This window comes from Euleptes europaea, chromosome 7 (genome assembly GCF_029931775.1).
Source record: "Euleptes europaea isolate rEulEur1 chromosome 7, rEulEur1.hap1, whole genome shotgun sequence".
Lineage (NCBI taxonomy): Eukaryota > Metazoa > Chordata > Lepidosauria > Squamata > Sphaerodactylidae > Euleptes > Euleptes europaea.
In genome coordinates this window covers 5,054,812-5,198,990 of record NC_079318.1, presented here as the reverse complement: position 1 = coordinate 5,198,990, position 144,179 = coordinate 5,054,812, and the positions used below count along the sequence as shown (strand labels likewise).

The window sequence follows — 144,179 nt, the reverse complement described above, 5'->3', positions numbered from 1 at the left end:
GGTTTTTGTAGTTCCAGGTCTTTTAATTTGACATTATGTTATTAGGAGAAAAGAAAATGTAGCACAAAATGCTGTGTGATTTTTTTTCCTGTGAGATGTCTTAAAAAGATGTTAATTTATAAAGAAAGAAAAAAAATGGTTTTTTTTTTGTAACGCTGTTTGATACAAGTGCAAACTGGTGCTAGGTTTAGAGGAGGAGAGGAGAAAGATCATCTAAAAGGTACAGTAAATTGTTAACCTGATTAAGATGTAAATGGAGAATAAAGAACTAAGTAAGTGAAAACTAAAGTTCTAAACATAAACCCTGAATGCAGCATTTTACAGGTGGCATCTCTTTCACTTAATCCTTGTGATACAGTGTCAAAAATATACAAACAGCTTGTAATTGCAGTAGCTTATTTAAACAACCTATTTGTGGTTTTGTCTGTTGAGGAAGCTTAAAACTCCTGCATTTCACAGCTACCTAAGAGCAGCAAATAGACTGGTTCTCTTGTAAAAAATATCTAAATGTGGGCTGTTGAATAATCCCTTTGGGGGCCCTGTAACTATTTTTATGCCTGGATATGCGTCATCAGTGGGTATTTTCTCTGGTGACTAGCTTACATCAGTAGGTCTCCTACCATACATTCTATAACCGAGTGACTTATGATTGATGGGAGTCACGGCTGCTGTTTAGCTTTTATCTGTGACCTCGAAGAATGGACAACTGGAATTTCCAGGCTGTCAGATTCTGTGGAATGACTGGAGAGATGGGATTGCTTTGCTGATAAAATGCAGGTAGTACTGGAGAGGACATTCATTGGGAAATGGGGAAGGGGGGTTAGGGGGGTGTTCCTTGCCTGGAGGGCAGTAATTCCGGCCTCGGTTGTTCAGTTTTTGTTGGGATGGTATGTTTCCTGAGCCGAAATGGGAAGCTGCAATTGGAATTCAGGACATGCTGCTCTGGCTGTGTTGTTTTCTGGCGATACGTGTGCAAGAGCAGTCTGAATGGCTGAATTAGCTGATCTTTTATCTTAGGAATGCTTGCTGTTTTGCAGCTCTGTCGAGAGGGATGCTGTGGAATGTAAAGCAGAGGAGAGTATTTGAATGCTCCTTCATTATTAAAAAAATATGAGAATTGGATATTTTAATGTATGGTGCCTAATCCAGATGTTATTGAGGTAAAATCAAAAGGTGGCTCTTTGATTGTAGCTCTTCAGTTGATGGGATGGATACACCTGCTTCTGTGGTCCGCTGAGCGTTTGCTGTCGGGGATTTTTAAGTACTTTTTGGCATATTCCTTAACTACCCTCGCTGTTTCTTTTCCTCCGGTCCTTTGCACCCCTCCTCCCTACTTCTGCCTGTGGCGTGTGTCAATGAGGCTGCAGTATGCTTGTGAGGTTTTTCTCAAACCAAGCACGCTCTGTAAGGGCAGAGCAGGAGCCGGCTTCAGGCACTGTCCCTTTCTTCCTTTCTGCCTCATGTTTACTCCTTTGGACACAAACGTGATGGCAGCGGATGCCACACTCAACTCTCTGTGACCTCTGACGTACGTCGGGACTGTCAGGCTCTTTGGCTGGCAGCAGGCTGTCAAGGGAATGACAATAAGGTGCGTGAATACTGGCAGGGCGAGGTGCTGCATGTGGAGCTGAAAAGAATTGTGCCACCGCATGAAAAGAATATTATTCTTTCCTTATGAAACTGGAATCAAAGAGGCCCAGGAACGGGCAGTTTCAGAGCCCTTGAGGGGAGCGCTTCCCCTGCTGTGAGTGGAATTCCTGGGTAAATTTGTACTTCCATTCTGAAAGGGATAGTTGCAAAAAGAAAGAGACTGCAAAATCCCAGGTTTTTTCTCAATGTTTTGGTACTTTCTTCCCCCCATCAATGTCCCAAGGATGAGATAGTAAGTCCACACCTCAGTGGAACTTGTGTGTAGGACATACAGGGCTGTAGTGTGAAGTTTTTGAATTTTTGGAGATATGTGTGTGTGTTAAGTGCCGTCAAGTCGCTTCCGACTCATGGCGACACAACAAACCCCCTCACCACGTTAAGGTGTGCATCCAGAAGGGGGGGTACCTTTTAGATATACACTCACATATATGAGTGCGTCTGTCAACCTGTTAAGTTACTATAGCCTAGACTTCTCCTATGAGCCATACATGTGTGTGTCCCCTGTCCCCCATTGTACAAAGGCAGCATTTTGAAACAAGACATACTGTTGGCATTTTGGTTTCTTCACTCTGAGGATAGCAGGGGGGGAAATCCAGACCATGTTTGAGAAATCCAGATGGTATCCCAAAAACATAGTGGTGCTTTTATAATTTTGGATTCACCTTCACTAATTGATCATAGTGAATTTGGTACAGCAATTAAGACAGTTTTGAAAATGTCTTATGTAGACAACTCTTAACATACCACAGTTTATATGGTATATAGATACAATATGGCTCTTTTAATTTTTTCCCCAAGCATCTTTGATGATTCATGCCTAACTGGTTATATAATTCACAGTCTGTAAAAGGTTAAACTGTAAATCTTGAGTCATTTGCTTTGGAAATCCTTCACTTAACTCTTCTGGGGTTATGTATTTAGAAGATGGTATGTTTGTGTGTGATTTTGTGTATTGGTTCAGTCCCTGCTTGGATAGGGTTGCCAACCGCCAGATGGTGGCTGGAGATCTCCTGCTATTACAGCTGATCTCCAGGTGACCGAGATCAGTTCACCTGGAGAAAATGGCTGCTCTGGAAGGCAGACTCTATGGCATCATACCCCATTGAAGTCCCTCCCTCCCTTCCCCAACCCCCACCCTTCTTAGGCTCTATCGCCAAAATCTCCAGGTATTTCCCAACCCAGAGCTAGCAACCCCACTACTTGGATGGTGGGTATTTGCAAAGGCTCATCTAAAAACAGAATTGGGCATTGTTGTTGTTGGCTTTATCCAGACTAGTGTTCCCATTAGTGCAAGGATTTCCACCAGTGCAGTGTGACCCCCCCCCCCAATTGCAGTTTAAAATGCCAAGTGATGTCCTGTTTCTAGGGGTCCCATGTCCCCCAGGAATAGGATTGGGGGGGGGGGTTGGGTTGCTGCAAGAGAAAAAGCTGGGAACATTGCACCTCATAGACAGAAACGTGGAAATGCTACACAGGATCTTAGCCATTGTTTCCCTCCTGAAATTTACTTGCAAAGATTGTATAGATGTGTTTAGTTTACCTTGCAGCCCACATTTAGGCCAGTGTAGGCCACATTTATCTGGATCAGGTTAACTAGCAATCCTGGGCTGGTTTGGTCTTTGCTTGTTCTGTGTGGTTTGGTTCAATTGTTTAAGTCATTTGGAATGCTTGTCTGTCCATCATTCCTGCTCTACTTGTGGGGTACGCAGTGAAACAAATAATGTAGATTGGGCCTGTACAACTTGTGAGCTGTCAAAGCAAATGCAGCTAAGGTAATTATCAGATACTTGATAACTGGCACAGTTTGTGTAGATCCATTCAGCCAGTAAAACCACGAAGTTTTTCCAGCTGCTGGGTGGCTAATATAGGTGGCTGAGTTTGACCTGGAGGGTCATAAGCAGTGCTGACCTACTGTAGATCAATCTGTTAAGGATGTGATTCTAATACATTGAATTAGCTGTCTTTTAGTCCCTACTACGTCCATTATATTCTTTGATTCAATGTTCCACAAATTCCTAGACCAGTTTCTTGATTCATACATCTGGAAAAAGCAGGTATTAGGGGACCATCTGACTGTCTGCTTTCGGATGAAATGGAAACTCTTCAGAAGCTGTTATAAGTCTTAACCTATGCAGAAGGATCTGTAATTGTTAAATGCCTGAATCCCATTAAAGGTAAAGGTCCCCTGTGCAATTCCTGACCCATGGGGTGACGTCACATCCCAATGTTTCCTAGGCAGACTTTGTTTACGGGGTGGTTTGCCAGTGCCTTCCCCAGTCGTCTTCCCTTTACCCCCAGCGAGCTGGGTACTCATTTTACCAACCTCGGAAGGATGGAAGGCTGAGTCAACCTTGAGCCGGCTACCTGAAACTGACTTCCGTCGGGATCGAACTCAGGTCGTGAGCAGAGCTTTTGACTGCAGTACTGAAGCTTACCACTCTGCGCCACGGGGCTCCTTAAATCCCATTACATCTTGAAATATCAGTGCTAAATTTTGTTTGACACAATTCCTGAAATGCAATAGAAAGCTGTGTGGTGCAAACTTTTATTTGCAGTCCCTACACTGAATCACTTGTATTTGGATCTAAATTCATGGCCCTTGCCTTCCATATACTTTACTTCAATGATACTACTCATGTAGCCAATTTGGCCTTGAACAGTGAGTGGCCTTCCATATACATGGAGCTTACTTTACATAGTTCATGAGCCCTGGTAACTGTGAGTAGCTTGCCCCTTCCCTGGAAGTGAGAGTCCACATGGGTTTAGTGCCTAAAATAAATGGAAGCCTCATTTCTCCATAAATTTGCTGCTACTTTGTATAGAGTGTGACTGATCAGATAGACTATGAACTTAGTCCCAATCCTAGTCACATTTCAGTCAGAAAAGCTTCCACCATGTGCTTTAATAATTGACCCTTTAGTAACTGGCAACATCTCAGGAAGGTTAGAAATGCTTCCATGGAAAGGGCATACTGTTGGGAGGTATCATATTTCCCCACTTTGACTGAGCTAGTCAGAGCATATCTTCCTAATAGTATTATGGAAGAATAGGGTAGGTTCCTGAACTTGCAACTCCTGTAGACAGTGTTTTCTTTTGCCTTTTATCCCTATGGTGCATACTTCACTTTACGCAGTAATTGTAGATACCGTGTAATTTCTCAGATGTCTCAAATATTTATGGTTTAAAGCTCAAAAGGTTCATGAATTGCTGCATGGTCTTTTTGATTCTATGATTCTCAAGAGAACATAGAGTTGGAAGGGACCACCAGGGTCATCTTGTCCAACCCCCTGCCCCCTGCCCAATACAGGAAATTAACAACTACCTCCCCCCCACATCCCCAGTGACCCCAACCCTCCCCCCACCATGCAGGATCCCACAATCAAAGCACTCCCGACAGATGGCCCTCCATCCTCTGCTTAAAGACCTCCAAAGATGGGGACTGCACCACCCTCCGAGGCAGTGCATTCCACCATTGAACAGCCCTCACCGTCAGGAAGTTCTTCCTAATGTTTAGGTGGAATCGCTTTTCTATTAGTTTAAATCCATTACTCCGTGTCCTAGTCTCTGGAGCAACAGAGAACAAGCTAGAAGAGTCCTACTGGATCAGACCAGTGGTCCATCTAGTCCAGGATCCTCTCTCACTCTGTGGCCAATGAGGCATAGAGGCCAAGGCCTTCCCTGATGTTGCATGCTTGCACTGGTATTCAGAGGTTTAATGTATCTGAATATGGAGGTTCCCTTTAGACATCATGGCTAGTAGCTGCTGGTAGACCAATCCTGTCTAATCCCCTTTTAAAGCCACCAATGCCTGTGGCCATCCCTACATCCTCTGGCAATGAATTCCACATTTTAACCACTTGTTGAATAAAGAAGTATTTCCTTTTGTCCATCCTGAATCTACTGCTCACTAAGTTCTTTGGATGTCCTCAATTACTGGCATTTTCGGAGAGGGAGAAAAAGTTCTCTCTAACGCCTCTCTGTACCCTCTACATACTTTTATAACCCTCTGTGGGCCATTGGTAAATTAAAGCCTTACCTATAGGGAATAAAGTTTACATTATGTACAGACCACTCACCGTTGCGTTGGTTAAACCAGGTAAAGAATACAAACAGTAAACTAATACAGTGGAGTCTGCAACTCCAGGACTACAACTTTGACAATGTGCATATCAGAGGTAAGGAGAATGTGGTAACTGATGCCCTCTCCAGAAAGATAACATAATGTACAGGTAATTGAAGTGTTGTAACTGAAAAGTGTATGATGGATAAAATCTGAATTAATGCTGAAAATATACTGATATTTGAGAGTAATGTTTATTATTAGAAATGTTTTAAAGATTAACTAGGTTTTGCTTGAAAACCTATTGCACAGGAGAGGCTTGAGATAACCTCACCTTTAGCGATGATCTCAAAGGGTGGGACATGTAATGAACAAAGAGAATCTTTGAGAGAAGCTGAGAAAAAACTGGCAGAGAGTGGGCGGAGCTAAGGAGCTCACTCTCTCTTTTCTGAAAAAAGGGGAGAGAGTCTGTTTTTGGTAACCTGCGTGTTCAGTAGCTGTTTTTGACTCCGGGAGCCTGAGGGTTCAGATTTGCCTAAGCAGGTGTGAAACAACCCCTGTGGAGTGACAGGCAGAGTTTGGGAGGAAAGGGGCCCTTTCTCGGGTCACTGAAAGGGAATAGGCTCTGGGAAGGAGATGACGCCGGGGTTTTGTTAAGGGATTACTGCCACGAAAGTGGGTAGATCTATAGAGAGAAGTAGAAGAGAGATTTGAGAAACAATCTCCATACTTCTTTGTTCGCTGGGGGAGAGAGATTGTATAATCTCCATACTTCCCTGTTAGCCAGGCAGCAGAGTCTGAATAGGAAAATCTATAGGAAGTTCTGTGAACTGAATTTGGGAACTTAATTTAAGAACTGTAATTCTGTACTAACTAAGCCATCCATGATCTATGCCTTCTCTGTAGTAAAACTTTTAAACTAGCTCTGGTTCTATGCCTTCCCTTACCTACCATTTTCCCTCCAGGTCCATCCCTTGTCAGTGTTTAAGAAATCTCTGTTACTTGGTTGTTAACTTGAAAAAGCCTCTGGTGTCTCATTTCTACTGAGGTAAAATAAGTAAAGGGACTAAGAAGAAAAAATTAAACTCCAGTCAAACATTTTGGAAAGCAGTCTCTCTCTCGGTCGGTATGCATGTATCGTGATACCCTCTTTCATCTCCCCCCTTAGTCCTCTCTTTTCTAAATTGAAAAGTTCCAGACTCTTCAGCCTTTCCTATTAAGAATGGTGCTCCAACCCCTTAATCATCTTGGTTGCCCTCTTCTGTACTTTTTCCATCTCTGCAATGGCCTTGTTGAGATACACTGACCAGAACTGCACACGGTATTCCAAATGAAGCTGCTCCACAGATCTATACAGGGGCATTATAATATTCACTGTTTTATTTTCAATTTCTTTCCTAATAATCTCTAGCATAGAGTTTGCCTTTTTCACTATTGTGACACACTGGGTTGACATTTTCATCGAGCTATTCACTAGTCTTCTCTTACAGCCTTAGCAAGTTCACACACCATTAGTGTATACTAAGTTGTGATTTCTTTTTTTAAATTTTTATTTTAAATAAGAGGGATGCAGAAAGGAAAAAAGGGGAAGGGAAAAAATAAAATAGGAAATACATCATCCTCTTGAGTTTCCACATAGTTTAAATTTAAGAAATAGAAAGAAAATGCTACCAAATATTCTATCATTCATCCTAAATATTACTGCATCTTTGAATTCTCTAAAAGGAAAAGAAATATATTTCATCCACTAAGCCTCTACATCAGCTAAACTTTAAAAAAAAACACCTAATACCGTGTCTACTATTGAATGTCTTAGACATATGTGTATCTTCTATACCTCTATGAGTTCTCTTATATATTGCCATCTACCTTGTTAAATAGTTTATTTGCCACCTAAATAATCATAAAAGTGCTGCCATCTCAACACAAATTCATCTATTGATTTCATGTTAACCAGTTGTGTTAGTTTGGCCATCAATGCAAAGTCGGAGAGTTTGTTATTCCACTCTTTGATATCAGGAATTATATTAGATTTCCAGTATTTGGCATATACAATTCTAGCGGCTGAAGTTGCATATTGATAGGTTCTTTATGGGTAGAATTCAATTGAGGAGGGACTAAGTTGCGATTTCTTGTTCCATTGTGTATCATCTTACGCTTACCTATTTGAACTTCATTTGCTGCATGCTCTTAGGTCTTGTCTAGTCTGTCTTGCCCCACCACCATCTGCAGCATCCATCAGAAAAACACTTTGATTAGCAAGATAATGTCAGGTCAAATTTATCAAATATAGTGTCAGGTCAAATAAAGCAGTGAACAGGGTAATAATTATTCTTTGATATTGAACCTAGATATTTTCTTAACAGGCAAAGGTAGGTTTTTTTTCCTTTTTCAAAATTTGACATGTTTTGTTCCAGCACTTTAAAAATAGTAAGTGAAATGTGAAATTCAATAATTTCATTCTTAATTTAAGAATTGGGAACTTTTTTTTTTATTTCCATAACACTGTGGTTTTTTTTTAAATTCCATAACACAGGCTTTCCACCACCAAATCACTGTGAGAGTAGATCAGTCCTAGGAACTTATTTTAGCAGAAATTCAGCTTGATGTTGTAATTGCCCATCAACTTTCTATAAAGCGTACCGCTATAACTTTAGAATCACAGCGCAAATTACTTACTGCACAATGCACACTATGTGTATTTACTACTAGCTGAGCAAGTATGGTCTGGTGGTTAAAATATATTATATTTGCAAGAATATGATGGGGTGGTGGATTGATAATTAGGGATTTGGTGGGTTGCAGTATTTAATATGTGGTGAACTGTGTGCAAAGCAAGACTGTCATGTTTACTGGGCTATAGGTTCAGCAGATCTACCATAGATCATATACTATAACAGCCTTTATCATCTTTACTAGTGTTTGAGCTTTTCCCATTACTTTCCCCCTCCCCTTGCCTTCTCACACAGATGTAGAAGGGCTAGCTCCTGCTATAGCCCTTGCCACTAATCAAGCCACAGTTTGAATGGTGGCAGAAGGTGCAAGAAATGTGAACATATGGCACATATTATCAAACAGTCTCTGTCTGAACTGCTCCTTTTGAAGGCTGTACCCATAAAGGCAGCACATACTATGGTGTCAGATGTGACCTGCTTCTTGACTTTCATGCAACAAAGACACACCCACACTAGTGAGTGGTGTTCTTCTTAGGATTTCAGGATTTCCTTCAAGGGGCCCGGGTTTATAGTTAACATTGCATCTGCAATTATATGAATGGAAAATGCGGGTGCATTTTCAGTCTAGAGTAAAATGGTAACTTATTCAGGATTAAAACAGAAGTACAGAAACATCTGGGCCACAGGAGGGGTTTAATCATTGTGTTGGGAGGTGGGGGTGGACAACACCATGCCCCCTCCTTCTCAGCCCCCAGCAGCTGTCAGGCCCAGAGTGTGGCGACTGATGCACTTTATAAAGAGGGGCACACCAGCCAGCTGACCAGTGGTAGCTGGCCCTTTAAGACTCAGGCACCCACTGATAGCTTGCCTGTCGACATCCAGCTGTCCAATAACCAGCTGTTGGAAGCTCCACCCTGGGGAAAGGAGAGTAAGGAGGCAGAAATGGCTCAGGAGGTGCTATTGGTCCCTCACCGGCTGGGCCACAACCCCATAAGGCTTCTGGGTAGAGGGAGGCCACTGGGCTTGGCTAGGGCCTTCAAAAACCTTGAGGGGGGAATCCAACGAGGACAGACCAGCTCTGGCTTCCAGGTCAGCTGGTTGTAGAGCCAGGGGGGAGGAGGTGGATAAGGGTGGCACTCAACCCCCCCGGCCCTCTCTGTCTGAGGCTAAGGAAAGGCATTTTACTTAAATTAAGCCCTGGTGCATGACAGCCAGGGCTGGGATTTCTACACATTGGAAGTTACCCTAAATTTACAAAAGGCAGTGAAATATATATGTTTAAATCACAATAATCCATAATCTATGTATGATATTCCTTACTTAGGGGGAATCCTACGCACAGTTATTTGAATTGAACGGGACTTCTGAGCGTGATTGCATAGTGCACGTAATCTTAATATTAAATTGCCTCAGAGCAAAATGTAGCCAGTTTCTAAATTTAGAAGTTTATCATTGACTTATCAGTGCTTTGCAGTGTTGTCAGAGCAGCCTTCATTGTTTTAATTGGATATTTTGTCATATACATGAGCCAAACTGTGACTTTTATCCACTCTGCCATAACATGATAATGATTGAGTAGCATGGTTAATGCAGTCTTGATTTAAACATAACCTCTCTAGTGAAAAGTGAAACTTGGCATGCTTTGACACTCTTGAATTCTATCTAATCCCAGCTGGAAACATGCCCGTCATTATAACACTGGCAGAATCTGGCCAAAATCAGAGGATCAGAAAGCATATTTGCCCCTCCCTGTGTGAATACAAATCAATCAATATCAAATTGGAAGTATTAAGTATTAAGTAATGTCTAAGCAAAGAAGTATTCAAAAAAATATTTGCTAATAATTCCAACCATTTTGGGTACATTTGCAGTTGGTGGATAATATATGAAAATTATAGGCATAATCTTGCCAAAGTTAGCTACATTGTCTCATTGATTTCAGAGGAAAAGCTGTACGCATACAATTAATGTATTCCCTAATCAATAAAACAATTGCTTGAAATAACTGGAAACATTGACTGCATTCAGTTGTCACCATCAACCTCTTTGATGTGCTCCCTCCCTCTTCCCCTCACATGCAGAATGCTGTTGGAAGTTCTCTTGTTTCCATAAGCCTTAAATCGACCTCCAGGTTGGTGTGATGTTTAAATAGAATACTAAAACCTCCTCTCAGCTACTGGTAACAGGAAAATTTGTGAGGGTTCAAAGGAGGAACAAGAAAAGCACCCCACCCCACACCTGCCTTTTAAAAATTCCTGGAAATATGGGATCAGGCAGTTGAAATCCTGAAATTGGATCTAGGACACCTGAGTTCCAGTCCCCACTCTCTGTAATATACTCACTGGGTGATTTTGATCTAGTTCTCTCTCCAGCCTAACCTGCCTGACAAGGTTGTTTTGAAAATATAATGGGAAAGGAAGAGTCGTGTATGCTATCCTAATGTCTGTGAAGAGGGTGAGAAAAAAGATGGATGGATCGATCTGGCTAGTTTATGCCATGGGGCACTTGCCACATACATATTTCTACCAAACGATTCTCTTGCTTGTCCCTCTTCCCACTGAGACTGTCACAGTTCAGATTGTTCCTTCTTACACAGTTCATACTAGCTGTGTACAGGCCAAGTCAAGGACAAAACTAAGCGGTGCCCACAGCTGTGGAGCCACCTCTGCCTCTTTTATATTAAACATAGTAATCTCCTCAAAACCTGGTATTCTTCTCGAACTGTGAACAGTGAAAACCTAGCTTAGTTAAACACATGTTGCTTGAAAGCACTGTCACATAGATGTTTGATTTTTTGCGTCCCAGGATAGATTGTCTCATGTAGGTGATAGGTGAGTGGAACACTGGGATTACCCTACTCACAGACCTTTAAATTGTGGGTGGGGGTTGTTTGTTTTTGAGAACCTTCTCCCTTGGACATTGGACAAAATGCCTTGCCAATTTAGAGACCATTCATGCTCTTCGTGAATTCCTTGTTGAAGTATAATCATAGAGGTGTTGGAATAAGCAGATGCACCAGTAACAAGATGAATATGCGTATGCCTCCCTTTTACTTGGAATGTGTTGCCTTACGAATACAGTTAATAAGATTACTTCCTCAAGGCCTGTGCCACTCCACACATTGGTTCCCCCCCCCCAAATCTATGCAATCTATGTAAAATACATTTCTTTAGAGAAATGTTTTAGTTTTGAGTGTAAAAGTTGAACAAAACTGCCCATGAACAATTTAATGTAATGTAGCTTCAAAAGTGTAATTCCCAGCCTATGATTGGGCATGGAGGAATCTTAGGAAGGGAATGTGTTCAGTGAAACTTTTATTTAATTAAAAGAATAAACCAACAAAAAATGTCAAAGAAAATTATCATTTTGAAATGTTGAGAAAGAGAATAAATCAAATGAAATCTCTCCTTCCTCCCCCCGCCAATCAAATTTCTCTCTCCATGATAATAAAAGCTTTTAGGAGCTTGAAAAAACCAATTTCCCCATTATCCTTTTTAAAAAAATTGACCTTTATTCTTCTTTCTGAATTTTTTTAAAATAAAATAATATGTATCCACACACCTGGAGAATTCCTTGAATGTTCAGAAATCTTCATTTTATGTGGGTGGGCCTGTTTTGCTGTTCTGCTGATGAGCACTCACAACATCAACTAGTGGGATGTGGAGGTATCTGAAAAGAGTGGAGGGGCACAATTCTGGGGAATATCTTGGGTAACAGTTTTCCTTCTCTGGCTAAAAGGTTTGCACAAAGGAGATTGGATGAAAGCCAGTGTGGCATAATGAGAGTGGCGGACCAGGTCTGAGGAGATCTAAATTCAAATCTCCCCATCAGGAGTTGATGTTTACCAATGGGTGCAGGTCACAAGGACTGAAATGTATCTTCCAATTGTGTATGAGCTGACAAAAGAAGAAACAGGTCTACTGTGATATTGTGGAAGGCATCTTCTGGTACCAGAGCCTCAAAATATGGAAGAACATCTGTCCAAACAAGCAGTGCTGTCCAAATTGTGGGTCTTCAGGCAGCAACAGAGGCTCCTCTTCAGTTGTAGTACCTCTAGATCAACTTCTGCTTTCTGTCTGTGGATGGGCTGGTCCCACGGGCCTACAGCACTCTGATTATCTAGTCAATGTATAGATATTGGAGATGCTGTGGTGACTGGAAAGAGGCTGTGTTCTCACAGCCTAGGGAAAGTGGAGAGAAGGGAATGTGGGAAGTCCTCTAACCGGAAGAATAAGTACTAATTTGTACCCAAGTCTTGTGTGTGAGCTAGTAACAGTGGAAGCTATCATTCCTGCCCACATAGGAATTACCGTATATACTCGGGTTTAAGCCGACCCGAGTATAAGCCGAGGTGCCTAATTTCACCCCAAAAATGGGGGAAAATTAGGTACCCGTGTATAAGACAAGGGGGAAATGCACCCCTCCCCCCCGCAGGCTTACCTGACCGGGCTCCAGGCGCGCGGGCAGGCGGCGGCGGCCCCCTCCCTGTGCGCAGGAGGCCCCGCAGGCTGCTCCCAGGCCGCAGGGAAGGCGGGCAGGCGGTGGCGGCGGTAAGTCCCCCCTCCCTTCTAAGTACCGTATTGGCCCGTGTATAAGCCGAGTTGGGCTTTCTCAGCCCTTTTTTTGGGCTGAAAAACTCGGCTTATACACGAGTATATAGGGTACTTGGACATGAAAGGGAATGGAAAAAAATGATGGATAGCCACTTAAAGATGCCCAAAGGCACATGCCAGGCAAGTCGAAAGAGAGAAACAGTGTGGAGGTGTTTCTATGCTAATGTAAGCTCTAGCCTTCGGCAAACCCATAAACAGATTTCAGCAGACGGCAAATCCACGAAAGCAGTTTTATTGGTTATAATCGACAGGTTTCAGAAGCCATATTCAAAAGGACACTAGTAAGGGTCAAAGGCAAGGCACATAGCATATATGGGAGAGCAAAAGGAGATAACCGGTTACCCAGGCAACCCCCCCCCCCCACTCCAACAGTCAGGAAGGAGCACTCGGCGATTCCCACAGTATGGGAATCTATAAAGACTAAACACAGGGCTTAGACTGGCCTTGGACTGAATAGCACAACAGCACCTGGAAGCAGCACAACAATACTACCACATACCATCCTCATGGCCTGCTTCTGACAGCTAATGCTCGAAGCCTCCAAACAAAACTGGGGAATTAGAGTGCATGGTTTTAAGAGAAAACATAGATATAGTGAGCATTATCGAAACCTGGTGGAGGGGAGAGAACCAGTGGGATACAGTCATCCCTGGTTACAAACTGTATAGAAATGACAGGGAAGGGCATATTGGAGGGGGTGTTGCTATGTATATCAAGGAAGGCATAGTGTCTAATAAGCTAGAGACCATAAAAAGGGCCGACTCGTCCACAGAATCCTTATGGGTGACGATTCCGGGCCCCAAAGGAGATTTAGTACTGGGGACGTTCTACCGGCCCCCTGAACAAATGGCTCAGGATGATCTTGAGATGGAGAATGAAATTAGGGAAGCCTGTAAAGGTAATGAAGTAGTAATAATGGGAGACTTCAACTTCCCTCATATTGATTGGATAAATGTATGCTCCAGACAAGCCAAAGAGATAAAATTTTTAGACATCCTAAATGACTGTGCCCTTGAACAGCTGGTCATAGACCCAACCAGAAGGGAAGCAATCCTGGATTTAATACTCTGTGGTGCTGCCAGTGACTTTGTATGGGATGTGGATGTAGTTGAGCCAGTTGGCAATAGGGATCACAATGGCATCAAATTTAATTTAGATGTAAGTGGGAAAGTGACTGGGAAATCTCATACAATTACCTTAGACCAGTGATGGCGAACCTTTTAGAGACCGAGTGCCCAAACTGCAACCCAAAACCCACTTATTTATTGCCAAGTGCCAATACGGCAATTTAACCTGAATACTGAGGTTTTAGTTTAGAAAAAACAACTCGTACATTCACATATTTTGCGTTAAAAGAAAAACACAATAACAGAGCTTTCAATGATGCAAACTTTTACCTTTCAATAAACAGTTGTTTGTATTTGGCATGCATCTCTCCAGGACTCGTCCTCTGCTCAGCCACCAGACATTATTGCTAGGGTTGCCAGGTCTCCAGCCACCATCTGGAGGTTGGCAGCCCTAGTAGAGGAAGGGAAGGGGGAGGGATGGAGAAAGGAAGGAACTGGGAAAGGAAAAAGAATGAAGGAACTGGGGAAGGAAGGAAGAAAGGGGGGAGGGATGGAGAAAGAAAGAAAAAGAAAAGAAAAGAAAGAAAGAAAGAAAGGGGAAGGAAGAAAAGGGGAAGGAAGAAAAAGGGGAAGGAAGGAAGGAAGAAGGGAAGAGGGGAAGGAAGAAAGAGGAGAAGGAAGAAAAGAAAGAAAGAAAGAAAGAAAGAAAGGGGAAGGAAGAAAGGAAAGGAAGAAAGAAAGAAAGAAGGAAGAAAGAAAGAGGGGAAGGAAGAAAGAAAGGGAAGGAGGGAACTGGGAAAGGAAAGAGAATGAAGGAACTGGGGAAGGAAAGAAGAAAGGGGGAGGGACAAAGAAAGAAAGAAAGAAAAAGAAAGAGAGAGAGAGAAAGAAAGAGGGGAAGGAAGGAACTGGGAAAGGAAAGAGAAGGAAGGAACTGGGGAAGAAAGGATGAAAGGGAGGAAGGATGGAAGGAAGAAAGAAAGTGTCCTGGGTCGGGCCTCAAGCCCAACCCAGGACTTGCTCCAGGGCGCACACCGAAGTTCTCCCCCCCTTACCGGCAGCTCTGGGGAGGCGGGGAGGCGATGGTGCGGGACGGCGGAGATGTTGGGGCCCAGCGCAGCAGCATCGGTCACCTCCCAGCTGGGAGGGGGCAGGGGAGGAGGGGGGAGCGAGGGCGAGCGCGCCAACACTCGCGACCCCGCCAGCCTGCGGGCGACCTTAGGGGGCAGGGAGGGAGAAGGCAGAGGCCACGCAGCCACTCCCGAGCCAGAGGACTTGAGGGTGGCTCCGGCTACCCCACAAGCTTACAGCAGGAGTCAGGGACGAGCGCGAGCGGAGGAGAGGGGGAGGACGGCGGGAGATGGCAGGCCCTTCTCTGGCAGACGCGTGGCTGTTGAGGGGCCGCCTGGCCCTCCGCGAGTGCCCTGAGAAGGAGGAGGCGGCGGGTGAAAACAGCCGGGGGAGAGGCGCCTGAGGAGGAGGACGATGGCGGCGGCAGCCTGGAGCGGGACTTTTGGGAGCCGCCTGAGGGAGACGAGGAGGAGGAAGGCGGCGAGGAGGAGCTGCTGCTGGAACCTGGAGGAGGAGGCCCCGCCTCCTTGCTGCTGGCCTCCCCGCCGCCTGTCAGCTGTTGGGGGCGAGAGGGGGGAAGAGGAAGAAGCCAGCCGTGTGAGTGCGAGGCAGGAAGCTGACGCGCCCACGCACGCCCGGTGGGGGGGGGAGCTCAGCTGAGAGAGGGAGGGGCACAGACGACCTGGGAGGCCTTTTGGAGCCCACCCGCGCGTGCCGGCAGAGAGGGCTACGCGTGCCGGAAGTGGCACGCGTGCCATAGGTTCGCCAACACAGCCTTAGACTTTAAAAGAGGGAACTTCTCTAAAATGAGAAAATTGGTAAAGAGGGAGTTGAAAGGAACAGTTAGGAGGGTTAAATCTCTTGAAAAGGCTTGGGGGTTACTCAAGTCCACATTACTAGAGGCTCAGCTAGCTTGTATACCGCAGGTCAGGAAAGGTAGTAATAAGTCCAAGAGGTCCCCATCATGGCTAATGGGTAAGGTGAAGGAAGCAATTAGAGAGAAAAAAGTCTTCCTTCAGAAACTGGAAGGTTTGCCCAAACGAGGCGAACAGAAGCAAACACAAACTTGCACAAAGGAAATGCAAGCAGATAATTAGAGATGCAAAAAAAGATTTTGAGGGGCATACTGCTAAGCACATCAAAACAAACAATAAGAAATTATTTAAGTATATTAGGAGTAGGAAACCTGCTAGGGAAGAGGTGGGACCATTGGATGACAATGGGAGTAAAGGAACTGTAAGGGAGGATAAAGCGATTGCTGAAAAACTAAATGAATTCTTCTCATCTGCCTTCACTGTTGAACATACAGGGCAGATTCCTTCTCCTGAACAGAGATTTTGGAGAGGGGAAAATGAGGAACTGAGGCAAATAGTGGTAACAAGGCAGGAAGTCCTAGAACGTCTAGGCAAACTAACAAGTCACAGGGACCAGACAGTATTCATCCTAGAGTTCTTCAAGAACTCAGATGGGAAATTGCTGAACTTCTAACAAAGATATGTAATATGTCCCTTCGATCAGCCTCTGTACCAGAGGACTGGAGAATGGCCAATGTAACACCCATTTATAAAAAGGGTTCCAGGGGGGACCCAGGAAATTACAGGCCAGTTAGCTTAATGTCTGTTCCGGGTAAATTAGTGGAAAGCATTATTAAAAATAGAATTGTCATGCATATAGAAGGGCAAGGTCTGCTTGGCAAAACCCAACATGGCTTCTGTAAGGGTAGGTACTGTCTCACTAACCTATTAGAGTTTTTTGAAAGCGTCAATAAGCATGTGGACAGGAATGAGCCTGTGGATATTGTGTATTTGGATTTCCAAAAAGCTTTTACAAAGTCCCCCACCAAAGACTGCTAAGCAAACTTCATAGTCACGGGATAAGAGGACAAGTCCTCTTATGGATTGAGAGCTGGCTGAAAAATAGGAAGCAGAGAGTAGGAATCAATGGTCAGTTCTCACAATGGCGGGATGTGAGCAGTGGGGTGCCTCAGGGATCTGTGTTGGGACCGGTGCTTTTCAACCTGTTCATCAATGACCTGGAGTTGGGGTTAAACAGTGAAGTAGCCAAGTTTGCAGATGACACCAAATTATTTAGGGTGGTTAAAACAAAATCGTACTGTGAAGAGCTCCAGAAGGATCTCTGCGTACTGGAAGAATGGGCATTAAAATGGCAAATGAGATTCAATGTGAGCAAGTGTAAAGTGATGCATATTGGGGCAAAAAATCCCAACTTCACATATACACTGATGGGATCTGTGCTGGCAGCGACAGACCAAGGAAGGAATCTTGGGGTGGTAGTGGATAGCTCAATGAAGATGTCAACCCAGTGTGCGGCTGCTGTAAAAAAGGCAAATTCCATGCTGGCCATAATTAGACGAGGAATAGAGAATAAAACTGCTGATATCATACTGCCCTTGTACAAATCTATGGTGAGACCACACTTGGAAAACTGTGTACAGTTCTGGTCACCACACCTAAAAAAGGATATTACAGAGCTTGAGAAGGTGCAACCAAAATGATTAAGGGACTAGATTAAGGGACTAGTCCTAAGGGGAGCGGTTAGGACGCTTAGGGCTGGTTAGCTTGGAAAGAAGGCGGCTAAGGGGAGACATGATAGAGGTCTATAAAATTATACATGGTTTGGAGAGAGTGGACAGGGAGAAGTTTTTCTCCCTCTCCCATAATACTAGAACATGGGGTCATCTGCTAAAGCTGGAGAGCGAGAGATTCAAAACAGATAAAAGGAAATATTTTTTCACACAACGCATAGTAAAATTGTGGAACTCCCTTCCCCAGGATGTGGTGATGGCTGCCAGCTTGGAGGGCTTTAAGAGGGGAGTGGACATATTCATGGAGGAGAGGGGTATTCATGGCTATTAGTTAGAATGGATACTGGTCATGCTGCATACCTTTTCTCTCTAGTATCAGAGGAGCATGCCTATTATTTTGGGTGCGGTGGAACACAGGTATGATGGTGCTGCTGCAGTTGTCTTGTTTGTGGCTTCCTAAAGGCACCTGGTTGGCCACTGTGTGAACAGACTGCTGGACTTGATGGGCCTTGGACTGATCCAGCAGGGACTTTCTTGTGTTCATATGTTCTTAAACCAACTTCTGTTGGGATAGAACTCGGGTTGTGAGCAGAGCTTGGACTGCAGTGCTGCAGCTTACCACTCTGCTCCATGGGGCTCCTCAGACTATGTATAGAGTGCATAAAACACCCCTGTAGCCTATTGACTGATGCATCTAGTTCTATGGCTGCTGCATTTTCAGATTGGCTAGGATTCCAGTTTCTGTGCCTGAAGAAAGCTTAGTTCCCCCCACCCTTAGACGTTCGTGCTATCTTAGGAACTGGCAGCAGAGCTGGTGAAGGATTCCTGGTGTGATAGACCAGACTCTGCTAAACAGAACACCTGAGAATGACTGAGTAAAGTTGCTAAGCAGAACTCCAGACTGCAGTGCTGAAACTGTTGGCAGTGTACTGTCGGGCCATTGGGATAGATAGGTATTAGATGCAAAATATAACAGTCATGTGATTGGTATACCACATATGAATGTTGGTGTGATGCTGCAACATTGAAATGGGTTGAGGGTGTGAGGAGTGGGCTCTATAGGAAAGCTAGGTATTAATTTTATTTAAAGTGTAAAGATTACGTTAGTTATTGGCGTATATATGCATTAATATGCAAAATTCCTGATTGTTTATTGTGTTTGTACTAGGGACTGCTCTGAGAGCTTGGCTGTTGGTATAGATAGCGGGGATGTGGACAGATAAGAGAGTTGAAGAGGGTATACATAGGAAGCCTTCAGCAAGAGCCACTTGAGTGTTTTCCTTTTGCATCCACTCAAAGTCCTGTCTCTGGGGTGGCTTCGGAAGCAGAGCGACAGTTCTAACTGTGATTTGTCAATTTGGACAACACGGTAAATCACCGTTAGAGCAAACTGTGGTTTGCATATCTACACGGTTTCTGACTTTTGCTTCGAAACCTGATTGCAAATAATAGTTTGTCATTATGGATGCCATGCTGAACTGATGCATTTTTATTGAATTATTTTATAATTTTAATAACAACAACAACAACAATATTTAATTTTTATCTTGCCCTTTCCCAACAAAATCAGGGCAGCTAACATCAATATAATAAATACATACATATATTATTAATATCAATAAAACAGTTAAAACCTAATTCATCTAAGCTGTTTAACATGAGACCTTAACAATAAAATTCTCCATTATATTACATCATCCATCTAAGAGAGGGAATCCTCCTCCCATGAGTAAAGAATTTTTGAACTCATGCCAGCAGCAGAGAGCACAGTTCTCTAGATTGATCTAGAAGGGGAGGCCAATTGATGTAAATACCATCACTGCCCTCAACCAGAGGCCTGGTGAAACATTTCCATTTTACAGGCCCCATGGAACTGAGCTAAGTCCCGCTGGGCCCAGGTCTCATCGACAGAGAGTTCCAGCAGGCCAGGGACAGCCAGATATGTCTTGGGCCAGGAACCACCAGTAAATGGCTTCCAGTTGAGGGGTATATTGGGAAAAGTGGTCCCGCAGATACAATGGTCCTAGATCATTTATGGCTTTAAAGGTCAATACCAGAACCTTGAACTTGATTTGGTACTCAGTCTGGAGCTGGTGGAGCACTGGTTGTACATGTGCTCTCTTAAGTGGTCCCTGTAAGGATGCACACCACCACATTTTGGATAGTTGTTTTTAATTGTTCAAATGTATTAATGATTTCATGTTCACCTCGGCAACCCTGATTGGGTAGAAAGGCAGCATAAAAATGTTTTAAATAAAAGTTTCACAACCCATAGGTCAGCATAATGTCTGAATTGAGCCACAGTATGTGAATCCTAATAAGATAAGTCTGTCTTCAAGGAAAGATCGATGCACAGTACATCTGGTTCTGAGGGCTTGCATCATAAGTTCTCTGAACAGACATTGCTGTTCTCTTTTTGTATTTTTCTGTATGGGCATGATATGCAGCAGTAACTTCAGCTTCAAGTAATAGATATTAGAGGCCATGTTATGAGTACTGTTATTAAAATATTTAGAATATAATTTTTGCCTGGAATGTATGTGGAGTGGAATTTTCTTTTTTACAGTATTTATAAAACCAGTATGATACTGTCTTTAGATTCCAAATATGGAAGTTTTGCATTATTAGAAATATTAAATTGGATTTAGTATTTTATTAGGTAGACTTGTATAGGTTAAAAGGAAGATAGAGGTGAAAAGCCTTTAGGAATTATTTCAGATGGATACTCTATCTTTGAACAGCAGCTATCAACATGATCAAGTGCAATCCAAATTAAGAATATATATATTCCAAAAACCATTTTCTTGTATCTTCCCCTTTTTTTACATTATTCCAGATCTATCAAGTTGTTGTCTGAAACTCAGTGCCAAACCAGTAGTGAGTATATAACCATGTGGCTTTCTCCCAAGCTATGGATTTATTATATTAAATTATTTCACAGACTGATTGTAATAGAAAGGTCTTTTCTGGTTCCCCATCATGTTCCCATTGTACTATATACCCGAGTTGCACTCTGTCTTGTTACATCAGCTGATTGCCTATAGTCTGAATGAAATGCTGAATACATTATTTAATTCAGACTATATTGTGAAGTGTTCTTGGCCGATTTTGTGGCTGCCACAGCGTCTCAAAACTGCCTGATGCTTTGAGTTTGTTAGGCCTTAAATCGCATCCTATTAGGAAAGGAATTTGCATCTTGGATATTTTATAAATACAAGGCTAGTTCTTCGGGAGTGACTGCAAGTGCATTTATTTGTTTGTCCATATTGCTCCATGTATATTTGTGTGCAAATGGAATAGTTCAGCATTCACAAGTGACTTGTACTAGGGCTGTCGATTCTGTTCGGCCCGAACCGAAAAACAGCTGAATTTCCCCTGATTCGGCGGTTTTTAGTTTGGGACGAACCGAACTCAAAAATGGCAGGAAAACGGGGGAGCCAAATTCAGCGAGTTCGGGAGTTCACGAATAAATTCGGCAAATTTGGGGCGCAGCAGCATAACCGTCAGTAAGCAGCATTCTCCCCCGGCCAATCCGTGGCCAAGCTGGGTCTTCTTCTGGCCAATCAGTCAGGATTGAGTACTGGAGGAAAGAGCTGCTGCACAGCCCGGCCGGGGAGAGAGAGAGAAATCCTCGTGGGGGGGTGCGTGTTCACAGTCGCTCATTTCCGTGGCTGCAGGGGGTGCATTTTTGGGGGTAGAGACCTCAAACTTTCAGCGGAGCTTCAGACGAGCCTTCTTAAGACCCCCCAAGTTTTGTAAACATTGGGTCAGGGGGTCTCGAGATATGGGCTCCACCCTTTTTCCCTCCCCCTTTTCCATTTCTGTGGCTGCAGGGGGCACTTTTTTGGGGGGGCAGCCCCCAAACTTTCAGCATAGCTTCAGACGAGCCTTCTTAAGAGACCCCCCCATGTTTTGTAAAGATGGGTTCAGTGGGGGCAGAAATATGGGCTCCCCCTTTTCTCTTTCCGTGGCTGCAGGGGGCACATTTTTTGGGGTGCAGCCCCCAAACATTCAGCATAGCTTCAGACGAGCCTTCTTAAGTTTTGTAAACATTGGGTCAGGGGGTCCCGAGATATGGGCTTTCCCCTTTTCCCTATTGGGATGAATGGATCACCCGATCCTGCATGCATCTCCAGAGCGGCAAATCCAAGGCAAAACCTCCCCTGCTTAAATAGAATAGTATTGGATTACCCAGTCCTCCCAGCCCCTCCTGATGGAACAGAAGACAGCCACAGTAAGACCCCTTTGGGGGCTTTATAATTTTTCTCCTGTGTGTGTGGGGGGGGGGCGGAAGCAGAGTCTCTGTGTGTGTGGGGAGGGAGCAGTTTCTGTGGGTGGGTGGGGGAAGCCAAAGGGGGCTTTCGCCCGTTCTGCCTGGGGTGTGTGTGCCCCCTCGAGTCTCTCTCTCCCTGGTTTGAGGGGGGGCTTCAGTTGTGTGTCCTCAATTTTTCCCTCATTCATAAGATCGGTTAGGTCTATTTTGATGCTTGCTCAAAACTGGTTTTCAAATGGTGACTTAAAGAATGCATTTGCCTGGTCCCGAGTCCGTTGCAAAAGGGGAAATTCCACCCCTCCTGCTCATTATGCATAGCTAGCTGCCTCTGTCCCTTTCCATGGTTTGCAAACTCCCAGGTGTCAGGTGTTGCTTTGCATGGTTGCAAACGTGTTGCTTTGCATGGTTGTGTTGCTTTGCAGTTGTGTTGCTTTGCAAACTTCTTCACACCTGCCCCGCCCTTGCTCCCCACAGCTCAGCTGTTTGTCGGGGCTGGGAGCTTTGTTCGTGGGTGGCAAGCTCTGCTCAGAGATGCACATTAAGGGTGGAGGGACCCCTTTCGGGGCCCATATCTCAGCCCCCCCGACCCAATCTTTACAAAACTTGGGGGGTCTTGCAAAAAGGGTCCTTTGAAGCTCCGCTGAAAGTTTGGGACCTCTAGCCCCAAAAATGCCTCCCCCCGGAGCCGCGGAAAGGCGCGGTTGTGTTTTTAATGGCTTTATTCGGCCGAATTTTTTTCCCAAACTTTGAATTCGCGCCGAATTGCATGGACCCGAAGCGGGGGAGTTCGGACTTCGGCATATCCCGAATCCAGACGGGCCGAATTCGGCCGAATCCGAACTATACTGAATTTTTTTTTTCAACAGCCCTAACTTGTACTTTAAGAGAAGGTTGTTTTTACATAATAAATAATTGGTTTGAACTTTTTTTTTACTTGGTTTCCCACTGGGGATGTCAGTTCAGTGAGAACTTGCATATCCTCTAAAGTCTAGGGAACAAAGGGCAGAGCTACCTGTTTTGCTGTCTGTAGCTCGTAGGTGGCTTGTTAATCCTTGCGTGCTCTGAACTGCAAGTCTTGAATTACGGCTGTAGATTTAGCCAACTTAGAGGAAGGAATTTGTCTGCTGTACAGTAAAAGGAAGTAGTTGCAGTGTTATTGTAGTACATGGCTCTTTGCCATTTTTGATAAAGCAGTTAAGCGTCCGTGCACCCAAAGTCTGCTGCCCTCTTGACCTGTCATCAATCATCAGCTGTACAGTGAAGCTATGTGAAACAGTAGCCCAATAGGAGAGCCATTGTTTAAGCATTGCACAACATTTTTGGAAGCGGAAACTACAGACAAAGCACCCTGGGTCGCTCAGCTGTATACTGTACTATCCTGGCACTGATCTAGTCCACTCACTGCAGACCGGCACACACAGTAGCAGTTTGGGGAAGGAACATTATTCTATTAGTTGTACAGTGTGTGAGACAAGATGTAGTTCCTTGAACTTTTAAAATCATAACAATTAAAATAAGATTCTGTCAGATAGTATTCCGGAATTGCCATTCCAGTTTGATGTCAAATTAGGGTAATTAGTGTTCCCACCAAAAAGTCTCTGGTATTGCTGAATGGATGCTTTTTAAGAGGTATTTCTTAGGAGAAAGGTTTGGGATATGTTTAAAAGCACGATATATCTTGTTCTGCCCCCTCTTTGATGACTAAAAGGCACAGTCTAGTGATCTAGATGAAGGATTCTGTCACAGCTCTGTGGGCCACTTTATCACATATGCCATCGGACTTCCTTTTAAAATGTGGGAGTTATACTCAATTTTTATAGTGCATCCATCACAGGGGTCCAAGGTTGGTCACATTTTCCAGTGACGTTGGTATACAGGTATAGCATTCTCAAGGGAAGTATTGTGGACAAAAAGGTATACTGGCTTCTATCTGCTTTTTCTGAATATGTAAAGGACCTCTTGTTGAAGACTTTCTATTCCTTGGCTCCATCATCAACCAAAAGGGAGACTGCAGCCAAGAAATCAGAAGGAGATTGAGACTGGGAAGGGCAGCCATGAAGGAGCTAGAAAAGATTCTGAAGTGTAAGGATGTACCACTGACCACCAAGATTAGGTTAATTCACGCCATCGTATTCCCTATTACTATGTATGGGTGTGAAAGCTGGATAATAAAGAAAGCTGACAGGAAGAAAGTAGACTCCTTTGAAATGTGGTGTTGGAGGAAAGTGTTACGGATACCATGGACTGCCAAAAAAACAAATCAGTGGGTTATAGATCAAATCAAGTTTGAACTGACCCTAGAAGCTAAAATGACTAAACTGAGACTATCGTATTTTGGTCACATTATCAGAAGACAAGAGTCACTAGAGAAGACGGTCATGCTAGGAAACGTTGAGGGCAGCAGGAAAAGAGGAAGACCCAACAAGAGATGGATTGACTCAATAAAGGAAGCCACAGCCCTCAGTTTGCAAGACCTGAGCAAGGCTGTCAAAGATAGGACATTTTGGAGGACATTGATTCATAGGGTCGCCATTAGTCGGAAGAGACTTGACGGCACTTAACACACACCCAAAGGATCTCTGAATAATGGAACCAAAGAAACATAGAGAATATGTTTCTTTGCACTGAATGTTACAACAGAGGTGTGCAACAGAGGTAGGCAAAGACACACCTTTCTAAGTCCATTGAAGTCAGCAGGCTTCTAAGGATGTAGCTCTTCTTAAGATTGTACTATGAAGATTGCTTGGCATCTTTTTAAAAAAACTTAAAGTTCTTCTTGCTCATTCTGTATTTCATGAAATTGAACCAAACTGCAAATAGAGGTCAATGTCTTATAAGAAGTTAAGCTGGTAGAACACATCTTTACTTTAAATAAACAAATCCATCTTCTATAGAAAATGGGGGGGTATAGCACTCAGTCTTGGAGGAAGTAACATTCAAAGAGTGTTCTGTCTCAAATGTGCGGACCAAACTCTTGCATTCATACATGACACATGTAACAAAATATCTCCTTTTAACTTGGATATGCAGACAAACCAGGAAAATGCTGCTACTTCAGTAGTATTTGGCTCATCATATGAGGAACAGGGCTCTGAGTTAGAAAGAGACCCTCATAAGACCTCAAACTGAATGTAAGACAGAGGTAGCCCCAAAACATCAAACCACTCATTTGACTTTACATTTGCTGCTGCAACACAACACCCATTTCATAGAAGGCAAGCTGTTTAGTTTCCCAACTTAAATCTGGCACAAATCAATTCTCTTTTGGTTAATGTATTCCTTTCACCAAATTCATTACCTACCCAGATCTCCACTCCCTAAATTAATTAGCCTTCAGTTGATCTTTAATTAACTGCCACCAAAGAGAGAGAAACCCCCATGTTTGTCTTAACTTTTCTTGCTCTGCCAGTGAGCCTACTCTCTTCTTCCTGTGTCTTGTTTAAAGGGAAGAGATTCCAAGAAGGTGTGCTGGGGAAGGGAAGCTGTTGTCCCACCAGAGTCCTGACTGCCAATCTGCCACACATCCTCCCTTCATGTTGGTACAGAGCATGTGCCTGTTCGGTGACTTGTGTTACTTTATAGGGGCAAGCAGGGCAGAAATCTGCAAACTTAGTTGCATTGCTAACAACTCCTTGTTTATAAAATAAAGGTTTATAGCTTTCCCCATGTCCGTCTGGTTTCTCATATGTGTTCCTATGTTGGGTAGGGGCTGTGGCTCAGTGGTAGAGGATCCATATGGAATGCAGAAGGTGCCAGATTCAATCCCTGGCATCTCCACTTAAAAGGATCAGGTAGTACATGATGTGAAAGACCTCTGCCTGAGACTTTGGAGAGCCACTGCCAATCTGAGTAGACAATACTGACTTTGATGGACCAGTGGTCTGATTTGGTATCAATAATTATAAATAAATAAATGTTGGTTTTAATGGTTTGAAAATGTTTGTTTGAAAATGACAGGTATTATTGAATTCTGAAACCTGAACATTGGTGGTTTCTAAAATCTGTTGGTTGTCATTACTGTGAAGGCTCAGTGGAAGAGCCTCTGCTTTGCATGAAGAAGGTCCCAGGTTCAATCCCTGGCATCTCCACTTAAAAGGCAACAGGCGATCTGAAAGACCTCTGCCTGAGATCCTGGAGATCTGCTGCCAGTCTGAGTAGACAATACTGACCTTAATGAAGGTCTGATTCAGTGTAAGGTAGCTTTATGCGTGTTCCCATGTATGACTGTTTAATATGCACAGTTAAAGTGAATGTTACCAACAATGTAAAGGTAAAGGTCCCCTGTGCAAGCACCAGGTCATTCCTGACCCATGGGGTGACGTCACATCCCAACGTTTTTTAGGCAGACTTTGTTTACGGGGTTGTTTGCCATTGCCTTCTCCAGTCATCTTCCCTTTACCCTCAGCAAGCTGGGTCCTCATTTTACTGACCTCGGAAGGATGGAAGGCTGAGTCAACCTTGAGCCAGCTACCTGAAACCAACTTCCATTGGGATCGAACTCAGATCGTGAACAGACTGCAGTACTGCAGCTTACTGTCAGGCTGTTATCTCGGTTTAGATGTTTCCTTTCGTTTCTCTGCTGAACCATCCAGACTTCAAGGACGGCTCCACATACCAAAGCCTGGGAATGCCACTCCTGGGAAATAGTGCTCTGTTTATGCTTTGTAATCTCCCGCCGTTTCTCTGCCTTATATTTCCAAATAACGGGCAAGACAAACCATAGCTGTCATCTTGCCTTCAATGCACTGTATTGCCTATTTGACCAGTAAAGCCATCTGCTTGGAATCTGATTGTCTCTGTGGTGATTTCTGGTTCGATGGGTCAAGAGCTCACACTTACCCCTCTGCGCCACGGGGCTCCTCCTACAAGGTAACAAGGTAACAAATGATTAACTCTAGAGGCTGGTTCACCAGGCATCACGGGATTTCTCATAGCTTCAGCTAGTCAGCAATGGCTGGCTGGCAGCAGAGTCTGTATCCAAATGCCATGGAAGTATAGCATTTGAGATGTCACTGGGTGAGAGGAAAAGTTTGTCTGTGGAGTTAGATCTAATAATGAGCTTGCCTACTTGCTTTGTACGAATGTTGTTCATGCATTCTCTAGGAGAATACAGGGTTCTTTTTTAAAAAGGTACAAATCACTGGGAGTGTGAGTCTTCAGTGACTTTGGTATCATTGATGTTTCTGAAATATATTGCTCCAGTTGTTTTTCACAAATCTTTAACTTTCTGTGTGCTGCTGTACTGTTTGTGTTTATAAATCTTCTAAGTGACAAAATTAAAGTTGTCATAATTTATACTGTTCCAAAAGAGCAGGAGGTAGTAGCTTCATAAGTGTTTGTGAACTTTGCAACCTTAATTATATGGAACATTTGAATTAAGTAAAATGAAAAAGGAATTAAAGCACAGTTTTTAAAAAGCTTAATAATATCAGCCTCTCTATTTAATAACATTTTATTGATGTATCCTATTGATTGATTGACTGTTTGATTGATTGATAGGAAACGATTCCAGTGACACGTTTGGCAAAGTAGGGTAAAGAAGATCTTTAGAAAGTGGGAACAGAAATGCAGGACAGATGTTTCAGATCCCTTGCCATTCCATACAGTTAGGTGGTTTCCAAGAAGGAGAGTGGCAACCATCTGGTAACTCTTCTAGACTGCCACCTGCACTGCTCTCTTTCTCCTTACTATGGAATAAGGCAGGGACAGCCCTGATTTCCCCCCCCCCTTTAATTATGGGAGTTATGTTCTCAAACAGTATCAGGAAAAAGCAAACAAAAAGATGATGAGCATCTGATTTAATATTAGCTACCAGTTTCAAGAAAGAGAGACATCAGGTTTAGGTTTTCTGCATCTGTAATAAAAAATCTGAAAAACTGCACTGCATGTTGCCTTATGTCTGCACAACAGATTTTTGCATATGTTACTGTTGTGTTTATAGCACTTCATTACCTGCTTCTATAAAAAACTGAAATTGAAAAAGAGGGTGAGAATTGTTTGTGGAGCTGCCAGCCTTGATGATGTTATATTTTTTCAAGTAAAATCTGAACTGTGGTATTCCAGTGTACGTATTCTTGGAAGGACACAAGTCAGAGCTGCTTCACATTTTACCGAACAGTTGTGCTTGTATGACTTTACAGGTGTTGCCTATGAAACATACATTAAGGGCTACATTCATAAACCTAATTAGGGGTTATGTTCATAGGGTCATTCCCTCCTCCACTCCCTTGGAGTGTGGCAATTGATGATGGAATCAACCAGCTACAATTCGTCGTGAGATCCAAATGCAGACAAATAGAGATATTGCGTTTGTTTCTTTCCTACAAACTAGGATTCTAAATGATCCTGACTTAGAATCCAAGTTTGTGGTGAAGAGTTGCCAGCTCCAGGCTGGGAAATGCCTGGAGATTTGGGGGGTGGAGCTTGAGGAGGTCAGGGTTTGGAAAAGGGAGGGACTTCAGTGCTATAGAGCCCAGTTGCCAAAGTGGCCGTTTTCTCCAGGGGAACTGATCTCTGTCGCCTGAAGATCAGTTGTAATAGCAGGAGATAATGCCCTCTGTCTAGTTGCCACCCTCCTCACCTCTGAAGGTGGGAGCACAGATAGCAGGGCTTGGGAAGCAGCTCTTAATTGGTGACCTGGGCAATATGAGTAGAAGTGGTCCTGAAAGTACCCTGGCCCCAAGGTGCTTAAAGTTTTCAAGGTAAAAACCAGCACTTGGAATTGTGCCTGGAAACAAATGGAGAATCAGTGTGGATCTTTCAACACAGGGGTGATACAATTCCTGTTTGGTCTCAGCCTGATATTGATCTGCACTGTATAGATACTACAGAACTGTGTGACTGATAATGCAACCTATCTCTGCTAATATAAAATTAAGAATTCCATGCAATTAATGCAACAACTTGAAAACAAGATTTCTTAGGCTGGCAAAATGAGATTCTATCTTAAAGTAGGCAAAAACAGTGAGATTGTAAAGCACTTTGCATTTACTGAGCATCATAAAATTGCTATCACCACCAGAAAAAGACTGTGTTTCATGAAAGATATTAGAACCTTTGTTATAATTCTGTAGCTTTAATGTAATGGTAATGTCATATCTTAAACTGTGGGAAGGAGGAGTAGGAGTTGGTTTATATATGCCGACTTTCTGTACCACTTAAGGAAGAATCAGACCGGCTTACAATCACCCTCCCTTCCCCTCCCCACAACAGACACCCTGTGAGGAAGGTGAGGCTGAGAGAGCTCTAAAAGAGCTGTGAGTAGCCCAGGATCACCCAGCTGGCTTCATGTGTAGGAGTGGAGAAACCAACCCGGTTCTCCAGATTAGAGTCCACTGCTCCTAACCCCCACTCTTAACCACTACACCACGCTGGCTGGGACTAGGCTATACATTAGGAGTTCCTTTTAAACTAAGTAAGGGCAGTACATATTAATAAAATGAAATCTTCTTTCCACTGAAAAGGATGTGGGACTGACTTCTATTTTCAGTGGTGTTATCATCTTGTATGTGTAGCATATATCTTATTGCAAGCTGTTGATCTCCATTATTTTTGGTCTTTCTCCCTGACATATTTTTACGCACATAAAATCTTTTTGTTTGGAGGAATACCTTCCATGATATGTAAGGAACGTAGCTTTCGAGTTGACATGGCATAGGAAAGGATGGGTGGAAAAAATGAGTAAAGGCCAGGTAAAGTTCTTTGATGTCACTATTCCAAGTTGGGTTATATAATTTATTTTATGATCAATGAGTTGACATTGGCAGCTTTAATGCTTGTCTGTTTTTTGTATCGGACTCTGCATTTCTTTTTTTCGCAGAAAAATTGCTCATGCCATGGCATTGTTAAGCACTTTTCAGTTTCTTGAAGTAGTACAACAGAAACACAGCAGCTCTCTGCTCAGGATAATTCAACATATACATCTTGGTGAATGGGGGAGTGGAATCCCCACTTCTGTACGTTGATTCTGAAAACAGCTGCTGGTAATAGATATTTCCTAAATCATCAGCTTAGGTTTGCTCTCTGTCTTCTAAACCAAAGCTGTAATTATTTACCGCTTGTATTTGTTCCCCACTTGACTATTTTAGTTTTATACAAAGAGGTCTTGTCAAGTAGCTCCCAGAAATTGAGAAAGAGAAAAGCCATCATCGCATCTAATTTATTGGATGATCTTCTGGTAGTTAGGGAGCACAGCATTTTTATACAACCATGACAACAGAAAGGTCAAAGAGAAGCCACCTGTTCCAGTCTCCTCCTCTTGAGCAAGAGTATGCGTGAAGTGTAGAACTTTGAGGGCATGACTACCGTCAAAGAGAACTTTTTAAAAGGAAGAACAGGATGAATAGCTATTTTGTAGCTGTGAACAGAACAAGGCTGTTGGTCAATATAAACATTTTGTAATTGGTGTGCTGAAGAGTTGGGATTATACAAATAAACACATCATACTTCAACTGCCGAAGGGTCAACCAAGCTGAGATCTCTTTTCAGTGCTCTATTTGTTTCAGATTTATTTATTTATTTGCAAAAATTTGTATCCTGCTTTTCTGCCCTTACAGGAGTCACCAAGGCAGCTAACAATTTAAAACAGACATAATAGCATCACATTTTAAACCCATTAAAATCAACCCCACACACACATAATTAAAAAAATAAAAGATGAAAAAATGCACACGGCATAAAAACAGCAATTAAAACATTGGTTAATTTCAAATTGCATGTTTTAAAGCTTTTTCTACAAGTTTCCTCTTGGGATAAAGCCTAGGTTCCTCTGTTGAGGAAAACACTTGTCTACAAATGACAAAAAGCTGGGTCAAGACACAGGCTCATCTGCTTTGTGATGTCTGTGGAAATCCTTTGTGACTCCCAAGTCAAAGGTGAAGGATCTGGCCAAATAAAGTGTGATGAGGTATTCAAAACGCAGAGTTAATGAGGTGAAGTTATGGATTTTCCTTCGGATTTAGCACAGGGCAGGAAAAGAAACTTTAGTATAAAAACACACATTTTCAGTCATAATGATGTGGGTTATGTTCGTTTATTGTTTCTATTGCATGGGTTTGGTTCAGTTGTTTGGTGAACGACCTTTGGGTTCACTTCCTTCTCTCATCCCTTTTTATACTTGGTTGCCTCCCGCACCTCCTGTGCACCAGAATGGGAAAAATATATATCAAACAATGGATTCCTATTACCGTTTGCAGGGAAACTGCTGTTTGAGTAAACCATTCTTGCTAGATCCAGATTGCCGGGGGGGGGAGTATGGTGTGCCAGGAATCAGAGAGCGTATGGGGAAGAGAGGGGGGTATGGTAGAGAAGGGAGTACCTGACATTTATTAATGAATTCCAAACCATGGCTTGGAATTCCATCTGAGCTAAGCCATAAATTAAAAGGTTGCTTGCTGCCCAAAGAGATTACAGTTTACAGTTGAATGCATACTGAGACAATGGGGGGTGAGAACGAAAGAGAGAAAGTTTACAGGAAAAGATTATGTACAATTGCACAATCTATGCTTAACTGATGTAGAGAATACAGGCATCAAAGGTTTGAGATCTTGAATGAACTTAAACTGAAAAAATGATTCTGAACTTGATGAGCTATTAGTGAGAAATGACACAGGTTAATAGGTTGTGTCATGTGGTCAGTGCTGAAAGTCCCATTTTTCAAAAGAGTGCATCTTTAATCACTTCACTTTCCAGGATCTAAGTAGAAGACTGGAACTCTTGTTTGAGATAATCCCTAGGTGACGAATTATTTTTTGTAGGTTTCACAGCCTGTGGCATTCTTAATGATGATTGCAGCAGACATGCCAGCTGTTTTATTTCCAAGTTTTCAGCTTTCTTCTGAGCTTCCTGCTGTTTAATCCAAAGTTTCTGGGTTTTCTTCCCATGCAAGCTAGATAGCAGCCCAGGAGACATCTTGCCTAAAACACCTGTTCATGTAAAGAAATTAAATTGTTTTGGTAGGAAGGAGGCTACAGTTGTTGTGCTTGGTAGACCTAAGATATCTAAACCCTGAGAGTCGGCCTCCCCGTAGGATTAGGTTATCATAATATGAAACAGATTGGGCTACCACAGTCAAGGTCACTAATAGAGATGGTTCTTGATTTCCTTTCAAAATATTCCAGAGACGTTCAGCCCATTCCTGAAGAGGGGTACAGTTAGGCAGCGGTTGGGAGCGGCGCAGCCACACCCCCTCCACAGAGGCTTCCCAGCTGCCAAAAATAAAATAAAAGCCTAAAGATAGCTCCACCCCCAGGAATGCCCCACCCACATTGGCGGCAGGAGCTGGAGCAGCTCTGTGGCACCCCAGCACTGCCATGTTCACCCCTGGGATGGCGTAAGTGCCTGTTATCCTGGTATAAATGGGCAGTCATGCTAGCGCCGGGTCACGCCGGCTCCTAAGGAGCTTTGCCCCCCCCCATTCAGGATTGCAGCCAATGATACATTTATTAGAAACCAGACAATTTAGGAGTCAATGAATGAATCACATGTAGCACAAGGTGAAGATACCGTAGTGACAGTATGACAAAACCCATTGTTTTGCTTGTAAAGACGGATAGTTAAATAAGGACAGAATTTTCCTGTTATTTCCGCTTTGACAGCAGTATGAATATAACGTGATTCCATTTTGTGCATAAAACATGTCAGCTTTTCTAAGTGGCCTCCAGGACTTCTGGAAAAATTCCTGGATATTTTTTTTTTAATTTGTGTATTTATTTACTTTATAGCCTGCCTTTTTGTTGAGGCTCATGATAGATTACAAAACACAAAGCAATGCAGTAAAAAGCCTGAAACATTCATTAAACAATGCAATAGGACTAGGATTACAAAATTAGAAACAAAATTTCAAAAATGATATATCATAAAGAATTCAGAAAATAGCATTAAAAAGTAGAAGAAAATACAGTAAGAGAAAGATAATATGTGCAGTAAGCGGTGGAATAGATTACATACCTCTTTCCTTTTTATAAATGCGTCTTCTTAAATTGTTCTATTACTGTATATACTCGGGTATAAGCCGACCTGAGTATAAGCCGAGGTGCCTAATTTCACCCCAAAAATGAGGAAAAATTAGGCACCCACGTATAAGCCGAGGGGGAAATGCACCCCTCCCCCCCTGCAGGCTTACCTGACTGGGCTCCAGGCGCGCAGGCAGGCGGCAGCGGCAGCCCCCTCCCTACGCGCAGGAGGCCCCGCAGGGTCAGCTGGCAAGTGGGAGGACCGGCCCGGGGGAGGTAGAAACCGCCGCCGCCCAGGAGAAGGCGGGGTGGGGTGGGGGGTGAAGAAACCGCCGCCGCCGCGCAGAAGGCGCGATCGGGTGGGGTGGGATGGGGAAGAAGCCGCCACCGCCGCCGCGCAGAAGGTGCGATCAGGTGGGGTGGGGGGGAGAAGGTGGGACAGCCCTCCCATCAGCTGGCTGGCGGGAGCGCAGGCGAATTACCGTATTGACCCGCATATAAGCCGAGGTGAGTTTTTTAAGCCAAAAATCATGGCTAAAAAACTCGGCTTATACTCGAGTATATACGGTATACCTCAGATCACAAGTGTGAGAGCCATGCTGGCCTCCACAGGCAGAGGTCATTCCTCAAGGTGGGAGCCACAACAGAGTGTATTTGTGATGGTTGACATGTTCAGAAGACTTTGCTCAGATAAGCAAATCTGTCATGACAGAGCATAGCATGAGAGGCAGTCCTGCTATGTGGGTCCAAGGCCGTGAAGATTTTTATATGTGATCACCAGTGCCTTGAATTGAACCTGGTAACTGATAGGTAACCAATGCAGCATTGCAGAATGGGTGAAAAATGCAAACTTCACCTAGCTCCTGATTGGACTGCAGCATTCTGTGCCAACTGGAGTTTCCAAGTTGACTTCAAGGGCAGACCCATGTAGATTGTATTATAATAGTCTAGTCCTGAGGTAACGATGGCATGGATCTATGTGGCCAGATTGGATTAGTCAAAGTAGGGAGCAATCTGATAAAGAAATGAGGGGGAAGATGTATGGGAAAACGATGTATGGGGAGACCCTCCCCCCCCCATTCCAAAGTTCACCAAAGGTGAAATAATTGATATATTGAAGCAGATAATCTGATCTTGGCAGTATTAAATTCTTGCTTCCAGTAGGAGAGCGGGGTGGATCTGGCCAGGTTTGCTTCACATGTGAATATTTTTTTTTTGTTAATCTGTGCTTGTCATCTCTCCAGAGTTCCATGTTAATTAAATGCAGATAGGAATCTAATACACCAATCCTAAATCCTGCTCATAACTTAGTGCTGTTTAATTATCTGTATCAAGTGGCATGCCAAGTAGGGTGCCAGTAAAAAAAACTATTAAAGCAATAAATGAAGGGACTGGGCTGCCAATTCATTATTTTTACTGTATAAAATGTGTAATTTATATTAATGCAATTATATTCCATATATAGTTTTTCCAGTTAAAAGACTTTTCATTTGAATAGTTTCTTCATAGTTAAGGTATAATAAGTGTGGAGCATTCATGAACTGATCTGATATGGTTTCAACAAAATGCTGTCGATTTCGTCTATGCTGTGCATCAGTAACTAGACTATCCTGAAGCTTTGCTATATTATCCCACATGCATAGGATTGTATCTATAAGGAGCCCACATGCCAGTGGAATCTGTGTAGGGTAATAATTTTTAAAATCTAATATATAGATTAATGTATTACTTGCAGGCTACTTTAAACAGCCTTCCCTCACTGCTGTCATACCAAGTGGCCCTGTGTCATTCTTCCAACTACAGGGGAGAGTCTCTCTAGAGTGCTCCTGAAGGCAATAGCTGCTTAGGTGACCTCATAACAGGCAGAAGATATGTGTGGAAGCAGGGCCCATTATGGTGTGCAGTACATAGAACTAATTCAAGAATAAGTTATATGCAGACAAATCCCTAGGTGGATAGGAAATTGGCTCATAATTGGGGTTTCCCCCCATGACTGACCACCCTAATGCAGTTTACATTTGCACCACATGTAGTTGTTACACAACTGAAATCCTTCTACACGTTGGTTAGGAATCCAACAGCTCATGTACATCTTATAAATAAAACAGATTTGAGTCTCGTAGCACCTTAGACACCTACAAGAGTTTCAGAGTGTAAGCTTTCAAGAGTCAAAGTTCTCTTCATCGGGCAGGACATTGATTTCAGTGCTTTATAAAGTGCTGTGTACATGCACTGTTGGATTCCAAACCAATGTATAGAAGAATCAAAACAATCCACACTTGATTTATTTTCCATTATGATGACTCTGCTGCCCCATTCAAGCATGTTGATGCAACACAGACAGCTATAATGTTGTACTCTCATACTTCGCTTATTTTTCTAGTGCAGTAATTTATACGATAGAGCTGCATTACAGCTAAGCCTTCTTTGCCTCAACACAGAAAAGAAAGTTGGGCACTCCTGAATGTAGAAGGAAAGTCAGTTGCCTACTCAAGGGCTTCCCAAGGGGGATGACTTTACACCATTAAGCACTCAGGGTAGTATGTAAAGGGTCATGATGTCAGTTGCTCATCTAATGTTTCTTCTGTGATGCTCTTCAATTTAATTTATTTGGCCCTATCATTAAATTTATGTTTCTGTGGAAGATTTTTTCTCTCTTCCATTATATGGTTCCACAGCTGCCATTACTCTTGAGCAGATTGGCACATCCCTTTGATCATGGCAGAGTCCCAGCTGAAACTCACCTAATTATCTTTCATGAATTGTTGGATGTATAAGATTTGAATGATAAGAATCCAGGTATGTATTTTAGTTGATGTCCTTTTAGCCAAAAACTACTTTGAACCCTCCCCCCACTCCCGTTTTCAAAATGCTGCTACCTTTGTGAGGTAACCATGTTCCTCTAAAAAGCTATTTATGTACTAAAGGCTTAAAAGCAGGATATGAAAAGGAAAATAGAAAATATCCATCTGTGTACTACATCATTGGCAATCAAAATTTGCAAAATTATTACTTTTTAAAAACCTGTTACAGACATTAGGGTTTCCCCCCCAGAGAGAAAATGCTGTATAAATTGACCTTAGGTTAAATCCCATTAACAGCAAGCAAGTGTAGGCTTTGTAATGATGCATGTGAAAGGGATACTCACAGCACTGTTAATGTCCTTTGAGCTTTATTTTTAATGCACATCTTGACTACTATAGCTTATCAGAAACTCCATGTGCTGCAACTACTGCCTATTGCTGCCACCTCTTCCTCCTCCTTCCAGCTGGCTGTTGGAAAACAAGGGCAACCAGCAGCCAGTTATCTAAGGCGAGCCAGTTCAGTTCTTCCTGAAGCTATCTGTTTGCCATACCTTGGGTGCTCATGATGCCAAAAGTCCCAACGGGCTGCATATATTGCGAGCAAGGACTTTACTCCAGGGGAAATGTCCTTATGTTTCTTAAAGGAGGCTGTAACTTGCCTCCTTCTGTGTTGCCTTGTCCGATCAGTATGCTAAAACCTTACTTGGATATCTTGAACTGAAGAGTGTCTTTTCCCTCCATACTCCAGTCATGCATGGGCATCTATTTTACTGATATAAGGAACTTGTTGGGTTTATTTGTTATTAATGGATGTGAGAGAGATCTGATTGGAACATTGTCATCCCATTGATTGCCAGGGTCAATTCAGCTATGAGCTCTAGCCCTGCGGCAAACCCATAAACAGATTCCAGCAGTCGGCAAGTCCACGAAAGCAGTTTTATTGATTAGACTCGACAGGTTACAGAAGCCATATTCAGAATGACACTAGTAAGGAGCTAAGGCAAGGCACATGGCATATATGGAAAAGCAAAAGGAGATAACCAGTAGCCAAGGCAACCCCCCTCCCAGAGGCAGGAAGGAGTACTTGGCAATTCCCACACTAAAGAAATCTATGAAGGATTCTATTAAGTCTAAACACGGGGCACGGACTGGCCTTGGAGAGAACCGCAAAACAACACCTGGGAGCACAACCATGAATTGTCTTCATGGCCTGCTACTGACATTCTGCCCCCCTAAAGACCCCCCTTCACCCTTCCACCGAGGTTTTGTGAGGGTAGGCGGAATGGAGTTCTTGCACCAGGCGGGGGGCGGAGACGTCACAGGCACCCACCCATTCAACTTGGGCAGGACCAAAATGTTTCCTGTGAACCAGGTATTGAAGGGCACAGTAGTGAAAGCGGGAATCCAGTATCTTAGCCACTTCAAAATGTTCTCTCCCCCCCCACCATTTCAGGCACTTCGGGTTGTGGCTCAGGATGCCATTTTTGGGAAGGAACGTACGGTTTTAAGAGACTGATATGGAACACAGGATGAATTCTCCGTAGAGACTTGGGCAAGGAGAGTTCTACAGTTACTGGATTAATAATCTGGGAAATGGGGAATGGACCTACGTACTTGGCACTGAGTTTATCACACAAGCGGGTGGATCGTAGGTTCTTGGTGGACAGATAGACGAGATCCCCCACCCTGTATTCCTTACTGGGGGAGCGATGTTTGTCAGCCTGAGCTTTGTACTTTCGTTTGGCTCGCTCCAGATTTTTAACCAGCCATGGCCAGGTTGTTTGAATGGAACGCACCCATTCAGCCACATCAGCTCCCCCCTCCTCCTCAGAAACATCAACATGACCCACATGTTTACCATGAACAATCTGAAACGGGCTGAAGCCTGTGGATTGGTGAACCGCATTATTGTAAGCATACTCGGCAAAGGGCAACAGGTTTACCCAGTCATCCTGATGGTAATTGACATAACAGTGCAAATAACATTCCAAGACCACATTTACCCATTCTGTTTGACCATCCGTTTGGGGATGGAAGGCACTAGATAGTCCCTGTTCCACTCCAACCAGTTCGAGGAAAGCTTTCCAGAATTGGGCCACAAAGTTTGAACCCCTGTACGTCACCACCTTGCACGAGAAGGAATGGAGACGGAAGACATGTGACACAAAGAGGCGGGCCAATTTCGGGGCAGAAGGGATACCTGCGCAAGGCACAAGATGCACCTGTTTTGAAAACAGATCAGTAATCACCCAAAGTACAGTCTTTCCCCCACTAGGGGGTAGATCCGTCATGAAGTCCATTGCAATCACCTCCCAAGGCTTAGAGGGGGTCTCTAACAGTTGCAAAAGTCCGGGTGGTTTTCCCTGTGCCCGTTTGGCCGCTTCACAGATGGGGCAGCTGCGGATGAAGGAGTCCACATCTGACCGCATGCCCGCCCACCAAAATTGCCTTCTAAGTAAATGCAACGTCATAAGGAATCCGAAATGTCCGGCTGTCTTGGCACCATGAACCAAACCCAAAACCTCCCCCCACAACACCTCTGGCACATACAATTTAGAATTCTTGTACCAAAATTCCCCGCGTTTAACTAGAGTAGCTGGAAGGGTCTGCGAGGAAAGTTCCGCTTGATAACTACGAAGAAGAGTGTCCCTAAAGGACTCGAACAGACCTTCCACCCCCTCCGGAGTAGTGCCGGCGGGCAGCTGGATCAGGGACGGAGTTGATACTGAAGTGGGGGGCGGCTGAACAGGGTGCTCGGGTCCCCATGCCTCGGGAGACATAGCTGTAGATCGCTCCGAGGGAGGAGGAAGCGAGATGGGTGGCGTCACCGGCTCGCTTGGGCGCGGGTCATCCGTCCCCTCTGGAAGCGGCAGCGGCGGGGAGTGAGTCTAAGAACGGGTTTGCACAGCCAGAGTGGGCACTAGACCTCGTTGGGCAGGGGTGAAGAGCGACTCTGTGGGTCGGTCAACCTTGGTGGGATATTGGGGAAGTCTAGATAGGGGCGTCAGCCAGTAGATTTTGCTTCCCTGGTACATGCTTCAGGATGAATTGGAATTGGGCAAAGAAGTCCGCCCAACGCACTTGTTTCGCGGACAGTTTGCGGGCCTCCGTTAGGGCGACCAGATTTTTGTGATCGGACCTCACTTCAAAAGGCACCGTGGAACCCTCCAAAAACTGTCTCCACACTGTCAAGGCATGTTTTACAGTGGCGGCTTCCTTTTCCCAAATAGCCCAATTGAGTTCGGATTGGGTAAACGTTTTGGAAAAATAAGCGCACGGACGCAGGTGTCCATCCTCCCCCCGTTGCAGACGTGCACCCCCCATCGCTACGTCGGAAGCGTCTACTTGAACTATGAACAGCTGAGTGCAGTCGGGGTGTTGCAAGACCGGCTCGGACGTAAAGAGCTGCTTTAGACTATCGAAGGCGGCTTGACACTGGGGGCTCCACGCCACCCGGGCATTGGGTAAAGTGGCCGAATTCCCCCTCCCCTTAGTTTTAAGGAGATTCGTGATGGGCAGAGCAATTTGAGCAAAATGAGGGAGGAACGCCCTGTAAATATTTGCAAATCCGAGGAATCTTTGGACTTGTTTATGAGTAGAGGGTGGTTCCCAACTGAGCACATCTCGCACCTTTTCTGGATCCATAGTTAGTCCTTGGCGCGAGATGACATATCCTAGGAAGGTTAATTGCTTCTTGTGAAACTCGCACTTAGAAAGTTTGGCATAGTGCTGATGATCTCTAAGACGTTGCAATACCTCTCTGACCAAAGCAACATGTTCCTCCAAGGTTTTGGAGTAAATAAGAATGACATCCAAATAAACTACCACTCCTCTGAACAGGTCATGGAGGATCTCATTAATGAGTTGCATGAAGACCCCCTGGGCCCCTTTTAATCCAAACGGCATCACCATAAATTCGAACATTCCAAAGCAACTGGAGAAAGCTGTCAGAGATTCATCCCCCTCCCGAATTCTAACTCTGTAATAAGCCTTGACTAAATCCAACAAGGGAAGATGACTGGGGAAGGCACTGGCAAACCACCCCGCAAACAAAGTCTGCCTTGGAAACTTCGGGATGTGACATCACCCCATGGGTCAGGAATGACCTGGTGCTTGCACAGGGGACCTTTACCTTATAAATCCAACTTAGTGAAAATGTGTCCTTCCTTCAATTGTCCCAAGAGATCAGAAATGAGGGGGATGGGGTAGGCATTCGTTTGAGTAACAGCATTGAGTTTCCGGAAGTCAATACACAAATGCAAATCCCCCGTTTTTTTCCGCACGAAAAAGGCTGGTGCCGAACAGGGTGCGGTGGACAGTCAGATGAAACCGCGAGCCATGTTTTTGTCTAAAAACTCGCGGAGCACCGTTCGTTCTGTAGGGCTCATTGGGTAAATCTTACTTTTTGGCAGTTTTTCATCCCCCACCACCTCAATAGCACAATCAGTCTGGCGGTGGGGAGATAAAACATCACACTCCTGCACATTGAATACATCCGCAAAGTACTGATAGTCGGGTGGCAAGTGGGTCGGACTGGAGGGGTCCGAGGCAAGAGCAGGGGTTGGCGTGACTACGGTTTTAACGGCCACATCATGTCGGTGTAATTCACACAATGGGCTATTGAACGTTAAAGTCCCAGCGTCCCAGTCTATGGTGGGACTGTGTCCTTTGAGCCAATTTGCTCCCAACACCACCGCATATCTAACATTAGGCACAATAGTAAAGTTGATTTGTTCCCAGTGGTGGCCAATTCCCATTGCTTCCCCATCACTGCAACGATCTACGGGGGGCCCTTGAAATCACTCCCGTCCATCTGGGCGAACTGGACCGGAGCAGGCAGAGGGACTGACTTCACCTGGAGCGCCTTAAAAGTGGTTTTGTTTATTAACGAGCGGGCACATCAAGAGTCAATTAAGGCTTTCACTTGTAATTGAGGACCCTTTCTATAATATTGTAATATGACATCTACATACACAGTCTCTTCCACTTCACTCACCATGAAGGGGGCTTCGAGTCTTGTCCCGGCCTTCGCAGGAACTCCTGCAGGGGTCTGCGGTATTGCCCCTCTACCGCAGACCCAGTCCGTTTTTTGGCGGTTCGAGGGGAGACTCCAGATAAAGGGCAGGGGAGTTCCAGTGGTCACCATCCTTGGAGGAAGCGGAGCTGATCTCTCCAGGGGTAGTAATTGTAATCCTGGACCCCGACAGGTCCGCTGGCGAAGGGTCCGTCGTCACCTCTCTGGCAAGCAGAGCTGGGGATGCTTTTCATCTTGGAGCGACGCTTCGCTCGACCGCGGCGCCTCTCCCTCAAGCGTGTCCCCTCCCGCGAGGAGTCCCCGCCGGCTGGGTAGAGGGACTCGGCAGTCCCTGACGTGACGGGCAGGCTGCTGCGAAGTGGCCCATGGCACCGCAAACGAGGCAGGCTCCCCTTTGAAATCGCAATGCTCGGTCCGGTGGAGGTAGAGCCGGCCTCCACGGGGCCTGAGGAGCGGCCAGTTTGGGAGGGTTTTTCTGGCTTCCCCCCTCCCTGGCCTGCCGTCGGGCAAGAGAAATAAACTGGCAGCGACTTTCCACCTTTTCCGCCAGTAAAATCCATTCTTCTAAGGTGGCTGGGTCTCACTGCATGTATGCCCAGTTTAGAATCTCGGGATGCAATGCTACTCTAAAGTAGTGCACTCGGGTCGCTTCAGTCCAATCAACTATTTTATTAGCGAGTCTTTGGAACTCATCTGCAAACTCACGGATGGAGGAGGATCCTTGCCGGAGTTGGAGGAGGGCTGCCTTGGCCTTCTCTTCCTGGAACTGATTTTCAAAGCGTCTTCTTAACCCTCGCATGAACTCATTAAGCGACCGTATAAAGCGGGCCCGGGTATCAAACTGGAGAACCATCCAATCCAACTTTTCCAGCCAAAAGCGAGGAGACGAATCTTACTCGGCTGTCTTCCGTGGGGAAGGAATGCCCCTGTTCTCTCATGTAACTGTCCACTTGGTGTAGAAAACAGGGCAACGCATCTGCGGAGCCATCAAATGTCACTCGTAGACGGGGTTGCTTCCACTGCACAACCGGGACTACAGGGGGTGGTGCTGGTGGTTTCCCTGGAGCTGGTAATACCGGGGCTGGCTGTCCTGGCTTCCCCGGAAGCAGCTGCGCTGGTTGCCCCGGCTTTCCTGGTTGCCCTGGCTGTGCCGGCTGCCCTGGTTGCCCTGGTTGAGCCGGGGTCGGCTGTCCCGGCTGTGCCGGGGTCGGCTGTCCCGGTTTCCCTGAGGGTTGTTGGCTTGGGACAGGCGCCCCTTGAGTACGCTGCAGGCGACCGAACTCATCATCACTAAGTCCAGTTGGTCCTGCATCTGGGCCATACGTCCCATTAGCTCTCGGTTTTGAAACCGCAAGGCACGGATTTCTTCCTCAGTCCCCCCAGTCCGTCAGGCTTGGCTTACTCGGTAATTGGTATTCCAGTCGCCTTCTTCAACGTACTCGGTCTCCTCCTCCTCATATTTGTGGACGTCAGGAGCAAAGGTGAGCCGCTGTCTGCGTGCTACTTCCCGGGGTTGTCCTGGTTCCGGGGAGCCCCAGGAAAACGAAGGGAAAGACCAATCCATCCCCCTGATAATTTTCGACCGTGCTCCAGGTCCTGCCGTCGCTCGCGCCCGAGCGGCGGCCGCCTCCGCCAACAGTTGCTCTTCCACTCGCCTTTGGTTAGCGAGCGCTCGGTCCACCTTGAGTTTGGCAACCGCGGCGGCCGTCACAATTGGTTCAGCCGTTTGTTCCAAGAGTAATAGGATCTCCTTGTGTTGACCCAACAGCGGTTGGACCTGTTGAGCCAGATCCGTGGAGGAAAGACCAAACTCCGGGCTTAAAACTTTCTCAACTTCCGCTACCGTCGCTGTGGTTAGCGGTAAGTTCATGAGGTTCTGGACTGTCTGGGCGGCAACGCTCTGTGCTTCCCGGTGGCAAACGGTGGGGTCCGGGACAGTTAGCGGAACGTCTCCCTCTCGAGCCCCCGCCATCAGGAAGCAGGACCCAAGCTCCTGGATGGGGGCCACCGACTCCCGTCACGGCTTGCTTAGTGTCAGCTCAGACAACAACTGAGTTAGCAAGGCAAGGTCCTCCTGTGCCAACCGGGTCTCTTCCAGTAAAGTATCCAGTCCCAAAAGGTCATCGCAGGCATGTAGATCAGCGTCCTGAGTCCTCCAGGGGGTCGTCTCTGCCAGGCGATGCCACTGATCAGTCACCAGCCCAACCAGCCGGGTGGCCTCCGCATCAGTTCGCAGTGTCTCCTCCAAGACAGCATACAGTAAACAGAGATCCTCAGGGAACTCATGTCACGCTCCAAGCCGAGGAGACGAGTGCCTAGGCGAACCCTCCAGGGCTCCAGCCAAGGTCAGTAATTAAAACCGATGAAGACGGACTAGTTTCATAATGTGAGCTCTAGCCCTGCGGCAAACCCATAAACAGATTCCAGCAGACGGCAAGTCCACGAAAGCAGTTTTATTGATTAGACTTGACAGGTTACAGAAGTCATATTCAGAATGACACTAGTAAGGGGCTAAGGCAAGGCACATGGCATATATGGAAAAGCAAAAGGAGATAACCAGTAGCCAAGGCAACCCCCCTCCCAGAGGCAGGAAGGAGTACTTGGCAATTTTCACACTAAAGGAATCTATGAAGGATTCTATTAAGTCTAAACACGGGGCATGGACTGGCCTTGGAGAGAACTGCAAAACAACACCTGGGAGCACAACCATGAACTGTCTTCATGGCCTGCTCCTGACATCAGCTGACCTGGCTGGCTAGGCGGGTGTGCCCTCCCTCACTACCCCATGTACATCCGTCCCAAAGCTGTGTGATTGGTGGAAGAGGACGACCATCCCAGATAGGGATGACCATCCCAGATAGAACAAGTGTACCATTCTTCTGTCAAAAGTATATGATTTGTTATTAAAAATAAATATTTCCTCATAAACTTAAATTGGCCACAATTTTTTTTAAATAGTTTAAGTAATACAAACATTAAAGGTAGTTGCTCAGCTAAAATGGGATTCAAGAGTTTAAACTTCCAAGATTCAACACATAAAATGTTGGCAATCCCAACCTTGAGGCAAACCAAGAGTCTGAAATCATTGCCTCCTTCAGGGCAACAAGTACAGAAAGAAAATCCACACATGATTAGTTAAATTCCTTTAAAACTATGGGAATAGTTAATCGGACTACGTCATCCTTTTACCCACAGTCAATTAACTTTTTGTGCCTAAAGCCTTTTTACATTAGGAGGGTTTGGTTTTTCCTTAGAAATTAACCTCTCGGGTTAGTTTCCGTTGGGTAGCCGTGTTAGTCTGAAGTAGTAGAACAGAATTGGAGTCCATTAGCACCTTAAAGACCAACAAATTTTCCAGGTATCTCTGTAGGAGAACTGCCACTCTTAGGTCAGAAGTGGAATGTCTTGGAATTTTTCCAGGACATTCCATTGCTGACCTAAGAATGGCACTAATTCTATAGAGAAGCTTCAAAGGGAGATTACAACATAACATTGCTAAACTAGAAGTTCAGGACAATGGATTCTCCCCAGGGCTGAATAGGGACATAGGATTCTTATCTCATTGCAGTGCTAATTTTCTGCGCTTCCCACGCCTGTGCATATGTCTGTTGAAGGGATCTTTGACTCTTGAAAGCTTATACTATGCATATCTTTTTGCTGTTATCAAACTGATTACATTTTCAAGTGTACCTCTGCATCCTGACTTCAACTGCCCCTTCTTTGTTAACATCCCTCCCATATTCTGACCTGGATATAAGGGCTGATGGATCTTCATTCTCCTTTGTTCTGACAAAGTGAGTTTTCTTTGGTTCATGAAAGCTTATACCCTGGGAAATGTTGGTGATTTTTAAGGTGTTACAGGACTTGAATTTTGTTTTACCTCTGGTTAATGTCTAAAACAGAAACATACTATGAATTAGTTTGCAAATTATATTAAATTCATGTGTATGAGTTAAAATCCTATAAAATGTTTTGTTTTTTTTTACTCTGAGAAAAGTAAAAAGAAACTCTGTGTGTGTATGGAGTCTGATTTGAAAAGCAAAAGCGTGAATGAGGACAAGGCATACATATACTGCTGGAATGTTGTTCCAAAAATCATAAGAACATAAGAAAGGCCCTGCTGGATCAGACCAAGGCCCATCAAGTCCAGCAGTCTGTTCACACAGTGGCCAACCAGGTGCCTCTAGGAAGCCACTAACAAGACGAGTGCAGCAGCACCATCCTGCCTGTGTTTCACCGCACCCAAAATAATAGGCATAAAAGCAGTGCTTGGAGCTTTAAGCTATGGATTACCTCAGTGGCTGTTGCTAGGCATCCACAACATTCCAGGCTTCAGTTTCTGCGAGTAAAAGACAAGGAGTGGGGAGCCCTTTCTAGGCCTGCTTTGGTTTTTGAGGGAAGACTCGGTAGGGCCAGGCCTAGGGTTGCTACTCTAGGCTGGGAAATTCCAGGAAATTTAGTTGTAAAGTCTGAGGAGAGCAGGGTTTGGGGAGAGAAGAGGTCTCAACCAGATCTCCAAAGAAGCCATTTTCTCCAGGCGGACAGATCTCTGTTGTCTGGAATTCAGTCATAATTCCAGGGGATCTCCAGGTGGGTGGGGGGGAATCAGCTGGCCGGCGGGAGCGCGATTCAGGTGGCTCCGAAGGAGAAACCGCCCAATTACCGTATTGACCCGTGTATAAGCCGAGTTGGGATTTTTCAGCCTTTTTTTTGGGCTGAAAAACTCGGCTTATACACGAGTATATACGGTATGCAGATTTTCTATGCATGTACTGCATTAGTACAAATATCAGGAACATCGTAGATACTGTGTGTTCCCATAAGCTGAAATTAAATCCAATGAAGATGGAGGTCCTTTGGCTTCGCCGGGGCAGCTCTGGGGTGGGTGCCAGCTCCCAGCTCTCTCTCTCTTTTTTTTTTAAAGTTTTATTGAAATATGCAGAATACCACAGAATATGTCAAAATACACAAAATATACAAAAACATAATGTACAAAGCGGAAAAAAAGTGAAGAGAAAAAGAAAAAGCGAGACATAAAACAATACAGAAACCGACTTCCAACTCTCCTCATACCGAACAGACCACTATACACCTTATTTCTTCTGTGAACAACTTTGATCCAATCTATGTTTACCTTAACTATAATTTAGCCATTTTCATCCCAGTCTACCGTTTAATAAGCTTAGGTTCTAAAACCTAAGGTCATTTTTTTTATCCCTAAAATATTGATTTATATATACTGACCATACCTTCCAGTCTATATCAAAGTCGGAAATCCAACTATCCCAGCTCTTGACGATGTGCAGTTAACACCTGCCGTCAAGAGTCTGGGTGTGATCTTTGATGCCTCCTTAACGATGGAGGCTCAGGTCACAACCACAGTCAAGGTTGCCTTCTTCCATCTCCGCCGGGGCCAGGCAGCTGGTCCCTTGACTCTCCCACCCCGACTTAGCCACGGTGATCCATGTGACGGTCACCTCTAGGCTGGTTTACTGTAACTCGCTGTACGAAGAGCTGCCCTTGAGTCTGATTCAGAAGCTCCAGATGGTACAGAATGCTGTGGCGAGGCTCCTTATGGGGTCCTCGCCCTGAGATTATATAACACCAGTTCTAAAGCAGCTGCACTGGCTCCAGCTGGAGTATCGGATCAGGTTCAAGGTGCTGGTTTTGGTCTTTAAAGCCTTACACAGTCTGGGGCCATCGTACCTGTGAGACCGCCTCTCCTGGTTACCTGCCCTGAGCCCGGTCTAACGGGATGAGGACAGGCTATGAATATGAAAAATAAATAAAATAAAATAGCTGGAGTTCTGGTATGTGTGGCTATAACATCTGCAAAAGACTATAATATGGGAACAATGTATATTCCTATTATCGTGGCAAGTTCAAAGGTGTGTTGTGCCACTCTCAGATTTTTATATACTGCAGGAGTGCTAACTGTATCTTCAAAATGTATACATGGGAACTAGGGGTATTTTTTTTTATTTTTTGTAAACACCATGTTATAATCCACAGGCTCAAGATTTTTCCACACTTTTCGCAATTAATTAGCCACCGTGAAGCATTAACTAATTTTTAACAAAGCTAGGTGCATACATGTTGTCATACATGTTATATTTAGCCTACCTATTGACCTGTGGAATATAGTGTGCACGGTGCATTTCCAAGTTGTTGGGAAAATCCAGGATAGTAAAATAGGACTACCATGAACATTAATATGTTGTGCCCTAAGTTCATTTTGGTTGTCCCCTGGGTTCCTTTAGGCTCAGCTCTACACAGAAGGTGATATATGGAAAATATACACACACTGTTCAAAGATGCTCGGAAGAAGCTTGCCCTATTATTCTACTAGATAGCAATGGGCAATCAAGTTGGGCAGTGATTTCATTGATAGCCTCCATGTTGTTTTCAGAGTATACCTTCTTTACCTAGCAATGTGTATATCTGTCTGGGGGGAGGGTTGATTCTGAGGAATTTACAGATTTCCCATGGTGACAGATTTCTTTTGTTGCAGGCTGGTGGTGTTCTGCCTCCCTGGCTGACTGCCAGCTTTTCAGGGCAGGCTAGCATTTGTTTCTAACTGTGAATGCCCAGCACTCCTGCCAGTGGCTGTGAGGCGGGCTGAGGCTCATACGGAGAGCCTTCAGGGATGGCCTTTCTATATGTGATTGCCAAGGATTCATAAACTACCTACAGCTTTTGCTGCTGAGAGTAGCCAAAGGCTACATGACTTCCATTTTTTCCTCTATAGTACTGAACATTTGTTTCTTAACTGTTATCTAGACGTAAGCAGGAGTTAAAAAATATATGATGGTGATTAGTTCTTAGATTGAATCTTCATCCCGACAAGACAGAAGTTCTAAAAGTTAGCAGAAGGCCTGGCCCAGGATTTATGGTGTAAGGACCATATTACTCTAGTTTTGGCTCATCTGCACTGGCTCCCAATTCAGGGTGCTGGAGTTGACCTTTAAAAGCCTGTATGACTTGGGACCGGCATGTCTGAAACACCGCTCTTCTTTTGGCCGTCAAGTCACATCTGACTTATGGCAACCCCTGGTGGGATTTTCAAGGCAAGAGATGTTCAGAGGTGGTTTCCGTTGCCTTCTGCCGGCTGGTGAAGACTCTCGTTTTGTCTGGCATTGTCACAGTGAATCCCTCCTTCCAACTGTATGTTTTAATTGCTGTTTTATGTACTTCTAATACGTGTTTTGGTTTTGGGTTTTAATTTTTATATGTTTTATAATGTTTTGTTAGCCACTTTGATGGCTTTGATTGGGTAGTAAGTTATCATACACATTCTGTAAATAAATAAAGCACCTTGTTTCTCAAACAGTGGGGTGTGAATATCTCTGTGGGGCATAAGATACCTGTTGGAAATATACATAGTCCTGGAATCCTACATGAGGAAAAACAAGAGATACTTTCCTACTAGCAGCAACTGTTTACTACTGGTGCCACCATACATCTGTGCCAAACTATGGAAGCTGCAAAGAGGTGGAGAACATGTGCAGGGCTCTGGCCACTGTAGTCCTTCCTTCCATGATGGGCTGGTTTTAGAGTAGATTCTGAGCTGCTCTGCTCAAATCTAATGTTGGGTCAGTGATCCAGTCTACAAATCCTTATACATAAAAGCAGTAGGCCTCCTTATATGTAAGGACTCTGCATGAACCAGAAAAATAAATGCTGGTGAGGTAGGGGAGTCTGATATCGAGGTTAGGTCAAAGCATTGAACTGGTATCCCCATGATGATTACTTATTTCTGCATGTAAGTCATCTGCTGTGTCAATAAAAACATTCAGGGCACTATAAATTACCTACACATATAAAATATAAAAATTAAAGTGAATAGGAATGGCTGAAGCAAATTGGTAAATAATGCCTGACCTTAGGTAGCATATTGACATTATGACACTAGGACACATTTACGTTAGAAGTATATAATCTTATTTTAAAAGGACACATTTACGTGCTTTAATAACTCATTTTGGGGTTCCAGCTTGAGGCTTTGCTCCTCCTTTTGTTTTTTGTTCTCTGGGGCTCCTCCTCCTTCCTTTTCTACATGTGGGCATGGCATTTGCCATCCTGCTGTCTGTGCGTACCAAGCCTGGTTAGCTACGGCATGAATCCCAGCTGGTGGTGTCTAAATTACAATTTGCGCTGAAGTTTGTGGTTTGGAGGATGTGCACCTTGTAATTTAGCCCCTGGCTAGAATAAAACAACTGGTTTTATTTGCAACGCAATGATAGTGTTGCTTTGGACATACAGAAGAGGGTTTATTTATAGGGTGTTTTGTAGGAGTTTTGCATTTGACACACTTCAAAACATCTGGTCAAAAGTTTTGCTTTCAGTTAAATATTTTATTTTACTGTGATTCAGGAATAAAGATAACGGATGAATTTGGACACAACTTAATGTGAATAGAATTTTCTGTTTTGAGCTGGACTCTGTGAGAGGCTCACAGCCAGATCCCAGGAACTGTTACACAAGCAAAGCAGCAAACAGTATTAAGTGGTAGGTTCTGAACATTGACACGAGGGTCCACATGGTACTACATCCCCCACTGGCATTGTTTTGTTGACACATTTCCCTTATCTTTCCTTTTGCACTCTTTGGCAGCTGTTTCCACTACTGAAGCTACTGTGGATTGGTATGATTGAGGTGCCCAGGTGTAGTCTATAGCCCATTAGTTTCAATAAAACCCTGATTGCTCTCATAATAATGTGATAATTGTTCATTTAAACCTACTTCTGTTGAGAGATACAGAAGCTGAAGAGATGATACAGTATGTATGATTAACTCATGTTGGGAAAAGAGTAGGCAGGCTTGAGTTGCACCAGATTTTGTGAAATGGAATGTAGAGAAAGATCGCCAACTCTCCGTCTACAGCCAGGTGAATTATAGTTGAAATATTGAATTATTTGTTGGTTGAAGTAGGCAGTGTCCTTATAGTAAAATGTGCTATATTTAAACTGTGTTTAAAAAATTATTTACTATTGGAATGACCCAATTAATATTTCTACTGAGAAGTTTGATGCTTTGCCTTAAACCTAGTTTGTTCTTCTGAATCTGCTCTCCTGGGCTGCAGGATTGAGAACTTATGACTGAAAGCAGCACCCTTATGTAGAGTTCTTTCTCTGACTTTGCTTTTAATATGTTGGGGAGAATTACCTGAGCCACAATGTCATTGCAAAAGCGCTGTCAGCTCTGAGTTCACCTACCAATTCCCAAAAACCAGACGTCCAGGCAGGTATTCTAAGAAGCAGGTTTATTAAGGAAAGCATACAGCGAGGAGCAGAAACTAACGTTAAGCTATTCATGGACTTCAATGGGGGGAAAGGGACAGGGCAGCACATAATAACAGAAATCAAACAGTACGTTGGTTGCCAGGACGATTCCCTGGTTCCCATGAAGGTTTACAGTTACAGTTTACAGTTATCACACTTTCAGCAATCTCAGCAGACAAAACAATAGCAAAGCTACACAAGCCAGAGTCCTTGGAGAGCCACCTGCGCTCAGGGCATGACTTCCAGGCCAGTGCCTGACATTCTGCCTCCCTTAAGACCCTCCTCCCGCCACATCCGAAAGGAAGGGCTTGTCGGGATAGGACACATGAAATTGTCGGATCAGTCGAGGGGCGGAGACATGACTATGCTTCACCCATTCATCATGGGTGGGCCCAAAGTGTTTCCAACGGACAAGGTATTCCACCCCCCCCCCAATGAACGCGGGAATCGAGGACTTTGGAAACTTCACAATGTTCTTCCCCTCCCACCATCCTAGATACCTCTGGGAGGCTTTCAGATGCCACTGAGGTGAGGGTACATACTGTTTCAGAAGGCTCACATGAAACACTGGATGAACCCCCCTCAACGCTTTGGGAAGAATGAGCTCGACAATAACGTTGTTAATGATTCTGGCAATGAGAAATGGACCGATATATTTTTCACTCAGTTTTCGGGAGGATCGTAAGGACCGTAAATTTCTGGTTGAGAGATACACCAGATCCCCCACCCTGAACACCCATCCAGGTGACCGATGTTTATAGGCTTGAGCTTTGTATTTTCGTTTGGCCCGATCTAAGTTCTGCGTTAACCAAGGCCATGTGGTTTGAATGGTTTGGACCCAATCTGCAATTTCGGGACCACCCTCCTCCCCTGAGACACCCACATGCCCAATGGGTCCGAATTCTTTTCCATAGACAGCGTAGAACGGGCTAAACCCAGTGGATTGATGTACAGAGTTATTGTACGCATATTCGGCAAAAGGCTACAGGTCTACCCAATCATCTCAGTGGTAGTTGACATAACAACGTAGGTAGCACTCTAACACAGCATTGACTCTTTCAGTTTGTCAATCAGTTTGGGGGTGGATAGCACTCGACAACCCTTGCTCCACCCCAACCAACTTAAGAAAAGCCTTCCAGAATTTGGCCATGAACACTGACCCGTGGTCACTAATTATCTTGCGCAGGAAATCGTGGTATTTGAAGATGCTAGACACAAACAGGCTAATTTCGGAGCGGCAGGCATGCCCGCGCAGGGAATCAGATGCACCTGTTTGGAAAAAAGGTCCGTGACCACCCACAGTACCGTCTTCCCCCGGCGAACGGGTAGATCAGTCATAAAATCCATGGCAATAACTTCCCAAGGTCCTTGGGGCATTTCCAAGGGTTGTAACAATCCAGGCGGCTTGCCCATGGGGCGTTTCGCTGTGGTGCGTACTGGACAGCTGCGGATGAAAGAGTCTAAGTCCGACCGCATCCCTGCCCACCAAAATTGACGATGAAGCAAGTGTAAAGTTTTGACAAATCCAAAATGTGTTGCCGTTTTAGTACCATGAGCAAGTTTCAATACTTCCCCCCGCAACCTTACCAGGTTATTAGGATTTGACTTTGCATTTCCCTGCTCCCAATCTCCACAGCATTGTCTGCCACTAAAGAGGGTGGGGAAATTTGCATGATATGACACAGAATGGGAAAAGATGGGGAGAACTTAACTCAGCCTGGAGAATGAGAAATGATACATCAGTGGACACTAAAGCCTAGAGGGCCTGAAACCTCTGTAGAAAGTGACAGAGACCAGAAGTGAAGTTTTCCTGAGAAAAACAGTGTTTTCTCAGGACAACACGAGAGAACAATGGTTTTAGCAGAGATGCTTTACAGACTGCTGCCACCTCCTCTTAAATGATGAAAGCCCAGGCAAAGTTAGCATGGGGAAGTTACAGAACTTGAAGATGCTGAAGATTTTCCAAACTGTTCTTGTAGGTTATCCAGGCTGTATGACCGTGGTCTTGGTATTTTCTTTCCTGACATTTCGCCAGCAGCTGTGGCAGGCGTCTTCAGGCCTGCCACAGCTGCTGGCGAAACATCAGGAAAGAAAATGCCAAGACCACGGTTACACAGCCCGGATAACCTACAAGAACCAATCAACTCTGACCGTGAAAGCCTTTGACAATATTTTCCAAACTGGTTGGTGTGACTCTATTTGTGCTGGTCATCCTGCTGTATTGCTATTTTTGTTCTGCTTACTGCTCATTCCTGAGCCTTATGGTGGCTGGGGACGGTGTAGCCGTGGCACTGCTGCAGCACCTCCAAAGAGGTACCCTGGCCACCACAAGACTTTAAAAAGCCTTTTAAAAAGTTTTTAAAAGAAAATGGGGCTTTTCCCCCCATAGCGAACAGAAATGCTGAGCCAGGTAAAACCAGGATCCTGAAGGCCCTGCCTCCTGCTCAGGTAAAACCTGGTGCAGCAACACTGTGCTGGACAGGGCGTTCCCAGGCTGGAGGGGCTTTGGAAGCTGACTACCATCAGCTCCACCCCGAGAATGCCCCTCCCCATGCCAGCAGCACACATCTCTTCCAGGAAATTGTAAAACATATTCAAACTTTTGGTATATAGTTACCTATGTATTAAACAGAGAGCAACAATATGTTGTGTGCACAGTTCAGGTGGTCCCTAATGCTGAAGTCATGGAACTGGTCAGAGAGAATGGAATTTTACTTTAACCTTACTGTGTGAAACATTAGGAATTCTCTGGGTTTGGCTACCTGCCCAGGCCAGGATCATAGGCCTCAGCTGGTAGGAAGGGATTATTTAAAAATCATGAAGTCTACCCCCACTCCCAGTTTCATTAAAGTTGGACCTGCAAGGGATTCCTTCTTGGCCTTCTTCCATCGGTGCTTATTTTCAGCTTTGTTCTCACACCCCAAATAGCTCTTACAGCCATAGAGGATTTCCTGTAGCCTTATGCTCCATGGTGATGGCTTCATCAGTCTCATTGAGAACACCTGGCTTGTCATCAGTCCCGCCATCAGGGAACACAGTACAATGTTGGGTATGTTTAAATCCCAGTGGAGCTGTCAGGGCTGTTGGAAAAAAAAAATCGGTATAGTTTGGATTCGGCTGAATTCGGCCCGTTTTTATTCGGGCTGTGCCGAAGTCCGAACTCCCCCGCTTTGGATCCCCGGAAATTCGGCTGTTTTTCGGTTCGGGCTGAACCGAATCAACAGCCCTACTGTCAGTAGACTATTAAGCCCTTGTTCCATTGCAATATGTTTCGAGCATTCCAGATTTCTCTAAATTGGGCCCATGGCCTTATGAATCAATAGACAACTTGTTTTCATTAAAAAAAATGTATGGTGAACTTGAGGCTTTTGATTATTATTATTTTTAATTTCATGTAATGAAACTATGGCAAGGCACGAGGCATCTGTAAGACCCCATGTCCTGTCCCTGTCTTATGCAGTTAAAAGACCTCTGCTTGACTAGCAACAACTTTCCTAATTAGGTACTTGTTGACAGTCAACAGGATGTTCGTTAGGGCCATCTTTGTTTCCTGTAAACTGTTCAAGGTCTTTACAGGCACATTATCTAACAGTGACAAATCATTGTTAAGTCCATGTTCGAACATCTTTGGTCAAGGAATTACTTCCTGGTTGTTTGGTTTCTTCACGCCTGAAGTCATCTAAGCCTGTGGGCTCTCTGCCTCTCTTGATGTCATTAAGCTGATATGAATTGATGTCACAGTAGGGTTTAGCAGGTGGAGATGTGACTCTTTTGACTGATGACTCTCTGATGTCACATATGGAATCTGCAGCAGGAGACTAATCAATTGAGACATTGTTGGGAGACCTTGGAATTTCAATTTGCAGGTTTGTTATATGTAAATCATTCCAATATGTGCCAGCCTGTGCACCTGAATGCCACCTCATTTACACTGGGTGGTGGGAGATTCAGGACCAAGAGATGTAGGCTATGGAATAGTCTGCTGGGTGTGAAGATCTGATGCAGGCTCCTTTGCTAATAGAAGCCATTGGCCGGTTTACAGATTTTCTCCTACTGGTTTATATAATTAAGGGAATCTGAAATTGTTATCATGAATATGCAACTCTTGTATTGATGTTCTAGGAACTCAAAGGTGTTCTTCGCTCACCTGTTTGCGAACTGTCTCAGGAAGTTTCCAATTCACTATGTTTTTGCACTGAATTTCAAACTCCATCTGTGTTTGTATGTCCCAAGTAACAATTCTGCCAATAGCCTTACCCTCATTTCCCTACATCAAGACAGTATTCATTTCCTCCTTTTTCTTCCTTATCTCATTTTCAACTCACAGCCTCTGATGACTCACATACCCCTTGGTTATGTAAATAATCATATGAAGTATGTTAAAGGATTATCTGAATACACAAGCAAACTTTATGAAGGCTAGAAGCTTGATATATTTAAATACATATCATGAGTTTCATATGGGTGTATAAATCATCAGATGCAATTCTCTTTGTACTTCAACATGTAGGCAAAGCCTATTTCTAGATCTTTTCTCCATGTCTACTTTAGTGGTTACCATTTGGGCAATATGCATAAAAGTCATTTAGTCCATTTAGTAAAATTGTCTTAGTTTTCCCAAGTGAAACAGTGAAACAGATGCAAATGAACAGTGTGTTGTCCTCTTCCCCATACTTCGCTCCTAAAACAGGCTGCAATTCAGATTATGTTCTTGAAAATTAAGGAGTGACCTATTCATTCTGCAGGGCCGAATATAAGCCAGCATTCTACATCCAAGACATTTGAGGTTGCAGTTCTGTGCAAATTAAACATTAAACAAAGTAGGACTTTTTTCTGTGTAGATATACATAGGATTACAGTGTAAGTCTCTTGGAGAGTTGTTTCTACACAGAGAAACCATTCTATAAGAAATGAGGTACATGCTAATTGATGTAAGTTATATGAGATTCTTTCTTACAAAGTTGCTAATATCCTGGGCAGAAGCTATTCAAATGCATTTAAAAGTCCACTGTGTGTATGTGTTACTGGTGGTGATCAACAAGCAGTAATGTAATCCTCTTTAAGGATGTTGTGCATTTTGAAGAACAGTTGAACCCCTCCCCCCCTGCAGTCATTAAAATCATCTAGAGATGGTAATAGGCTAGTCATGGCGTCTGGGCTGCTGGTTGACATGGACAGAGAGGTTGTTGAGAAGTAACTGGGGCATTGGATGAATACAAATCCCATGGGCCAGATGATGTGCACCCAAGAGTGCTCAAAGAACTTTCTAGAGATCTTGTCCATCATCTTCAAGAACTCTTGAAGAACGGGAAATGTACCACATGACTGTAGGAGGGTGTCAGGCCTGCTCGCTATGTCTGAGATGGTTTCGTTTTCTCACAGACTCTTCTTCAAGGACTGTTTATCTAACCGCTCGCATTCCTATTCCCTTTGAAGCTAGTAGGCGCCCGTGGGAGCCTAGGAGTTTCTAAACTGTTTGGAGTTATGTCCTGAGACTGTATTGCTGCTGCTTTTCTGGTTTCCCATATAATCAAATGCTTGCCATTTCCCCTCCATTCCTGCCTTTGGACTTCTAAGCTCTGCTTGCCTCTGTTACCAGTAAACCTACTCTTTTTGACTACTAAGTCTCCTGGTGTGGTTTTTTGGATTTCTGTGGACCAAGTGCTTACATTAAGGCAGGAATCACCCCTCTTTCACCTGTCAGGCTGGAGCCCCGGAGGGTTCGCCTGCCACTCGGATTGGAGCTAGGGGAGTGCTCTCCGAGTTGTCTATCCGTGGCTGGAGCCCTGTGCGGTTCGCCCGGGTGGTGGGTTCCTGCCCGGAGCCCTGGAAGCTTCCATCCTTGGTTTCTTCCTTTGGGGATCGCAAACGACTCTGACAGCAGTCCCGATCCGTCCTGCCAGGTCTTCAGACATGGCAACCCCGGTCACACCAGCCCCCGAGCTCTGCCAAGTGGAGGCAAAAGCGGTGGCCACACGGGTGGCTGCCCTTTTTCAGGGCCACACTGCGACCACTGATGGACAAACTGAATGGGTCAATGCAGTTTTGGGATGTTATCTCCGTTGTTATGTGAACTATCACCAGGACGATTGGGTTGGGTTGTTGCCTTTTGCTGAGTATGCTTATAACAATGCTGTACACCAATCCACAGGTGTCAGCCCGTTTCAAACCGTGTATGGCCAGGACTTCGGTCCCATTGGCCATATCGACGTTTCGGGGGAGGAGGGTGGTAAAGATGTGGCAGCTTGGGTGGACGCAATTCATACCACCTGGCCCTGGCTAGTAAAGAATCTGGAGCAAGCTAAACGTAAATACAGAGCTCAAGCCTACAAGCACCGGTCTCCTAGTCAGGACTTTAAAGTGGGAGAGCTGGTCTACCTGTCAACAAAAAACCTCCAGTCCACCCGCCCGTGTAATAAACTCAGTGCCAAATACGTGGGTCCCTATCCTATTGCTCGAATAATTAACCCAGTAACCGTGGAACTCTCTCTTCCGAAGACTCTGAGGCGCATCCATCCAGTTTTCCATGTGAGCCTCTTGAAACCTCATATTGCGTCCTCACAATGGCATCCCAAGCCTCTTCCAGAGCAACCAGTGATGGTGGGTGGGGAGGAGCATTTTGAAATTGCTAAGGTCCTGGACTCTCGTGTCCGTCACGGCTCTCTTCAGTACCTGGTTCGTTGGAAACACTTCCCCCCTGCCTATGACGAATGGGTTCGATCACGAGATGTTTCCGCCCCGCACCTAGTGCGCGCCTTTCACGATGCCTACCCCCACAAGCCGTCCCCCTTGCAGGGCGGGGCCCCCCCCTAAGGGGAGCAGAATGTCAGGCCTGCTCGCTGTGTCTGAGATGGTTTCCTTTTCTCACAGACTCTTCTTCAAGGACTGTTTATCTAACCGCTCGCATTCCTATTCCCTTTGAAGCTAGTAGGCACCCGTGGGAGCCTAGGAGTTTCTAGACTGTTTGGAGTTATGTCCTGAGACTGTATTGTTGCTGCTTTTCTGGTTTCCCATATAATCAAATGCTTGCCATTTCCCCTCCATTCCTGCCTTTGGACTTCTAAGCTCTGCTTGCCTCTGTTACCAGTAAACCTACTCTTTTTGACTACTAAGTCTCCTGGTGTGGTTTTTTGGATTTCTGTGGACCAAGTGCTTACAGAGGGCAAATGTTATCCCAGTCTTTAAAAAGGGAGGAGGGATGACCCAAGAAACTACAGGCCAGTTAGTCTAACCTCTGTCCCAGGGAAGATACTGGAGCAGATTTTAAAGGGGTCAGTCTGCGTGCATCTGAAGGACAACTTGGTGATCTGGGGAAGTCAGCATGGATTTGTCCCCAAGAGATCCTGCCAGACCAACCTTGTTTCCTTCTTCAATTGACTGATGATCTTACTGGACCGAGCAGATGCTGTTGATGTTGTTTACCTGGATTTCAGTAAAGCTTTTCACAGGGTTCCCCATGATGTTCTGATGGGTAAACTGGAGGGCTTCAGACTGGACTCTGTGATAGTTAGGTGGATAGGGGACTGGTTAGAGAACCACACTCAAAGATTAGTTGTCAATGGCATTTCATCTGAATGGAGGGAGGTGTCCAGCGGGTGCCACATGCTTGGTTCTGGGGCCAGTATGTTTCAGTATTTTTATAACAACACAAGCCTTTACTGGCTTATAAAAGGAAGAACACACATTTGGGTAAAACTGAGTACAAATAAATAAAATTGGATAAAACCATCCCAAATCAGCCATTAAGGAAAGCTACACACCATTCACGATACCTGATTGCTAGCTGTAAGAACCTTGCCACTGATTCAATTATTTTTTGGTTTTGTGTGGTCGTAAGATAGGATGTCCTTATTTCACCAGAGAGCCATTCCCTGTTTATGATCAGTGGGTCAATGAACTGGGATAGGCTACAAGCATAAAAGCAACGATTGAAAAGGACATGCACAAGGGATTCAATTTCACCATCCCTGCAGGGGCAAACTCTGTCCGCGGAGGGTAGTGCATTTAGCCTGGCAAGCATATATGCTGTACGCTGTTGCGGTGCAGTTAGACACGTAAAGTATAGTGCTATATGTTGTCTATTTGGTCAAGGCTCCCAACTCAAGGGGGAACATCAATATTTTTATAAATGATCTGGCTTAGGGGTTGGAGGGACTACTCATTAAATTTGCAGATAACACCAAATTGGGAGGAGTAGCGAACACACCAGAAGATAGAGATAGAATTCAATGAGATCTGAACACACTGGAAAAGTGGGTGGATGTGAACAAGGTGCAATTCAACAAGGACAAATACAGAGTTCTACATTTGGATAACTTAAATGCGAAGTATGTGTACTGTGAACAAGAGCTTGGGGTACAGGTAGACTGTTAGCTAAATATGAGCAGCCAGTGTGATGCAGTGGCAAAAAAGGCTAATGTGATCTTGGGGTGTATCAACAGAGGCTTAACATTCCAGTTGCAAGATGTCATAGTCTGGCTGTACACTGAATTGGTCAGGCTGCACCTGGAGTGCTGTGAGCGTTTCTGGAGGCCTCACTTCAAAAAGGATGTGGACAGAATGGAGCGGGTGCAGAGGAGAGCAACAAGGATGATCAGAGACCTGGAGACCAAGCCCTACAAGGAAAGGCCAAGGGACTTGGGAATGTTCCTTCTGGAAAAGAGGAAGTTGAGGGAAACATGATTGCTCTCTTTAAGTATTTGAAGGGCTGGGACCAGTTCCTGTTGGCAGAAGAAAATAGGACTCACAATAACGGGTTTAAGTTATGAGCGGAAAGGTACTAGCTGGATATTAGGGGTTTTTTAATAGTAAGAGTAGTTCAGCAGTGAAATCGGCTGCCTAGGAAGGTGGTAAGCTCCTCCTCACTGGAAGTCTTCAAGCAGCACCTGGACAAACACTTGTCAGGGATGCTTTAGGCTGGTCCTACTTTAAGCAGGAGGTTGGACTAGATGGCCTATATGGCCCCTTCTAACTCTATGATTCTGTGATCTCAATACACCATGGAATATGAAAGTGTCATGAAAAATTGTAATAGCTATTCTGAAAATACATTTGGAGACTTGTGAGTTTGGCAGCGTTGCAGATATAAATTCACAACATGCTGCAGCAACGTCTTGAAAGGAAATTAATGTAATACAAAAGTGTAAATTTTTCCCAAAAAAGCCATTTTAAGAAAAAGCAACAGCAAGATAAGCATACCTAATGAGGGAACTTGGATTTTCATCAGCATATATGTCACTTGGCAATGGCTAAATAGTGTTTTGTGCAACTGTTAATAAAATCAACTTCTTATCATTGTGGAACTGTGCAAGGGCACAAATCTGTGGCTTATATTGTTCTTTGAAATATGTGCTTATACACTGTCATCGTTACATGGTTTGGAAAATGTTTACATCTTTCGCTTATAGTTGTTTATTTATATTTATATCCTATCTTATCCCTAAAATTCTGGGCAGCTTTCTTGCTTTTTCCTTTACAATTTTATATTGCGGTCCCATGGGCAAACGGCTCCACGGGGAAAGGAAAGTCAATAAAAACACAAACTATTTATTTGGGAAAACAAACGGCCATAGCTTTATTGATTACAACAGATGGAGCATTGGCGAGGCATAGGGGCAGATCCAGAGCATTGGGTGACCACCCTGTCATCCGATATATCGACAGTTTGCTAGAACGCCCCAACCCGCCTATTGGGGTAGCGACCAGAGTGGCGTATAGGTGGCACCACCAGGACATAGATCTCGGAGTGGAACCTACGCCACCTGGGAGTGGAGCAAGGAACAGCCCCCAAGCTGGGCAACGATGATGTACTCCATCCCAAGACCCCTTATGAGGGTCTACAAACGGGGAAGGCAGACACACAGGCACATCTTCTTCAAATTTGATCAGTCCCAATGTCAAAAACTGCCTAAGCTGTGATGAAAAGAAAGACAGTAACAATCCTGAACAGAGGAGGGTGGGTGGGACTTGCCGCTGCCAGGCCACAAACAGGCCGATGGCCGGGCAGCGCACCATTAAATTGGCGAAGGGGGCGGAGCTGCACTGGGAGTGCCGGCGTCATCAACCCCTGACGCGCTAGTTCCTTTGCCGGCCCCCAGCGCAGTGATAGGCTGTAGAGCTGGGCAGAAACTCCCGACCATGTGGTGGAGGCAAGAGCAGCGACTCTTGCCCCCCTGCAAAGCCTCTTTCCCCCGAGAGCTGCGTCCAGCCGGATCGCAACATGCTGCCATGGTAAGTCATGGTTGCTTTCATTTTTTATAATATATAAATATTTTATTGAGTTTTTAAGGGTACAGAAGAGAAAATATGGGAGAGGAGGGAAAAGAGTAGAAAAGAATATACATCACTTCTTACCATCCTCTAACTCGACCACAACCCTCATCGCTGCTTTAATTGAAACTTTATTTCTTTTTTTAAGCAAAACATTCTTTCAGTATTCCACTAATATTTCTACATATATTTCTCATTAACTGCTGTTATGAGTTGTGAATACCATAATTAAGCCTTTTAATTTCTGATTCTATTTCTACTGCTTCAAAACATACTTTATATCGTTTTATCATACATATTATGTTACTTCTAATTTTTGAGTAATCATAACTTTTTCATTATCTTTCACTATCTAATTAGTACTAATACATGTGGTTAGGAAAAAAACATTATTCACGAGAATCTGTCGTAAAAGGATTGCCATCTTTGTTTATGTTTATCGATCTTCTTGTATTGAAGCAAGGTCGAAAGTCTTGACATGGATGCATATTCATGCATTTTTGTAATCCACATTGTTAAATCAGGTATCTCCCTGTCCTTCCATTTCATTGCGAACACCATTCTCGCTGCCGCCATCGCATATTGATATAGCTCCTTGTCCTTCGATTGGATTTGAGTTGGTATTATTCCCAGTAGAAAGTACTTGGGTTCTCGTTCGAAATTCGTTCTCGTTACTTTCATTTTTTAAGTGAACAGAGAGGAGAAAAAAATCTCCTCCCCCTCCCCTGGAATATTCCACAAACAGCCCTGAATAAAATAATTTTATTTAGGTATGTATGGTGTATTTTTAGTCTGCTTCTCTACCCAAAGATCTTTAAGGCTTGTAGTCTTGGAATGGAAGCACAAACTGTAGTTTTCCAGTTTGGGTGAGATGCTAAACTATGATTTGTGTTCATTTGGCAGTTGAATATTTGAAAGGAAAGGAGGGAGTGTGTGGTTGCAAAGATTAAGACTGTTCACATAATGCCAATCAATGGTTCAGTCTTAAACACACCTTTTGTTTTTGTTTTATTGGGTTTTTGTTTGTTTGTTTTTTGTTTTTGCTGAGTACAGAAACTGAAGTGCAAAATACATACTATAAGTAAAAAATCCAGTCCATATGTTTTGAATGTGTGTGTAGAAACTGATTTTTTTCTTAATAAAATATACATAAATGAGGAAGTATATAATCTTATTTTAAAAGAAATGGGGAGTGTTTAATCATCAGCATCCTTTACAATGGACCCACTAGGTGTACATTTTGTGTTCAAGAATGTGTAACTAAGTATAAAAAGTAATAAAAGAAGTAGAATCTGCAGAATAATTTTTTGTTGTGCTGCCTTTGTAGCATCCTGAATAATAATAATATTATAATAATTTATTTACTGCTGTTTGCCAGATAAAACAGAGACAAACCTTGCACAGAGTAAATTTACAAACCAAGCCTAATCTCAGTATAAAATACCAAGTTATACATTTTCCGGGGGGATACTCTGAGGCGACGTTTCTTAAGTACAACTGCACAGTATTCAGCCGCCTAAGAGATAATTGGGGAATTATCACCCAACAAAAACCTTTTTGTCCCATCACCTCCTCCTCCAGTGCCCATTTTCCCAATGAGGGGTTCAATAATTTTGTAAAAAGGGCATCTGAAAAAGACATGTTCAATAGTCTCCAGTTCCCCTGAGTAACAGGGACAGAGTCTCACCACTATTGGGACCTTCTTGAGTTTCCCTTCTAGGGTGCCAGAAGGTATAGCTGCTCATCCAGTCAGTGTATAAGCCCTCCTATGAGTATTCATTTCCAGGGAGTACAAGTAGGCAGCTAGTGTTAAAATATATCTGGAATAATAGGGAGCTATAAATGTAGGATAACTTGCCAGGTCCGTTTGGTGCTCAACATCTTTCACCCTTTGGCTTATAATTAACCTAGCTCAGTCCATACCCAACTGAAGGAGTACTAAGTGAGCTAAACCCAGGCTATATAATTTATTTTCTATAGCTAGAATCCACTTTGACCTAAAGGTATCACACAACACTAAAGGCAAAAGGCCCTTAGTACTTAAATGAATCTTAAACCAAATGTACAGAGAGGATAAACAAACCTTTGCCTCGACCCTCCTCATGCCATTTTTCAGTCTCACCAAGGAATTTGGTACACATCTTGGGAGTTGAAGGATAGCTCTAAGGAACTAGCATCTGGAATATTGTCACATATGTTACTTTGGTATCCAAAGAATGAGAAGATGGTAAAACATTTTCTTAAATTTTGTTTCCTAATATAGGAGCAGAAGATTCTAAAGAGCCATTTTAACTGGATTAATGAACCAAATAGTCTTGCTTAGGACCATTATTCACTTGCATCTCTGACCATCAATACAAAGGTAAGAGTTTAAAAGATTGACCATATATAGTTTCAAGAATTTTCAGAATATTTGAGGAGGACTCTGGAAAAGTGGCATAAAAATTCTTAAATACTATTTTTTAAAAAGTTGTGATGGGTGGCTTCATGTAGTGATGTCTTTGGTATGGTTGGCTGATGTTTCTATCAGAGACGCAGTCATTACTGCTGCTGAATATATTCAGAAAGTAATCTGGGTTGGCTTCACTTTAAGACTTCAGAGAAAGAGTTGGTGGAGCAACCCTTCCCCTGCCTTCCCCTTCCTTAAGCAGCCTGCTGTTAGTTCCAAAACTTGGGAAAACCTCACAAGCAAATATGGTGCAGGATTGGGGGGGGGGCTGCATTGATGCAGGGGAACCAAGTAAAGTTGCCTGGCCCTCCTTCAGCTCATGGCTGGCATCAGCGGAAGAGAGTCAGAGGTTTTACTTGATTCCTCCTCCTTGCTGCAGTCCCCCCTCATGTGGTGCATTTTGCTTGCAAGGCTCTCTGGATCCTCAGTTAGGAGTCTGGGACAAATGGCAGGTTGTTAGAGGACAAGGAAGACCCTCACCTGCCATGAGCTCTTGGACATAACCAGCCTTCTTTCTCAACACTTTTACTATCTTTTCAGCTACTCTGTAAATTACAAAGTTTATTTTAAACAGATAAAATACCATAAAACTGTCTATGGGGTGAATGCTGTATTTGCAGGTTACTTTACAACCTATTAATCTTTTTTTTTTTTTACAAGCTACCTAAATGTGGCTATTGTTAGTCCAAGGGTGTCAAAGATAAGGCTCATGGGCCAGATCCAGCCCTTTGAGCGCTGTTATCTGGCCCACAAGCCGAGGCAGCCACCCTCTCCCACCCTGATTCTGAGCTGCGGCTGGGTCCTCCATGTGGAGGTCCGAGCCCACAGACAGCGGGGATTGGAAGGCTGGGGCTCCAGCCCAGCATGTAGATCGCAGTTGGCTGCAGGGAGGGCAGTGTACGTGCTGGGCTCACCAGCCAAGGAAGCTGCCCTCCGTTCCCGAGAAAGACACCCTCCAGTTCTAATCTGCTGCAAGTTTGCCAGCCGAGGCAGCCACCCCCGCTCCCATCTGGGCTGGTGAGCACGGTGCACGTTGGTACACATGGCCAATCTGGGCTGGGACAAATGGCCCAGTCCAACCAAATTACATTTATGTCATATCTGGCCTCGTAACAATGAATTCGACACCCCTGTGTTAGTCTTTAAAATTTAATGTTGCAGGTTTAGTCTCTGATCACTGTAGATTAGTCTATCCTACACAACAATGGAAAAGGTAATGTGTCTTAACAACTGCAGTCTCCTTGATAGGCCTTGCCTGTCAGGAAATGGGCTTGTTCACTTGCTCATCAGGGCTTTGAAAGGTGAGTTTGCTGCCTAGTGGAAGAGTGGGGTAAGCAGATGAGTGTCTTTGGGAAAAGAAAGCGCAGTTTGGATGCTGGAAGAAACAGAGGTCACTTACACATGGGTTGTTTGCTCTGGCTTGGACGCTTTTGAGAAATACGTTTTCCCCCTATCATGGTGCTCCTGGGCATCTCATGGGTTTCCCCATCTTTCCTGTGATCTTTTGCAAATCTGTTTTGCTGCAGTGTTTTGGGAAAGATCACAGTAAAGTTTTAATGGCAAAGTCTGCATGTTCTTGTTCCTGCCCATATCAGTGCTAGTTAACCTTCCCCGGTCCACTGTGGCACCATTTTCCCATCTCCCACTGGAGTACTTGTTTTAAAAATGGCAATTTGACCTATTGCTACAACTATCTCGTTCTCTGAATTCTCAGCTTTCATTTGTTTAATGTAAGTTTCTAACTCCTTTCATTGCATAGGTACATGGTAAATGGCATATTTCCTCAAAAAGAATTTACTCCTAGAAATGCAGAGAACCCAGTAGACTGATAATATGTGCAATGTGCTGATTTTTAAGAAGCCATCCAGTGTGGAGGGGGGTGGCTGCTGTAGGGGTCTGGGCAGGGAAGATGTGGGGAAACCTGCCATGTGGAAAAATTTCATTGCCACTGCGCTATATGAGTGGCTGCAACAGCAACGGAGAACCACACAAGCCTGTCCCCATTCAGAAGACTCCAGAGAGAGAAGCAGACAGACTTTGCTGTGAGATGCTGTGATTGTTACTGTTTTAATACTGACTACTGATTTTAATAGGAGCCAGGATGCTGTAGTGGTTAGGAGCGGTGGACTCTAATCTGGAGAAATGGGTTTAATTCCCCACTCCTCCACATGAAGCCTGCTGGGTGCTCTTGGGCCAGTCACAATTCTCTCAGCACTCTCTCAGCCCACACAGAGGCAGGCAATGGCAAACCACCTCTCTTGTTATCATTCTACTTACATGGATGCTTCTTGTCTCTCACTCTTGTCGCACACATACACACCCCTTTTTATTAAATTGTAAGCTATCTCACACTTGTTTCAGTAAACAAAATTTGCTACTCCATGATGGGACAGTCCATCTTGAACATTTTCAAAGTCTATTTCAGGTAGGTAGGTAGATTTGACTGTACACGGCCAAAGGCCATTACTAGATTAGTCCAAATAAAACATGAATTACAGAAGTTGATAAATAAAACAATCAGCAAGAAAGATTGCCAGCCACGCAAACAAGTATGAATGTTAAAATATTCTATGCGCTAAAAATGAGTAATGGTACTAAAAAGTATGACTTTCAAACGAACGTTATACACACATTTTCTTACTAGCCTAAGCATAGAAAGCTACCATATTGGTAATATGTTATTTTCTTCATAACTGCACACAGAGACAGATTTGTTAAAATAGCTGCATGAAATTTATATCTGGGTTCCAAATGTATAGGACAATGCAGCATATAATGAGGAAGATTCTCAGCCTGTCAGGCTGCTATCTCGGTTTCGTTATTGCCTCTGTCTCTGCGTTGTATTGTCTGCCCCCCAAGGTCGCATACCTAGGCCTGGGAACCCAGCTCCTGGGAAACTGTATTCAGCCTGTACGTGTAATCACCCGCCTTTCCTGCCTTATAATATCTCCCAGCTAGTGAGCCTCTCATAGCTGTCATTTTATTCGTTTGCACTGTATGCCTAATTGACCAGTAAAAGCCATCTGTTTGGACTCTATATGACTTTGTGGTGATTTCTGGTTCTGTGGGCCAAGGGCTGACATTATGACAGCTATCTCTTCACCATTCTACTAGCCAGGCTGGAGCCCAGGGGGGTTCGCCTGCCACTTGGATGGGAGCTATGCAGCTCTCCAGGTGATCTACACCCTGGAGCCCTTCTCTGAGGATCCTACTCTGTTACAAGACTTAATCGCTGAACTTTTCCGGACGACCCGAGAGGTTTGCCGCTTGAGGGGACTGGTACAGAAACAGTGGCAATCTCTTAAAGGACGTCTCTGGATGTTAACGTCGGAGGATACTGATGCTCGTCTAGATCTTCAGGACTTGGATCAATTACTGGACGATGCCCGATTGGCGACTGAGGATTTACAAATATTAACTGGACTTTTGGATAATCTTATTTCTCGAGAAACTCTTTCTACCATGGCGGGAGCCCCACCGGAGGGTTTTTCCCTGATCCCGGATGCAGCCAGCTGTCAGGCTGAGGCCAAGCGAGTCGCTATTAGCACCGCTCTTCTCCTTGTGGAATGTACAAAGGACACCCCGGTAGCCACCTTGGCTCAAGTTTTGACCTCGACCTTCGGAGCCGAGGCACCCGCACTGGCGGTTCGAGTACAACCTCTGCTGGGCGGGGAACCCGACCCCATACTCTCACTCCTGGAGACAGAACTTTTGCCGCGCATTACGGCAGAGACTGCCCTGAGACTTGAGAACGCCAAAGTTCTTGCGGATCAGCAAGCCGCCGAAGCGGCTAAGGTCGCAAGAGAGAGAGAGGCTGCGGAAGCAGCCAGGGCGGCTGCAGCAAGGATTAGGAATCAGGCGAACGTGGACACGCGCCCTAAGGGCAATGTACTAGGGCTATCAGGTCTGTCCTTTTCCCCGGCGTTTGTCCCGCCGCGCGCGACTCAACGCGCACGCCGTTTGGCTGACCGACGTCGAGACTCAGAAGAGTCTGAAGACGAGGATTTATATGGGGATAGCTCTCAATGGGCCACAAGCTTCCGGACCAGTAAGCCTCATCTTACTGGTGGCCCAAGTGAGGAGGCTCATTTCTTAAGAGCCCAGAATCGGGAGCTCTCCGACCGTGTTGATCAACTCCAAGAAGTAATGGAACGTATGCTTCAGGAGAACAGGCAATTACAACAAACCCTGATAGCTCTGAGACAGCCCGTTCCGATACCGGGTCAGGGGGTACCCGTACAGCCACCCGCTAATGTGCCTGCTCCACCCTTGCCTCCTGGAGCTCCTGTTGCTCCTCCGCCCGGACCACCCGTGCAACCACCCGCTAATGTGCCTGCTCCACCCTTGCCTCCTGGAGCTCCTGTTGTCCCTCCGCCCGGACCACCCGTGCAACCGGGTCAACCTGCGCCCGGCCCTTGGAAGCAACTCAAATTGAGGACTACGTATGACGGATCTCTCGAGACTTTGCCTTGTTTCTTGCATCAAGTGGACAGTTATATGCGAGAACAAAGACAACTTTTCCCCACGGAAGACAGCCGGGTGCGTTACGTAGCTTCCCTTCTGACAGGTAAAGCGGCTGACTGGATGGTCCTCCAGTTTGACACCCGCTCTCGTGCTATTCGTTCCCTCAACAACTTCATGACTGCCCTGAGAAGGAGGTTTGAGGACCCCTTCCTGGGGGAAAGAGCCAAAACGGAACTCTTACAATTAAAACAAGGCTCTGCTACAGTTCGAGAATTTGCCGATGAATTTCAACGACTGGCAAGTAAAATTGTAGGTTGGCCCGAGACCACCCTGATCCATCATTTCAGGGAAGCCTTGCATCCTGACATTCTGAACTGGTCTTACATGCGAGGCGATCCCGATACCCTCGAAGACTGGATCCTATTAGCCGAGGAAGTGGAAAGCCGCCGACGCTTCATTTCTCTCGTCCGTCAAAAGCACAAGGAAAAAGGCACCCAAAAGCCTCAACCCAAGGCACCACTGCTCGTCCCACGAAATCCCCCACGTCCGCCCCAGGAACGTGAAGCCCGATTTCAGAGGGGTGCCTGTCTTACTTGCGGAGAAATGGGCCACTTTGCAGCCGTTTGCCCACGCCGCCAGGAAATATTTCGTCCCAGCACGACAACCCGTGCCCGAGGTCGTCCACCACGCAGAGGCACCGCGGCCACCCGCAGCGCAGCTCCGGGAAGACCCACACCCTCTGCACTCCATGCCGGGGACCCAGCCTCCCTGCCTACTACCAACGACCCCGCCGGGTCTCGGATTACAAGTGCCCCATTGGGGGACGATTTTCCCTCTTCGGATGAGGAAAATCCTTGGATTTCTCCAGCCTTAAACCTGGAATCTCCCCTCGACTTGTCAAAAAACGGCTCCGGTCTGTGGTGAATGGAGCGTCTCCACAGACCTCTCAGGATCTTCCTATCAAACCGAATGCTCCTACCAAAATTAAAGACGTGGACTCCACCGTCTACGTGGATGCAGTTTTACAGCAACTTAACGGTGGCCCACAAATCCCCGTCAAAGCACTAATTGACTCCGGTTGCTGTCGCACTCTCATAAGCGAAACCACTTTTGCTGCACTCAGAGCCGACTCTGAGGCTTTACCCGCCCCCGTCCAATTTGCCCAAATGGACGGAAGCCATTTCCAGGGGGGTCCAGTTGATCACCGCACCATAGGGGTGGCAATGGGAATTGGTTCCCACTGGGAACAAATAGACTTCACTATAGCCCCTATCCGATTTGAAGTGGTCTTGGGAATTAACTGGATTAAAGGACATAGTCCCAGTATTGATTGGGAAACAAACACTATCTCCTTCGCTAGTCCCACCTGCGGCCAGCATCGGCAAAACTTTGCTCTGCTATATCCGCCCGTTCCAGCATTAACCTCTACTGCCCCAGCACCACCGGCTCTACCCGCTGTGTACCGGGACTTTGAAGATGTCTTCGACCTTAAGGAATGTGATGCCTTACCCCCCCACCGGGCCTCAGACTGTGCGATTGAAGTGGTAAAGGACTGCACATTAACCAAGAGTAAGATTTACCCTATGAGCGCTTCCGAGCGCACTGTCCTCCGGGACTTTTTGGACAAAAACCTCGCCAGAGGGTTCATTCGCCCTTCGAATGCCCCAAACTCGGCCCCCGCGTTTTTCGTCCGGAAAAAAGAGGGCGACCTTCGCCTGTGCATTGACTTCAGAAAGCTCAATGCGGTTACCCAGACCAATGCCTATCCTATCCCATTAATATCCGATATTTTGGGACAATTACAGGAAGGCCGTGTGTTCTCTAAATTAGACTTGGTGGAAGCTTACTACCGAGTCCGTATCCGCGAAGGGGATGAGCACCTCACTGCCTTCTCTAGCTGTTTCGGAATGTATGAATTCCTTGTGATGCCGTTCGGATTAAAAGGGGCCCCGGGGGTCTTCATGCAACTCATCAATGAAATCCTACATGACCTTCTATATCGTGGGGTGGTGGTCTACTTAGATGACATTCTCATTTATTCGAAAACTATGGACGAGCATGTGGCTCTGGTCAGGGAAGTTCTGCAACGCCTGCGCAACCATCAACTTTTCGCAAAACTTGCTAAGTGCGAATTTCACCAAAGCAAACTCACGTTTTTGGGATACATCATCTCCCACCAAGGTCTTCGCATGGACCCCGCCAAAGTCCAAGCCGTCCTCGATTGGACTCCCCCCACCAACCGGAAGCAAGTACAGCAATTTCTGGGATTTGCAAACTTCTATCGAGGATTCATCCCTAACTTCGCCCAGGTGGCTCTACCCATTACGGACCTACTGAAAACTAAGGGAAAAGTAAGCTCGGCTGCCTTGCCCTCCGCGAAAATCCTATGGACTGAGCAATGCCAAGCTGCCTTTCTGGCCCTCAAACGCCTCTTCACTTCGGAGCCGGTGCTACAGCACCCAGACCCAAATCAAATGTTCATTGTGCAAGTCGATGCTTCCGATGTAGCCATGGGAGGGGCTCTCCTCCAGCAAGGACCGGATGGTCTTCTTCACCCTTGCGCTTACTTTTCAAAAAAATTTGCGCACGCTCAATTAAACTGGCCCATCTGGGAGAAAGAGGCCTCCGCAGTTCATCATGCTCTGACTCTATGGCGACAATTCTTGGAAGGGTCTAAAGTCCCCTTTGAGGTTTGGACCGATCACAAAAATCTAGCTGCCCTCACGGGGTCCCATAAGCTATCAGCGAAACAACAACGGTGGGCGGAGTTCTTTGCGCAGTTCCGTTTCACCCTGAAGCACGTCCCTGGGAAACAGAACGTTCTTGCGGATGCCCTCTCCCGTTTACCACAATATCCGGTAAAACTCGAAAGACCCACCAACTCTCTGTTCACCCCTATGCAACGTGGGGCTCTACCTATGCTGGCTGTACAAACTCGATCCCAGCATCAGCACACCTTACCCAACGTACAACTTCCGCCAGCTCAACCGGCTGCCCAGCCGCCACCGCAACAAACCGGAGTTCCCGCCCTTCCTACCCCTCCGACCGCCCAGCCGCCTGCAGTCTGCGCGCCGCCGCACGTAAGCACTAGCCCCATAACTGTTTCTAAGATCTCCATGGCCGACGGGGGGCCCTCCAAAATCCCCATCTCCGAGTCCTTTTTAACTGTCCTTCGGGACCAGTGCCTTTTAGAACGTTCCGCTCATACCCTACCCCCTGGTGTTTTGGAACAAGGAGGATCCTGGTACAAGGACTCGAAATTGTATGTCCCCAAGGCTCTCCGAAAGGACGTTTTACATTTAGCCCATGGAGCCAAAACAGCTGGGCACTTTGGGTTTCTGAAAACCCTTCACTTATTGCGCAGACAGTTCTGGTGGGGGGGAATGCGTTCCGACATTGACTCCTTCATCCGCAGCTGTCCCGTTTGTGCCGCTGCGAAACGATCGCAGGGCAAACCCCCGGGACTGCTACAACCTCTTGAAACGCCCAGCAAACCTTGGGAAGTGATTGCTATGGACTTCATGACTGATCTCCCTCTCAGTGGGGGTAAAACTGTGTTGTGGGTTGTTACTGATTTGTTTTCTAAGCAAATACATTTGATTCCATGCGCAGGGATTCCCTCTGCTCAGAAACTGGCCCGCCTCTTCGTGACGCATATCTTTCGTTTACATTCGTTTCCGCGTAAGATAATTTGTGACCGCGGCAGTGGTTTCGTTTCTAAGTTTTGGAAAGCTTTCCTCAAGTTGGTGGGAGTGGAACAAGGGTTGTCTAGTGCATACCATCCTCAAACTGATGGTCAAACTGAACGTGTCAATGCTGTACTTGAATGTTATTTACGCTGTTATGTTAACTACCACCAGGATAACTGGGTAGAACTGTTACCTTTAGCAGAATATGCCTACAATAATGCCATGCATCAATCCACAGGTTTTAGCCCATTTTTTGCTGTGTATGGACAAGATTTCAGTCCCATCGCTCCTACAGATGATATAGAGGGGGAGGGGAACCCCGACATTGCCTCCTGGGCACACGCCCTCCGTACCACTTGGCCCTGGCTCGTTAGCAACCTCGACCGAGCCAAACGTAAATACAAAGCACAAGCTGACAAACATCGCTCCCCCGGGGGTGATCTGCAAGTGGGTACTTTGGTTTACCTTTCCACCAAAAATCTCCGTTCCACCCAACCGTGCCATAAGCTCAGTGCTAAATACATTGGCCCTTTCCCCATCACCCGGGTCATAAACCCTGTCACGGTGGAACTGGCTCTCCCCAAATCCTTGAGGCGTGTGCATCCTGTTTTCCACATTAGCCTCCTCAAACCCCATGTTGCTTCTCCACAGTGGCATCCGGGCCCACCTCCTGCGCAACCCATCATGGTGGGGGGGGAGGAACACTTCGAAGTCTCCAAGATCCTTGACTCCCGTGTTCACCATGGCAACCTACAATACTTGGTCCGTTGGAAACATTTCCCCCCTGCCTATGACGAATGGGTACGCGCACGGGATGTCTCCGCCCCCGACCTCGTCGACGCCTTTCACATTGCTTACCCAGATCGGCCAGCCCCCTTGCGAACTGGGAGGGGGCCTTGAGGGGAGCAGAATGTCAGGCTGCTATCTCGGTTTCGTTATTGCCTCTGTCTCTGCGTTGTATTGTCTGCCCCCCAAGGTCGCATACCTAGGCCTGGGAACCCAGCTCCTGGGAAACTGTATTCAGCCTGTACGTGTAATCACCCGCCTTTCCTGCCTTATAATATCTCCCAGCTAGTGAGCCTCTCATAGCTGTCATTTTATTCGTTTGCACTGTATGCCTAATTGACCAGTAAAAGCCATCTGTTTGGACTCTATATGACTTTGTGGTGATTTCTGGTTCTGTGGGCCAAGGGCTGACACAGCCTCTGACACATCATAAATTCTTGTTTGTATTTGTACAAATCTATTGCAGTTGCATACCAGAACCCTTGTGAAACACTTATAGTTCTGAAAGACATATAGTTCTGATTTATAAGTGAAAGTCTAGCCATTGTTTTGAGTAGATTCTAGATTGTTCCCTGAGTGGATATAAATTATGTAAGTGGAACAAGTCCTTGAAAGAGATACCATGGGTACATGAGGGCAAAACTACACGAGAAGTTGGAGGCCCGTGACTGGCCCTTCATTGTGTAATTTGAGCTGCAAAACAACCGAGGGAGGGGTGTAATTGGGGCAACATTGGTCTGGAAAGAAAAGCTTTACTGCCTTTTCCCGCTGCGCCATTTTCCCAACTGAAATGCTCCACCAGCTATTTTTATCATAGGTAGGAGGGGAAAGATTTATTAGGTCTCTTTTGTCACCTAGATGTGTGAAGGCCATAAAACAACTTGAAAATTTCGGGGGGGGGGGGAATCTTTTGGAATGAGCAAAATGCTTTTTAAGAAAAAGGTTTACTCACTCAAAATGTATAGCATAATTTTTATGTAAAATAATCTACAGTATTCATTAATGATATTTCCTGTGTATACTATAGACATTTGTATTGCATATATTTGCATCCCCCCCAATTTGCATTTGTTTTAAAGAAAAAAAAATGGCTTATCTTCTGTGGCTTCGTATTTTTAGGAAACATTACGTTTTGTATTCTCACCGTGGCTAAAAGCAGCCCAAGGGGATTTTTGACTGGGAAAATAGCTTGGGGAGGAAAAATTCAACCCCTCCTTTTACAGTTCTGTGACCCTATATTAGGGCTCCCTGTTCATGGAGCAGTTTCACAAGTAAAGATAAAGACATCTACTCTGTCAAGCATCACTCCTGGATGCTGTTAAGGCAGCAAGTCTTTATATTACTGAACAGAGTCAAAAAGGCCCCAGTAAGACTTGGCTGTGGTGGTGGAAAGTGCCATCAAATCATTGCCGAATTATGGCAACTCTGTAGGGTTTTCAAAGCAAGGGACATTCAGAGGTGATTTGCCGTTGCCTTCATCTACGTAGCAACCCTGGACTCCCTTGGTGGACTCCCAGTCAAGTACTAACCAAGACTGACCCTACTTAGCTTCTGAGATCTGATGAGATCGGGCTAGCCTGAGCCACCCAGGTCAGGGCAGACTTGGGGATAGCATTCATGCAAGAAAAAAGCAAGAAAAAAAGTTTCTTGCTTTTCTTCCTGGCAGCATGGGTAAATCTACTAATGACACTCTCTTGTTGAATCTGCTAAAATATGTGGCATTATTATCCAAGGTTTGGATCCTGTTGCATTCTTCCACCAAGTGCTAAAGTCCTGGAATCCTCAAAGACACTAGACATAGACTTCCCTAGGTATATGTTTACAGGGATTGGTTTGCATCCAGTAGTGTGGTTCTGCAAACCGAACAATTCCAGACCGCTGCTCAAAATGTCCCCTGAAATTCTGTTCCAGGTAGTCCTCTGTCCCTCAGGAGCAACATTGGGGGGGGGGGGCATTTTGAATCACAGCAGGACGAAGGAGGCAGGAAAGTCATGTTCCACAGGAAAAAATGGTCCCATCCACAGTATTGCTCTGTTGGATCCTAGCCATTGTTTCCATTGTATAGCCTGGTGACTGAGGTACACATTTGTTTCCTTACCAGTATTGGTGTAAGCAGTCCTTGAGGTGGTATGTGCGAGACAGGGCACAGCCTACAATGTACCTATCTTTACACTGGTAGTAAGATCTGGTTTACTTGGTTCTGTCTGAGAAAACATTGGAAGACTCACTAATGAGGCACTGCAAATGGAATAGACTGCAGATCATCTAATGTATTTATTTATGTGTACCCCCACCTTCCATCTTGGCTCAATGTGGTTACAATGTGGGGGGAAATTGACAAGCCGATTATAAGAAATTATTTGAAATGTATTAAGTAACACTAAAAAATATGGAGATTTTTTTCCTGTATGTTCTGTGCCTCCAGATTTCCCAAAACACATCCAGCATGTGATTTTGAAACTCTGTTATGGTTTAGGAAAGTCTGGTCCTGCATTCACATCAATTTGTATCTCTCTCTACTTCAGAAAAGTAGCAAAGGAACTAATTTTCCTCAGAGAACAGAACCTATATAAATGTCAAAATATTGGTTCCAGAGTTCAAACTCTTACCTTACAAGACCTCAGAGAGTAAACACTTTGTAGATTGCAGGCTGAATCAAGAATAGACAATTTTCTTTCCTAAGCAGGAACATCTGTTTGGCGAAATTCTCTGTAAATCTCCAAAGCTTGCTCTCACCGCTCAATGTTGCTCTAGTATATTATAATACAGTGTATCATTCCCCATATTAACTAGTTTTCAGAGCTTAGCCAAACAGTTTTTGTTCAGGAGGGAAGAGGAAGCAACTGAGCATGCTGAGGGGGAAAGAAAGGAGAGCCTGGAAGGGAAGCAAGATAACATCCTATCCAGGCATAACATCCTGCCCTTACTTCTGCTGCGATTGTCTGAAAAAGATAACGGCAGTAATATCTCTTCTGTACTAGTAACACGTCTGAGAGTGCCCAGTATTCAAAAGAATGCACATACAGGTCCACATAGTATCAGCAAGCATGAAAAATATAAACAAAACAGATGAAGCGCTCTCCCCCCCCCCCCCAGTTTAACTTGAAGAATGCAAACCAGTCCTAGTCATGCTGTAGGGCTTTTCTGCATGGTCCCCCCCACACACACACCCCACACACACCCCAGTCAGTCTGGCCTAATACTGGTTTATCCTCTGATTTCCACATGTATTTCTGTGCCTTTAGTTTTCATTTAAGTGGTTTTTTCTCTCTCTCGCCTTTCCTCTCCAGCTCTTTTGAGACCACTTTTACCCCAATGTATTCCTGGAAGCCAATTCTGAGTCTGCTTTTTCCTAGTGTGAAATGTTTCTATAGTTCTTTGTCCCACCCACCTCCAGCCCACTTTTCAATTATTGGACTGATCGTTAAATCACTCCCTCTTCCTCCCCCCACCCAATACAGTGATATCAATTTTTAATGGCCTTAAAATATCAATATAATGCTGTAATGGTAGCTTAACCAGGTTTTCTGAATCCCCAGCTTTCAGTTTTTAAAAAAGTCTCCATCCCTTGCTGAGATATGCCAGGTTCCTTTTATCTCTGCGAGAGAAGGAGCTATAGGCTTACTTTTTAAAATGAAAGCTGGGGATTCAGCAGAGAACTTGCTTAGTACAACACTGCAGTGTTGTATCAATATTTTAGAGCTTTTAAAGAAAATAAGGGGGTGCTGTGACACCATTGATAACTCCACTGATGATGACAGCACCCTCCCTTGAAAATCCTCATTATTTAAGCGATGTACAGAAGGAAATGAACAGACTCCACAACTGTAAAAATGCACAGGGAGGGCACTTGTATGAAAGAACCCCGCCTGGACCGATGCCAATTCTTGTGGATTGACTCCCAAGAAAATTAGGAGTAACTTAAGCATTTGGGGAAAGTTCTAGTTTATGGAAATAGCATCAGGGAGAGAGGTCCAGCCAAGGACTCAAATGGGAATGAAATTTATTTATTTATTATTTCAATTTCTAGCCTGCCCTCCCCGGCCGAATGTTAATTTTCAGGTAGGGATGTTACCAAACTCATGACAGCTCAGGCTCAATTTGGACATTCAATACATTTTTAAATGGTGCCTCCATACTCAGGGCAGATCTGTGGTTGCCCTTTTCCCTGATCATATTAACAAAATTAAATAGAAATATTTCTGTTAAATTTGCCACATGCTTTTTGCTGTGTAAAAATAGCCCCTCCAAAAGCAGTGAAAGAATAAAATGAAAACAGGAAATCTTGTAAAGAAAATTTGATACAAAAATGGTCTTTCTGACCAGGGATGAAAATCCTTCCTTTAGGGTGGGAAGGAAAGGCTTATGCATTGCTGTGATAAAGTACATTATAGGGTTTCATCTCTTTTAAAAATGGGTTTTAAAATAGATCTTTCAATTTTCATTAGCATTTGAGTTTATGATCCTTCTGCAAATTGAGGCTCATGTTGATGGAGCTTTGGTTTGTCTGATAATTGCCAGTGATGAGCGGGCTGGTAATGGCATATATTTATTTATAATGGGGGGCTGTACAGTCAGATTTTTATGATGCATAGTCTTGATTGACCTAATTTAGGTTACGTGGTTGGTGCTGCTATAATATTTGCCATCTCTGAAAAGAAATGTTTAATATCTGCTGGATAATTGATACAACTATGAAATCAATTCTCTGTGTGTGTGTGAGGTTGGGGGGAGAGGAATTAGTCTGCTCCAAAGGGTTGGGATTGGTATATGATTTCAGTGCTGCATGTGAAAAGAGAAACCACATTTCCTTCAGGCAAGTGGAAAGAGTGTAGTGAAACCTGCTGCTGCCCCCCCAGCCTGTAAATGATAGATGGCCTTCAAATGAGCGATTTGAAACAATTATGTGATGATTTGTTTTTCCATTCAAGCTGATGGGAGTCATCACGTCTTGCAGAGGGATTAACAGCAGTCTCATAAGCAGCGTTACACAGTTCTGAGCCCATTGACTTCAATAGACTTAGAAGGCTGTAACTGTGCTTAAGATGGCAAATGTGAGGCTGAGTCCACATATCATTGTACATTGTGCTCTTGTTCCACTGTAGCATCAATTCACTGGATTGTCCTGTGCAGAGGAGATGTTCCAGTTGCAAATGACTGCTGTGGTGCAATATCCAGTGATGTGTGAGTGAAGCCTAAGAGCCATCTTAGCCATTCAGCAGATGCAAGTAGTGATAAGTTTCTAAGGTTTCAAACTGCAGGTGAATTCTTTTTCATTGACATGTTAGGTCTGTATGTACAGCATTGTATCTCTATAAGATATGAATGGTCAGACAAGTTTGTGGCGTACAACTGTTGATCATTTAGTCTGGCCTAACCAGTTAGTTACAACGAATCCCACATTGTCAAGAAAGCCATAGAATATCAGGCTGTACAGAGACACTGATTCTCCTTTCCCTCCAGAGTGCATAACTTAAAAAGTCAGGTCAGCCTCTGGCTTACTACATTCTGGCAGTGACTTAACTTTCTTTCCAATACACTTCAAATTCTGGACCAGTTGTCTAGTCCTACCTGATCTTTTTAACACATCTAATTTGAATACGAAAGCCTTTATTGGCATTAAAAGGAAATCATACAGTAAAGTTTACAGTAAAATCATGATATAAGGGCATGCAGATATCCTACGATAAAATTTACTATAAAATCATTTTTATAAGAACATACAAATCCCACTAAATTAGTTACTTGGTTATTCAATCCTGACTTAACCGTTATATGGCGCAGAGTAACAATGATAATAATAATGATAACACATCTAATTCGTTTTGCCTGCAATTTCTCCATATTTTACAAGTTATAGAATCTTCTTTCTAAAAAAAAAAAAAGCGAGACCAAGGATAGCTCACTTGGTGTGTCTATGGCATTCCTGAACCCACTTTGCTACTTTGAGTCCTGGCAAGGGATGGCTCAATGCATCTTCTGCTCGAGGCCATTCTTCCACCTTTGCCTTGGAGCCAGAGCAGCTAACCTTTCTTGCCTTCTCTCCCCTAGCACGCTTCAAAAACAGTGAAGTGTTCTCTTAGTTGCCCTGGCAACCCTGCTGGTTACGTAGCTGCTTATAAAATCAAAATGATGGTTGAACTCTTGTGAGAGGGAATCTTTACGAGAATTTGGGAAGCCCTGTAGGATGTGCATACCCTTCCTTGAAAACAACTGAAGGAGAAAAGTCAAAGAGGATTAGATGCTGTGTTTCTTGGGCAGGGACACTTGCAGGAGAAGATTGCAGTGGGATGGGAGGTTAGTGCACAATCTAATGTAACTGCCTCATTCATCTAATTGTGGAGCCCTCCTTGTGTCTGGCAAATGTCATCCTTCCATTAAAATCTCTAATGTCTAGGGAGATGCCTGCCGTCAGAGCCTGTGCTGTATTTGGTTTATGCCTTTATTCAGTCCTGAATCCACAAAGCTTTCGTTGTGGTATCTTTCACAGTTCACTTAAGCTCATTGTACGAGAGCTAATAAAACAATTTATTTTATACCGTTATAACCTGTTTGTAAGAATTCCCAAACATCTGCAGCTTGCATTATTTGCCTTATGGCAAACTGAGGCAATTGCCTATGTGTTTTCTACCGTGTTTCCCCGAAAATAAGACATACCCATAAAATAAGCCGTAGCAGGATTTCTAAGCATTTGCTCAATATAAGCCATACCCCGAAAATAAGACATAGTGATAGGCGTGGGAGCGCGCCCTCCGCTCGGGCTTTCGGACTACAGTCCCCATGGTGCTCCAGGTCGGCCGCCCGAGAGGGGTGGGGCCTTGGTGCCATGGCTGCTGCAGATTGGCTGCTGCGGGGCCTCGCCGTTGCCTGCCATTGGCTCCTCCCTTGGGGAGGAGGAGGGGCATTTGGTGTGCTCACATGGGGTGGGGGCGGAGGGGAGGGGTCGATCGCGTGGGGAAGGGGCCCTTCGGGCCACAGCCGCCGAGACACGGAGCCCCCTCCCCGGAGAACTCTGGTGGCGGCGCCGGAAGGCGAGAACCGCGTGGCTGGCGAAGGGGGACCCGGGGCGCTTTCTGGATTCGCTCAGCGTGGCCGTTCGGCTTTGGAGGCTTTTCTTGCCCCCTGCTGTGTTGGGGGAAAGAATAGCCACCAACACACACCGTGACGCTGTTTAAATTTCTTTGGGTGAAGCAGTGTTAAGTATTCTGGATTTATTCTCCATTCAACAGCAGGGTTGTTATTTTTTAAATCAAAATAGGTGCTTGTTTATAAATCTTAAAATCAGATTTATTTTTGTTAAAATTGTGAAGGAATTGATAGTGATAGACGTGGCTATGCAGCATACCGGATAGGGGAAAAGCTTAATAAAAATAAGACATTCCCTGAAAATAAGCCATAGTGTGTCTTCTTGAGGAAAAATAAATATAAGTCAGTGTCTTATTTTCGGGGAAACACGGTAGTAGATCCCCCCCCCCAGTGCCTTAGAATGAGACAGTGATAAAAATGTCTAAACAAATTTAGTGAAACCGAATGAGTTTATATATGGTTTTTCTATTGCGTATATTTTAACTTACAATGTGAAAAAGTAATGTGAGTGCTGGCAGCGCATTAATATGCTGCATATTCATTTGGAGACAGTCCATGAAACTCTTTTGGCCCTGTGATCTCTAGTTTTCAAGCTGAAATGCAGACACACAAGGATAGTCTGAAAGGAGAAATTATTGTATTATATTATGTATTATATTGTATTGTATTATATTATGACATTGAGCCCTTTACTGCATTTGTCCAGTGCTTTTTCTCTTTCTATAATAGAAAACCAAGTAATCCAAAACATACGGGTAGTCCCATTTGCTTGAAAATATGTCTTGTTGATGTCATTAGAACTTATTTCCATTTAAGCATGCTTAGTATTCTTAATTGCCATATAAAGGGTGGCACAGACTTCTAAACTCACGTGTCTGGACACATGAACACATGAAGCTGCCTTATACTGAATCAGACCCTTGGTCCATCAAAGTCAGTATTGTCTACTCTCACCGGCAGTGGCTCTCCAAGGTCTCATATTCTTGGGGGTCAGGAGTAAATGTGAGTCGCTGTCTGCGCACTACTTCCCGGGGCTGGCCAGGTTCCGGGGAGCCCAAAGACCACGAGGGGAGAGACCAGTCCGATCCTCCACCAACTTTTTACCGCGCTCCCGTTCCTGTCATTGCCCGTGCCCGAACGGCGGCCGCATCTGCCAACAGTTGTTCCTCCACCCGCCTCTGGTCAGCAAGCGCGCGGTTCCCCTCGAGTTTGGCGGCCATGGCGGCCGTCACAATCGGTTCGGCCGCTTGTTCTAAGAGCAATAGGATCTCCTTGTGTTGACCCAATAGCGGTTGGATCTGTTGAGCAAGATCCGCAGAGGAAGGACCAAAATCGGGGTTTAGTACCTTCTCGCCATCAGCCGCCGTCGCCGTGGGTGGTGGTAAGTCCATGAGGGCCAGGACCGTCCTGGCGGCAACACTCTGTGCTTCCCGGCGACATAGGGTGGGATCCGGAACAGTTTGGGGAACGTCTCCCTCCCGAGCCCCTGCCATTGGGAAAGAGAACTCGAGCCCCTGGATTGGGGCCTCCTGTTGCGCAGCTCAGACAATAGTGGAGTTAGCAGTGCAAAGTCCTCTTGCACTAATCGAGTCTCCTCTAGTAAAGCATCCAGCCCCAAAAGGTCGTCGTGGGCACGTAGATCAGCGTACTGGGTCCTGCAGGGAGTCGATGCTGCCAGGGTACGCCACTGATCAATCACCAGCCCAACCAGCCGGGTGGCCTCCGCGTCAGTTCTCAGCGTCTCCTCCAAGACTGCATGCAGCAAGTCAGGGTCCTCGGGGAGCTCGTCCTGCGCCCCAACCCGAAGAGATGAATGCCTAGGCGAACCCTCCAGGGCTCCAGCCAAGGGCAGCAAGTAAGGATCAAGACTAGTGTTCTAGTTTATGGTAGCCCTGTTTATGGTAGCCCTGCGGCAAACCATAAACAGATTCCAGCAGACGGCAAATTGGTTATCATCGACAGGTTTCAGAAGCCATATTCAGAAGAACACTAGTAAGGGGCAAAAGGCAAGGGGCATAGCATATATGGAGAAGCAAAAGGAGATAACTGGTATCCTAGGCAACCCCCCTCCCAGAGGCAGGAAGGAGCACTTGGCAGGAAGGGGCACTTGGCAATTCCCACACTATGGGAATCTGTGAAGACTAAACACGGGGCACAGACTGGCCTTGGACAGAACAACACAACAGCACCTGGAGGCAGCTCAATCACACTACCGCATACCATCCTCATGGCATGCTCCTGACACAGAGATTGTGTTATTCCTGTTGTGTAAAGCACTTGACACAGCGCTGTCTGATAATAGAATAGAATAAATTTAGGAATAGAATAAATTTAACTATTCATGGTACTATCTGAAGTTGTTGTTCAGTGAGGTCAGGGCATTTCCAGAGAGATAGCAGTAAATGCCATATTCTTTATTTCCTCCTTTTGCTGGAAATTGGCAAATGGTGATTTGGGTCTCTGCGGTGAATGCAACATTTATGTAGTTAGAAAAGATTTTATGCCACCTCTTCAGAAACCTGCTTGAGGCAGCTCAAAACTAAAACAGCACGATAAACTGTGCAGTTATCAAAAATAATCCAGAGCATAAAAACATGCTATTAAAAACACAACAGAACACAAAAACATGCTGCTAAACATATAAGTCTGTCCTCAGGATACGGCAGCCCTGAGGTGAAATGTCTTACACTCCAGAATTTGCACAGCCCCAAACGTGTTTCAAAGTGCCTCATAACTGGGTCTGCATGGGATACAGACTCAGAGGTTTCCCATCATTTAGGGTATGTAAAGAGTTAAGGCAGGGGTGGATAGGGAAAATGTGCATCTGGAGAGCGGCAAATCCAAGGCAAAACCTCCAGTGCATGAATGGCCAGAGACAGAAAAAGCCTTCCCGCTTTTTCCAAACACACACACGGACCCCCACCTCCTCCCCCCTCAGCAGAAAAGTGGGGGGGGGGGCCGCGCGCAGAACAGCCCGCAGTGTACGGGGCGCCGGGAGACCATTCCCTTCCCGCAGAGGCTTGGCGTCCTGCCCCGCTGACAGCTGCCCCCTCCCAGCCGGGCCCACCGCCAGCGGGGGAGGGGGAGGGGAGGGAGGTGCCCCAGAGCCTCCTGCCCCGCGGCTCGCCAGCCACCAGCCTGACCGCCGCACCCTTTGCCTGTGGGCCGGGCTGGGCTGGGCCCAGCCGCCTCCCACGTGCCTGGAGCGAGCAGCAGGATGAGGATCCCCCGCCCGGCTGGGCCTTGCCACCACCTCCTCCATCCAACCCTTTCAGAGGAGGCCTGTCTGGTGCGGAGGGAAGGAGGGAGTTCGCCCAGCCCAGCCTAGCGCCCCTCTCTGCCTGCCTGCCTGGCTTGCCCAGGCCCCTAAGCCCCCCACCCAGGGGGGGTCTCCCACCGGCCGGCCTGACCCGAGGGGGAGCTCCTTCCTACCCACTTGCGAGGGGGGGATGTGGCGGTGGGGCACAGCTTCAGGCTTGTGAGAGGCGAGCGGGGTGGGGCAGAGCCTCCTTCGTGCCCACCCACCAGCCACGCCCCTCCGCTCGCACAGGCCCAGAGGGCCCCGGAGAAGCCGCCGGCCATGCCGAGTGTGGGCGCTTGGCTTCTGTTCCGCACTCGCTTGGCCATCTGCGCTTGCCCCAGTGGTGGCAATGGCGGTGGCTTCTGCGGGAGAGTCCGTGAGCTGCTGCCAATGATGTCGCGGGCTGGATCCGGCCCGCGGGCCGGAGGTTCCCCACCCCTGAGTTAAGGTCAGAGAATTGTGCTCCTTTTCTTTTGTTCTTGCTCAGTCCATTGTATCGGCATAGGCAGTGTATGATTTTTGTTTCTTTAATACATTTCTATTCATTTTAAATGTGGCTGGACTGATCTGTGTTCCATGTTAAAGCCCCTATTCAATCCATATATACTGAAAGAGGTGCAGGAGGGGACCACAATCACCCTACTTTTTGGAGAATTCAAGAAGTAGGACAACAACAAGGCAGCAGAGGGAGCCTACATTGAAGTCTGTGGGTGGAGAATTCCCTTATCTATATGGACCTAACAGTGGCATGGGAAGTTACAGGGGGAAAGGCCAGGCTGGGCAGGCATCACAGAAGGCTGAGTAACTTCCTCATTCCCTTGTGGGCAGAACTGAATGCTTGTGAGTCCCGTTTCCCCACAAAACTATTTTGAAATGTCAACCCATTCTAACCTTGGCAAAAAGAGGGCCATAGTCTATGCTCAAAGGGAAAAACCCCTCGTGAAAGTTGGAGAGTAGGGAGGGTTGCACTGGCCGTAGAAGGGACTGACAACTGCTGCACCCCTGCTTGGAATCAGTGTGTTATGGCAAAGAAGACTTACAAGCACTTGCTTAAATTACATTCTTACATTTTCAATACAATGCACTGTGGAAAATCTCATGCATGAGTACCCTGTCAGGAACGGGCCTGTTCGGCTCCTCGGCTCCTCTGAGGTGTTATGACTTTCTCGCGGCTTCTCGCAGCTGCCTCGCTTTGTTGTTCTAACAGACACTTTATCTCGTGCATTCCTCTCCCGTGGGAAACTGAGTTACTATGCCAACCTGCCATATCAGCTATGCTAATATATATTACTGATTTGCGCCAGCCAGCCATTCTTGGCTTAGTTAATTTGCAAGCACTGTTAACCTGTTTGATTTCCAATAAAGTCAACTTGCCTTAGGACCACCTGTCTGGGTTGTTGCTTTTGGGGATTCTTCGGGCCAAGGGCTTACATACCCTTACTATTGGTCCACTGGTATTTTACCAACTGGTTCACAATCTTACTATGTTTTCATCTGGCAAAGAATCTGAGTTCCATGTGAGCAGCTTTCACCAGATGGTTGTGTGCTGTTTTGAACTGCATGTCAGTGGAACAAACATACATAGGCTGATGAGGTATAGTATTCCATTTGTTTTTGCCAGAAAGCATACAATGCATTGTGTAGGTGCATACAATGCAGTATAGATGAATGAAAGAGAGGATATTCTTGGAGGGAGGGGCTGGCAGAAAGGAAGGAGTAGAATACTGTGCTCCCCCCCCCCGAGTGCATTCAGTTTTAGCTCTTTGACTGGTAAATGTAACTTGACTGCAAGTCATGAACTTCATTTAATTTGATCCAAGAAAGACACAGCTGAGCAATCAACAGGAAGCAATCTTTTCCTAGAAGTATGCAGCTCCAAGCTGTACAAGTTCTTTCACAGTTCATAAAAATGTCTCTGTACAGCTAAACCTGGACAGTTGAGTCCTGTTCAAGGGAAGGTTTTTGTGAGCTCTTGGTTAAACAAAATGTGTGTGGGGAGCACCCAAAGTTGGACTGGACTTCTACTCTGAAAAATGTACCCATTGTGCAGTGAGGCCACAATGACAGGGCACTCAGCTGTCTCCGATAGCAGCTTTTGCTCTGATAGCAAGTTTTTGCAAACTGTGGAAAAATGTTAGTTCAGCAGTGGTTCCAGAATTGACTGATGGAAAATATGACAGTATTTCCATCACAGTTAAGAACAAGGTAGGTATTTTATTTCTGCAGGGGAGGTGGGTGGCATATGGTTTGCCCTGCACAGGAAATTGCATGTAGAAGGAAAGGCTTCAAAGTTTTCTTGTCCTGATACAGTTTGATCGCTTTAACTTTTTCTTTGGGGTTATGCCTAATGCATACAGCTTTACATAAAAGGAAAACCAGAAAATGTTGGGGATCTTAATTAATTCAAATAGTGTTCTCCCCACCCCACCATATGAATTCACTGTAGATGATTGCTGAATATTGACTGCCCACCTTCATCCCAGAAAAGAAAGAAAAGCATTAGCCATTTGACACTATATAAGATTGCTTGTACTGCCCTACGTGTATCTCAGACAGATCTCGGGAAACCACCGCTTTTCCTATCACCTGAAATACCTAGGTACATCGTCTCCCCCACAGCATATCTTTCCCAATTAGAACTTATCCATCATAGGAAAGCTTTCACCCTCGCTAGGTTCCAGGTCTTACCATCGGCGGTATTGGAGGGAAGATATAAGAAGGTCCCTATAGCAGGAAGGCTTTGCCTTGTGGGTCAGGGGATATAGAAACTTCAGAATATGTCTTGATCCTCTGTTCATTCTACCAAGAAGTCCACACAAGGGTTCTTTCCCCTTTGCTGAACTCTTTCCCTGAGTTTCTGGCTAAGAAGCTCCTAACTGATGAAAAATCACAGTTTCCACTCTTGACTGCTAAATTCTGTGCTGCAGCTATTAAAATACATCGTACCCTGACAGGATAAGAGTAACAGAAATACTTTATTACTCAAAATATTAAGGGGGTTACACCAAGTTGTACAATGTTTATATAAATTGTATTCATGCAAGGAATATGTAATTTTTAGGCTTGGATTATTTGTAGTAGCAGTAGTAGCTGTGGTTCTATTATTATCTGTTGTGGTTGTTGTTGTTTTTTGCTGGTCAGTGACAGTATTAATAAATAATTATTATGGCTGCATTAGCCATTTGATACTATATAAGATTGCTTATACCGTCCTACGTGTATCTCAGACCACTGCGGCTACATTCCTTCTATTTCTACAACCATAAAAGCAGCTCCAGCATCTTGTATATACTTTACATCTGATGTCGGTTGTACAAATTATTAGCAAAAATCCCATCTTTGTTTAAACTAATGAAAAACTTCGAGCATCTAGACCAGGGGTGTCAAACATAAGGACCATGGGCTGGATCCAGCCCCTTGAGAACTCTTATCCAGCCCGCAAGCCAGCTGAGACAGCGATTCCCACACACACACACACTCGATCTGGGCTGGCGAGGAATGGCCTGGCCCAACCAAGAGACATTTATGTCATATCCGGCCCTCATAACAGTAGAGTTTGACACCCCTGACCTAGACAATTCATGCCCCCTACAGCCACACACTAAAAGATGAGTACTAGAAAGTGTGTCTCAAACTTTTCTAACTCAACACCTACCCCTTCTTCAACATGCTACCCCTACCACCCTTGTCCTTTAACTCCCATCCCAGCATCACCCATCTGTGTGTTGGGTGAGTACATGAAGATCTTTGTCCACAGCTGTGTGCAAGGACCAGTGGAAAAAGATGAAAGGATGAAAAGATGAAAGGTTATTACAGATCCTTTGAGCAGTAGTGCTTTGTAGTGCCCTGTATGGGAATGCATCAGAGAGTCCGAAGTCCTGGAACTTTGGAGCTAAGAACTAAAGCCAAGGATAGGCCTCGGCAGTCCCAGCCTTCATCCATTGCTCTCATTCTCTTGGGATGTTAGTAATACCGCTTGTGTGCATTCACAGTATGAATCTCAGTGATATGCTGATGTTTTACTACAGAGATTTAAAAAGAAAAGATCAGTGTTTAGAGATCCAAAAGTTTTGACAGTGGGGAAAGAACAGAGGAAGGGAATGAATGAGAGGTGGAAAAACATTAAGTTGGAGAACACGTTTTATTATTAATATAATAACTGTTATCATTTATTATTGAATTATCATATATCATTTACATATGACTGTGAAAAGCATGTGTTACACAACTGGAACTATACGCCCTGGACACATGAGTGAGGTGCGGTATGAGCTGCCTGAAATGCAGGTTTGGACATGGTTAAAGTAGGATCACTTGTGGAAACCTGAGCACCATTGATGATGAAACCTGAACTTTGTTAATAATGCATTCTACTTATTGCTTTAGTCAGAGCCAAATATCTCCTTTTTTCTGCATTTTGACTTGAGAATCTCGTTTAAACTGACCTTCTCCCCCCCCCAATAAAACTTTTCTTCAATGCCCTCCAGTTTATTACCAAAAAAGAAGAAGAAAGAATAGTGCCCTCATTTTCAAGGATAATGTGCCTTTGCACAAGCTTGGTAAATTACATAGTCCAGAGAAAGAACCTGAATGTGCTCCACATAATGAGCAGATGAGGGAACACGGTTTAAATAATCCAAGACACCTGATTGGCCCTGCCCTTTGTTTGTCATTCTGCAGGACAAAAAGTGCGGGCAGTAGTATGCTTCCCACATCTGGACAGTGTTTCTCTGTCCAAAGAAAAATATATGTAATAAGTGCATAATGGACAAAGCTCTTTACTCAGGGTGACAGTCAGTAAATGTGACTATTTATTCACCATCTGTACAAAGACCTGGGTTACCAACCAGTAAAAGATAGACTTTTTTGTTTAGAAAATTTATATTCTGCTGACTAAACAGAGAGAGGAGGTCGTGATCTCTTTCCTTTAGTCTCCTGCCCTGCAGCCCCTGACTAGAGATGTAAATCTTAAACTAAACGGGGGAATGCTTTAGGAACTGTCTCTCATTCTCTTAGACAGTTGGTGTTTAAGGTCAACATTCTGTCAATATTCTAAAAATAACAAGTTTTAGATAGGTAGCTTCCATATCCTTTTTCCCCAAACTACAGAGTTTATCACTTGATGGTAACATGAATGTATGTCACTTGGTTGTGACATCCTTTGATCTACAGGTCCCCAAAGTTACTGTTTTAGGATGCTAAACCTCATGAAATAGGCAAAGGATGAGAATCCAAGTAATAAATCTTAATATTGTTGTCACTTATTCTGAAAGGAAACGGCAAGTAAAGGACATTAGTTGTATATACTTCATTGATCTCAAGTGTTTTTAATAGTTCCTCTTTTGGTGATGAATTTTGCATTTTACCTATATTTTTGAGTAATATGACCTGGATGGCCCAGGCTAGCCTGATCTCGACAGATCTCAGAAGCTAAGCAGGGTCAGCCCTGGTTAGTATTTGGATGGGAGATCACCAAGGAATACCAGGGTTGCTGTGCAGAGGAAGGCACTGGCAAACCACCTCTGTTAGTCGCTTGCCATGAAAACCCCAAAAGGGGTTGCCATAAGTCGGCTGCAACTTGAAGGCACTTTACACACACACACATGGCTCCTTTCAGCAGCAGTTGATTGTCAGTCGGATAATCTTCCAGCCACCTGTACTTGTCCTAAATCAAGTGGATTTGTACATATGCCACACTAGTATAATTTAATCCCTAGAGACCCAGCAGTACTAATTGTGGCAACACAGGTTGTGGCAATCACTCGTTTCCTCTTTGCATGTGGACCTTCCACCATTATATTCACTGTTGAAATGTAAGACATATTAAGTGTGAATGTAATCAGGTAGAAGCCAGTTGAAACTAGAGTACAAACAATTCTTTCACCCACTTGTATGTCCCAGGAAAGATGAAAACAGGAGCTGGAAGAGGGAAACCCCCCCTTTTTACAAGCTAGGCCAATTATTTTCTGTCTCCCACTTTAGGAAGAAAACAGGGTAACTGAGAGGAAGTAGGACACAAACAGGATTCTGGTACATTTACTTTCTCTTGGGCCCTTCTTGATATTGGTAGCACCTGGAGTGCAGAAGTGATGGCTGGATCAATTATTGTTTTACGTATGTCTTGATAAAATGGGCAGTGTAATAGAACATGTTCAACTGTTTCCACCATTCCAGATTGACATGGACAGAGGCGGAATTCGTAAGAGAGATGGGCATATCTCCCATCAAGAAGAGCAGATGGAAGGGCATTAAAACAGGCTAAAGTGAAGGCTCCCCGATATTTAGGGTGATCTAAGGCATAAAGATAATTTGGGGGAACTGAAAATTTAATACGGTTCTCCACTACTGGGACCGAGTGAGCCCTTGATCTATCATCTTGAAGGGCAATGTCCCAAAGCCTCTGTTTGGCTGTTGTTTTTGCTCCTTGATATCCAAGATTTAATAGGGTTGTACTTGATAAGCGTAAACGTTGGAGTTTGTCCTCAATTAATTTAATCCATTTTGAGGAGAAGTTATCTGCAAAGATTAGGGGAGTTAAACCAGATGAGGACAACTTCAACTTTAACCAATAGGAAATGGCATGGTACCAAGCACATGTTTCTAATGTTACCATCCCAGCTTCCAATCTAATCAGTGTGTTTGAAATACATTGTGGGACTCTGAATAGGGATCTGAGGAACTTAGACTGGATTACTTCTCATTTGTAAAAACTATTATAGAGGCATATCTGCGACACAACAACAAAACAAGGATTAGGGTACCTAAATATATGTGTATAGTCATACCAAGTGGGTAGTTTTGGCTATATTTAGGCTTTATACTGCTTTCTTTTTAATGACACCTCCACTGTACCTTCAGTTTTCAACAAACTGCTACTTCCTGAGTTTGGAGGGAACTTGCAATTAAAAGAGGAGTAGTTCATGTCAGGTGTCATTTATCAATGCATTGCAGGTGGCTGATTTTGGGGGCAGGAAGAAGAAAGCTTAATATAACAGCAAGGATGTCAATAAAAAAAAGACAACTGTTCTCCTTAGCAGTTTGCTCTTTGCAACTACAGAACCTTATCTGATCGCCCACGCTCATCTGGCTGCTGACGTCGTACTAGCTTCATTTGCATGATCTATTTTTATAACTATTGTGTGTCCTTTGAAAAATCAAGCAGGAAGATTATCTTGTAGTGATTCACCATCTCAGTGTACAGGGTGTCCTATGTTGAGTGTGTGTGTAGGGGGATAAACATGCAAGCTAATGAATTGGTTTTGGCTTCTCTGAATTGTTAAAGACAGCAGTAAGATAGCACAGAGAGCCAGAATGGTGTAGTGGTTAAGAGCGGTGGACTCTGATCTGGAGAACCGTATTCAATTCCCCTCTCATCCACTTGAAGCCTGCTGGGTAACCATGGGCCAGCCACAGTTCTCTCAGAACTCTCTCAGCCCACACAAAGGCAGGCAATGGCAAACCCACCTCCGACCGTCTTTCTTGAAAACCCTCTGGGTCGCCATAAGTCAGCTGTGACTTGACAGCACACACACGTAACAGAGCACAAGAGCTGCTTTAGATATGAACAATTAGGAACCCACAAGGACTTGCTGGTGGCATCTCATTTTCCCCCTCCCCCACTATTTCCTTTCCTGAAAGCCCCCACAACCTCTCCCCTTTCCTGCATCCTTCTCCCCTTGCCACCCAACCTACATTTATCTGCCCCTTTTGTTTTCATGTGTGTCCCCCACCCCACCCAGCAGCCTCTACCTATGAAAACTGTGGCCCAGTTGTGTGGTGCTGGCCACTTGGCCAGGCCCACTTGCATGGGCGGGAACCTTCAAGGACTTGTGGGATGGCACCTCACTTTCCCTGTATCCCCATCTATGTCCATCTGTATCCCCATCTATGTCCTTTTCCCCTCCTCCTGGCAACCCCCTTATCCTCTCTCCTTTCCCTGCCTTATTTTTGCCTTCTCAGCCATTTGTCAACCTACCTTTTATCTACCTCCTATCTTCAGGTAGATTTATAATTCATTTACATCCTACCTTTCTCCACAATGTGGAATGAAAACAATTTATATTATTCTCCTTTCCTCCTTTTTTCCTCCTCACAATACCTCTGTGAGGTAAGTTAGGCCAAAAGTCTGTGATTGGCCCCAAAATACTCAGTGAGCTTCCACAGCAAGAATGGGATTTGAACCTTGTAACTGCTATACCACACTGGCTTTTGTAGGGTGGCCAAGTTAGTATCAAGTCACCCAGAGATTGCTGCCAGGCCTAGTGTTGCCAACCTCCAGATGGGACCTGGAGATCTCCCAGAATTCCAACTGATCTCCAGATGACAGCGATGTATCCTTCTGGAGAAAATGGCTGCTTTGGAGGGTGAACCTTTGGCGTTATACCTGGTTGAGGCCCCTCCTGTCATGAGTCAGCCTGTTGAGACATCCTCAGATGAAGAAAAGATAGAGGCAGAAAGCCAGTAAGGTCAAAGGAGCAGTAGCAGGCTGAAGAGGAGTCACAAGCAGGCTGAAGAGTAGTCACTATGTTCTCAGCCTTCTGGCTCAGGGGATTCAGCTGTGCCTGAGGCTCAGGTGCAGCCAGCATCACCACCTGATGGATCAAACAGATCAATAAAGCCTCTGGAACAGAGGCGTCAAAGGCTCAGAGTGGTAATACAAGATGGGCTATGTAGGAGCAACTCGTTATAATAACCACCTCGTGTGTTAGCTGTATCTTCTGGCTATTCTGTGAACTCAGGCAACCTTGACCTTGGAACCAGTCCTCTGGATTTGGATTGCCCTTCTGGTTCTGATGCCTGGGACTTAGACCTGAACAACCCGGAGCTTGAGCTTGGACTTGTGCCTGACTATGCTCCCTGTCTCTGTCCCTTATATTTGCCAGCATTCAGGATGCCTCCCCAAACCCTGCCCTTTTCAGACTCCGCCCCAAAATCTCCAGGCATTTCCTATCCTGGAGCTGGCAACACTAGTCCAGCATGGCCCCAATGAGTCCTCCTTCAAAGACCAAAACAACCCTGGAAAGGAATCTGCTCCTGCCTTCCTTTTAATCTCTTAAACCCAGCCTGGAATGCTGTGGTTGCCTAGCAGCAGCCACTAAGAGAATCTCTTTGGTAAAGCTACAGGTGCTTCTTTTATCATGTTGGGGTTTTTAACCCCCATCCAATGTATTTTTTTTTTCAATTTCAGATTTTTTTGCAAACCTGGGGTGTTTTTCAGTTTTATAGAAATATCTGTCTTGCCTGTTCACAGCTCAAATCACCACATTTAAGTTTCCTCAGATTTGGCTGACTTCGCTATTAGAATATAAGATGACAATTTGATCCCTGCCTTCCATCACAGAGGCCATGTTGGAGCAAGTGCCCTGTGAGACAGAGATGTGAAGCAGGCTTCAAAAGACACCTCTTCCTGGTTCAATGGGACGGTCACTGCCTTTAGAAGAGAAGACATGTAGGACCAACTGCCATATGACAGACCACTAGGAAATGGAGGAAGGTGGGGGGAGACAAGGACACCGTAGCCTTGAATGCATCACAGCTTTTTAAACATTCTCAGCCATGGGGAATAAAGCCTACATTTGTGCACTGTGCCCATACTTGGATGAAGGTGCCCAGGCAGACAGCATAGTAGCCAACCCCCCCCCTCAAAAAAATGTTATTGATATTTTTAAGGGTTTTTTATACTGGAACAAAATGATGGCAATTTAAGGGATCCTGAATAATGGCAATTTTTTCGGCATTATTTGGGGCTCCTTTGGCCTTGCTGCCATTTTAAAAGAAACAAACAGGAGGAATCCCCTCTCCCCTCCCTACCTCTCCCCCTCGCTTACCTGCTGCTGCCGCCACCTCCAAAGTCCACATGGGCTTGGAGGTGGTGGTGCAGAACTGAATGTTCAGCTCTGGGCCTCCTGCCACATGGAGTTAGGAGGCAGTGGGATTTTTCGGGTTCGAATTTAATAAACTTGAAAAATTTCAAAAAAGCTCAAAAAGACTAATGTGGCAATTTGGATTTTTTGAAAATTCCAGGCCTTGCAAAATACCATATATATATATATATGGTTCACAGCCCTAGTAGCCAGTGTGTTCAAGCAGTCATGAAAGAGGGAACAAGAACAGCATATTCATTCAGGCTCTTCCCCATGCATTTTGCCCTGTACTCATAAATTATACTGTTCTGTGTACAGGCCTTAACTCACATTTGCTTTTGAATCATGTCTACTTTTTTCTGGGAGGGGGCATATTTTGTGTTTGAACTTTTACATTTTGATTTATATTGAATGTTATATTTGTTAATAAAACTGCATTTCACCATTCTATATTTGAACAGAGATGCGGTAGATGAACTTGAGACACTACAAAGACATTCAGAGAGAGCATGAGATACAGAATAAGCTAAAATTAAAAAACACTTTCTGAAGAATGGCATGCATTGTTTTGTTTTGTTTTTAAAATCGCAATCCTGCATACATTTTAATTGTCGTTTTCTTGCTCCTTGGTAATGATTTCTAAATTTAATGTGCAAGCCAAAATTCTATTCTGAAAACATATATGGAACTGTAATATTCACATATGAATTCCAGTTGCTAAGGTCCAAGGATGTAGAGAATTTGCTTGGAGGAATGACTCCTACCCCAGCTATGCTCTGGCCATGCCCTTCTTGGCTTAAAGCATCTAGCCAAAGGGATTGTATGGATGGCTTTCTGGAATGTTCAGTGCTTTTTAAAATGTACAGAAGGAGTTGTTCTGGCAGCTTTTGGGGAGGTAATCATGTTTCTGGTTAGCTTTGGTGTTCTGCTGTTTTTTAGCATGTCAGCTCAAAATTACCCTGAAATGCTGCTCCTGGTTGTCCCCTGTCCCTGTGAGAGTACATTTCTGGCTGCAGTGGGGGTGGTGAGAAAGTTCAATTTAAAAATTCTAACAATGGCAGAGGAGTTTAAGTTTTTCTACAAAATGAAGTTATGGTCTATAAATAAAATTGTGTTCAGAGAGTCTTTGTTAACCTTAATTTTAAGTACAGGGCAAAATACAGCACAAATTAAGTCATTTAAAAATCACATTTATTCCAATTGGAGAGTTGGATATGTGTTTACAGTTCAGTCCTAAAAAGAGGTGCACCCTTTTAAGTTCATTGAAATCAATTAAAATCTTACATGTTGGGGATGCATAGGTTTCCATAAGCAAATATAAACAAATTGTTCAAATGTATAGGATCTGATACCTAAAAGACTTTTTGTGTAAAAGACAAATATTATTAATAAGAAAGCATTTTTTCAGTTTTCATTTTTTCAGTTTTCCTAGAAATAGTAATTGATCAAAACTAATTCAAACAAAAGAGATTATTGTGTGAGACTTCTTCCTGGCCTCTCTTGCAATGTACTTGAATAGTTTCATAGTACCTATTAAGTTCCAAGCTTCACCCAGGAATAAAACCAAGTTTCAATTATATCTAACAAGCAGCTAACCTCATCAGCGCTTAAAATATATTATGATTGTTTTCCTGGCCACTAACCAGTTGTTAATAAGCACTAGTTCCATTTAAAGTAAACCCTGCATGACCAAAAATTATTTCAAATGCTTCCCTCATATACACACACGCCACCAGTCCTATATTGTTCCCTTCCTCACACCATCATGTAGAGCCTCAGGTACAGTCCAAAGTAGTGTCATCCATACAGTAGTGTCATCACTACAAAGTAGTGTCATTCCTACAGGAGGCTTATTTCAGGGCGGGCTAACAAGCCCCCCTCTATTAGATATGTGCATTCTCTCTGATAAATGGACTAATTTTTTTCAGAGTCTATATGAGGATTTTAGTCAGGATAATACACTACTACTAGGGTTCGAAAACCTAGATCCATGGCCTAAGGTTAGCCCTCTTGAGATAAAATCTCACATTTCTAGGTTTAAAAATGGTAAAGCTCCCAGCATAAATGGTATTCCGCCTGAACTGCTAAAAGAAATTATAGACTGGTGGGCATCGTTTTTGGCTCCCCTGTTCACTTATATTGATTCAACTGGATGTATCCCTAAAGATTGGGGGACAGCTATAGTAGTTCCAATTTATAAAAAGGGCAACAAAAGAGACCCAGCAAATTACAGGCCCATTAGCCTTTTAAATATCATAAGCAAGTTATACTCTAGGCATCTATTAGATAAATTTGTAATCTGGCTTGAACAAGAAAATCAAATTGCACTAGAGCAAGCAGGTTTTAGAGAGGGAAGATCTACAGCAGAGCACTGTCTGACATTACAGCTTATGATTGAGAAGTATGCAGCAAAGGGCCCAACTTCTTTATATGCTGGCTTTATTGATTTAAAGGCAGCTTTTGATTCTATCTCAAGGCCCACCCTATGGCAGAAAATGGAAGCTTCTAATATAGACAAATGACTTTTCTTTTTAATCCAAGCAGTACATGAACAATCATCGCTTAGTGTCAGGAGCAAGCCATGAGATGGTATGCGGTAGTGCGATTGTGCTGCTCCCAGGTGCTGTTGTGCTGTTCTGTCCAAGGCCAGTCTGTGCCCCGTGTTTAGTCTTCATAGATTCCCATACTGTGGGAATCGCCAAGTGCTCCTTCCTGCCTCGGGGAGGGGGGTTGCCTAGGTTGCTCTCCTTTTGCACCTTGCCTTTGCCCCTTACTAGTGTCCTTTTGAATATGGCTTCTGAAACCTGTCGATTATAACCAATAAAACTGCTTTCGTGGATTTGCCGTCTGCTGAAATCTGTTTATGGGTTTGCCGCAGGGCTAGAGCTTACATTAGGACACTAGTCCTATCCTTACTTGTTGACCTCGGCTGGAGCCCTGGAGGGTTCGCCTAGACACTCGTCTCCTCGGTTTGGGGCGCAGGACGAGCTCCCCGAGGACCCCGACTTTCTGCGTGCCGTCTTGGAGGAGGCGCAGCGGACTTACGTGGATCCACCCGGCTGGTTGGGCTGGTGGTTGATCAGTGGCGTCACCTGGCAGCGGCGACCCCCTGGAGGACTCAGGACGCTGATCTACGTGCCCACAACGACCTTTTGGGACTTGATACTTTGCTGGAGGAGGCCCGGTTGGCGCAAGAGGACTTTGCCCCCCTAATCCGGTTGTTGGCTGAGCTTACGCTCCGCGGGACGCAACAGGAGTCGGCGGCCCTAATCCAGGGGCCCGAGTTCTGTTTCCCAATGGTGGGGGCTCTGGTCGGAGAGGTTCCGTAAACTGTTCCGGATCCCACCCTATGCCGCCGGAAAGAACAAAACACTGCTGCCAGGACAGTCCTGGTTCTTGTGGATTTCACGCTGGCCACGGCGACGGTGGCCGACGTCGAGAAGATACTAACTCCTGAATTGGGTCCTGCCTCCACGGGTCTGGCTCAACAAGTCCAACCACTGTTGGGCCAGCACAAGGAAATCCAAATAATCTTGGAGCAGGCGGCCGTACCAATTGTGACGGCTGCCGCCGCCGCCAAACCCGAGGCGGACAGCGCACTCGCTGACCAGAGGCGGGCGGAGGAGCAACTGTTGGTGGATGCCGCCGCTGCTCGGGTGCTTGCGACGGCAGGAACAGGAGCGCGGTCGAAATTTTGCAGGGGATCGGACTGGTCTCTCCCCTCGTTGTCTTTGGGCTCCCTGGAACCTGGCCTGCCCCGGGAAGTAGCGTGCAGGCAGCGGCTCACCTTTGCTCCTGACGTCCCAGATTATGAGAAGGAGGAGGACTTGTATGCAGAGGAGGGCGACTGGAATACTAACTACCGAGCCAGCCAAGCTCAATGGACCGGGGGGGGGCTGAGGAGGAGTTCCATGCCTTACGGTTTCAAAACCGGGAGCTTTTGGATCGTATGGCCCGTATGCAGGACCAAATGGACGTGTTGATGCGTGAATACGGTCGCCTGCAGCGAGCTCAAGTGGCACCTGCGCAGGCACCGGTCCCAGGCCAGCAACCCCCCGGAGAGCAGCCTCTGGCGCAGCCAGCACCACAGCAACCTCCGGTACAAGCCCCGCCAGGGCAGCCGGGACAACAACCCCCGGCACCTCCACCATTGGGACCGGTGGTGCAGTGGAAGCAACCCCAATTGCGTGTGACATTTGATGGCTCCATGGATGCATTGCCCTGTTTTCTTCACCAAGTGGACAGTTACATGAGAGAACGTGAGAGAACAAGGGCATACCTTCCCCACGGAAGACAGCCGAGTAAGTTTCTTTTCTTCACTTCTAGCTGGAAAGGCTGCAGAATGGATGGTCCTCCAGGTTGATACCCGGGCCCGCTCCATACGGTCGCTTAATGAATTCATGCGAGCGTTGAGAAGACGTTTTGAGGATCCGTTTCAAGGGGAGAAGGCCAAAGCGGCCCTCCTACAACTCCGTCAAGGATCCTCCTCAGTTCGAGAGTTTGCGGATGAGTTCCAAAGACTTCTTAATAAAATAGTGGACTGGACTGAAGCCACCCGGGTGCACTACTTCAGAGCAGCATTTCATCCCGAGATTCTAAACCGGGCATACATGCAGCGAGACCCAGCCACCTTGGAAGAGTGGATTTTACTGGCGGAAGAAGTGGAAAGTCGCCGCCAGTTTATTTCTCTTGCCCGACGGCAGGCCAGGGAGGGGGGAAGCCAGAAAAAAACCCCCAAACCTGCCGCTCCTCAGGCCCCACGGAGGCCGGCTCTACCTCCACCAGACCGAGCATTGCGGTTTCAAAGGGGAGCCTGCCTCATTTGCGGTGCCATGGGTCACTTCACTGCCACTTGTCCGTCACGTCCGGGGCTGCCGAGTCCCACTCCCCACCAGATGGGACTCCTTGCGGGAGAGGATGCGCCCGGGGGAGAGGCACCGCAGCCAAGCGGAGCATCCCTCCAAGACGAAAAGCGCCTCCAGCTCTACACGCTGGAGAAGTGACGCCGGCCTTTCACCAGCAGACCCGTCGGGGTCCAGGATTACAATTACTACTCCTGGGGAGAGTAGCCCCGCATCTTCAGAGGAGAGCAACCACTGGAACTCCCCAGCCCTTAACTTGGACTCTCCCCTCGACCAGCCAAAAAACGGACTGGGTCTGCGGTAGAGGGAGCGATACCGCAGACCTCCGCAGGTGTTCCTGCGAAACCCGAGGCTCCTGTCATGGTGAGTGAAGTAGAAGAGACTGTACATAGATGTGATATTACGAAATTATAGAAAAGGTCCTCAATTACAAGTTAAAGCCTTAATAGACTCAGGGTGTGCCCGCTCGTTAATTAACGAAACCACCTTTAAGGCGCTCCAAGTGAAGTCAGTCCCTTTACCGGCACCTGTTCACTTTGTTCAAATGGATGGCAGTGATTTCAGGGGGGGGGGGGCAGTCGACCGTCTCACTCACGGAGTGGCGATGGGAATTGGCCACCATTGGGAACAAATCAACTTTACTATTGTGCCCAATGTTCGATATGCTGTGGTGTTAAGAGCAAAATGGCTCAAAGGGCACAGTCCCACCATAGACTGGGAAGCTGAGACCTTAACGTTCAATAGCCCGCTATGTGAATTGCACCGATACGAAGTGGCTGTTAAAACCGTAATCAAACCAACTCCTGCCCTGGTCTTGGATACCTCCAGTCCGACCCAATTGCCACTCGACTATCAGGACTTTGCAGATGTATTTAATGTGCAGGAGTGTGATGTGTTACCCCCCCCCCACCGGACGGACTGTGCTATTGAAGTGGTGGGGGATGGAAAACTGCCAAAGAGTAAAATCTACCCGATGAGTCCTACAGAACGGACGGTGCTCCGCAAATTCTTAGACAAGAACTTGGCTCGCGGTTTCATCCGACCCTCCACCGCGCCCTATTCGGCACCGGCTTTCTTCATACATAAGAAAACAGGAGATTTACATTTGTGTATTGACTTTCGAAAACTCAATGCTGTTACTCAAATGAATGCTTATCCCATCCCCCTCATTTCTGATCTCTTGGGACAGTTGAAGGAGGGACACATTTTCACCAAATTGGACTTAGTCGAGGCTTATTACAGAGTCAGAATCCGGGAAGGGGATGAATCTCTGACTGCCTTTTCCAGTTGCTTTGGGATGTTCGAATTTATGGCGATGCCTTTTGGATTAAAAGGGCCCCAGGGGTCTTCATGCAACTCATTAATGAGATCCTCCATGATCTACTGTTCAAAGGAGTCTATTTAGATGATATTCTCATTTACTCTAAAACCATGGATGAGCACGTTGCCTTGGTTCAAGAGATATTGCAACGTCTCAGAGACAATCAGCTGTATGCTAAAGTGTCTAAGTGCAATTTCCATAAGAAGCAATTGACTTTCCTAGGATATATTATCTCACACCAGGGACTAACTATGGATCCTGAAAAGGTACAAGCAGTGCTCAATTGGGAACCACCCTCTACTCGTAAACAGGTGCAAAGATTCCTCGAGTTCGCGAATTTTTACAGGGCGTTCCTCCAACTTTTCGCTCAGATTGCGTTACCCATCACGAACCTCCTTAAGACTAAGGGAAAGGGGAATACAGCCACCTTACCCAATGCCCGGGTGGAGTGGACCCCCCAGTGTCAAGCCACCTTCGATAGTCTTAAGCAGCTTTTTACATCCGAACCTGTTTTGCAGCACCCAGACTGCAATCAACCATTCGCAGTGCATGTAGATGCTTCCGACGTAGCGATGGAGGGTGCACTCCTGCGCCGGGGGGAGGATGGGCACCTGTATACGTGCGCTTATTTTTCTAAAAAGTTCACTCAATCCGAACTCAACTGGGCTGTTTGGGAAAAGGAAGCTGCCGTGGTAAAGCATGCCCTGACAGTGTGGAGGCAGTTTTTAGAAGGTTCCAAGGTGCCCTTTGAAGTGTGGTCCGATCACAAAAACCTAGAGGCCCTAATGGGGGCTCGCAAGCTGTCTGCAAAGCACGTGCGCTGGGCGGACTTCTTTGCCCAGTTTCGATTCGTCCTAAAATATGTACCAGGGAAGCAAAACCTTCTGGCTGATGCTTTATCCAGACTTCCCCAATATCCCATCAAGGTTGATCAGCCCACAGAGTCGCTCTTCACCCCTGCCCAATGAGGTCTGTTGCCCACTTTGGCCGTACAAACCCGTTCTCAGACCCGATCCCCACCGCCGCTGCTTTCGATGGGGGGGGGAAGCTTATGCCCAGCTGAGCCGGCGGCACCGCCCGCTTCGCTTCCTCCTCCCCCTGAGCGACTGACAGCCACAGTTCCCGAGGTGTGGGGACCCGAGCGCCCCGTTCAGTCGCTCCCTGCACCTGTATCGGCTCCGTCCCCGGGGGTGGAAGGACTGTCTGATTCCTTTAAGGAGACTGTCCTTCGCAGTTATCAAGCGGAACTGTCCTCGCAAACCCTCCCAGCTACTTTACTTAAACGCGGGGAGTTTTGGTACAAAGATTCTAAACTGTATGTTCCGGCAGCGTTGCCGGGGGAGGTTTTGGGTTTGGTTCATGGCGCCAAGACCGCCGGACATTTCGGATTCCTCAAAACATTACATTTGCTACGGAGATAATTTTGGTGGGCGGGCATGCGATCAGATGTGGACTCCTTCATCCGCAGCAGCCCCATATGTGCAGCAGCCAAACGATCACAGGGCAAACTGCCCGGACTTTTACAACCGTTAGAGACTCCCTCAAAACCGTGGGAAGTAATTGCAATGGACTTCATGACAGACCTACCCCCTAGGGGAAAGACAGTTCTTTGGGTGATTACTGATCTGTTTTCAAAACAGGTGCATCTTGTACCCTGCACAGGTATCCCTTCCGCCCCGAAATTGGCCCGCCTCTTTGTGTCACATGTCTTCCATCTACATTCCTTTCTGCGCAAGATAGTGACGGACAGGGGGTCAACTTTCGTGGCTAAATTCTGGAAGGCTTTTCTCAAACTGGTCGGAATAGAACAAGGACTGTCTAGTGCCTTCCATCCCCAAACAGACGGTCAGACTGAAAGGGTAAATGCGGTGTTGGAATGCTATTTATGCTGTTATATTAATTACCATCAGGATGATTGGGTAGACCTATTGCCTTTTGCTGAATATGCTTCTAATAATGCGGTTCCCCAATCCACAGGATTCAGCCCTTTCCAGGTTGTCCATGGTAAAGAGTTTGCCCCCGCTGGTCATATTGATGTTTCGGAGGAGGAGGGGGGAGCTGACGTGGATGGATGGGTACATTCAATTCAAACAACCTGGCCATGGCTGGTTAAAAATCTAGAGCAGGCCACTTCCGGGTCGGGCGACCCCCCCATCACAAGCGCGGAGCTGCCGCACTCCTGCCGTTCGCTGCCGACGGGCTAAAAATAGCCCTGGGAAGAGCCGGCAAGCGGCACCCCTCGGGGCAAGAGGGGATGCAGCCCTGGGTGCCGGTGGTGGTCTTGCCATGGGAGCGATAACCGCCGAGAAATCGGCGGCGGTCGCTCTGGCGGATTCCACCGAAGAGCCGGCGCCATCTTAAAGAAGACGGCAGGAGAGAGCGAGGTGGGACCCGATTTTGTTTTCCTTTGAAATATAAATAAAGATTCTCTGTTTGGACTTTAAAATCACTAATTTGGGGTGTGTGGCAATTTTTCTTTTGTGAAGGACAATTTTTGAACCATCTATAATTCAGTTACGCTCTGGTTTTGTGATTTTTGGCTTTTTGCCAGTTGAGTGACGCACTCAAAAAGTTTTCTCTTTAAAGCCAAGAGTACTCAGAAACAAAAAAAGAGGACAATTAAGTGATATGGCATAGAATTTTTTTCCTACTGCTCACAGTGATTATTCTCTCCATATGTTTTACCTGAATGAAATGATATAAAAGAAATTCCCCCCCCCTATTTTCCCTTGGATTACAACTTTCTAACTTTAGTCTTTTTGGCTCACCAATGGGTGAGAAAGAGAAACACACCAAAGACATTTTAAAGGATACAAAGTTGGTGGTACAGCCTCCTATCAGACTGTCCTCTGTGACCCAAATAACTCAAACAACCAAACAGATAACTTCTCCAATAGCAACAACATCCATTGCTGCTAAGATGCCTTTAAAAACCAAACCAGAAACTAAACTTGAAGTGACTCTGGCTTCTGTTTTTGAACTCTTAACTAAGACTCACCAGGATGTGACAGAAATGAAACAGGAGCTATCTCAGAATACAGCTACTATAGCTCAGAATTCAGCTGCAATAGCTTCCTTGCAGGACACTATTTCATCTTTGGCTGTCAGGCAAGACAGGGTAGAAACCAAGTTAAAAAAAAATTCACAAGAAACCAAAGAAACTAAGAAGAAGGTGGATACCCTGGAGATGTCAATAACATCTGTAGCTGACAGACAAGAGACCCAAAATGATCAGATGGCAATGATGGAGCTCAAGATAAAAGAATCTTTCCTACGTATTCGTGGATTGCGAGAGAAAATTGAGGATCGGGACTTGCGAAGATATCTGATGGTTCTCTTGGCAGACTTTTTGCAAGAATCTGAAGAGGTCATTGCAGGGATGATTGTGACAGCCTACAGAATAAATTCAGCATATGCAACCAGGAATAAAGTACCGAGGGACTGCCTGGTTCAACTTTTTTCTAGAAGCCACAGAGACTTAATACTTAATACTCATTACAAAACACCATTGAAAGTTGGAGATGAGTCACTGAGGCTGATGAAAGAAATACCTGCAAGATTGCTGAGGAAGAGGAAGGATTTTATGGAGATTGCCCAGCGTTTAAGACTCAGTGGAATCCAATACAGATGGGAATACCCGCAGGGGGTCTCTTTTATCTTTAAGTCGAAAAGGTTCAAGTTCACGGAAGTGGATAAGGCAGACCAGTTTTTAAGAAGATATGATGCAGAACTGGTTAAGCCTCTCAAGCCAGCTAAACAAGTTCCAACTAGAGAGTCTACAGAAGAAGAAAAGGCATCTGAAGCTTCTGGTGGTGGAGATTTGCCAGTAGTTTCATCAGAGGACTCTCCAAATGAGGAACCTGAAGACTGAAGATTGAATGGATATGGGGGGTAGAGGGGGGTTGCAGCAACAGGAGTTAAAAATGTACTTATTGTGAATTTAATGGAATTTAATTAAAAATTTGATATGTTACAGGTCATACCTTGGAATGTTAATGGAATGAACTCTCCCAACAAAAGGAGGAAAATTTTTCATCATTTAAGAAAATCTAATGCTAACATTATCTGCTTACAGGAAACGCATATACTCCCTAAGGATGTTTTCAGGTTGGAACATGCTAGGTTGGGTACTTTATTTACGGCTTGTAATAGTAGTAAAAAGACTAATGGAATAGCTATGTATATACCTGTTTTATTACAACCAAAAGTTATTTTTCAAGATATAGAGGGAAGAGTTTTGCTGTTGGAGGTAACAATTGGTTTCCAAAAGGTATTGCTTGTGGGAATATATGCACCTAACACAAATCAAAAGGTATTTTATGAGAACTTAGCATTATTATTAGCTGAATATGCTACAGAAAAAATGATATGGATGGGGGACTTTAATGGAGTTAAGGTACCTAAGGTTGATAGATCTGGGAAAAAGAAAAAAGCTAGCAATGAAGGAAAGTTACCAGGGATTTTTGATGTTCTTACAGATCAGTGGGATATGTTTGATGTCTGGAGGTTGACACATGGTAATATGAAGCAATATACTTTTTTTTCACAGAGACATCTCACGTGTTCCAGGATAGATATGATATGGATGTCAGAGGGTCTGGTACAGAATTTAGAAAATTGTGAGATTTTACCTAGGGTGTTGTCAGACCACAACGCGGTATCAGCTAAAATTGAAATGGGAAATAGAGGTTATAAACCCTGGAGAATTAATGATTTTCTATTAAATAATAAAAAAATTGTAGACAAATTGAAAACTGAAATATTAAATTACTTTAAAGAAAATATGGATAAAGGTACCAGTGAAGACATAGTTTGGGACGCTGGCAAAGCAGTAATTAGGGGATTTTTAATTCAACAAAACACAAGATATTATAGGGATAGGGAGACTAAGAAAAAATGTATATTAGATGAAATAAAGCAGGCGGAGAGATATTTAAGTAGACTGCAAGACAAAGGGGCTAAACTAGAACAACAAAATAAGATTAGAAATTGTCAACATCGATATGAATTTTTACTTGCTGAAGAAATTGAACGAAAAGTTATGTATACTAAACAAAGATTTTTTGAACATGCTAATAAACCAGGTAAAATGTTAGCTTGGCAAATTAAACAGAAAGATAAAAAAATTACCAATAACTCAAATAAGAAGGGAGGGCAAGATAACAAGAGCTAAGGAGGAGATAGTAGATACATTTGTGAAATTTTATACAGATTTATATAAAAAAAAGTTAGTTTCAGAGGTAGAAATGGAAGTTTATCTTGCTAAATGTGATTGGCGAAAAATAACACAAGAAAATAAAGAATTTTTAGATTCTCCAATAACCAAGGACGAATTGGAGCAGGCTATAAAAAAAAGTAAGCTGAATAAATCTCCTGGACCAGATGGTTTTACAGCATATTATTATAAAACATTTAGAGAGCAATTAATCCCCTATCTTTTGGAAGTTATGAATTTAGGGATGACAAAAGGTATTATCCCTCAGACCTGGAAACAGGCAAATATAGCCTTAATACCAAAGGTGTACTGAACCAATTAATACATGATGATCAAGCTGGATTTCTACCAGGAAGACTGATTAGTCAAAATGTTAGGGTGGTAATTGATCTTTTAGAATATGCGGAACAAGACACAACACCAATAGCTTTTATATTTTTGGATGCCGAAAAAGCTTTTGATAATGTTAATTGGCAGTTTATGATTAAGGTATTAGAATATATGGGTTTTGGTGATAGTTTTAAAACTGCCATAAAAAGTATATATACATATCAAACAGCTAATTTGATTGTGAATGGGTCTTTATCACCAAAGATTGAAATTCAAAGGGGAACGAGACAGGGTTGTCCTCTTTCCCCTTTACTTTTTATTTTAGTATTAGAGGTATTACTGGATAATCTTAGAAAATCTAATGATGTAGTAGGGGTAAGAATAGGGAGAAATCACTACAAACTTAAAGCTTATGCGGATGATTTAGTATGTTTTTGATTGATCCGATTGAACAGTTTGACAGATGGAATAAAATATTGGAGGTTTATGGAAAGATTTCAGGTTTTAAAATTAATAAGGCAAAAACAAAAATTTTGGTTAAAAATATGACTCTTTCACAGCAACAAACATTGATCAAAAAGTCGGGACTCAATATTGAACACAAAGTTAAATATTTAGGTATATGGTTATCGAATAATAACCTTAATTTATTTCAGGACAATTATGTGAAACAATGGCAACAAATAAAAAAAGATCTGATAAGTTGGGAAAAGGTCCCTTTATCACTTTGGGGAAGAATATCAGTAATTAAAATGATGTTACTGCCTAAGATGCTTTTTCTGTTTCAAAATTTACCAATAGTGACAGGGGTACAGATATTTGAGGAATGGAAAAAAGATATTCTGAGATTCCTTTGGGGTAAAGAGAGACATAGGATTGCATATAATAATTTAATAGAATTAAGGGAGACGGGAGGATTGGGATTACCAGATTTAAAAATGTATTACCAAGCGGCATGTTTCACCTGGATTAAAGATTGGATTCTCTTGGAGAATCCTAAGTTATTAGAATTAGAAGGATATAAACTACGATTCGGGTGGCATGCTTATTTATGGTATGAGAAACAGAAAGTGAATAAGGAATTTAATTCTAATATTATCAGGAAAAACTTATTACAAGTATGGAATAAATATAAAGATGCTTTAGACAGTAAAACTCCCGGTTGGATAAACCCTATAGAAGCTTTTATGCGAAGAGGTGCACATCTAAATTTGGACTGTGATATCTATAGAGAACTGATAGAATATAGAGATGGGACATGGATATTGAAAACGCGTGAAGAACTTCAACTAAAAGACTGGTTTATGTATTATAAACTAAATGATGTTTTTATTAAAGATAACAGATTGGGATTTAATCATACTAAATCTAACTTTGAGATAGTATTATTGAAAGGTAATAAAGGATTGATTGGTAGGATTTATAAAATACTTATAGAATTGAACTTAGAACAAGAAAGGATCAAACCAGTCATGTTGAAATGGATGAGAGATTTAGGATATAATATTGATTTGGAAATTTGGGAAAAGCTTTGGAAAAATGAATTTAGGTTTACTATTTCGAATGAAATAAGAGAAAATTTATATAAAATGTTTTACAGATGGTATATAACCCCGGTTTTATTAAGTAAAATGAAAAAAGATGACAAAGCGTTATGTTGGAAATGTGGTACTGATATAGGAACGTTTATGCATAGTTGGTGGTTTTGTAAAAAAATTAGGAGATTTTGGCAATTAGTTATGAATGAAACTAATAATCTTATTAAAGTAAAAATCAAGCAAGATCCCGCTTTTTGCTTATTGGGCATTCCAAATAGAGAATTGGATAAAGGTGATAGAGTCATATGTCAATATAGTTTTGCAGCAGCTAGGATTATAATTGCAAAAAAGTGGAAGCAAACGATTAAACCTTCAATTAGAGAATGGAGAGAAAAATTATGGTTGTATATGTGGATGGCCAAAATTACAGTATCTTTACATGGTAAAGATATGGAGGAATTTAAAATTATGTGGTCAAAGGCCGCTGCATACTGGGATAAATCGGCAAAAACGGATTTTAAAAATATAGTTAACGAATTATAGTATAATGTGATTTTAATTAATGTATAATAATGTGATTTTTTTAAATTAGTCAACACACCCCATCGGAAGTCCATTGGTGATGGGCACTGTGGTGGGTGGTGGATTTTTGAAGTAGGGCGTAATATATATCCTTATATGTATAACAAATTATGTACAACAATATATGTATAACAATATTAACAATATATGTTTTTATATGAACAGTGTAATAACAGAACTGTACGCTCTATGTATTTTTATTTTTATTTTATTATTATTATGTATATTTTTTTCCTTTTTTTTCTTTTTTTTCTTTTGGATTTATTATAAAAATCAATAAAAAAATTATATATATAAAAAAAATCTAGAGCAGGCCAAACGACATTACAAGGCTCAGGCTGACAAACATCGCTTCCCCAGTATGGAATGCAGATCTTGTCTATTTGTCCACCAAGAACCTACGATCCACCTGCCCGTGTGATAAACTCAGTGCCAAGTATGTAGGTCCGTTCCCCATTTCCTGGATTATTAATCCAGTGGCTGTGGAACTCTCCTTGCCCAAGTCCCTACGAAGAATCCATCCTGTGTTCCATGTCAGTCTTTTAAAACTGTTTGTTCCTTTCCAAAAATGGCATCCTGAACCACAACCCGAAGTGCCTGAAATGGTGTGGGGGGGAGGAGCATTTTGAAGTGGCTAAAATACTGGATTCTCGCATTCGCTACGGTGCCCTTCAGTACCTGATTCGCTGGAAACATTTTGTCCCGCCCAGGATGAATGGGTGCACGCCTGTGATGTCTCTGCCCCCCCGCTTAGTACAAGAATTTCATGCAGCCTACCCTCACAAGCCCATGGTGGGAGGGTGAGGGGGGGTCTTTAGGGGGGCAGAATGTCAGGAGCAAGCCATGAGGATGGTATGCAGTAGTGCAATTGTGCTGCTTCCAAGTTCTGTTGTGCTGTTCTGTCCAAGGCCAGTCTGTGCCCCGTGTTTAGTCTTCATAGATTCCCATACTGTGGGAATCGCCAAGTGCTCCTTCCTGCCTCTGGGAGGGGTATTGCCTAGGTTACCAGTTATCTCCTTTTGCTTTTCCATATATGCCATGCACCTTGCCTTTGCCCCTTACTAGTGTCCTTTTGAATATGGCTTCTGAAACCTGTCGATTATAACCAATAAAACTGCTTTCGTGGATTTGCCATCTGCTGGAATCTGTTTATGGGTTTGCCGCAGGGCTAGAGCTTACACTTAGAGTGAGATGTAGTCCAAAAGGCCATTTTACCAATCCAATAAAAACTTTTAGGGGTGTTGGGCAAGGGTGTCTTCTAGCACCACTTTTATTCAATTATTACATCAATGACATAGTAAAGATTATGAGAGAGGTTAATTTACATCCACCTAAACTGGCTGACCGACATTTGCCACTCCTGTTGTATGCAGATGATGCTGTACTGTTATCTAGAACACCAGCTGGGTTGAGAAAAGCGATTGATAGGTTTGCAACTTTTTGCGAAAATGAACATCTCATAATTAACTTTGATAAAACCAAAGTAATGGCATTCGGTTCGCGCCCAAAAATTAGGAAGTGGGTTATGAAGGGGAGTAGGATAGCAAGTTAATAAATATAAATATATAGGGGTAGTTATCCAGGACACAGGATCAATGACAGCACATTGCAACTTTTTATCTGAACGTGCGGAAAGGTCAGTACACTCTATTCTAAAGTTTTACCATTCTAAGGGAGGCTTTTATGTCCCAGCGACCCTGAAGCTGTATCAAATTAAAATCTTGCCTCAGTTGCTATATGGTGCCGTTCTAGGTCCCTCTATATCAGTGATGGCGAACCTTTTAGAGACCGAGTGCCCAAACTGCAACCAAAAACCCACTTATTTATCGCCGAGTGCCAATGCGGCAATTTAACCTGAATACCACCCCCAGAGGGGGCCCAGAGGGAGAGGCTAGGGTTGCCAAGTTCCTCTTCGCCATGAGTGGGAGGTTTTTGGGGTGGCGCCTGAGGAGGGGCGGGGTTTGGGGAAGGACTTCAGTGCCATAGAGTCCAATTGCCAAAGTGGCAATTTTTTCCAGGGGAACTGATCTCTATTGGTTGGAGATCACCTGTAATAGCAGATCTCCAGCTAGTACCTGGAGATTGGCAACTAGTTCCTTAGTGTTTTCTCTCTACATATCAAGATAAATGGAAAGGTGTTTGGAGGATGGCTTGTGGGCACTTCAAAGGTGGAATAGGACTGCACGCCCCTCCGCCCGCACAGACCCAGAGGGTGCCGGAGAAGCCGCTGGAGGGAAAGAAGGAAGGAAGGAAGGAAAGAAGGGAAGGGAGGGGGAAAGGGAAGGAAGGGAGGGAGAGAAAGAAAGAAAAAGAGACAAAAAGGGAGAAAGAAATGGAGCAAGGGAGAGAAAGAAAAGGACAGAGGGAGACAGAAAAAGAAAGAGGCCATTTATGCATGGGAGGTTTTGCCTTGGATTTGCCACTCGGTGGGGCGCGGCGGCAGGCTTGTGAGAGGCAAGCAGGGTGGGGCAGAGGGCGCCTCCTTCGCACCCACCGACCAGCCATGCCCCTCCGCCCGCACAGGCCCAGAGGGTGCCGGAGAAGCCACCGGCCATGCCGAGTGTGAGCGCTCGGCTTCTGTTCCCCGCTCTCCCACCCGCCTGGCTGGCCGCGCACGCTCCAGCGGCGGCAATGGCGGCAGCTTCTGTGGGAGAGTCCGGGGGCCACCGCCAATCATGTCGGAGGTTCCCCACCCCTGGGCTACAGCCTCCCCCATCCGGGGTGGGGCAGAGCTGGAAAAGCCAGCGGCTTGGAGGAACCGTGCGTGCCGGCAGAAAGGGCTACGCGTGCCGGAAGTGGCACCCGTGCCATAGGTTCGCCAACACGGCTCTATATCTTCTTTAGGCTCTCTAGAAAAGGTACAGGCTAAATTCCTTCGCGCTATTTTGCAGGGGGGGGGGGCCCTGTGTATCTAACACCTTAACTCGACCGGAGACTGGGGTAATGTGGATTGAGGCAAGAATTCTTCAATCAGTTTATGAATGGCTTAAGATAAATAAAAACGGAAGAGGACTACTTCAGCTGTTAAGCCAAGTACCTTTACAGCCTAAATGGATACAGGCAGTTAGAAACCATTTAGGGAGAGTGGGCCTTTCTTCAAGTGAGCTTCTGAAGTTAGACTATTAACAAGCAAAAAGCTTAGTTAAACAAAGGATTGAGGATGTAGAGAGACAACACGATCTTAACAAGACACCAGGTTTTAGAGCTCCTATGAAATCTAAACATATTATGGCCCTGGCCCCTTATCTCTCACAACTTGAAGCCCACTGAATTAGGAGAGCCTTCACGCTGGCAAGATGTGAGTCTATGCCCTCGGCATTACTGGATGGTAAATACAAAAAAAAAAACCATTTCTAGAGAGACTTGCCCATGTTCCATGGGAGATGTGGAGACAATGAAGCGTGTCTTTTTTCGATGTCCATATTATAGTGGTCTGAGGGTCAAGTTTGTCCATCCTATAATAGTTAAATTCGCAGAAAGTCCAGAGCAGGTATGGCTGGATAAATAATTAATTGACGAAAACCCTACAGTCTCAGAACAAGAGGCCAATTTTGGTGCTGTGTGATAAAAGCCCGGAGCAAGAAAAGGGCCGATGGAAAGGATAAGGAAATTTAATAAGTATAGAAACTCTGCTCCAAGTTTTATACTGTGAATAGTATTTTATCTGTTTTTATTTGTCTTGTTACAAGTTTTTTAAATGTAAGGTCTGAGATTTTGGATTTGTAGTATAGCAATGCAATGTTATATTTACTGGTCTATGACTGCAATATATTATTATTATTATTAAGGGAGGGAATTTCTTTTAAAATGGGGTACACCCATGCCTTAACAACTGCTTTGCAATTAAATACTGTTCCCAACCTCCCAGGAATATTTTTACATTCATTTTTTATTGTTCTCAAGTTGCAGCCAACGTATGGCGACCTCATAGGGTTTTCAAAGCAAGAGACGTTCAGAGGTTTGCCATTGCTGGCCTCTGCAGTTTTTGTTTAATTGAAGCAAAATGTAAAATGCGCCAAATCAAGAAGCACTGCATTATAAATTTGTGGCCTGGAGAGAGTTCCCTGTTCCTCAGGAGAGGAAGAAAGAAGAAAGGGGGGTGGGTGTTGGCTGAGGAGGCTTTTAAAGACTTAATGGCAAATAAAAAGTACAGCAAGTTTAAAAATGGGTCACACTGCAGAAAGTCTGAGAACTACTTAAGAGCCAATAGTAAAAGTGACTAATTTCTTTTTTTACGGTTGAGGTATTTGGGAAGAAAGGTCTGAAAGGAGGGGGAATCAACAAATGCATTTAAAAGAACGCTTTTAATTGTCAGTTTCTTTGCTTGCCACAGTGAGGACATCTGTGGTTACATGATTATAAAATTTTGGTACCACCATAACAACTTGGGGGTGGGGGCTTCAACTGTTATTGTCACAAATAGCACAAGAAAATAAAACAGAACTTTTATATATGATTATATCTGACACTATTTTTTTAAAAAAAAATTCTGCTTGCTGCTTTTTCTCCTTTTCTCATATTTTACTGTTTGCAGACTTCTTAATAGTGTACTCTGCTTCACAGATATCTATATGGGATTGCAGATTAGATTCTTTAGAATGATAAACTTGTTCATGTTTCTTCTAACAAATAATTGAAATAATCTCTTTAGTCATTGTAAGTAATATAAAAATATTTTTCTACGCAAGATTATTCATAGATAGAAAACGTTTTTCTAATTCTTTTTGTGTTTCTCTCTTCCTCCTAGGAAGTTTCAAGATAATCATGTACAGTAAATGCCAAGAAGATGCAGGTAATTTCCATTGTTCTGAAAGCAAAGATTTTGAAATTGAATGAAACTCTATTCTTGTTTGTATAGATCATGTTCCTGATGGTTTATTTCTAAATAAAAGGATCAGTAGACATATAGTACTGGTACAACATTAGTCGCTTTAGGTGTGCAGTAGGAATTTTGCATGCGCAGAAAAGCTGTTCTGTGCACACAGACTTCAAAAAGACTTTGGTGGATGCTGAAAAAATAGTGGAACTAGAAGACACTTGTATGAGCCCCGTGGTGCAGAGTGGTAAGCTGCAGTACTGCAGTCCAAGCTCTGCTCACGACCTGAGTTCAATCCCGACGGAAGTCGGTTCCAGGTAGCCGGCTCAAGGTTGACTCAGCCTTCCATCCTTCCGAGGCTGGTAAAATGAGTACCCAGCTTGCTGGGGGTAAAGGGAAGACGACTGGGGAAGGCACTGGCAAACCACCCTGTAAACAAAGTCTGCCTAGTAAATGCCAAGATGTGACATCACCCCATGGGTCAGTAATGACCCGGTGCTTGCACAGGGGACCTTTACCTTTTAGAAGACACTTAATTCTGTGGCATATGTCTAAAGGGCAAACAGCATGTCACGCTAAAAATCATGATCAGAGCTCCCAACATTTTGCCTATTTATGTTACTCAAAGTATCCATGGGAAGACTCTGAATAGATACAAGCAGCAGTGCTATGGAAGGTGGTTCTACATTGGGAATACAGTACTTTGGTAAGGAGGACAGATAGAAATCCTAGGCAATTATTAAGTGAGAAAGGATTAAAACTCCTTCTCTCAGCACTCCTGTTCCTATCTAGGTGGCTGCTTTTATGTACAATTTAAGTTCTGATACGGGTGACCCATCATGTCATTTAGTTTGATCCTAAAACAACCTAAGCAGGTAGATATAAGTGCAGATGCACAGGAGGTCAAGCTCATATATATTAGCACCCTTTGCTCCAATTTAGCAAGTGTTGAAAAGGATAAATTGTAGTATGTGCCATCCTTAAAAAGGTAAAGGTCCCCTGTGCAAGCACCGAGTCATTCCTGACCCATGGGGTGACGTCACATCCTGACGTTTACTAGGCAGACGGTGATTTTCCTATGTACCCAATCTGAGTTCCTTGGGAGAAGAAACATGGAGTAAAAATTGTGTTGTTGAAACAATTAAAGCAGTGTTGTATAGTGTACATATAAATAAATTCCACTGACCCAGCAGCAGACACTGCTATAGCTGATGGGCCACTACCCATAGCCTCTGTTAGTACCAGCAGTACCTTTATAGGATTTGGCTGCTGATTGATCTCAACAGGACTCACAAAATTACCTGTGTTTAGGACTGCAGCTAAATAAGGGTTGGTAATGTAATAACTGGTAATATTATTTCCTAAAAAATAAATGCCACTGAGTGTTGTGTTAACAGAAACATTCATTTCCAAGATAAGGGAAGTTATTGTTCTACCCACACTGCTGCACTGTTCAGTCCAAACTGAGGTGTTAAGATGGATGCTGACAAACTACAAAAAAGATGGAAGAAACTATCTATATTTAGCACAGAGAAGGAACTGGTTATATTTAGTGTGAAGAAGGAAGAGCAGAGAGTAGAAATGGCACACGTGGTCAGTTTTCAAAACTGTTAAAAGGCTGGTTAGGCAGGATAGTAATCAAGGGAAATAATTTACTCTAACTCTTAAAATCCTAGGATCCATGTGTTGTATATTTACTATATAAAATACTCTTCTTTTGTCTGATAAATGTCTTATGTTTTGCATGTGAAATCTGTTCAGAATTAGCAGAAGTGGTAATAGGTCAGTTGAGACTTGATATGATTTCTTCAGTTCATAGTGTAGTGAAAGAGCAGAAGTGAAAGAGGAAAAATAGGTCTTATGGTTTCTGTAGAGGGTAGTTAAGAAAGGTAGAGAGCATGAACTATACAAAGAAATGACTATATGAACTATATAAAGAAATCACATTTCCCTATCTTTGCCTCTGTTCTTCAGCAGACACTGCTTGTTGTATCACCATGTTTTTGTTCACCTTTTCCTTCCAATATTATGGTGTAGTCTGAGGCCTATATATTTCAGTCTTATGCAGAGTTTTTCCAGGCTTAGAGCATAGCTACATGATATACCCAACACGTGCTGAGTCATGGGTGCACAGCCAAACTTGCAGTACTGTAAGTAGTGAAAAGGAGCTTCCAGTTTCCCTTCTACCACACTTTTGCTAGCAGAAAGGGAAGCGTGGAGGACTTTTTGCCCCCTTTTTCTGTCTCTACATGTCCTTCCTAGAGCATGTGGAGCCAGAGAAATAAGGGTCCCCTAAGTTTGCAAAACTATCTGTTTTCTGTCAGCGTGCACTCAATACACAGATTTAAATATCCGCAGATAGGCCCACACTTTTAGGTATATGATGGAGGAGAGAAGAGATGCACTGAGTGGCAGTTTTCAGTGTCAGCCTAGGTTCTTGTAACATCACGAGTTCCTTCATCACTGTCGCTATAAATTGTTTGTCTCGTAATCTGAATTTAGTTGTATTGATCTTTGTATTGTTGTGGTTTTTTTAAAGGTAGCTGCATCTTTTTGGAAGGCATGTCTGGAACCCTGCTTTAGTTGATGAACAAATACATCCCTCTGGATCATTCTCCATCTGAAGACTTAATAGCCATGGATAATGTTGAAATGCCATAGCAAGTCTTGACAGATATACAGTAAACTGTTCAGCAAGAATTTCTGCCATGAACAGAACTGTGTGACAGTTGATTTTTAGCATAGAGCTAGATAAAGATCTAATGCCTATAAGACTACTATGTGAACAGTTCCAACAGGAAAGTGGAGTCTGTGAACTTGGGACAGCTCTGGAGAAATGGGAGCAAGTAAACTTTAAAAAAGCACAGCACTGGATACACTCTTCATGTGCCTGCACAGCTTTCAAGTGAATTAGCACTTAAGACCTTGTGTGACAAAATGGACTCTGGAGATACAGCTTTAGGGCAAACCGCTACCTCAAGGTCTGGAGAAATAGCTAAAGTATCAAGGAGATGGCTGCAGGAACATTCAGCTGATGTTAAGATGAGTGCAATTGGAAGCCTGGAGGGACAGGCACAAATAGATCCCGAACACATGGGAAACCCTGCATCTGCACAACTTTTTGGTTCTGGCAAAGCGGTGTCATCTAGCGATACTAACCAGCAAGCCACAGAGAAGCAATACCCACAGCACCTTCCAAGCCCGTACTCATGTCAACATTCGCTTTCTTTCCCTCAGCATTCGTTGCCACAAGGATTCTTGCACAACCTAAAGCCGCATCAGAGCTTGGATAGCCACAAGTGGCAGTTTCCCGGCCACCTGCAACCAGTTGCCTCTGAAGATTTATTTCCATTTCATATGCATGGCCATAGTGGAAGTTTTTCCAGAAAGAAAATTTCCAACTTGAACCCTGCTTACAGCCAGTATTCTCAGAAATGTATAGAACAGCCGCTGGAAGATGGTCATAAGAAAGAACATAAGCCCAAAAAGCCTGGCAAGTACATTTGTCCTTACTGTAGCAGGGCCTGTGCCAAACCTAGCGTACTTAAGAAACATATTAGGTCCCACACTGGGGAACGTCCATACCCTTGCGTCCCTTGTGGTTTCTCTTTTAAGACAAAGAGCAATTTATACAAACATAGGAAATCTCATGCCCATGCAATTAAAGCAGGATTAGTACCTTTCACAGAGTCAGCTGTATCTAAATTGGAGCTAGATGCCAGTTTCATTGACGTGGAAGCTGAGATACATTCAGACGGGGAGCAGAGTACAGATACTGATGAAGAGACTTCATTATTTGTTGAAGGTTCTGACAAACTGAGCCCAGTTCCACAGATTCCATTGGACATTACTAGCAGAAGTGGTTTTCATACATCAATAGAAGAATCTTTGGGGGGCTCAATGAAAGTTCCTATTTTGATTATTCCTAAAAGTGGGGTGCAGTTGCCATGTGAAAGCTCCCAGCATGTTGGATCTGACAATCTACAAAATCCTTCATTAAATACAAAGTCTGATGACTCTCATACAGTTAAGCAGCGGCTTGCACTAAGACTGTCTGAGAAGAAAGGGCAAGATTCTGAGCAGTCATTAAACCTTTTGAGCCCACATAGCAAAGGAAGCACTGACTCTGGTTATTTTTCACGCTCAGAAAGCGCAGAGCAACAGATAAGCCCCCCAAATACCAATGCAAAGTCTTACGAAGAAATAATCTTTGGGAAATTCTATAGGATTAATCAAAGGACTGCACAACCATTAGCGACAGCCAATCAGGATCACAGTCCAGTGGGTAGAAAAGGCAAGGCAGAGCCACTACCTCTTGTAAACCCTAGGTTAGATTTCAAGATGCTTGAAGAACGAATGTCTCCAAACAAAGAAGCACTAATTGATCCTAGTAAAATTGGCACTATAAAAAGCACCCAAGTCTTTAATGATAGTAGTATAGAATCCAAACAGTCTCAGACTGTAACATCATTCATCAAAAGCGAATTAAGCCTTTATCCAAGAAGTCACCCAGGTGATATCTCTCTGCTCTTAGAACCTCCCACAGATACAAACCCACTGATTAGAAGCAACTCCATGCCAACCTCATCTGCAACCAGTTTGAATGTCCCCACAGCTTTGAGAGGAAGCCATTCATTTGATGAGAGAATGACTGGTTCAGACGATGTATTTTATCCTGGGACGATCGGTATACCACATCAACGAATGTTAATTAGACAAGCAGCCTTTGAGCTTCCCTCATTGCTTGAAGGACATTCAGATTCAGAGTACCATGGCAGAATAGGGAAGAACATCATGACTGCTTCTGCCAGATCAACAGCAGGAGAAAAAGGGCTGGGCATGAGAGAGAAGAAGTTGTTAGTAGGGGAGAGAATTTTTTATGAGGGGGACTCCTCAGGAAAGCACTACAGAAAATGGGAAGAATATGGAAATCTGAAACAAAGCTACAGAGAGACATTGACTTTGAGTGGGTCAAAACAGGGAGAATTTTATACTGACTCGCCTACGCCTTTTCAGTCAGTTTCTTCTACGTACGGCGTTACATTTGAAAACAGGAAGCGAAGAATACAGAAGAGTGTTGGAGATGAGGAGGACACACCCTCATTGTGCAGTGGTGCTACTGGCAGCCCCATGGCCGGTGATTTTGATCCAAAATTGGCAATCCAGGAAGGACCAAGGAGTGGATATGCAGCTCAAAGCCATGATAGTTCTCCTCATTCTCACCCAGAGCGCTTTGAAGTCTGTAGGCCCAATCTGCAGTCAGGAAGCCCAGCCCCAGCTTCAGAAGAATGTCCCTTAACCATTGATCAAGAGAAGGCTGGAGAGGCTCTGAGTAGAAAAGGAAATGTAATCTCCGTCATTCAGCACACAAATTCTTTGAGCCGGCCAAACTCATTTGAGAGGTCTGAGTCTACAGAGCTCATGGCTGGCCAGCAAGATAAAATGTACTCATCATCTGAAACTTGTGAAAGCGAGATTGCAGAGTCTCCAATGAGCCCAGACAGGGTTCAGCAGACAGAAAATGCTGACAGTGTGAGCAAACAGCCTTCTTCATCCCAACATTCTCAGCCATATCATATGCAGCCCAGACTTGTTCGCCAGCACAATATACAGGTACCTGAGATTCGGGTTACAGAGGAGCCAGATAAGCCTGAGCGAGAGAGAGAAGTCTCTGTAAAAGAGCAAGAGAAGCCTGCAGAAGAATTTCAGTGGCCCCAGAGAAGTGAAACCCTCTCCCAACTCCCAGCTGAAAAGCTTCCACCGAAGAAGAAGCGTTTGCGGCTTGCTGACTTGGAGCACTCCTCTGGGGAGTCCAGCTTTGAATCCACTGGGACAAGCCTTTCCCGCAGCCCTAGTCAAGAGAGTAATTTGTCCCACAGTTCAAGCTTTTCAATGTCATTTGAGAGGGAGGACAGTATTAAGTTCATCACTTCAACCAAACAGGATGAGTTTGGGAAACCGTCTGAGTTTTTAACCGTCCCAGCTGGTGCTTACTCGCTTTCCATCCCTGGCCATCACCAACAGAAAGAAATGAGACGTTGCTCATCTGAACAGATGCCATGTCCTCCCCCTGCCGAAATCCCTGAGTTACGAAGTAAATCCTTCGACTATGGAAATCTTTCTCATGCTTCTGCCGCAGGAGCACCTCCTTCTGCTTTGTCTCCAGCAAGAGAAAGGAAGAAATGCTTTTTAGTCCGTCAGGCTTCCTTCAGTGGTTCCCCAGAGATTCCCCAGGCCGATTCTAGCATGGAACAAAATATAAAGCAAGAGCAAATGGAGCATGCACATGTCAGCCTTCGGTCTTCCCAAGTTGCTTGGCCTCATTCTCCCTCTTCTGTTCAGTCAGATGACCCTGGGAAGCAGTCTGCTGGTCCTTGTGTACCGCAAAGCACTAGCTTAACCCCACTTTCCCATCTCTCAGTCCCACAAGCACCTTCTATTCCAAGCAAATATTCAGCAGAACAACAGCATCTATTTGCACTGCAAGAAAAAGTTCCTTTTCTCCCCATCCATAACACTTTGTTGCCGTTTCAATACCCGTCTCGCTTGCCACCACAGCCCAGCACTTTGTGGCCCTCAGAACTTTCACAGACACATTTCCCCCATCATTTTGTACAGCAGCTTCAAAAATCCTATACCAAGCAACCTTTCCCAACAGACAGTCATCCAAGTTATCATCTGGAATATGCTCAGGAGCATGTTCGAAAGAAAACTGCTGATTATGTACATAGTAAAGAGCAAACTTACCAGCGTTACTCAGGAACATCTGGGCAGTATTCTAAAAATGCACTTGCAACATACCAGCCAGATTGTAGCATTAAATCAACAGATACCTCTTCTGAGCAGCATCTGCAGGGAGATTTTGAAGCCCAGAATATTGGACCGGTTCAGTCATTACCAGGTACAGTTGTTCCTGTTAGGATTCACACCCACGTGCCATCATATGGTAGTGTCATGTACACAAGCATTTCCCAGGTTATTGCCCAGAGCAGCAGTCCTGCTATTGTCATTTGCAAAGTAGACGAGACTCTTTCTCAAAGAACATTAGCAACAAGTGCAACCATGCACGGAATAGGATTTAACATTGCACAGATGTTAGGCCAACATGGAGGCTTAGAAAAGTGTCCTTTATGGAAAGTACCGCAGACCCTATCGCTTAATTTGGAATCTTCCATCCCATTGGGCTTGGCCTCCAGCACAGATACAGCTTCTACCCTGGGTGGAAACAAACGAATGCTGTCACCTGCAAGCAGCTTGGAGCTCTTTATGGAGACCAAACAACAAAAGAGAGTAAAAGATGAGAAAATGTATGGACAGATTGTTGAGGAACTAAGTGCTGTGGAACTCACCAATTCAGACATAAAGAAAACCTTCCCCAGGCCACAGAAACCTCAGCTGGTGAGGCAGAGCTGTACTACTGAGCCAAAAGAAAGTCTGCCGTCCACCGTGTCCTCTTCTACACTGTCATCCTCATCTCAAGATTTGCCAGCTACCACGGTGCCCCCCACTGAGCCATCACCACCAAGCAGGGAAAGGCTTCTCAGTTTTGACTCTGCTTCGCCAGGTCAAAAGTCCAGCAGCATGTCTGAAGGCAGAGAATCCCCAGAAGAACTGGATGTAGATGAAACAGCATCGGATATGAGTTTGAGTCCACAGAGGTCACCTTTGTCCTCAGGGGAAAGTCAGATAGAAGACAAAGCCAAGCAACAGAAATTGCCCTTTGGTAGGTTGGTTCAAATGGCGTCCCAACCAAGTGGGAAAGCAGTGACCTCAACTATCCTTCTTGCAGACCTTGCTGACTTCCAGCAAATTCTCCAGTTTCCTACTTTGCGCACCACTACAACCGTGAGCTGGTGTTTCTTAAACTACACAAAACCCAACTTTGTTCAACAAGCAACCCTAAAATCATCTGTTTATGCCTCGTGGTGTATAAGCTCATGCAATCCAAACCCATCAGGACTGAGTACGAAGATTACCCTTGCGCTCCTAAGGTCCAAGCAGAAAAACAGTACAGAGATTTATACATTGGCACCAATGCATCGGCCTGGAGCTGGAAAGCTAACATCATCAAGCGCATGGAAACCGTTTACTCAGGTAGTAATAGATTCCTAAAGGCCTATATGTTTTGATATGGACTTTGCAATATACAGAAAAGTTAAATGCATTTGAGAATGTTTAGGGTAATGTTGATGTTGTTTTTAATATTTCCTGTAGACCAGTGCATATTGCATTATATTACCTTGGTATGGTAAGTCCAGTGGGGATTTCTTCAGGAAAAGGAGCTTTCAAGAACTTTGCATACTTCTCATAGATCATCCCTAAAAATCCTTGTGGACTTTCAATACCATGTAACACTTTTCATGGAAAACATTCCCATGGAGGAAGATGTTACATTAAAATTGATTGCAAAGAGGTAATAGTGTTAGTTTGTTATAGCAAAATAAAACAAAAGTCCAGTAGCTCCTTAAAGACTTTCAGCGCATTCCTGACCTTTAAGGGTGAAAGCCCTTAGGAGGCCAGAAAGGTGCTGCACCAGCATTGGGGCCCTCCATGCCGGCGTCCGTTCTACTTACACCGCCATAAGTGGTCCCAACGCCAGTGCGGAGGGCTGGATGCCGCTGCGACAGCGCCACCCTGGGACGCTGGTGGGGCCTTCCGCCAGCGTCCCACCAGCGTAAAGGCCCACGCCGGCATCCCAGGAGGCGTTCCCAGGGTGTTCCAGGGGAGGAGCTGACATTAGGCATCCTCCTGTCCCTGTTCACCCCGGGTACGCCTTTTGTTGGCGCAGCCTCGCTTTTCTCAATGGGGAAAAAAGACCCTGTTTGACAAAAAAGCCTCTAAAAGCCTTTTGGGGGGGTCTTTTGGTGGCCGTGGCTTAGGATGCGTCGTGGCAGCGCCTCCTCCCTGCCATCCCCGGCCGCTGCCAGCTCAGGAGTGGGCTCTTTATGTTTATTTCAATATGAGCTTTTGTGAATCACAGCTCACTTGCTGAGATATATGGAGGGAAGTCAAACTAGGAAATTCTACATAAGGGTGAAGAGGGCTTAAGACAGACATGTTGGGTATGAATTCCATCATGAGTTTTTCAAGTGTAAATTCTCAGTGTAAGTGACTAGAACAGGATTATCAATCACTTACACAGGTACTGCTAATCACATTCTAGTCATTCACACAGATAATTTACATTTGAAAGACTCATGATGGAATTCTATCCCAACTTATCTTCCCCTTTGATTTCCTTCCACATCATGAAGTGAGCTGTGAGTCACAAAAGCTCATATTGACATAAATATTGTTAATTTTTAAGGTGCCACAAGTTTGTTTTACATTAGAACTGGCCCAATGTAAGCACAAGCAAAAGAAAAATCTGATGTTTTAGAATGTTTTGGATGTTGTACTTAGTACAGATCTTAATGCTTTTAAAATCAAAACAAAATGTAGACATCTCAGTAGGCTGCATATAATTTGCAAATGCAAAGCACATTGAACTCTTGAATTATCTAAAAAAATCTGTATGTGTGTCATTTCTTAGCAACAGTTGCGGCCTCACTGCTCTTTTCATTTTTTTAGTCCCGTACTTCCTTTGTACGTCACAGTAACTTCATATATAATTAATGGTCTTGAAAAACTGACAAGACTTGGCTACAACACTTGGGATTTTAGTTTCACATATCTGAATGTAACTTTTTGGACTTTGAAAACATAGCTATTGATAACATTTAGGCATGAATACGTGAAGAGAGCAAATGCATCCAGGTATTGCCCAAAGTTAATAATATATGATGTTCAAAATGGTTTTACCAGTCATGGGCTTGAGAAGGTTTTAACCTATTTGCAGTCCACTGCTAGAACAATGTGTTGGAGTTCCAAGGCCTCTTCAGCTTTTAAAAAAATATTATAGGTGTGTCAGTCCTGCAGATGCTCAAGTAAGTCAGGCGAGGCACTAGCATCAAATGTGGTAGTTGCCTGCTATTTTTCCAAACCTGGTGCATACTTTCATTTCTCCTGGTATTTGGTTCATCCCAGAATTTCTCTCTCTGCTATGAATAAGTGACTAATGCATTGGGTTGGGGAGATCAAAGGCAGCTGGACATGGTTGTCGCCACATCACTGCCTTTTGAACTGTAGGCAGAGAAACTAGTGTGTCATAACCACACCAACCCTGATGGGCCAGATGGCTTTGAGCAGACTATGACTTGAAATTCCAGTGCTAGCAGTTGACTGATTTTGATCACCCAGTAAGTCTTTTTTAAAAATCCTTATTTTTTGTGTTTTATATGGAAATGTGATGTGGCGATATGGTTATAGAACCCCCAGAACAGGGCACTTCAAGAACTGTCCTTGGTCACCACGCATGTATTGCTTGATCAAACCAAATGGCCAAAGTAATTGGCTTTCTGAGTCTGAGCATGTATAAGGTCAAAGCTTGTCCTAAAATATTTACTTTTAAATATTTTTAAAATACTGTTAATTATGTTTATATTTTTTTTCTAATTCTCAGACAGTTAAAACAATTAGGAATTGTTTTTCATTTCACAGATGAAACAAGAGCCATTCTTCATATTTGGCAGCAAGTTTGAAAAGAAGGTAGTAGGGTCTGTTGTCAAAGAAAGAATTAAAGGAGACAGCCATGGTGACAAAGATATTGTATCCAAACAAACTGAGCCAATGCGAATTAAAATCTTTGAAGGAGGGTAAGAACATCAAACTGGAAAAAAAACATGTGTGTTCTCATATTTTAGTAAAATGCCAGGATTCAAATAGTTTCTTGGGGCTTATGTCAGCCCAGTGGTGGTATTGATTATTTCAAACAACTTGACCATATATATACACACACCATATCATTCCGTCCCTCACTATTTCCTCTTTCCCTTCTCTAAAACCCCTGTAGCCTCTCCCCTTCACTTGCTTCCTCCTCATCTTCCTACCCACCAACCCACCTTCCTTTACCAGCAATAAAATGGATTTCAATAGGGAGAAGTGTAAAGTACTTCACCTAGGCAGAAACAACATAAGGCACAGGTACAGGATGGGAGAGAGTTGGCTTGACAACAGTACATGTGAAAGAGATCTGGGAGTCTTAGTGGACCACAAACTGAACATGAGTCAACAGTGTGATATGGCGGCTAAGAAGGCCAATGCAATTCTGGGCTGCATCAATAGGAGTATTGTGTCTAGATCAAGGGAAGTAATACTACCACTGTATTCTGCATTGGTCAGACCTCACTTGGAATACTGTGTCCAGTTTTGGGCTCCACAATTTAAGAAGGATGTTGACAAGTTGGAGCGTGTCCAGAGGAGGGCGACCAGAATGGTCAAAGGTCTGGAATCCATGCCCTATGACCGTGTTGGCGAACCTATGGCACGGGTGCCACTTCCGGCACGCGTAGCCCTTTCTGCCGGCACGCACGGTTCCTCCAAGCCGCTGGCTTTTCCAGCTCTGCCCCACCCCGGATGGGGGAGGCTGTAGCCCAGGGGTGGGGAACCTCCGACATGATTGGCGGTGGCCCCCGGACTCTCCCACAGAAGCTGCCGCCATTGCCGCCGCTGGAGCGTGCGCGGCCAGCCAGGCGGGTGGGAGAGCGGGGAACAGAAGCCGAGCGCTCACACTCGGCATGGCCGGTGGCTTCTCCGGCACCCTCTGGGCCTGTGCGGGCGGAGGGGCATGGCTGGTCGGTGGGTGCGAAGGAGGCGCCCTCTGCCCCACCCTGCTTGCCTCTCACAAGCCTGCCGCCGCGCCCCACCGAGTGGCAAATCCAAGGCAAAACCTCCCATGCATAAATGGCCTCTTTCTTTTTCTGTCTCCCTCTGTCCTTTTCTTTCTCTCCCTTGCTCCATTTCTTTCTCCCTTTCTGTCTCTTTTTCTTTCTTTCTCTCCCTCCCTTCCTTCCCTTTCCCCCTCCCTTCCCTTCTTTCCTTCCTTCCTTCCTTCTTTCCCTCCAGCGGCTTCTCCGGCACCCTCTGGGTCTGTGCGGGCGGAGGGGCGTGCAGTCCTATTCCACCTTTGAAGTGCCCACAAGCCATCCTCCAAACACCTTTCCATTTATCTTGATATGTAGAGAGAAAACACTAAGGAACTAGTTGCCAATCTCCAGGTACTAGCTGGAGATCTGCTATTACAGGTGATCTCCAACCAATAGAGATCAGTTCCCCTGGAAAAAATTGCCACTTTGGCAATTGGACTCTATGGCACTGAAGTCCTTCCCCAAACCCCGCCCCTCCTCAGGCGCCACCCCAAAAACCTCCCACTCATGGCGAAGAGGAACTTGGCAACCCTAGCCTCTCCCTCTGGGCCCCCTCTGGGGGTGGTATTCAGGTTAAATTGCCGCATTGGCACTCGGCGATAAATAAGTGGGTTTTTGGTTGCAGTTTGGGCACTCGGTCTCTAAAAGGTTCGCCATCACTGCCCTATGAGGAGAGGCTTAGGGAGTTGGGTTTGTTTAGTTTGGAGAAGAGAAGGTTGAGGGGAGACATGATAGCCATGTTTAAATATTTGAAGGGGTGTCATGTTGATGAGGGAACTAGCTTGTTCTCTGTTGCTCCAGAGACTAGGACACCGAGTAATAGATTTAAACTAATAGAAAAGCGATTCCACCTAAACATTAGGAAGAACTTTCTGACGGTGAGGGCTGTTCGACAGTGGAATATGCTGCATCGGAGGGTGGTGGAGTCTTTGGAGGTCTTTAAGCAGAGGCTAGATGGCCATCTGTGATTTGATTGTGGGATCCTGAATGGCGGAGGGAGGGTTGGGATCACTGGGGATGTGGGGGGAGGTAGTTGTTAATTTCCTGCATTGTGCAGGGGGTTGGACTAGATGACCCTGGTGGTCCCTTCCAACTCTATGATTCTATGATCTGCCTCCCTGTCTTCAGCTTTCTCACCTTCAATCTCCTGGCAGCCTCTCCCCAGGGAAACTATGGTCAAGTTGGGCCCAATAGTGTGGTCCTGGCTGCTGGGCTGGGCCCAGTTGCACAGTAGGGAACATGCAAGGACTTCCAGGGGGCACCTCACTTTCCCCTGTATCCCCTTCCCCACACTATTTCCTCTTCTCTTCCTCCTGACAACCCCTATACCCTCACCTTTCCCTTCATCCCTCCTTCGCACCCAACAACCAACCTACCTTTTATCTGTCCCACATCTTCAGCTTTACATTATTATTTATTTAGATTTTTAACCCACCCTCAATCCCTACTGTGTCTTTTTCCACAATGGGGATCCAAAGCAGCTTACTTCATTCTTGTCTCCTTCATTTTATTCTCACAGCAACCCTGTGAGTTAAGTTAGGCTGATAATGTGTAACTGGCCCAAAGTCACCCAGAGAACTTCTGCTGCAGAGAGGTAGCCTGGGTCTCCTAGATCCTACTCGGAAACTGTAACCACTACACCACACTGAATGAATGAAATGTGAATCCTCCTGAAATACCTACATGCAATGTGTTTTTGCATATGGGCAGCTCTAACCTATTGTCTCCATTGTTTTGTATAAATTTTAAAAAAGTAACTCTAATAATATTCTCAACACAAATTTTTTCAACTTAGGTAGTGCTGTGTTTGTTCTTACGCACTGGGTTTTTTTTAATTTCTGGGAATGAATAAACAATAAGCTGATTCTTTTTCAGAGCTACGTTGTGTTCCTCAACAGCACAAGTTTCCTTGTGGTTGTTATTCAAAGGGCATTGACACCACTGATAGGTCTCATGATTCAAATGAACTTATTTGAATAGCAAAACTTTCTCTCCCACCATTGTGACTATAAGCCTTAAGGGGATTGAACAAATACTCTTTTAGGAAAATCACCAATTCAAGAAGCCCAGCTTACTATATTATCTATTTTGCCATTCAGGAGTTTTGTTTGTTTGCTTTCATGAATGGTAAATTTACAAAATTATAAATAAAAAGCCGGTGGTGTCTTGGCCATAGTTATGTGGCTTAATTAATGGAAAATGTGCCTCTTAAACCAAGCATTTTTCAACCACTTTGTGATCAGGAAGGGCCATGATTCTCCTGTCCACAAAACCCCATTGTATCTTCAAAACATATCATCCAATGGTATAAAAAGAATGCAGAGGACATATGTCAAGGAAGGAATTGTAAAAGCAAAGAGGTTAGAGGACTTGGAGGAGATTTTATGGTAGGCTGAAAACACAACCAATCATACTGAAAGGGCCATAGCCATATAGCCATGAAAAACATAACTAACAAATGTAATCCCAGTTTTTCCTACCGACATCAGCTGAGGAAGAAATTATGGGGCCTGTGTTGGCTAATGGGGAGAGGGGGTGAAAACAGAGAAAGCAGCAGTGCCTCCGCCTTACTGGTTTCCATTTCCAAAACAACTCCCCAGTCCCTCTAATCACCTATTATCCTTTATAAGAAAAACTTAAAATACAAGTAGGACTTATTCCACAAGGAAGGATGGGTAATTAAACTAGGATGTCCAGATGTAAAATGCAGACTTAGGCAGCTCCATTAAAATTTGAAGCAACGGAGATGATAGGGTCTTTTACTTTCTCTCTCAGGCCTTCTGCAAGTCTGTCTCAAACTTTCCTGCAGCTTGGCTGCCTCTCTGTGGTGGTGGTGGTGGTGGTGGTGGTCTCTGGGGCTCTTGGTACAGCTACAGATCCCCAGAGGCTTCAACTCTGCTTTAGGCTCCTCACTAAGTGACACTCTTTTTCTGCACAGGACATTCCTCCTCAGATGGCTTCCATCTCCCTTTCTCCTCAGAAACTTTTTTTTTCCTTCAGAAATCTCTCCTCTCAGACACCCCCGATGGCTTCCTCTCAGGGACAAAATACCTTTTCCCACAAACTCCCAGAAAGGGCTAAGTCCATAGGGTTATGGGGGAGGAAACACTCCCAAACCCCCTATATACAGCAACCTAACAGTAGACTTGAGTCAAATGGTAATTTTCTGTTCCGATTCCAAATGTCCAGAAGGTAAAAAAACTGATCCCACAGGGCTTCATGGTCCCTTCTTAGCATAATAATTCCAAACGTTACCTGTGTCTGTTGCAGCAAAAGTAAAACTGGAGTCCAGTGGCACCTTAAAGATAAGCACAATTTGTAAAAAAAGAAAAGAAAAAAGGTGTAAATAGTTGGGAGTGGTTCTCAACCACACTGAGCTGATGGATTACTCTATTGATTGGGTTGTGTTTTAAACTGCCTTCTCTTTGTAACATCCCCCCGTCTTTCTATTCTTTGTACCTCTAACTATAAATATCTGTGTAGTAAATGTTGACCATGCATCTTATGAAGAGAGTTCTGACTTACAAAATCTCATGAAGGAATAAATTTTGTTTGTGTTTAAAATGCTACTGCATTCCTTATTCCAGCCAACCCTTTCACCCTCCCAGCCCCATTGCAGCTGAAAAGCTTCCTGCAAAACTTGACACAGCTGCTAAATAGGTGTTTGTGTGTGTGTGTGTGTGTGTGTGAGAGAGAGAGAGAGAGAGAGAGAGAGAGAGAGAGAGAGCAGTGCAGGGAACACTGGAAGGAAACAAATTGACTATGATTTTGTCCATATTCTCCATTAAAAACTTAATGAATAATGGCAATTCCCGACAAAATGGCCAGCGTGGAAACTATCTTAGTCTAAACTAGCAAAACAATTTTTGAGTTTTTATATGACAGAGCTGCTTGTGCCATGGGCTGCTCATTTCACATCACTCTTTTGCTTACTGAAACAATCAGTAAGCCCTGTATTCCATATCTTTTGTCAAAGAACAATTGTGAATAAGGACACATGTATTATGAAGGGAAGGGTTCTTCAAGAACCAGTCTTCCCACATTACCCTTCTTATACACAAAATGAAACAGTCTTCATAACATTGACGTAGTTAGGCAACAATCTGCCACATACTGTTGAGTCTTTGAAGGTTTGGTGCTTCCCCAAGTATGAGAAAAAATACTAAAAAGTAGCTGTCAAGGATGAGTCATACTGTCTGTTAATTTAGTGTGTGTGTGTGTTTATTTATTGAAACCTGTAAATGAGAAAAACCCTGAAAATATTATATGTCAGTTGGCAATATTTGCCTTCGTATAGACAGTGTGTGTTACTAATAGTGTATGTTTACTTTAGCTAGTCTTCGTTCTATGATTCTTCTCACAATGGTGAATAAAGTGCAAATTTGCATAAGTTTGCATTTTATTTGCTGTATGTGTTGCGTTCTGCAAGCAGAAACTATTTATCAAGTATACTATCAGGTTTCTTCTAAGATAGGAGTTATGCACAGTTCAGTATAACAGAATTGTCTTGGTGTTTGGGGGGAGACGTTTGCCATCTAAACTGCTTTAGTCAGAGATGGTGCTTATTGTTGTAGTATCTTAGCTTGTAGATTTAAAACACTTTACAATAACTTATACATGCAAAATGAAAACCAGAGAAGCAAATCTAATATTGTCCTGTCCTGCAAATGCATGCACTTTCTCTTGACTTCATTGGTGTGGCACCCACAGAATGTGATATAAGCCCTAAGACATGCACATATAGTTTTCCTCATGTATGTATGTTCTGTATTTTATGACTGGTAGTATTTTAATAAAGGCCTTCTTCCAACAGGTATAAATCCAATGAGGATTATGTGTATGTCAGAGGACGAGGACGGGGAAAGTATATTTGTGAAGAATGTGGGATTCGGTGCAAGAAGCCAAGCATGCTCAAAAAACATATCCGTACTCATACCGACGTACGGCCTTATATATGCAAGCTGTGTAATTTTGCCTTCAAAACTAAAGGTACATAGAAACTAAACAAAACTAAAGGGGTAGTCTACTCTTGGCTTTGTGCCATACATCTTTCCAATTCAAAGGAGGGTGACTTGAAAGTAAGGTGGTTTTATTTATGAAAATGAGCCTTCATGAAATGTAACTTTTCCCTTTTGTGTAAGTGATTCAAGGATTTATGTGAGATAGAGAGACTCTTTGTGAAACTTAATTAAGAAATATGGTCTTCTACCCAGCCCATCTGTCTGCAAAGGAAATGTAGTGTCATAAAAACGGCCTTGGCAAATATTACTTTTGTGCTCAAAATGTTACAGTGCTAGTATTAATTACATCAATATACAAAATGCTACAGGGATTGTACATTTGCAGTAGCACACTGCAGAAGCAGAACATTAGCTGCAGGGCAGAGAATTCCTGATCTGCTATACAGTGGGTTGGCTTCACATTTATAAATAATGCAAAAATCCACAGGCTCCAATTGGGCCACTCTATCCACAGTTACATTAATTATGTATTGAGATGTGATGGCTCACATCCATATGTACTCACATCCATATGTACTTATGGGGTGGGGGAACTTCCATTTGTTAGCTTGTGGCAATACAAATAATGATGTCCCTAGGAATTAGGACTGAACTGTTTGTTAGGAAGAGATCAATTTCTTTAGCAAATTTTTATGTCCATAACAAGTTTTAGATCATACGATTTCATACAAAATATACATACAGCCAGATCTTGATCCCAGTGGCTATTGCATCAGCTGGTGTGTGTACATGTGTGATAAATAATAGATATTGGGCCTTGCTGGTTTTGCAATGCTAAGGTGATAGCAATTGCTTTGGTGGTTCTTTTGGACAGTTTTCATGTAGAGTTTGAAAGGAGGAACATGACTGTTAGAGTTTGTGGTCTTTTGATATCATAGACCAAGTAACAACAGGTGGGAATTTGGGACCCTATATTAGAGGCCTGTTCCTGTTTGACACAGCAACATCAGAGGATAATTGTTGATCTAACCCTTATGATTTATCCTGTGGATTACTTCAAAGTTCCCAATGCTTTTTAACATCTAGAGGTGGCCACTTGATATTACTGTCTTTCAGTGTAGTGTATCAGAACTACTATTCAGGATCAGCAGGAATCTCCTTAATTGTTGTGAGCTGGATGATGGCTGACAAAGCTGTATCCTGATAAGACATAATATGTTTTAATAATTAGCCATTCCGGGGTTCACTAATAGTAATAATATTTAATAACTGTGGTCACTGTATATAAGAGACAACAGTAATTACAGTCACTAAAGCCATTGAACATTGAGCATTTCCAATGAACAGAGCTAAACATGAAAATATATATACATAATTATGTGAAAATGCTATTGCTAATTAAAATTTAATTAAATGAGTTCATTCCATCCATCTATGCAGTTTACTTGCTAACTGTCTAGGTTTGAGAGAAGAGAGAAATTATCTAGAGCTAGAAAGACATTCCATCTAACCAAGTAATTGGTTTTCCCCCTTTCCTCAGGAAATCTGACAAAACATATGAAATCTAAAGCACACATGAAAAAATGTCTGGAGCTGGGAGTATCAATGACATCAGTTGATGATGCTGAAACAGAAGAAGCAGGTATATCATCATGGGCTTCATGCATTGCTGTGTTTTTTTGCAGTATGGAAATTACTCGACACACTTCATCACTTCCTGACAAGAGCAGATATAACAAAAGAAGAGGGCCGCACCAAACCAAACAGAGACAAAAAGCAGCGATTGGTGCAAGGGAAAAATATTTCGTAATTAAATTGCCCCTACACATTTCACATATGCTTCCTCAGGGGGATCTTTCTTAACTCAAACATCCCAAGCAAGCCATTGTTTGATTTCATAGTTTCATTAAGAAAGATTCCCCTGAGAAAGTGTATGTGAAACGCGTATGGGCAGTTTAATTATTAAATATTTTCCCCTTGCACAAAGAGCAGATATAAAGGGGGGTTTTTACAAAGAAGTTTTTCTTCTGATACCACCAAGTATTGTGAAAATATTCTTGACAGGCTTGCTGAATGCTTTGGTTTCTTTTCTCAGAAAAATGCCCCCACCCCTGCCTACCAATTCTTCAGGAAGCTCAGATCTGTTAGATTTGATGCTCTGAGAGTACCTGATACAGACTAAGTAAAGATACATTCCCAAACAGTGTGAGAATGAAGAAGAAGAGTTGGTTTTTATATGCCGACTCTCTACCACTTATGGGAGACTCAAACCGGCTTACAATCACCTTCCCTTCCCCTCCCCACAACAGACACCATGTGAAGTAGGTGGGGCTGAGAGAGCTCTTAATAGAACTGTAACTTGCCCAAGGCCACCCAGCTGGCTTTGTGTGTAGGAGTGGGGGAACAAATCCAGTTCACCAGGTTAGCCTCCGCTGCTCATGTGGAGGAGTGTCTGCAGATCAGTGTACCAGTTTCAACAGGACTACAGGCTGCTTTATGCATGGTTGATTTCCTACAAATATAACATTAAAGGGGCCTGATTTTGTAGCCGCTCCAGTGAGAACTGTAGGCAAAACCAGCAGCTTTGAGTGTGAAAGACTATGATCAAGGTCAAATATATGTCCATGCATATGCCCTGTTAATTTGTCAAATTTGTTGCAGAAAACATGGAAGACACACACCAAGAAGCCGAGAAGAGTAATATGACTGGCACATCAACTGAACACCAGTTCTCTGATGCTGAAGAATCAGATGGCGAAGATGGAGAGGATAATGATGATGATGATGAAGATGAGGATGATTTTGATGACATGCTTGGAGATTCAACACCCAAAACAAGATCACGAAGCACTAGCCCTCAGCCCCCTAGATTCTCTTCTCTTACTGTGAATGCTGCTACAGCATCTTATGGGGGTTCACCTGACAGTTCAGTAGGACATTCCTCCTTAATAAGTTATTTGGTCACTTTACCTAGCATTCAGGTTACTCAGCTCCTAACGTCAAGTGACTCTTGTGATGATTCACAGATGACAGAATATCAGAGGTTTTTCCAGAACAAAAGTACAGATTCAGAACCCGACAAAGACAGGCTGGACATACCTAGTTGCATAGATGAAGACTACATGGTTTCTTTAGAGTCCAACTCATCTCCTAGGGATTTCTCATCTTCCAGCAGACAGTCCTCACCAGGGTATGATTCTTCACCCTACAGAGATAATTCACCAAAGAGGTATTTGATGCCCAAAGGGGATTTTTCACCTAGAAGACATTTATCACCAAGGAGAGAGATTTCACCCATCAGGCACCTTTCACCAAGGAAGGAAGCTGTATTGAGGAGAGAGTTATCACCACGGAGAGATGTTTCACCAAGACGTCATCTGTCTCCAAGGAGAGCTATGTCACCTGGAAAAGACACATCCTCTCGAAGAGACCTGTCTCCGCGAAGAGAAAGAAGGTATATGGCCTCAGTTAGAGCAACATCACCCCGAAGAGGCTTGTACCATAACCCAACCTTGCCCATGGGCCAGTATTTGCAGTCCGAGTCAGTTCCATTAGGACAGTCAGTAAGTTGAAATGATTGTTTAATTTATTTATTATTAACTACTACTCACATGATTTTATGTTTAAATTGCACTGTACAAGGCAGATGATTAAGTCTAGAAATGTGAATGAACTGATTTCATGAGCAAACAAAAGTGAACACATGAAGCTGCCTTATACTGAATCAGACCCTTGGCCCATCAAAGTCAGTATTGTCTACTCAGACCGGCAGCGGCTCTCCAGGGTCTCAGGCAGGGGTCTTTCACATCACCTATTTGCCTAGTCCCTTTAACTGGAGATGCCGGGGATTGAACCTGGGACTTTCTGCATGCCAAGCAGATGCTCTACCACTGAACCACAGCCCCTCCAAGTAGCAAGCCACAGATGTTCTTATTTTAAATAATATATAATGTTGCACGTAATTTATCCCACAGTGTTTTGAACCAGAAAGCTTTTCAATCACAGGATATAATTTAATGCTCTCTGTAAGGTGCAGTTCGTAGACGTTTGAATGTTAATTGAAGAAGACAACACACTGATTTTTGTAGTTCATTGGTAATGCATTGTTTGTTTCTGGTCTGTGTGTGTAAAGTGCCGTCAAGTCGCAGCCGACTTATGGCGACCCCTTTTTGGGGTTTTCATGGCAAGAGACTAACAGAGGTGGTTTGCCAGTGCCTTCCTCTGCACAGCAACCCTGGTATTCCTTGGTGGTCTCCCATCCAAATACTAACCAGGGCTGACCCTGCTTAGCTTCTGAGATCTGACGAGATCAGGCTAGCCTGGGCCATCCAGGTCAGGGTTGTTTCTGGTCTAGATCCAGGATATATTAGCCTGACTCCAAAGTAGCACAGGAGGAGCTTACTGATGGAATGGGAACTTTTCTGTCTTTCCACTGAAACTCTGTTCCTGTCCCTCTCAAAATGCTGCCCTCAGGAACAGTGCTGGGTAGGATGTATAGGTCTGTCATGGGAATGGAGAATTGGTGAAAATTGCTCCCCTCCCCTAGCTGGCAGCAGTGTCCATCCACCAGCAGAAAACAAAGTTCAGATTCAAGCCACAGATTTTAGCCATGAAATATTCTTATTGGCTCATTATTTCATTGTTTATCATGCAGAAACATATCATGTTGAAACATACACACCTCTTTCCGTTTGCTCAAAGGAGGAAATTATATACAAGAGATGGAGTCATTCAAGAGAAGTCTTTTCACTTGAGGTTTGGGGGAGCGGGAATCCCATCAGCTGGGACCAGAATACTCTGATTGCTAAATTAGGGTCAACATATTCTCTTTGTGTGACAGAAAAAAAATTGTTTCCTCACTTTTTCTTTTTCCTGAGAACACTGAAGGCAATTATGTTTATTCTGGTGGGAGTGCTCAAATGCACCAGGAAGCCAATTCAGAAGTTTAGAAATTGCTACTCTTGTGCATCCAAATTCAGTTCTTTCCATCCACAGGGAGCAATCCTGATTGTAGTGAAGGAAACAGAGAAATGAGAGAAGAGCAGCTGTACTTATCAGTAATAGTAGGGGCTTGTAGTGTTTATATCATGATTTGCTCTGGGTGAGGCCTAGTTCTCACAAATAGTGGATGCAAAGGTAAACCTGTCTCTGAATGGTACCACTTCAGCATGTGAATGGGGGCTCACATGACTGAGTGCTCCATACAATTAAAAAAAATTCTACACACATAAAATCAGAATGTTTGGAAGAAGATTGACTAGAACCTTTCTCTCTGGCACGCCAGTATATAGATTTATTAAAATACTGGGATATTCCAGTAGTGAAGACACCATCTGCAGTCTGGACTTTCCAGATCTCAGCTCCTGCTTGTAAGAACAAGTTGTGTTGATGTGAGCAGTGCTTCCAGGAAAAAATATACAGTACAGGTCATTTTTCTTTGACCCTGACTGTAATTTCATGTCATATAGAATTTCTCCATTTTAATGCTGCACTGCCCTATCATCTTTGAAAAATCGAGTAGCAGCGCTGCAAGAAGGGATACCCTGGGCACTATAGAGCATTTTATATTGATGGCACCTTTACATGATTGTAAAATACCTGAGTCCTTAACTTCATGATTGCTATCCTGAACAACCAAGCCAGAATAGATGGCAGAATACCAGGATACTGTAACTACAGGCCTTTACTTGTTCTTTTCTGCCAGAGGCCTAGGATGTGCTAAATTCTCGGTACTAGAAATTATTTGTGTTAAAATACTGAAGCTGATCACCATGTTGGCATTTGGGGTGGGGGGGATAACAGTCCTTTAACCTCCTACACACTTTGATGGGCTTAGAAGAATGTGTTACTGCTTAAGGTGGCTTGCTTATTATATTAGTGTTATAGGGAATTAATTGTAGTTGATGCCTGGACTAAGCACTTCAAAAGTATATACATGTGGCAAGTAAATAAAAATATTGTAAAATATGGCTATGGCTCAGCAGGAGAGGCCTTTGGTTTGCCTGCAGAAGGTCCCAAGTTCAATCCCAGCATCTCTAGTTAAAAGGACAAGGCACTGTGTAATGTGAAAGACCCTGAGACCCTGGAGAGCCACTGCCAGTCTAAGTAGATAATATTGACCTTGATAGACCAATAGTCTGATTCAGTATATGGCAGCTTCATCGGGGTTCACTTATCATTTTCTCCTGTGAAATGTTGCTAAAATGTTTTGTATTGCTGACCCCCAAATAGTCTTTTACCTCCTTTGCTTTTTGAGAATATGCCCTAGGGTATTTTGATCAGCCTGTATAAATCCTTTTATAATTTCCTGGCAAACCAATAACATGTTCCTCATTTTAAATTATAGGATGCAGTTAAAATTGTAGTTTAGGGATATAATTTATTTTAACTGCAGAGATCCTTTCCAGCTAAGAAATCTTCAGATTTATCAGTTTTCTCCTTCTGATATTAATGAATGTGTTTGTATGATTTGCCTCAGAAATATCTCTAAATGATTTTCTTTTTCACTTCCTCTTATGATAATTGGACTGTTATTTCCTGTTTATCATCCACATTCAATCCCAGTAATTCTGATTTATTCATTTGATCACCTACTAATTTTATTTTCAGTGTTTTCCTACGTAATAATTATACTTCTAGAAAGCTGGTCATCCACCCATTTGTAGGCTGATCATTTCTAATATAGGTGGATAAGAACAATCCTAAGCGGGTCTTCTCAGATTCCTACACAGGTCTATGTAGTGATGCTTAGGATGGGAGACCACCAAGGAATACCAGGGTTGCTGTGCAGAGGAAGGCACTGGCAAACCACCTCTGTTCGTCTCTTGCCATGAAAACCCCAAAAGGGGTCGCCATAAGTTGGCTGCGACTTGACGGCACTTCACACACACACACACACACAGTCACAAGAACGTGTTTTTAGGAGTTCTACAGTTATGGCAAACAGAAGTGTTGACAACAGAAAACCCTGCCATGCCTTTCAAAATTCCTTTGATAACTTCCTCTTAAGCATAATATTGTGTCAAACTAAATTACATTAACATAGTTCCATACCGGTCCAGATTTTCCTGTCACTTATATCTGATAATGAATTCTCAACTCTATAAAATACTTTTCCTGCCCCAGCAAAGCACAGGGCTGCAGCTATATTGTTTAATTTGCTAATGTTTGATGTCTATTACCTGTCTCATATTATTTGACAATTTGTTCCATTTCAGTACATTCTGTCTGAGCCGTACTACAGGTTGAGTATCGCTTATCCAGACTGCTTGGGACCAGAAGTGGTCCGTATTTTGGATCTTTTCGTATTTTGGAATTTTTGCATATACATAATGAGATATCTTGGAAATGGGAGCCAAGTCTAAACGTGAAATTCATTTATGTTTTTATATATACTTTCAACACATAGCCTGAATGTAATTTTAAACAATATTTTAAATAATGTTGTGTACATTGAACCATGAACCATCAGTGGTGGTGCTGAGGGCCTGTGAATAATACCTGCATGCTGGCTCAAAACGTCTGTTTTTTGGATGAGTCCAGATATTAGATGTCTGGATAAGGGACACTCAGCCTGTACAAGATTTAGATAGCTAGCTGTTCAGTCTGTTGACTAGAATGTTTACTAGCATTTTATAGCTCTAATGTTAATAGTCAGGTCTGTGTGACTTGATTTTATCATTTTTCTGAACTACAGATATTTTAGCATCTGTCCAAGAATCCTGGTTTTCTACTACATTATTATATTACTATACTAGTAGCTTGGTGCCTTCCCTTTTATTATATCCAAATTTCACATGATATTTTCTGTCTACTTGTAAGGAATTTCATAATCCCCAAGTTTTTGTTGGAAAAGTTAATTTACTCAACCACCACCACCACCACCAAATCCCCTTGAGGTTTTCCAGTTTGTAGAGTTCTTTATAAATCTCTCTAATTATGTTGAGATAATTGTGCATTCATACTAGCTATTAGGCTGCTCCTTAGCTTAACAAATGGAATTACATCTTAGGGGTTCTTTGCTAACATAACAGCTAGCAGGTTTTTCTTCTTGTTCAAAATATTTCTGTCTGACGAAAGCTTATCATTTTTCAACCCTTGAGAAAGCTGTAACTTATGTGAGCCGTGTGTCCATCTTGGAAATGTGTGTTTGTTTTGTTAATTAATACCAATGGCGAAGTACTCACCAGAGCAAAGTGGGGGCAACTGTGCCAGTGGCTTTGGTACTACTGTGATGCTACTGCTTATTTGTTTGTTTGTTTATTACTTCCTTTCTCTATTTGCAGAATTCAAGGCCAGGTTTGTTCCAGACCCCTTATTTCAACATATCTGGAGAAAAAGGAGTTCTGGAGCATCATGGGCCTAACATGTTTCCTGAGGGTCCTAATGACTACGTCTTCAGCCATCTTCCACTACACTCCCAGCAGCAGCTTCGTGCACCCATCCCCATGATGCCTATTGGGGGCATTCAAATGGTCCATTCAATACCTGCAGCCTTATCAGGTTTCCATCCTCCACCTGTGTTTCCCCTCCAAAAAGAGGGCTCTGGTGAGAAGAAAAGGGCAGCTTCACAAACCATAACAAAAGAATCGTGTATCATTTCTAAGCACCTTGAGAAACGTACGTATCCTCATACTTTGCATACGGTAGTTCAAGCCAGTGCATCACCGTCTCCATTGCTGTTGATGAAAAAGAGCACTTCAGAAGAAGGTGGTGTTGAGAGGGAGCAGGAGGAAAACATACAGACTTGTACAAAAGCCATAGCCTCTCTCCGAATTGCCGCAGAGGAAGTTCAGCATGGGACAGAGCCGTCACAAAGGGATTCTGAGCCCCCTCAGAAACTCCTGGAAAGTGCACATTTTAGCATGGAACACTTTAGTGGCTCTGAGCCAGGCCAGGTCTGTGCCTCAGCCACCAACCCGGACTTGCACAGTGGTGAAAAGGAACGTTTTGGTACATCACAGACTGCATTATCTCATTCCACCTTTTACAGCAAAAGCAGTGTGGATGTCAGACAGTTAGGCTACCCTAGTAGGAAAGATTCCCCGTCAGATACCCTGGAAAGAAAAGACCTGCCCTCTGAAAGAAGTAAGCCACAGTGATCTGAAGTGTGAGGAGACTTTGATACGTGCATTTACCTCCCCTCCACAAGTACACCATTTCCCCCCCCCCAGTGGTAGAAGGAAGTACTCAACTTTATAGCATGCCGGTTCTAAGTTACAGTAGTTTGCTATTATATATACTTTTGTTATATCAAAAGAATTGGGTAAAACTACGAGTCATCATGAGCCTGACCAAAATGAAATTTCAAAATTCTTATTGGGTCTGGTACTTTTAACCTGTACAGATGTTTGTGCCTTTTTCTTTACTTTTGCTTATATTCTTATAAGCAGTTTTTTTAGCAGTAATTTGTACATATTTTAGAATTTGTGTATCTGCTTTGTAATAAATGTAATTTCTTTTCTTTTTGGGGGGACATTTTGACCGAAATGATGTAAAGAAAAAAATAGGAAAAAAAATAGAAAAAAAGCATCGATATATATGTGAGGTTGCACTAAAATATTTTTATATGATTAAAACTGAACAGCTTTTATGTACAGCTCTGATTCTGTAATACTAATATTTATTTACTTTGTTTCATAAATTGTACATTTTTTCTTAATGTTGTGGATTGCTTTTCTATGTGAAGCATGGGATTTACTGTTGCATTATTAGAACAAAAATGTATATTGTAAACAAGATATTTAAACTAGAGTATCTTATCTTATTCTGCACTTATGCATTAGTTAAAAATAAGATAAAAGGATGTATCAGTCCGTTCTTAACTCTTGTAATTTTTTTTGTCTCTTGTTTGCTGGATCAACTATAACTTAACAGTGCTGATTGTGATTTTAAAAAGATAGTACCGTCAAGCATTAAAGTAAAACCATGTGCTATTGTGAGTTTTTTCAAAGCTTTATAAAACAGTTATAAATATATTAAAAGTATTTGGTCTTATGTGAACATGTTGCTCTATATGCTCCTTAAGAAAAAAAAAGGGAAAACATTCCACCCCATGTAAATATATGCAAATGGCAAAACTGGTGCAATTTCTTGTAGATGATTTGGACACTTAGGGGGCTTCATCCTGTTTCGAGTAAAGTCAGGAGAGACTGTGAATTTGACTTGAAAGGAAGCAGGATCGGGTGAGGGTTCACCACATATCTATATTTTAAAAGAAGGGATGGAACTCTGGCTCCCTTGGCCTTGACTGCAGTGGAATCAGAATTTCACCTCAGGTGAGAAAGTGTTTTTGAACTGAATCTTCATTATCGGCTGGCCCGGTGGCATTTGGCTGTCAGTGCTGGACACTGTGTGCAGGAGACAGAGCTGAAGGATTGATCGGGGGGGGGGGGGTCTGCATATTGGTTGATGACAAGGAGCTGAGTCATACTGTCAGTATCTCACTTCTGGGGCCTTTAGGGTGGGTTATGGGAAGGGGATTTAAGATGGATACTTTCTCCCAGCTATCTCTGAACACCAAGGCAACAAGCAGGCATTTTGGGAAATGTTCTAAATCATATCTACATTTTTATATGTAGGAAAAGGTCAGTGGACAAATAGTTGTATCAGTCAAGATTTAGGGCATTTACAGCATTTAATTGTCACAGGACGAGACTGGGAGGAACCATTGCTTATATATTTGAAGTCATGATGGAATGCCACTAAAAATACACACACACAAACATAAACAGAAATCTGGGTTATTTTCTGTGCTATAGTGGATTATAATTCTGTGAAAACACGTTTGTATATTGAATTGCAATACATTTAAGGAGTGTTCTTTAAGAAAGAAATAAATATACAGTTACATTACATATCTAGTGTCTAGTTTTGATGTGGTGTTTAATTTTTTTTTTCCAAGCTAGCAATGAAGCTTTCTTTGGCTACAACCTTATCAGTGTATACTTTACTTGTGAGTACGCCCCACTGAACTCTGTGGTGTTTACTTCTGCGTAAAGACTTACAGGATTGGGCTGCACATTGCAGAATAATGTATTAAGTGATACTACCTTGGTGTGGCATGAACATGCATGCAGCATGCTTTGTTTTGCATGAAATAAAAGGGGGGAAAGCACTTCGCGCTTTGGCTGCTGGCCATTCGCCAAGCAATCAATTGAATTTCTTTTTACCAAAATATTTTCTATCCATTGACCTGTATTTAATGTGGGAAAACCATACAATCATCTGGTCTGCACCACCTATAAACAAAGTTCATCTGCAAGGCTTCTATGCAGTCCCACACTGGGACTGCGCAGGCCAGCCACGGATAAGATTTGTCAGCTTTTAGCAAAATCTAAGAGAGTGCTCCCCCTCCCCTTGGGGCATGCAATTCTCCCGCCCATCGGTCACATGACCCAAGGGGGATGACTTCCGCTAGGGCAGCTGAGCGAAGCACTTGTTTCCCCGGGGGCTCCCAGAGGGGGAACCAAGAAACGTCTTAAATAGGGGTGTCAATGCGCCCCTCCCAATTCCTAAATAGTGGAACGGGTATCAGGAAATCTGCAGCCGATGAAGAGCGGTTTGACTCCTGAACTCTCTTGAGTTTTACGACCTCGGAGATTCAGTAGCAATCCCGCCAGCTTGAGGAGTAATAAATCGCCGAAGACGTCTCTTTGGAATTTAAGCTTCGCTCTCCCCTATCTATTACCATCTAGCAACTATACAGAAGCAAGAATACCTACTCTCCTAAAATCTGAGTAAGTTTAAAAGAACTCCTTTGTTTTACCTGGATTTGGAAGTCCCAGGAGACTGCTAAATACATCAGTTGAATCCGTATCTCCCCACTCAATGTTTAAATGACTTTTTAAAAACAAGAAAAGATCTGATAACCCGGCAGGGATTTTATCAATTTGATCAGTGGGAAGACATAACAACTAAGATTTTTGAAAGACGCTTCAGTTGCCAATCAGGAATTACTACGTATAAAGGGGAGGGAGGAGTGGAAACCCCCCCACCCCGAAGAGTAGTCTTTCTAACTAAACAAGCGTTCCTGCCACGTCCCTCCCGGAAACAATCTATCATCGTGAGAAAGTCAGAGAACTTGGAATCGGAAGTGTGGTATCTGTGTGTAACTGGCAAATATTTCCCAAGTTCCTGACCACGAAGAAGACGGAAGGTCTATGACTTTGATTCCTGCAGCACCTCCTTGTTTTACTACACTGGAATTTGCCTGGATCTTATTAACTGAGTTTCAATAGAAATTTTCAGAAGTAGTAACCATGGAACATCTGATTACAAAGATGGAATAACTCTCTGCTTTGATAAACACTTCATTCCAATGTATTAATAAAAAACTGGACATTATCTCAGATGAACTTAAAGACATAAAAACCCAAATTATCACAATGAGATCAGAGGAGATACTAGAGGGCCCTCTAGCTGATAAGAGAGATGAAGAACAGAAGAACCCTGCAAAGGAAACGAAGGATTACAATAACCAATCTGCAATAGCTCATTTGACAACAATGGATTTGAATGTGAGTGATTTTGATTTCTGTCCCCTTAATCTGCTTGATGAACTTTTCAACACCTGTTTGGAGAACTTAATGAGCAGAAAAAACTGGGGCTGTCAGGATCTTTTTCTTTGAATTTGGGATGGAAGATATTGCAACATGGATTTACTATGGAAATTATCTATCTGCAGAAGAGACTTTACCACCAATCTCCAAGGATGCCCTTCGACGATTACTGCTACTGTGGGAAAGAAAGAAATGCTGGAAATTCCGGATAAAGGGACTAATTTAAAAGAGTCTAGTGTCTCTTCTGGCTAAGATCGAAAAGGAACTGGTTAAAAGGATTTGTTATAATGGAAATAGAATTATATATGATATCAATTTACTAGAAAAACAATATGTATTAAATGAGTGTTAGGGAGAAATGGAGGACTTACAAAATAATTAATTTTCAATGGAAATAATCAAATGCTCTTTATTATACTAATCCATTTATTATTAGTGAGATTTACTATTTCTTTTCTTCTTTCTTTTATTCTTATTTCCTTTTTTCTTTTCTCTTTCCTTTATATGATATTAACTATTAATTTTTTTCTTGAAAAATATAAATGTCAAAGAGATCAATAAATATTAACAATAGTATTAGGGTTAGAATTTTGTGCAAAGGAGATTACTAATTCATCACAAAATGAAGGGAGGTGTAGGGGAAGTCAACAATTTTTTTATTATATATAATTTTTTTAACATTGTTACCTATTTGTTTTTACTTTTTACTGATTATGTCATTGTTAAACTATGTGATTAATAATTGTGGGAAAATAAAAAAATTATTTTTTAAAAAAACATGACCCAAGGGGGAGGGAGCACTCTTCCCTCCAGTTCTCTTTCTCCCGCCACAGAGAGAGAACGTGTTAGCTTCCTCTCTAGCGATGGAGTCCAAGAATGCTCCACTTTTCAAGAAATGTACCTCTTGTGGTACCAAAATGGCGAAGACTGATCCTCATGTCGAATGCCTCCTTTGTCTGGGGGAAGGCCATATTTCTGCAACTTGTAAAAGTTGCTCCAAACTTACCAACAAGGCCCTGAGGGTTCGGTTGACCCGCCTGCTCTCTCATCTCTACAAGGAGTCTCTTCATCCGCGAGGCCAATCTGCTGAGCCTGGTCCTTCGACCGGTAAGCCCCAATCCGAAAAGGGGCCCTCCACAAAAAAAATCCAAGCGGGGTGGTCCTTTTAAGAAGCCCTTGTCAGTTATTATTCGACCGGCAAAATTTACCGCTCCGGATTTGCAAGATGGCCGTGGCAGCGGCTCTTCTCGCCATGCGTCCCGCTCCAGGTCACCCTGGCACTGATCATCCTCACGCTTTCCGAAGTCTCTTCGACGCCGATCGTCCTCGACATCTCCTCAATGCCGATCTCAAGCCAAGTCAACTTATCCATTGGCGTCGCTCGCCTCCGATGTAGCTGCCCGGCAGCCAATTACTATTGAGGATTTGCCTCCTCATTCCCTTGGTTCCGTGTCCGAGCAGGGCCCAGGAAGGGTCAGCTAAGTTTAAGCAGCACCTCCTTCATCTGTACAAGGATGTGCCTCCGGTGCCTACCAAGACCCTGTGTCTTGACGATAAAGGGCCTACGGCAGAACCTGCAGAGCTCCAGGATGGAGCCGTTCAGCCACCTCCTCCTCTGGGCACACAACAGGACTCTCGACAGTCAGTCAAAAAGACCCAAGTGGAGTCGCCGAAAGGTTCATCTCACCTCGAGCCTGGCCAACAGCCTCGATGTCGTTCGAATTCTCGACGCCACTCTCGAAGTACGGCTTCATCCCGATCCGGTCGACGTCGATCTACTTCGTGCCATCATCGCCCTACCCATTGGAGCCAATCCTCCTCTCCTCGATGCTGATCTGTCCGTCGGAGTTGATCCGTCCCCCATAGACGCCAGTCACCTTCTCGTCAGAGCTGATCCACTCGTCAGAGCCGATCCACTCGTCGGAGCCGTTCTTCTCGTCGGAGCCGATCTGTTCATCGTCGACGCCAATCCACTTCTAGGTGCTCCCATTCTCACCGATCTTCATCCAAACCATCATCCACCGGACATAGCCGTTCACTTCGCTCACGTAGTCCAGTTGTTCAGAGGCGCCGTTACTCCTCCAGGAGCCAGTCTCCCTTTGGCGCCGAGATGTTTCTCGATGCCGATATCCCACACCTTCACACACACTTTCTCTTTGGTTGACCGTCGCCGTCCCTCACGCTCACCTTCTGGAGGCTCCAGTCGACGTCGACACTCGCTGTCTTGCCATCCTGATGATAAATCCAAAGATCTCGTCCGTCCAAGGCAAGCATCACTTCACGAGCCTCTTCTATCCAGGTCTCCTTCTATGTCAAGGGACTCTGTCCACTCGGACTATGATGCCTCTTTCTCCCCTGGTTCAGATGAGGATGAGGAATCCCGCGCTTCCCTCACCTGAGGACACTGTCAGGGACTCTAAACCGGTTTCTCCTACGGGAGATGTCCGCTTTTACGCGGAACAATTAATTCGCATGGTGAAGGCTCTCAAAATTGATTTCAAACTGGAGGATTCCGGTCCTATAGATGATATTATGGATATCCTCCATAGCCCTGATGTAGGCCCTGTGGCCCTTCCTATGATTAAGAGTATTCTCAAAGTGGTCCGTACCAACTGGGCTAAGCCTGCCTCGGTCCCCTCATCCACCAAAAGAGTGGAGAATCTATATAAGATTCACAGGGAAGGTGGAGAGTTTCTCTACCAGCATCCTCCTAATTCCGTAATAGTGGAGGCACTGCCTGGTAAATATAGGTCAGGAGCACATTCCTCTCCGCAGGATAGAGAGGTCGTAAACTTGATGCCCTTGCTAGAAAAATATATACTTCTAGTGCAGTAGGCCTCCGCATTTCCAATTTCCTTGCTGTTATGGCTAGATACCAATACTTCCTTTGGGATCGTGTATCCCCTCAAATTTCCATCCTTCCCGAAGACCAACGTCCCTCAGTGGTAGACATCCAGTCCGAGGGCATGTCTTTAGCAAGGCAGCAGCTCACGGCGGCGCGCCACGTGGCTGATTCGTCCAGTAAAGCCATCGCTTCTGCCATAGTCATTCGCAGACATGCTTGGCTACGTATTGAAGACCTTCCATTCGAAGGGACCAAACTGACACTTTCCTAGATCGTTGAAGAAAAATAAAACAAATGCGAAATCTCTAGGGATTACCCCTCAGGCACCTGACTTTAAGTGGCATTATTTTGGTTGTCAACCCAACCAGTCTTCCCGCCCAGACCATTTCCAAGGTTCATTCCAGCAACCCTCATAATGCCCTTCCTTTCCTCGCCCTCAAAACAAAAGGAAGTTCCAAAACAAACCTAGGGTCCGTAAAGGCCACAGAGGGTTCCCAGGCCGTTTCAACAAACAGAAGCAGGCATGACTAGAAGTGTCTGTTTTCTCGATCGCCTGTCGGCTTTCTACCATGCTTGGTTTGCGATTACCAATGATGTCTGGGTTCTGAAAATAATAAATGTCGGTTACTTCATAGAGTTTGATATGTTACCTCCATACAGGCCCATGGGCCGCTCTCCGACACCGGCCCCTGACCTACTTTTGCAAGAGGTTGCTAGTCTCCTTTCTAAAAGGGCTATTTCAGAGATTCCACCTCTGGATCAGAACCGCGGGTTTTATTCCCCCTTTTTTCTTGTGGATAAAAAGGGGGGAAGCACTCTATCCAGGATCTCAATGCCTTTGTTAGGACCAGAAAGTTCCGTATGCTTTCGCTCCTGGAAGTGCTTCCCCTCCTGGACAGGCATATGAGGTTCGTGGTGTTAGATCTCCGCGATGCTTATTTTCACATTGCAATCCACACAGAGTGTTGTCAGTACCTGAGGTTTGAATGTAACGGAAAGTGTTACCAGTATAATGTGTTGCCCTTCAGTTTATCTACGGCACCCAGGACCTTTACAAAGTGCCTTGCGGTTGTGGTAGCTCACCTCGCCCTGAAGGGTTGTGTAATATTTCCCTACCTCGATGACTGGTTGGTAGTGGGTCCGTCACAGTCGGAATTGGCCACACAGGTGGATTTGATTCTTTCAGTCCTTACCAATCTGGGTTTTTTTAGTTAATTTTTCCAAGTCCAAACTTGTCCCTGCACAAATACAGACCTTCATTGGAGCATGTTTGGATGCTGAGCAGGCCAGGGCCTTCCTACCAGTACAAAGAGGTGCCATTCAGGAAATGGTGGCTAGGTTCACTAAGAAATTGTTTCAGACGGCCTATCATATACAAAAGTTGTTAGGCCTCATGGCCTCCACCACGGCTGTGGTAGAGTTTTCACGGCTCTGTATGCGCCCGCACCAAAACTGGTTCCTCCGGGCGTTCA

General features: G+C 44.1%; 1 protein-coding gene across 2 annotated transcripts; it reads left to right on the top strand.

The window, feature by feature from the left end:
- Positions 1-62,558: 62,558 nt before the first annotated feature.
- On the top strand, positions 62,559-137,304 carry HIVEP2 (HIVEP zinc finger 2). 2 transcript variants are annotated; one of them, XM_056853858.1, is made up of 8 exons: positions 62,559-62,657; positions 110,529-110,573; positions 113,137-118,691; positions 121,137-121,291; positions 127,155-127,330; positions 128,843-128,944; positions 129,964-130,865; positions 135,588-137,304. In XM_056853858.1, exons 3-8 carry the CDS (start codon positions 113,535-113,537, stop codon positions 136,401-136,403), a joined length of 7,308 nt encoding a protein of 2,435 aa, XP_056709836.1. In that variant the 5' UTR covers positions 62,559-62,657; positions 110,529-110,573; positions 113,137-113,534; the 3' UTR covers positions 136,404-137,304. The 2 variants fall into 2 exon arrangements, with proteins under 2 accessions (XP_056709836.1, XP_056709837.1); XM_056853859.1 differs by lacking the exons at positions 62,559-62,657; positions 110,529-110,573 and adding an exon at positions 112,095-112,172.
- The last annotated feature ends 6,875 nt before the right edge of the window (positions 137,305-144,179 follow it).

Excerpts from the sequence above, each read along its gene's own strand:
- HIVEP2 (XM_056853858.1), top strand. The coding sequence starts at position 113,535 with ATGGACTCTGGAGATACAGCTTTAGGGCAAACCGCTACCTCAAGGTCT. Across the intron at positions 118,692-121,136 it reads CATGGAAACCGTTTACTCAG|ATGAAACAAGAGCCATTCTT; the intron begins GTAGTAATAGAT and ends TTCATTTCACAG. Across the intron at positions 127,331-128,842 it reads TTTTGCCTTCAAAACTAAAG|GAAATCTGACAAAACATATG; the intron begins GTACATAGAAAC and ends CCCTTTCCTCAG.